The sequence below is a fragment of the Peromyscus eremicus genome, chromosome 19, assembly GCF_949786415.1.
Source record: "Peromyscus eremicus chromosome 19, PerEre_H2_v1, whole genome shotgun sequence".
Taxonomy (NCBI): domain Eukaryota; kingdom Metazoa; phylum Chordata; class Mammalia; order Rodentia; family Cricetidae; genus Peromyscus; species Peromyscus eremicus.
In genome coordinates, this window is record NC_081435.1 from 26258793 (window position 1) to 26392306 (window position 133514).

Consider the following 133514-nt stretch of genomic DNA (forward strand, 5'->3'; position numbering starts at 1 on the left):
ATCCTCTGGAAGAGCAGTCAGTCCTAACCACTGAGTCATCTCTCCATCTCCTATGTAGATTTTTCTATACATACTATCATACTATCTCCAAATAATACCAGCTTGTTTAAGTTTTTACTTTCTAAACATACATTTTTCTTTAAGGTATGAATTATGAAATCTATTGTCATACTGAACAGAAATGATGAGAATGGGTAGTTTTACCTTATTCCTAACCTCAGAGAAAAATTAGTATTTAATAGGAAACATGTTATTTGATTTAGTGTTTTTTAAGACTCTTTATCAGATTAAGGAGATTTTCTGTTTTTCTAGTTTACTAAGACTTTAAAAAATTCATTAATGAGTCTTAACAGATCATGTATTGTTCTTTTTGTGAATTGAGGTCATATGGTTTTTATCCTTTTATTTATTTATATAATGACTCAGATTGATTTATTAATGGCATAATAATTCAATATTGCTTTGTTTGACATTCAAACCAAACAGAGTAAATCCAGGTTTATTGTGATACATTATCCTCCTTTATGTCATTGACTTTAGTTTTTTACTATTTTGTTTAAATTTTTTAATCTATGTTTATAGAAATTGGCTTGTTTTCCATTCTTATAATGCTCTGTCAGAGTTTGCTCTCAATGTTATACTGGCCTCATAAAATAAGTTGAGACAAGTTAATTCCTTTTTGACTCTATGAAAGAGTTCGTCTTTGTCCATTTGTGTTGCTACAACAAAATACCGTAAACTATGTGGCTTAAAAACAACATAACTAACAAATATCTTTATACCATCTTACAGAATATTGGGTTTCTATAGGGGCTTTTCAAACATCCTTTGATTCAGTTAACCAATACCACCACCACCACCTCTGTTTCCTCTTACCTCCACCCCATCCCAGCTTAAACTCCAAACTCCCACTATTGCCCACTCTCATATATCATATGTTTTCTGCATCCCCTCTCTCCTTAACACCTCTTCCCTCTCATGGGCCCTTTTTAGCTTTCCCAGCTCTATGGATTTCTGAAATTAAACACATACACTTAAAGATTCAACACTAGAATTCATATATAAGGGGAAACATGGAGCATTTGTATTTCTGGGCCTGCACAATCTCACTTGGTATAATATTTTATAATTCCATTCATTTTCCTGAAATTTTCATGGTCTCATTTCTCTTTATAGCTGAACAAAGTTCCATTGTGTATATGTACTACATTTGCATTATCTATTCATCAGTCGATGGACATCCAGGCTGATTCATTTCCTAGCTATTGTGAATAGAGCAGTGATGAACACGGATGTTCAAGATCTCCTTTGAGTGTTTTCCCAGAAGCAGTATAGCTAGATTGTACGGTACTTCTACTTTTAGCTTCTTGAGAAACCTCTACATCAAATTCCGTGGTGCTTGTACAGTTTACACTGCTGCTCACAGAGGATACTGGTTCTTCATCTTCACATCTCTGCAGTATTTGATGTCTTTTTATTTCCTCATTTTTATCAGTTCTTTGAGAATTTTGTATAATATATCTTGATCATATTCCTTCTCCTCCAATTCATTCCACATCCATATCCCCTTCACTACTCACCTTTTTGTGTCCTTTTTTTTTTTTTTGATACAGAGTCTCTCTACATAGTCCTGGCTGTCCTGGAACTCACTATGTAGACCAGGCTAGCCTCAAGCCCACAGAGATCCACCCACCTCTGCCTCCTAAGTGTTTGTATTAAAGACATGCGCCACCATACCTGGCTTGTGTCCTCTTTCTAAACACACACACACACACACACACACACACACACACACACACACACACACATCAAGTACAGTTTATGCTGCCTATATACTCTTGGATGTGTGGCCTTCACTAGAGGGTGATCTACCCACCATGGGGCCATGCCCTTAAAGAAAACCAGCTCTCTTTCCTAGAAACTATCAGTTGCCAATAACTCCTTAGCTAGGGGTGGGAATTCACACCCACCTCCCCTATTAATGATGGACTTTTTGTCTGATTCGAGCTCATGCAGGTCTTTAACTGCCCTGCTGTGTCTAAAAAACACCAGTTTCTGTAGTCACCCATTACCTATGGCTCTTATACTTTTTCTGCACCCTCTTTAACCATAATCCCTAAGCCTTGGGTGGAGAGGGTATGACATAGCTGTTCCATTGAGGACTGAGCATTCTACACTCTCTTCTTCTCTGAACTGTGCCCAATTGTGGTTCTTTGTGTTAATCACCATCTACTTCAAAAAAAAAGATGCTTCTCTGGGCTGACCAATACACTCATCTATGGGTGTAATCACAAGTCACTAAGAACTGGTTTAATGCTATATTCATTTAGCAGAATTGCGGCAGTGGGTTCTCTGCAAGGGCCTATGACCTTCCTAGCCACAATTTCTTTGCTCCAATAACAGTGTCAGGTATGGGTTTCAACCTGTTGAGCAGGGCCTTAAATCTAATCAGAAAGTGGTTGATTTTACCTATAAACTTCATGCCACTAATGCACCAGTGGGAATATCTTGCCAGTCTGGGCATTGTTGTAGCCCACAGGTTTCACAGCTCGTTAAGATTGTTAGATCACCTGCTGTGGGATGGTCTGTATGTCAAGTGTGTTGCTGATTGGTCAGTAAATAAATCACTGATTGGCCATTGGCTAGGCAGGAAGTATAGGCGGGACAAGGAAAAGAATTCTGGGAAGTGGAAGGCTGAGTGAGGGGGGACACTGCCAGCCGCCATCAGGAGAAGGAAGATGTAAGGTACCAGTAAGCCATGAGCCATGTGGCAAAGTAAAGATTAATAGAAATGGGCTAAATATAAGAGTAAGAGCTAGACAATAACAGGCCTGAGCTAATGGCCAAGCAGTTTAAATAATGTAAGAGTCTGTGTGTTTATTTTATAAGTGAGCTCTGAGACTGGCGGGACTTGGTGGTGGGAGCTGGAGAGAAATTCTCCAGCAACAAATGGCGTCCAACGTGGTGGCAAGAGTTTCCACCTAAAAACTTAGAAAAAAGATTCTAAAACGGACCTAAAAACAGCTTCCTAATTGTCTCTCTCAAATAAGTGGCAGCTGCCGGTTTGAGCTACTGGCGGGTTCCTAGCCTGCGCTCTCGACCTGCAGTATGGTGGGAATGAGGCCTCTGCAAGTAGCACATTAAACTGTGTGGTGAATTTAGCCTTTGCTAGTACAAAACAAAAAAAGAGGTTTCTGGGCTACACGCTACTTTGGTAAAAGCATAGACCCACTATTTCTGAGAGTCATGGCTCCCAGAGCTGGCGGAAAGCGGACTACCGCCATGTTGGGAAGCTAAAGTGGGCGGAGCCAGCAGCCACAGCTGCTGCAGTTTAAGGCAAGAGATTCACAATAAGACAGATTCAGATGTAATAGTTTACAATATGTGTAAAAGATACGTAGGCTTAAAAGAGACAAAAAAGGTGATATATAGAGTTATAGAAACAAGTACATAGTTTTAAAAAATAAAGTCATTAAAGAGACAGTAAAGGTAGTATAAAAAATAAGCCACGTAAAAATGGATATTACACAGAGAATCTGGATTGTGTTGTCTTTGGGATTCTTAACTGCAGAGAAATATTTTATTGTAAAGGAAGCTGAGTTAAACCAATATGTATACTTTAAAGATACCTTGACTTCAAAATTTGGATATAAGGATATGTTGCTTTGGAAAAGAGTCTCTTTTGTTTCCACAGAAAGCCAGAGACTATGGATTTGTTCCAGATTAAGATACATCAGGTTTGACCAGCCAAGACCCCCTGAAAGGTCTCCAATGACACCATGGCCCAGATGATTCAACATCCAGAATGGTTTCAAGTCAACTGGCTCAGATATACAGCCTCACGGACTACTCCATGATCCTAAAATTTTCTTTCTGTCTCCATAAGATACAGCGCCCCCCTCCAGCAGGAAGTAGTAAGAGAAGCTACGCCCAAATTCCCAAATATACCAAGCTGGCTTTAGAGATGGAATTGGCTCACTCCCCCTCTAAACCCAGACATATTGCTCAAAAAAAAAAAATGGTTAAGAGATTCTTATGTCCCAAATCAGAAGAGCCCTCTGGTGTGGGACAGACAAAAACCAATATTTTTATTTAAATCAGGTTGATTATAAATACAATCTCTTTCTAAAGAAAAAAAGGGGATAGTTTAGATATGATAGGATGAAAGGGTAGATTAATGAACCTACTTTTAAAGAGTAACAACTTGTTTAAAATGTTTTACATTGCTACAGATTTTAGTTTATTGATACAAATTTAAACTTAATTTTGTTATACTATATATATATTTCTATTCTTGTTTGAGGTATTATGTTTATGTAACTCATTTAAAATTGTAATGGATAATTAAAAAATAGATTAATAGTTAGTCATCTATGATAATATTTGTAGCCATGTTAGTTAAGTCTTCTAGGTATACATAGATATATTTCAGATAGATAGGTAGTCTTCAAACACTTCAAAGACCTACAGAATATGGCATTTAAAATGTTTTAAAAATTTAGACTTTCTGGACAGTGAGACATGTCTGCTCCTGGCAGCACCGATTTACTTCAGAAAGGAGGATGGGCATCGAAGACACTCTATATGGAGTTTATCTTCACCTTGACAAAAATAGCCATTTGGGCAAGAAACTGTTCTTGCCTGTACTGTCTGATCAACTGGACATGCAGGACCCATACAAAGGTGACCACTGAACTTTGCTTGACAAAATGGTCCTTCAGGTTCCTGCTTTGCAGAGAAAACTGCCAGACATTCTACAGGACACAGAGAAAAGTGAATAAGAGACTCTAGGCCTGTGGGCTGAAGACAGATGCCCCAACCTTACAAGAGAACTTTGAATGACTGTCCAGGCTGTCAGCTGTCTCTGTCTACCCTACAAGACTCCTAAAAGTTGCTTATATCCTTCTCCATTTCTCAGGTAGTAGTATATCCTTCTGAGGTCTTTGATGTGGTTAAAGACTAGATACTTACAATTTTCCTTAGTTATAATAAAAGATAAGTTAGATATAAAACCTTAAACTTACAAATATAAGATAGATAGGATCTCTTCTTTAATATTGTAACTGTAATTCTTGCTTGATAATTGTTTTGTTATATGTAATTTTACTATGTTAAAGTTAAAACCTTCCTTTTTAAGAAAAGAAAAGGGGAAGTGCTGTGGGATGGTCTGTATGTCAAGTGTGTTGCTGATTGGTCAGTAAATAAATCACTGATTGGCCATTGGCTAGGCAGGAAGTATAGGCGGGACAAGGAAAAGAATTCTGGGAAGTGGAAGGCTGAGTGAGGGGGGACACTGCCAGCCGCCATCAGGAGAAGGAAGATGTAAGGTACCAGTAAGCCATGAGCCATGTGGCAAAGTAAAGATTAATAGAAATGGGCTAAATATAAGAGTAAGAGCTAGACAATAACAGGCCTGAGCTAATGGCCAAGCAGTTTAAATAATGTAAGAGTCTGTGTGTTTATTTTATAAGTGAGCTCTGAGACTGGCGGGACTTGGTGGTGGGAGCTGGAGAGAAATTCTCCAGCAACAATCACCCCCAGATTTGTCCTGCTGTTCCCCCATTGTTTTATCAGACTTCCAGGCCTTTTTAAGATTTAATATTTTATCCAGAACATTTACTTGCTTTCAGTAGGATGGCTGGTGTGAATAATTTAGGCTGCTATTACTTGATATTCCCTATCATAAATTTTATCACCAGCAGACTAACATCTACGTAATATTGAAATGCTTTTATGTATGTCTTAAAATATCTAAATTACTTTTCCCTTAAAGATGTGTATCTTGATTTTCTCTAAACCTTGATAGGGAGATTTATATCTCTTCTCAGTTTTGAGAAAAATAATTTAATAATAATGTATGCTATGATATATTTAATTGAACAAAATAGCACATTTACTTAAAATGTTCATGTAGCCAAACTTCATTAAAGTAGTATTTGTGGCTTTACTTGATATGAAAATTTTTTCCATATATTTATTTATTTGATATTTTTGAGCATGAGAAAGTATGGAGAGAAGATGTAATCTATATTGTTAAAAAAATATAACAATAAACTGGTAGACCATAAATTATAATATAATCACATTGAAGCTGAAATTGAAGTAAATTCATATAACCTGGGAAACCCAAAAGGACATCAAGAGTCTTAGTACAGTGTTTGTCAGAGTTCTCGACTAGACAGGGAAATCTTCTTATGTATGATATCTCCTTTCAGAATAAATAGTGGGTGATTTGGGAAGCAAGGGGTTAGAATATGATGGAGTTTTCAGTCACATTGGAAATCCTAAATAAAGGCCTGGAAAAATGAGAAAAGACAGAATTTGCTGAAAATAGTTTTATTTGCCCAAAAACATAGTCTATGTGTCAAAACAAGATATAAGTTGAGGCTAGACTAGCAAATAATAAGATTTAGATGATCCTTCAGTGTGACCCTTAGGGTTTTAGGTTTTATCCTAAGAAGGTGGAGAGTCAGTAAGGATAAAATGATCTCAAAGCAACTTTCCTGTTAAAATGTACCACAGCTACATCACAGACATTTTGAAGGGAAAAAAACCCACCTATAATCCCAAGACCATGCACAATTATATTTATGCATCTCTTTAAAGTTTTTCCACGCATATTTAAAAATAATTAAAATCATTCATAAGCATATGGTATATTATTATAAAGTTAATGTATGTTCATTACTAAATAAGTAAAATTTAAGAAAATGTAACATTTTACATTTAAGCAATAAAATCATTTGTTGGCATAGTTTTTTTTCCCTTTTTTTTCTTAAGACAGGGTTTCTCTGTGTAGCCGGGGCTGTCTTGGAACTCACTCTGTAGACCAGGCTGGCTCCGAACTCACAGAGATCTGCTGCCTCTGCCTCCCGAGTGCTGGGATTAAAGGTGTGTGCCACCATCACTCAGCTTATCAGCATAGTTTTAATGACTATGTATAATTTGTCTATAATACTTTGGCTTGTTTCAAAAATAAAATGACTGTCTGAAATTATGCTTATAATATGTTAATATCTGTGGACACCAGGAATGGAAAATTAGATACTTGGGAAATCTAAGTTGATTGAAAAAAATTACTTGAATTGCCTTGCTTCAAATCATATAAGGGTGACTGGTTGGATGTTGAGAACCCAAATAATTACAGTTTTATATTTTCTCATGTTAAAAAACATGGCAAAATGACCTTTTCTCAAAAATAAAAAACATAAAAATCTAGGAATAGCTTTAATGATAGTGAAGGAAAAGTGAAAATTTTGTTGAAAAAAATTGTAAATCTTTTATAATATACTCTTAGGTATTACCAAATATTTGGAAAACATTACCAAAGTATATTTTCTCTGAATTAGTTGTGCTTGGTCTTGTATCAATAAAAATTTCAATGGGGTTATTATTTTATTTTGACATGACTTTTTTCCCAAAAATTTTCTTTTAAGAATAATCATACAAGCCGGACGGTGGTGGTGCATGCCTTTAATCCCAGCACTCGGGAGGCAGAGGCAGGCGGATCTCTATGAGTTCGAGGCCAGCCTGGGCTACAGAGTGAGTTCCAGGAAAGGCACAAAGCTACACAGAGAAACCCTGTCTCGAAACCCCCCCCCCCAAAGAAAAAAATAATCATACAAATCAAACAGTGGTGGTGTACGCCTTTAATCCCAGCACTCGGGAGTCAGAGGCAGGCGGATCTCTGTGAGATCGAGGCTAGCCTGGTCTACAGAGCGAGTTCCAAGACAGTCAGGACTACACAAAGAAACTCTGTCTCAGAAAACCAAAGAAAGAAAAAAAGAAAAGATAAGAATAATCACAGAGTGGTAGGAAGACGGCTCAGTGTATAGAAGTGTTTGCCATACAAGTGTGAGGATCTGAGTTCAAATTCCCAGAACTCATAAAAGTCGGCTACATAGTGTGAAGACGGGAGATGGAGTCAGGAGAACTCCCAGAAGCTAGTGGACTACCTAGTCTGGTGTACAAAGTGGGAAAACAACAAAGGGATGGAGCAAGAACAGAAACCAAAAGTTGTCTTTTGACCGCTACATGAGTGCCGTACAGCTGCATTTGTGAGCAAGTGTACATTCTCACTCAGAGAATAATCATACAGAAAAAAAGTGAGAAGATTTGAAGTGTGGGCATTCTATTGCCAGAGTCAAACTTTGCAAGGATATTATTAGAAATATGTAACTTCTGTTTTATAGAACTGGAGTGGAAGAGAGGAAATTAGACCACTGTTAGTATACACAGGCAGCCAGCTGTGGAGATTTAAACCAATGCCAGGAGGAAATAACTTGGTGTAATATAAAGAGGAGAAATGATTGGTCAGTTTCAGTAAGAGAACAAGTAGACCGTACCAAGGTTCGTAGAAATGATATGTTAAGTTTTGGAAATGTCCAACTTGTTTATCCGAGGAAAGTGGGATTCTGAGGATACGTTTTGAGTCATCTGCATTAAGGCGATACACGAAGCTGAAGTGTGGATGGAATAAATGAACAACATATAAAGTGAGGTAGCAGGGGTGATGAAGCAGGTAAGATCAAACTATATGGAAAACATTTTAAAGTCTGAGAGAATGAAAGTCCACAATCCAATGGAGAAGAAATAGTAGGGGATGTAGGGGGAATCCTGAAAGGATTACTTAACACAAAGTGCAAGAAAAAGCTTGAAGAATTAGAGTTGCTTGCAGATGTAGGATGGGAGGGGTGGGGGGAGGAAGGACAGGGGAATCCGTGGCTGATATGTAAAATTAAAATAATTATAAAATAAAAATATTTATTAAAAAAGAAAGAAACCAAGTAAGAAGAGGTCTCTGAAGAATTCATTGGTATGGTCATTATGATGTCATTGCAAAATTAGCAAAATAAGTTTCAAAGATAAAAGAGACTTAAGTAAACTTACAGCTAGTTGAAAGTGGAGAAAATGCCAATGAGAAGAGCTGATAAGGAGATAAAGCCTCATTGGTGTTAACAGAGAACTCATTTGTGCTTTAGAATATTGTTATCTTCTCCACTTCTGTAATACTTGTTGGGTTATGAATTTGTCTTTGGTAGCCATGTGTGGGAATGTTTTGGAAAACACTAAAAACACTTTGGAGTAAGTCTAGGTCAGTTTGCCTATATTCCCCAACTCAGTACCTGGAAGTAATACAGATACCTAAGCAATTAAAAAGAGGCATAGCTTTTTATTCCTGCTCTGTTTGTATTTGGAAAATGTCATAGAGTAGAAAAAAGCTGTTACTTTTGGCTTCTTCTCTTAAAAAGGAGGGTGTATATTTCATATCTCCACCAAAGCTTTTAACAATAGTCTGGGCAAAACAGTTAATTATTTATATGCATAAGATTAAATGTATCTCCCAAACACTTTTGTCATCAAGAATTACTATAAGTATTAGGGAAAGTACAGCAATCTGTAATTTTTGACTATGACACTTTTTACTTTCTGTCCAACTAAACAATCAAATAGATCTGATTGTATCTCTGGGAAGAATAAAGCGAAGATCCCCAGGCTCTGTTCCTTATGGACTGTCCTTCTTAATCTGCCATCATTGTGTTCACAAATATTTTGTTCATACCAATTTCTACTGCCAAATAAGGTTTACCTTCTGTGTGATAAGTGAGGAGCTGAAAGTAGTTCATGTTCTTATTTTTACCTCTGAGATTCATTATTCAACCTATTTAGATGGGGAGAGTGATGAATTGTAAATTTTTATATGTACTTTAGGCATATTTCAGCTTCCATATGCTTCATATATTTGTCTCTGCTCTGAAGTACACTATTTTTATACTAGAGTTTATTTTAAAACTAATCAATGTTTTATCTATAGCTCTTTAGATACACTGTTTTGAAGGTAGTATATTCTCAGACCAACTTTATTAAATTTAAGAACTTTAGGACTGATGGCTAAATAGTCTCCTGTTCATCAGGTTTATTAGGGTTTTTCAGAAATCTGTTGTGAAATTCAAGACCAGAAGAAATGGAATATCTGTATTTGAAGATTCTTTTTCTGTCTATAATATCAATGGGTTTTACATCTAAAGTACAAAAACATTATGGAAATATAGTAAATCTCCAGAATTCCCACAGATAGTAAATGAGCTACATTCCAATGAGCAGCTTCATGTAAAAGAATGGGAATTTCCTTTCCCCTTATTTTTCAGTTTTTAAAAATTACATATACATTAAGATATACATATATCTTAGATAGATGTATGTGTTATAAATATTTAGTTTGTACTGTAGCCAGTTTATTTTTTGAAAGCCAAAAGTTTTAATTTTTTTTTGTTTCATTTTTCATTGTTGGGAATCAAACCAATGGCTCACACATGCTAGGAAAGCGCTCCACCACTAAGCTACATCCTAGCCTCCAAATTTAAAAATTTTATGAACGTAAATTATTCTTTTTGTGTTTTGCTTTGTGCTTTCCTTTAAAGGCATTTCCTACCATGTTAGCCAGGTGTTCTTATATTTTCTTCTAGTACAAATCAGCGTTAGCTTTTAGCTTTATGATCTAGCCAAGTTCATTTTTTTATGAATGGTTTGAGATAAGATTGAGATTCACTTTTTTTTCTACCCAAATATTGAGTATGAAATTGTTAATGTTTGCAGACACCACGATATTAAATAAATTTAAATAGCCTGCTGAAAAGGCATGTTAAAACCCAAGCAATGAATTCAGTGAGGTTAGAGGACACAAAAATCACCTGAAGAACATATCTGAAAAAGAAATTTAAAAATAAAATATTATTTACAATAGCTACAAAAATAATACAAGTGGTCTGAGGATGAAACTCAGTATTAGAACATTGGCCAAGCAGGTGCATGGCCCTGGGTTCAATCTCCAAGCACTGCATAAATAATGAATAAACAAATAAACAGATAAACAATTGCAATACAAAAGAGTAAATTTATAATGTAAAGGAGAAAATTCAGCCAAGTAGCTGAAAATTTGTACAATGAAAAGAATAAAACACTGATGAAAGAAATAGAAGTCCCAAATAAATGGGAGGATATCCTCCTATTACATGGAAGACTTAATATTGTTAAATGCCTGTATTCTGCAAACAATTTATAGGTTCAATGCAATCCCTATCAAAATTGTAATATTTTGATAGATGTAGGAAAAATATAAGGGAATACTTTAAAAACTTATATTATATTAAGTCAGAAAAACCTGAAAGAAATGGATAAATTTCTAGAGTTGTCCAAACCACCAAATTTAAATCAAGAAGAAATCAACTACTTAAACTGACTCATAATAAATAAGGACATCAAAACAGTAATTAAAAAAAACCATGATGACTGAAAAATGTCCAGGTGCAGATGGATTCACAGTAGAATTATACCAGACTTTCAAAGAAGATCTATAACCAATACTCCCTAAATTATTCCAATAATAGAAACAGAAAGAACACTTCAAACTCCTTATATGAAGCTGATGTTACCCTAATACCAAAGCCAGATAAAGACACAATAAAAACATGAAACTATAGACCAATATCCCTGGTGAACATAGATGCAAAACTCTTCAATAAAATACTTGCATGCCAAATACAGATGCCTATCAAAAAGATTATCCACCACGTTCCAGAGATGTAAGGATGGTTCAACATGAGTAAATATATAAACATATAAATTATAAACATATAAATGGAATTAAAGACAAAAACCACTGGTCATCTCAATAGATTCAGGAAAGGCTCTTAGACAAAATCCAACATGCTTTTATGATAAAAGTCCTTTTGAGAGTAGGACTGGAAGGAACATGTCTAAACATAATAAAGTCTATATATGACAAACCCTCAGTAACATCATCCCAAATGGAGAAAAACCTGAAGCAATCGTATTAAAATCAGGAATGAGGCAGGGCTGTCCACTATCTCCACTCCTTTTCAGTATAGTACTTGAAGCCCTAACGATAAGACAAAAGAAGGAAAATAAAAGGATACAAATAGGAAAGGAAGTCAAATTGCCCTGTTTGAAGATGATATGATATTATACATAAGAAATCCCCAAACTTCCACCAGAAAACTTGCAGAAACAATCAACAATTTTAGCAAATTGGCACAGTACAAAATCAGCTTAGAAAAAAACAATAACTTTTCTATACACCAAAACCAAACATTCTGAGAAAGAAATTGTGGACACATTCCCATTCGTAATAGCCTTAAAAATCTAGGAATAAACCTAACCAAGAGGTTAAAGAACTTCACAATGAAAACTTTGAACTCTGAAGAAAGAAATCAAGGAAGACGCTACAGAATGGGAAGGCATTCAATGCTCATGAATGGGTATAATTAATATTGTGAAAATGACCATTTTGTTAAAAGCAGTTTATCAGTTCAATGTAGCCCAAATCAAAATTCCCATAAAATTATTTTCAGACATAGAAAAAATCCTAAAATTTATGTGGCACCACAAAAGACCCTGGGTAGCCAAAGCAATCCTGAATAAAAGGGAAAATGCTGCAAAGATTAGTACTCAAAGCTTCAATATTTATTACAGAGCAGCAGTTATAAAAACAGCATGGTGTTAACATGAAAACAGGCATTAGACCAACGGAACAAAACAGAAGACCTAAACATGCATGCACATAACTACAGCCACTTGGTACCTGACAAAGATGCCAACACCACATCGGAGAAAAGACAGCCTCTTCAAGCAAGGGTGCTGGGAAAACTAGGTGTCCACATGCAGAAGAATGAAATTAGATCCATATCCATCATATGGCACAATAATTAAATCCAAAGACTTCAATGTAAAAACCAAAATGTGAAACTGCTAGAAGAAAACATAGACTGTACCACACATGATACAGGTATAGGAAAGGGCTTCCTGAATAGGATTCTATTTGCTTTGGAATTAGGGCCAGCAACTGAGAAGTGGGGCCTCATAAAGCTAAAAACTTTCTGTAAAGCACAGGGAATAATCAACTGAGTCAAGAGAAGCACAGAAAGTGGGAGAGGATCTTTGCCAGCTATGCATCTGATAGAGGATTAGTATCCAGAATATATAAAGAGCTAAAAAAGCAAAGTCAAGGAGACAAATAACACACCTAAGAAGTGAGCTATAAATCTGAACAGAGGGTTCTCGAAAGCAGAAATAAAAATGGTTTAAAAATATCTCAAAAAGTGTTAACCTCATTCTTAGCAATCAGGAAAATGCAAATTAAAACCAATTTGAGATTTTATCTCACCCCAGTAGAAATTGCCAAGACAAACAAAACAAGGGGCAACAAATGTTGGTGAGGATGTGGGTAAAGAAAAAAATGTAATCATGAAATTTGCAGGTCAGTTTAAGGAACTAGAAAATGTTATACAGAGTGAGGTTTACCCAAATCCAGAAGGCAAATGGTGCTGGTTCCTAGCTCTGAATCTTAATGTGTGACTATGTAACCTGGAGTAACTACAGAAACTGGGGAATATTAAAAGGACCATGTAGTGTGGAAGAAGGAGCTCTAGAGAAAACAGCAGAGCATAATACTAAGGTGGGAATGGGGAAAATGGTGAGAATGGGAGCTTTAGCTGGGGAGTGGGGATGGAGGGCCATACAGCTATGGCCCTTGGTTGCTTTCCAGAGGTTGAGGGTAAATCCTTAATGCTGCAGACACCACACTTTGGATACAGGACTTGGGGGACTCAAACTGCATATGACCTGAAAGCCCCCTCCCAGAACTTGAAGGTGCTATGGAAGCTTCCAGGGGAGAAAAGCAATCAATAGCCTTACCCACCTGTGAAGCTTGTAAGCTTCAACAATGACCATCATAGCAAGATATTCCCAAAGGTGAATAATGACACTGATACTGTGGGTTACCCCAAGGCATCTTGGGTAACCAACAGCTATTTGTTTTCACTTAAAACCCACTCAATAAGAGGGAATTCATGCCTGGTGCTATAAACATAGCCAAATAGCTGTTGCTTGTAGGTCTATGAAACCTAGAAGAGATTCTACTATGGCCACTTTCCTAAATCAGTATAGTTCCTAATTTCATTCTGCTTATCCTTAATACCCACAAGACAAGTGCAGCTTTTATCAACGATGCTTTGTTTTGCAACAGGTCAAGACCATTGCAGAGAAGCACAAATGGTCAAAATGCAGGGAACCACTGACAGTTGGGTGCCAGCACCAATCAATACATCTACAACATAGTCCCTACATCCAAGACTCAGGAAACATTGAGTAAGAGGAGATGGAAAGATTGTAAGAGCCAGAGGACCATGATGCCTGCTGTGATACTGTGTTCCCTATATATACCAGGGAAGCTACACCTATGAAATTTCAACAGTATGGTTGCTTAAACAAGTCCTGGACAATGACAATACCAGTTAACATGCCAATGTGGAAGGGGAAATCTCACAAGACCCTATCCCTAGATGAAAATCTACACAGAATTAGTGGCTGCTGAGCAAGGGGAATCAATCTTTCCTAGGGATGAACCCCTAATTGGTTATCCAATAACAAGTGGTAATCCCTAAACACACACACACACACACACACACACACACACACACACACACCAATAAATAAACTCAATAGGCTGTGTGTGTGTGTGTGTGTGTGTGTGTGTGTGTGTGTGTGTGTGTCTTAGTTACTTTTCTATTGCTCTGAAGAGACACTTTATTAAGGCACCTTATAGAAGAAAGAGTTTACTAGGGCTTCTATTCTAAGGGGTTAGAGCCATGACCTATGGCAAAGAGCATGGCAGTGGGTAGGCAGGGTGCTGGAGCAGTAACTGAGAGCTTACCTTGCTATCTGCAAGTAGGAGGCATGTAGAGAGATAATTGGGAATGGTGTGCACTTTGAGGTTTCAAAGTCCATCCCCCAATGATGCATCTCTTCCAACAAGGCCATACCTAATCCTTCCCAAAGAGTTCAATTAATAGAGGACCAAGTATCTAAATATATAAGTCTATGTGGGACATCCTTACTCAAACCACCACAGTGTGTATGTGTGCGTGTGTGTGTGTGTGTGTGCATGTGTGTAAAACAAAAATAATTAAAGAAAAAGAGGCTATGAATTTGAGAAGGAACAGTAACTGGAGGGTCAATAACATGCAATAACATTGTGTCTAAAAATAATGTACATATTTTAGCTAAAATGATTTATTGCTAAAATGTTAATGATCATCTCAGCTATTGTAAAGATGTTGCTAAGAAGCTTTCTTAATACTTCATTGCCACAGACCTTCAATTTCTACAAGATGCATTATGTGTAAAACACAGTAAAAGTAAGTACAGGAGCTGGAGAGATTGCTCAGTGGTTAAGAGCACTGGCTGCTATTCCAGAGGACCTGGGTTCAAGCCCAAGAACCACATGGTAGATCATAACCATCTGTTACTCCAATCCAGGGGATTCCACACCTTCTTCTGCTCCACAGGCACTAGGCATGCATGTGATGCACAGACATTCATGCAGGCAAAACAGCTGTACACACAAAACAGAACAATAAATTATTTAAAAAATGAGTACAGTGAAATGAGAAATGCCTGTCAATACTAAATTCTTTTCCTATATATTCAAACATGATAAAAATTTAATTTGTAAATTAGGCAAGTAAGAGATCAACAACAATAGCATAATAAAATAGAACAGATGTAACAATATTCTGCATTATAAGTCTCTACCTCTCCAATATCTTCTTGTTCTGTATTGTATTTTAAGTCCACAGTCGACAACAGGAAAATGAAGCTATAGACAGTGAAGCCACAGATGAAGAGAGAAATTTTTACCCAGTTTTATTTTCAAGTTCTCAGATAGTTGCTTGATGTGTTTTAAACTTTATTATTTAGTGTGTGTATATGCTATGTGTCTGTGTGTGTGTCCAAAAAAATTACTGTTAACAATGGTCACCCTAATGTATGATAGAACACTAAATTTTCAACTGTGATTTTTGAAATCACTAACTGACCTCTCCTCCTTTTGTCAAGAGGCTGTAATTTGTTGTCTTTGTAAGTGTCTGTTATGAGCTTAAATATACTGGATTCAGCTTCAGACCTGAAGTTTTAAGGCTTTGCTTAAATATTTCATTTATCCAAGAATCAAATCTAAGAGTTTATAAAATATCTGCCTAAAAGGTTGAATGACTGGAGAGGTAGGTATGAACACATATTTTTAATGATACTGGTTTTAACGTTGCTGGATACATAGTAAAAATTATTTAAAACACTATAATACATTAGTCAATTTGAATGAAATAAATTCAAGTAAATGAGCTGAATTTCCCAGTGATCATTTAGGCATTTATGGAGCCATACGAATTAGATTATGAAACTTCTATTGAGGAAAGCAAAATGTTGTGGTAAACATGATTCTGTTCTTTTCTATACTATGAGCTAAAATTTTGTAGATAAATCCTAAGTCAATTAATTAATTATCTTATTTACAACTGATGGGCTTGATAAAAGGCACAAAATGTGCAGAAGCGTTTTGGTATGTCTGAATAAAATCTAAATGTAAATTATTTTAATTAAAAACTTCTCAGAGGGGCTGAAGAGATGGCTCAATGCTTAAGAGAACTTACTGCTCTTTCAGAGGTCCTAAGTTCAGTTCCTAGCAACCACAGAGTTTGCAACCCCTGTAACTCCAGTTCCAGGGGATCTGATGCTCTCTTCAGGCCTACACACAAACATACACACACATACACCTAAATAATTATAAATTTATTTTCTAAAAAATAAAGCCTCTCAGAATAAATATATAAGCATGTATACAAATACATTTTCAGAAATGTACCTAAATATTTAATTATGGAGTAAAAATGTTATGAAATATCTATGCAATAAATATTAGATAACATTTACTCACAAGGAAACAGTTACATATGTGTATATATATTATATAATACGGGGAAAGACATCCATCACATGCGTTAAATAAAAATTTAAAAACCAAAGTTTTACAATAGTATGTAGAATGTGATTCCATTTGGCAAAATATATTTGATATATTTACATATGCACGGATTAAAGTCTGGACAGATCTAACAATACCAAGAAACAAGACTTAAAAGGACTTTAATTTTTACTGCTTTAAAGAATTAAATAAGTTGAATTTGGTTTAGTATATATTTCTAAATACTATTGGACCAAAATAAATAGAAAAACAAGAAAAATAAATAAATCAAAGGAAACAGCTTGACTTTATCAGGATTGTTGTTACATTTTTGAACAGGTTATCAGGTGTCACTATTGGCCCTTGGAAAGAATGATTTAAAAATCTCCCTTACTCCACAATTCCTGTTAGGTTGAGGAACACTAATCCACATATCCCATGTGTCATGACTGTCCAAGATAGCCTGGTGTGCACTGATTTATGCACCAATAAATGTTTCATACACGGTTAAAATTTTAAATGAGCTTTCAGCATTCGGATCACATGAGCATTCGTTCAGCCTGAGAGTACTACAGAACGCCAGTCAGGGGAGGCTGGGATGAAAATTTCATTAGGGAGGATATTGAAGCTCTGAGGTTGACAACTGCTATAATAGATGTGATACTGGATTAGAAAGAGGGAAAGTGAAACTTTCACCCACTTCTGCTTGAAATCAACTTCTCGTTTCCAGGGACTGCCAAACTCTTCTGTTTCAACTCTTAGGTTGTAGTAAAGTTACCACTATATTATTTTGTATTCTGTGCCTTTACTGGAGAATTGGCCAATAGATTTAGACAAAGAGAAATCATAAAATATTGATTTATTTGGAAGCTTTGTACATTTTTTTCCTGTTATACTAGGAAAAGCTAAAGTTGGTACCAACTGAGGCACGTTGCTGTGGATGCATCCAGCGCAATGATTTCTTTGAGACCATTGGTTCAGTGATGCTCACAGACTCAAACCAGGTTTTTCTTCCCGATTCTTTCAGTATAGCATGCTTCATTCACTTGTGGAGGAAAAGAATGGAAAATGCGAAGTAAAATGGAAGAATATGAATGTTATTTCTAAATAACTTTAACAAAAGGAGCTTTGTTAAGGTAATTATCTCACCAGAATGCCTCAAGGTATCCTTTAATATTCATAGAAAATGAAATACATCTTACCTTGGCTAATTTTGATGACTTATATTTTGTAATCCTTCCTCTGTTATGTATAGCTGATAAATGAATTATAGTAAAATCCACCACTAGGAACATGAGTAGGACTTACGTCTGAAAAATCAAAGTCATCTATAAAATCCTACCACTTATATTGAATATTTCAAGTGGGAAAATACTGCCTTCAGCCAGGGCAGAGAATACAAGAAGAGTTTGGCTTATGGGAGATGAATCCTTTTTTGAATCCTGATTTTGGTAAATCTAACTGTTTACATACAGAAAAGCAAAATGAAGTCTCTAAAAAAAAGTTTACAATTGTGAAAAACAGCTAAATAAAATTCTATGTAAAATACTTGAAATTAGTAGTTTCTGAGCAATAACAAAGTTCCTGTCAGAGGTGTGTATGTGTAGTGGATAGATGTTAGATTACTACAAAAAAATTAGGTACAGGAGTCTGGGACAGAGCTCAGCGACAGAGCATTTACCTAGTATGTACCAAGGCCTTGGCTTCAATTTCCTGTATCCTCCCCCAAATATATAAACAAAACAACCCCTCCCAAACAAAACAAAACCCAACTTACCCAAACCACAAAACAAAATGACAAACAAACAAGATGGAAATGGAAAAGAGAAGAGGTTCCTGGGAGGAAAAAGGGGAACAATTAATAAACAAGATTTTGTTAAACTAAAAATCTTCTGTACAGCAAAGGAAACAATTCAGTGAAAAGACAGCCTACAGAATGGGATAAAATCTTTACAAAAAACTGTATATCTGACAGAGATTAATATCTAGAATATACAAAGAGCTAAAAAAAAAAACCCAAACAGCAAGAAATCAAACAGTCAAATCAATAAATGGACTGATGATATGAGCAAACAAGTCTCAAGTTATGCCAAACGAATGGCCAATAAACCTGCAAAATGTTCAGTTTTACTAGCCATCATAAAAATGCAAATACCAACTGCCTTGAGATTCCATCTGATCCAGTCAGAACAGAGTCATTAAACAATGAAAGACAACAAATGATGGCCTGGATGTGGACAAAGTGAGACCTTTATACACTGATGGTAGGAATGTGAGTTAGTCTAGCCACCAGGAAGTCCCTGTGGAGGTGTCTCAAAAACCAAACAAAAGATCTTCCGTATGACCCAGCTTGAACAAAACACAAATAGATAAAGATGCAAGGAAAGATTCTTTTGAGGAGTAAAAGAGGCCTGGGAGGAAAAACGCTTTCTGGAAAGTCTGATTAAGTCCTTTAGCCCTTTGGAATTGAGTTTCTCCATCATCAATGCCAACCTCATTAGGATCTTATGAGAATTAAATGAGATTGGATATGTACAGAAGTAGGAAACTGTTAACTCTTAAGGAATCGTGATATAAATGGGACCCCAAAAGTCAACAATTATTGATATCTGGATGCTTAATGACATCCACAGCTGCCCATCTATGTTACTGTCTGTCTGTCGGTCTATCTACCCATGAAAATCAATGACTGTTTTGGCTAAACCCCACTTGGGAACAAGGATGTTCTTTAGTGCCAAATTCCCTTTTTATTTTATTCTGTGGCTAAATCCCAAGAATTGCAAAGGAGAAACAGGGCCAAACAAGGCTTTCTATTAAAATAAGAGGTCCAAAGTGATGAATGGAGACTTGGAACATGTTTTAATGGCAAACACACGAGCCGGAAGTCAGCTTAAATACAAACTTACAAATTGGGGGCATGTACTGAAGCTCAAATAGAATATTGGTACTAATTTTGTGAATTAAGATGCCACTTGTCCTAGACAGTCATAAATCTTGTTCCAGAAGGGCTCAACTCATTTCTGGATTGGCCTGTACAGTTGCTGCCTACTAGTCTTGAGTCATTGAGAAAATGCTGACTAGGATACGATAGAGGGTAGATCCCTGCAGTCCCTCATTAGAATTCCTCCGAGTCGAACCATTCCATTAATAAATACTCTTTGGCACTGCTATTCAAAGAATTATAAAAACCACTTAGCTATACTGTATTGTCGTTTTTCTTGCTTCATCTTGTCTTTGCAGGTAAGTAGGAAACTGTTACACTCTCCATGAATTTCAGTTAAACTGTGTCTATAGCACCCCATCATAAATGATTCTGCCAATGAACACTCCAAAACGCATGTTTGGAAAACAAACAAACAAACAAACTTTATTTAGGTATTGTGAGTAGTTCGACGTTATTAGTTTTCAGATGAGCTAGAGCAGGTCCCAGTAAGAATGCCTTCATTTCTGAGTGTTCACAGGTAATTGCCTCAGTAATGTTGGAGTGTGGGAGGCATTTATATCAAACTCAAAGGCTTTTGAAAATTAGCATTTTTGTGGTCCATCTGTAAGTTATTTTAATGCCTTAAATGATCACTGAGGCATATCACATTATTTAAAATGTATCTATTGTTTGTGTGTGTGTGTGTGTGTGTGTGTGTGTGTGTGTGTGTGTGTGTGTGTGTGTGTTGAAGCCTCAGCATACTTTCAGCACACCTATGGAATCAGAGGACAGTCTTGGGGAGTCAGGGCTCTACTTCCACTTTGTTAAGAAAAGGTCTCTTGTTTTCTCTACTCTGTGTAGCCCATGCTAGCTGGCCAAAAAGCTTCTAGGCTCTCCTGTCTCTGCTTCTCATCTCCATATACCTTTTATTATTGCTTTTATTCTTTCTCTCTCCTCTTAACCTTAAGTTTAAGTTCCATTTAACCATTGTATTTTATGAAATGAAAAAAAAATGGTTTAGGTAAGATATTTTCCTAATGAATCTCAGCCCCCAACCTCTGACTCTTGTTAGGTCACCTCAACTGAGAACACTGATGAATAAATAAAATTTGATTTTATCTGTTGGTATTAAGCTATCTGCCCCATGTCTTTAACCTGTCTCTACCTTCTTATTGTTAATAACCTGAAGATGGCTTGAGTCTCTGGTTTATTCTAAACAATTCTGAGATGCCTTAGTCACGTAGCTACAGCATATCAGTTTCTCAGGACTAAAATTTCAGAAGATCCCTCCCCAAAACCCAATTGTTAAACCCAAACATTTTCTTGATACATTCTTTCCAGGTAAAGGAGATATGAAAAAAATTTCAGCTATCATTTCATATGGAAAACATTTCCATCCGTCCCGGTCCTTGGAAGACTACACCTTCATAATGTCATTATCTTGCTGCAGAGTATTTTCTTTGTGAAGAGGTAGATCAAGAGTCCTGTCTCTTTTTAACAAGATAAAGTTTTTGAATCAGTGTTTCACTGGCTTTAAATTCATGAGCTTCCTGCCTCTGCCTCTTGAGGGTCGGTATTAGTTATAGAAGAGTGCTCCTATGCCTATTATGAGATGTCACTTTAAAAATTATGTCACACTAACTCTTAATGATGTCTGTTTGTCCCTCTTTTTATTGTGTAGTACATGCTTAGTTTATAGTGTAGCATTCATTCACCAGTTATAAATAAAAATTAGAGGCCAGGCATGGTGGTACATGCCTATAATTCTAGCACTTGGGAGTTGGATGCAGGAGGATCAGAAGTTCATGGCCAGCCTTGGCTACACAGCCAACTCAAGGCCAACCTGGGCTACACAAGACACTGTCTCAAAACAACAAAGTTTTTAAACAGAAAAGAAAATTAGATTTTCCTATTTGTGACACATATTCCTATAATGGCCAGCTGAAAGCCTGGTAAAATTAGTGACTAGTCAGTATATCCTTTTTGTCCTACGCCCCCAAACTTCAAGTCATTTGGTACTCAAAGTAAAATGATTTATAATGATGCAGGTAATAAAGGAAAATTGATGTGAATTAGGAGAATTTTCTGAGTTTGAGTATTTTTCTTGCAGTCTTAATTCTGTTGTGATTGGTTTTCGCTGCTGTGCTCAATGATCTCATGGGAGATGTATTTTACAAATATAATTAAGAAATATAATTGAGGAATATGATTTGCAGTTCTTGTCTAGCACAAGGGTGAACGAAAACAATGCTCTATCTTATGGCTCTTTTTTATCATGTCCCTTTTTATTAATTAAATTGAGAAGTAATTTTATTTTGTGATTAGTAATTTTACTAGATAGTTGGGTATAAGTTTTTCTTGGGGCTGGTTTTGTGGCACTTGCTGCTCTTCCAGAGGACCTGAGTTTGATCTCACCTGCACCCATATTGGGTGGATCATAACCACTTATAACTCTAACTTCAGGGGATCTGAGATCTGTTCTGGCCTTAGTGGGTACCCCTACACACACGTCAGATGCTCACAAAGACACATAAAACAAACAAACAGAAAAGAAGTGAAACACACATACACACACAACTATATATATTTATACATATACATATATATATTGTTGATATAAAAGAGAGTTGCTTCTTTTTATTTTCAAGACACAGGATAAGTTCTAGAAATACTTGAAAACTTTGGAAAAACTAGACTTTGAATATATACTCACTTGTCCCCAGCCACCATTTGCTTCTTAAATGTCATAGTTTCTCATCTGTGTTTAAGGAGTCATTCAGCATATAGATGATTAGTCAAGATGTCATTTGATACTAACAGTTGTTACACTTAATAAATACCAGTACTGCTAATAACAATAGTGTGCTTGCCGGATACTGTCCAAATAACTTAACTAGTTATTCTAATCTTAACAATAACCTCAAGGGGTTTATTTTTGTTTCCTCTATTTAAAACAAGCAAACTGAAGGTTAGGTGCTGAAAGATACATAGACAGCCTTTAGCAGAGGTGCAACTACCTCCGTATTTTGTGTTCCCAATCAGTTTTTATTCTGCTTTTTAACTGGAACTCTTAAAGGCAGAAAGGAAGGAATGCACAGTGGTATGACTGAGGCAGAGTATAAATTAGTATGAATGTTTGTAGGTAAAGCACTTAGCAACGGTTTGAGCAGTCACGTTCCAAACATTGGTAAGGTTGGCAGGAACCTCAGTATGATAGTGTGAGACAGGAAACCACTGTGGTGCCAGAGAGAATACCATCTCTTCAGTATTTAGTCTCTGGAAAGGAGGCTAATTTTGCTGCTGCTTCCCCCCCCCCTTTCAGTCACTGAGGGAGTAAATACTAGTTGGAGTTTATCATTCTGAAAAACAAAACTGGACATCTCAGCCGGTACTCTCGCTGAATGATAATATGGCTGAAAGACAAATTCTGCTTTTTTTTTTTTCCCCTCTTGAGGCACAGCACTGGGGCTTCTGTTAAAAACACCACAAAGCCCTTGTCACTTTTATCTCCCCCTTAAGTGCCTGTGATCTTTTCAGGGGCATAGGACCATGCATGGTCAACAGCTGGTGGCTTTGGGCCATGGTGGCAGCGACTGGGAGGGCTGGAGGAGCTGAGAGGAAGAAAGGTCACTTTTCCTGACAACTTATAACTTGATTCCACTTACAGGCCATTTGTTTTCTGAAATAAGTAATGGGTGAGGACATAGGCCAGGTCTACAATTTGTGCACTTGAGAGATTAAGGCTCCCGGAGATCAAATTACTACAGCAAACAAGAGCTACTGGGGGATGTTTGGGAAGGATACAGACAGAAGAGGGAGAAGCCAGGGACCTTAGAAAGGAGACAGGAATAGATTTTGATGGAAATTGCTTCCCATTCTGCACCCTTGATGGAACAAAGAGGACAAATAGACAGGGATGGGAGGAAACCTAGCTTCTCTAGAAGAGATCATTTAGGTTGTGGAACGCTGTTACTACACTTAGGTTGAAGGAAGGATGTGCTGGCCCTGGTCTTCGAAATCTGGGGCTCTGTCAACTTGTCCTCTCAAGGAGGGAAGCATGCCAAATGTCAGGTCTCACTCTGGCTTCCTTCCAGTGCATAGCTAGAAAGTTACCCAAGGGGCTGTCTATGTAGCTCAAAGATACTGGGAGAAAAAGGAACGTTTCAGTGAATGGAGTTTGCACGGGGAGCTGTAGTTTCAAGCCTTCCTGGGAGACATGAGAGGGCTGGGAAAGCTGACTGTTCAGAAACCGGGGAGGCAATGACACAGCACAGAACGGCCTCCTCTGCTCCTTCAGCTTCCTTTCTCACTGAAGAGAATTTGCGTGTGGCCTCTGTAGCAATTTAAGGGGAGTCAGAGGGGGGCACAGAGGTACAGGAGCCCCCCCTGAGCTCTGTATTTACAGAAGATGAGCTGTAACCGTCGAAATTACTGCTCTTGTAAGGTGAATCCCAGTTCCCTATGTTTTGCTTAATAACAGCACGGTGCTATTTTTTTTTTTTTTTTAATTTCTTTCTGCGAAGCATTATCGAGTTCAAATTCCAGCCTGGCTGGGCAGACTGAGAGTAACTCTCCTGATTTAATGGCTTTGTAGGCTCTTGACGACATTGTCATCCATTAAAGGGGAAAAAATTAATCACTCTTGAAAGAAAATGTCTTGAGCGATAAATGAAAAAGGTTTGAAGTAAGATTAGGAAAAGCACGAGGGAAGAATCCCTTGAAATTTTACTAGATTTTTTTTCCTACTGTGATCGAAGCAGGTTGAACACGAGTTTTTCTTGAAGCTTTACAGAGTCAGTTGTTTAAGGAGAGAATTTAAACACAGAAATATTGGTTAATTGCCAAAATACACACTGAAAGTTAAGGCACGTGGCTGGGAGCCGGACTGAATGCTGGATCCCAGGATGCTTGCTTTTGGCTTGCTCCCGGGAAGAAGGCATCACTCACTTCTTTGCCCTTTGCCCTAGGAGTTAAAGCATTTCTGTACTTCTAAGCAATGTGACTGGGAAGGGGGTCAGGTAAACAACTGGTCCGCATTTCAAAAGCCCCCAAAGCACCTCCCCCAGCGTTTACTTTCTCTGACTGTCAAGGCACCGCCCAGGTCCCCCTACAGTTTATTTTCCTGGATGACGCTTTGAAATCTTAACTTGGGGAGCTGATAGTCGGAGTTCTAGGGACTCAGCTGCTGCTTTTCTCAGGCTAATCTTAACAAGACGCGTTAAGCCTGCTGGGGAGCGTGGAGCCTTAGAAGAGCAGGACCGTGGGGGCAGGGAGAAAGGGAGTGGCCGTGTTCCCGCGGTCTGCTGGGATTCGGCGGGTCGAGGATGAAGGAGATGGGGCTGGAGTAGACGGAGTGGCAGGGCGGTGCACGGTCGCAGTCCGCCGCCACTTGGGTGCGGAATCCGAGCTGGACTTGCAGAGCACCCCCTCCCCCCTCCGCTTCTCCCTCCCTCTCCTTAGAGCATCATCAGCGGCCGCGACGGCGGCGGCGACAGTCGCAGAAAACCGAGACCCGTGGAGCGCCTGAAGGCGAGTGGAGGAGCTGGGATATGGGGTGTCATCGGGGGCGGCAGGGCCCTGAGCCCTTGAGAACGCCTGGGAAGGGAGCGGCCTCGGGCGTTTGTAGCGCGTGAGCCGTGAAGAGCCGCGAGGGCGGAGGCGGGGCCCGGCGAGGAGCAGGCTCCCCAAGCTGCTGCCTCCCGCCCAGCCCCGGCTGCCTCCGCCAGGGCCGGCGGCTATGGAGCAGGCGGGCACCAGACCTGGGGCGACAGAGCATCCGCGACCCCGGCGGCCCTTGCCCTGGCTGCTGTATCTGTCTTTCCGGCTGCTGCTGGTGCTGCTGCCAGGCCCAGCGGCCTCCCAGCTACGATACTCGGTGCCGGAGGAGCAGAGCCCGGGCGCGCTCGTGGGCAACGTGGCCAGAGCCTTGGGGCTGGAACTGCGGCGCTTGGGACCCGGCTGCCTGCGCATCAACCATCTGGGTGCACCCAGCCCGCGCTACCTGGAGCTGGACTTGACAAACGGAGCGCTCTTCGTCAACGAGCGCATCGATCGCGAGGCACTGTGCGAGCAGCGGCCTCGTTGCCTGCTCAGCCTGGAAGTGCTGGCGCACAACCCGGTGGCAGTGAGCGCGATCCAGGTGGAGATATTGGACATCAATGATAACTCGCCGCGCTTTCCGCGGCCGGACTACCAGCTTCAGGTAAGCGAATCCGTGGCACCTGGAGCGCGGTTTCACATAGAGAGCGCACAGGACCCGGACGTCGGCGCCAACTCAGTGCAGACCTACGAGCTCAGCCCCAGCGAGCACTTTGAGCTGGACCTTAAACCCCTGCAGGAGAATAGCAAGGTGCTGGAGCTCGTGCTGCGGAAGGGCCTAGACCGCGAGCAGACCGCCTTGCACCACTTGGTTCTCACTGCGGTGGACGGGGGCATTCCAGCTCGCTCAGGCACGGCTCAGATCACTGTTCGAGTCCTGGACACTAATGACAATTCTCCTGCCTTTGACCAATCCACTTACCGCGTTCAACTGCGGGAGGACGCTCCCCCGGGCACGTTGGTAGTGAAGTTGAATGCTTCGGACCCGGATGAGGGTTCGAACGGTGAACTCAGGTACTCCCTGAGCAGCTACACATCAGACCGGGAGAGACAACTCTTCAGCATCGATGCCACTACAGGGGAAGTGAGAGTAAGTGGAACTCTGGATTATGAGGAGTCTTCCTCCTACCAGATCTATGTGCAAGCGACTGACCGGGGACCAGTGCCCATGGCGGGTCACTGCAAGGTGTTGGTGGACATTATGGATGTTAATGATAATGCTCCAGAGGTGGTGCTCACAGACTTATACAGCCCAGTGCCTGAGGATGTTGCTCTCAACACTGTTGTGGCCCTTCTCAGTGTGAATGACCAAGATTCAGGCTCCAACCGGAAAGTGAGTCTGGGTCTGGAGGCTTCACTGCCTTTCCGGCTGAATGGCTTTGGAAACTCCTATACACTGGTGGTGAGTGGCCCACTGGATCGGGAGCGGGTAGCTGCGTACAACATCACAGTGACAGCCACTGACGGGGGAGTACCACCACTCACATCTCAAAGGACACTGCAGATTGAGATCTCTGACATCAATGACAACCCCCCAAGCTTCCTGAAGGACTCCTATTCCATCTACATCCAGGAAAACAATTTGCCGGGTGTGTTGCTTTGCACTGTGCAAGCCACAGACCCAGATCAAAAGGAGAATGCAGAGGTGACTTACTCACTCCTAGACAGGGAGATTCAAGGGCTGCCGGTCACCTCCTATGTCTCCATTAATAGTGCCAGTGGCAGCCTTTATGCTGTCAACTCCTTTGACTATGAGAAATTTCGAGAGTTTTTTGTGACTGTGGAGGCCCAGGACAAGGGGAGGCCACCACTTAGTAGCACTGTGACCGCCAATGTGTATGTGGTGGACGTGAATGACCACGCCCCTCATATTCTATACCCTACCTCAACTAATTCATCAGCAGCCATTGAGATGGTGCCTCGGACTGCCCCTGCTGGCTACCTGGTCACCAAAGTCATAGCCATGGATTCAGACTCCGGGCAGAATGCTTGGCTCTTTTACCATTTAGTCCCAACTTCTGACTCGGACCTCTTTAAAGTAGAACTTCACACAGGAGAGATCAGGATTACCAGAAAGATTGGAGATGAGAGTGGTACCACTTTCAACTTGAGTGTGGTGGTTCGTGACAATGGGGAGCCGCCTCTATCAGCTACCGTGGCCATCACAGTAGCCGTGGTGGACAGGGTTTCTAAAATGCTCCCCGACACTCAGAGACATATAAAGAGTGCTCGGACATACTCTGAAATCACACTTTACCTGATAATCGCATTAAGCACAGTGTCTTTTATATTTCTCTTGACAATCATCGTGTTGAGCATCATCAAGTGCTACCGCTACACTGCTTACGGCACAGCATGCTGTGGAGGCTTCTGTGGAGTGAGGGAGCGGTGCCCTGCGGAACTGTACAAACAGGCCAATAACAATATTGATGCCAGGTTACCACATGGCCTCAAAGTACAGCCTCACTTCATTGAGGTCCGAGGCAATGGCTCCCTCACCAAGACCTACTGCTACAAGGCCTGCCTGACAGCAGGCTCAGGGAGTGACACTTTCATGTTTTACAACACAGGGGCCCAGACAGGGCCAGGGCCAGGGGGAGCCCAAGCCCCCGTGACTGACAACAGGCATCTCACGGGACAAAGTGGGCAGAGTGCCGGGAACCTGATTATCCTAAAAAATGAGGCTGTCTCTCAAAATGAGGTGAGATAGTGATCGAAGTGTCTTCCAGAAAGCCGTGCGTTTTTTTTTTTTTTTCACGTGTCCCTTCCCCGAGTCCCATGTGGTTGGCCTTACTGATTTATTATCACCAACAAGGTTTATCTGGCGAATTGAATATTAATGGTATCTCTGATCTTATTATAACCTGCTGTTTGCTCTCTAGAAAATAAGCCCTGGAGAATTATCTTACTTACCATTTTCTAATGGCACATGTGAAGAATTGGCCATAAAAGTATTTGAGAAGTGAGGATTAGTCTTAGGTATTTTTTGTTGAAGCACAGCTCTGTATAAATAGAACACGTCTGGGAATAAGGGTTATATACTGGGAGGTAATGTGAGGTTCGAGGAGAAATGACCTCTGCTCTATCGTCTACAGGGTAATTCTTGGGGCTTAAAAAATATATATATATATATATATTTTAACTTATATATATATAAGTTCTCAGCCCTCCAGAGATGTGTGGTGACCACTGGGTACTGTTGCTGTTTTTAATCTTGGAGGTCCACAGTAAAAAAAATTATTGGCTATTGGCAGGTGGATCTCTGTGAGTTTGAGGCCAGCCTGGTCTACATACTGAGTTCCAAGCCAGCTGTAAGACCTTGTCCCTAAAACTTATTCAGTTAATTATGCAGGACTAATGTGATAGGCTTTTCCAGAAATTCACACTGAAAGTGTAGAATGCAGTCCTCACTCTGAAGCTGGAGTTTGCAGTGGCTGGATGCTGTGGTCACTCCGTGGAAGGCTGTGAGGGGAAATGAATGGTAGCAAGCCAGAGAAAATGAGTGCACATTTGTCTGGTCGGCTGAGGGAACTCATAGAAGGAGGGGGCTGGGAGTAGGTAGGGATGGTGAAGACCAGGACAAGTTCTGACTGGGGAGTAAGAGATGAAGAGCTCCAACCTAGCCACCTTCCTTAGCATACTCAGAATTCGTCTTAAGATGAGGTCTCAGCATTTGCTTTAAATATCTTTAATATCAATAATCTTCTGATTCCATGTTAACAATTTCTGTGCTTTTGATGAAATGTAGAGTAAAATTTCCAGGCCTTTCAGGTCTTTAAGTTAAATGACAATACTCTGAAAGCATGTGTTCATTTTCTGGTTCTGAAATTAGTCATGCAATAGTATAAAGGGCTTAGAAAGTGGCCTTTGTTGTATACTATGGTTAGTATATGTGCTAGTTTTGACTTTAAAGTAGTCACAGGCCAGATTGCTCATTATAATGAAGAATGCATAGGACTTATTGAAAAGTACATTAATGTGTAGGTATAATTCAGTAGTAACTCTCTGTGCATGCTTGAAATAGTAGGAGTCTGCTTTGTGATCCTTTAAACTTGGATTTCAAAGCAAAATCCTGTCCTGTAGAGGGAGGAATTTACTGTCCAAATAACTACTATGTAGCTAGGACTCTGAGAGTCAGCACAAAATGAATTAATAATATTTGTTTTCCCTATAGTTTGTGACTTTTCACCAGCATGTTGCTATGGTTTACTAATGTCTATATTTCCACATTCAAAGTTCACTGCCATCTTAAGGGGAGTAATGCATAAGCCACAGAATCTCCCTTCTTGATTGTCAGTAGATTGTATTTTCCATTTTCCTCTGGCTATTAGTCACTGATCAGAAGAGCCTGAATGTAGTCAATGCTGAGCAGTCACAAAGGCAGATTGCAGAGTGAGAAAGCGGGAGAAGGAAGTAGGAAGGAAGTGGAGCATCAAAGCATTTCCAGAATTGTTACATCGTAGCTTCTGGAAGCCTGTAAAAATGATTTGTCTTTAAATAGGGATGCTCTAGACATTTGCTTAACAAGTTCAGGTGGTGTCCTTTGAGACTGGGGCAGCCTGCAGGTGGTGAAGAGGCATGGAGAGCAAGCTAGGCCAAGCTCAACTTTGCCACCAGCTGTGTCCTGGAAGCTTAGAAAAATGACATGCTTGTCATTTCTCCTTTGACCCAACGCTTGGGGCATTTTGATGCATGAACTATTTCTGTCTTACATTGACCTGTATGTTAATAGTTACTATGGTACACACACCTACGATGGAGGGATAAAATTATGTCAGAAAGTGATTGCTTTTGTGGGATTTTGCCGAAAGAGTGCACGAATTTAGCAAAGGCAAATGATACCTGATAGACGTCTCTCAGAATTCAGTGAAGTGTCCCAAGGTCTACAGTTCCTGAGTTTGTTGCAGTTATGGAGAAAATGTGAGTCCCATTGCTATAGCATGGCAAAATGGTGATAGAAGTCAGTCTGTTTTGAAAATCATCATGACTAGGTCAAGCTGACTTTCCCAGGTAAGACTTTCTCTTTCCTTACCTAGTTACTGCAGATGGCAGGAGGGTGCTGGAATGCTACAAATGCTGTGTGCCAACATTTAAATTAGATGGAGACTGGAAATGAAGAATGAAGGAATTTGTGCTCATTGACCACTCTGCTATATAAAAAGTACTCTACTTTGCAATATGTATATACGGGATTTCATTTCTTGTGAGTTTTACGAGAAACAAACATTATCAGGGAGGTTATATAACACAACACATTGCTAGTTGTATTTTAAGCCACATCTGTTTGACTCTAAAGCCTCTGTTTTCTTCAATAGTAGGAGTAAACAGAAATCCCAAATATATATATTGGCATGGGATATTCGGGCAGAATGCTACTGCCAGCTATTTATTTATTTACCGATTTACTATTGGCAAAATTTACTCAGAGCTTTTGTCCTTGTTCTTTCACTCTGTAAGCTTTCTTTTGTTGCTTGTTAAACATCAACATTTAGCAGCAGACTTTGATCTTTAGGTAGACTTTACTGTGTTTTTTGTTTGTTTGTTTTGTTTTAATTTCCTGAGTTGTGCTATGACGGCTTTTTGGCAACGGGGCAGAATTTCTCTTTGGAGCCTTCTGAAAACCTGAAGTGAAAGTAGCTGGCACCTCTTTCAGAGTTTCCATGAAAAGAGACCGAATCCTAAGATTGATTGCTAATGAGTCATTTTGAGTACTCAGTAGCACAGCATGTGAAATCATAAAGGAGTAGCAGAGAGATTTAAGCTTGGCTTCACTTTTATGTGTAATGAAGCAATTTACAGTTATCAGATCCTCAGTTATTTCTACCCACTGTATGTGCATATCCAACTTAAATCCAGACATGGGGATCTGAAAGAGTTAATGTAATCTTTCAGTGTTACCAAATACATTTCCTCTAGGACTGACTTTGCCATCTGGTGGCTCTGTCCTGGAATGATTTACACTCAATGTACAGTAACGTGGTGTGTTTTTAAAATTGCAAAATGGTCAGACCAGACAAAGCTGCTTTTTTGGAGACAGGGTCTCCTACAGTCTAGGCTGGCCTCTAACTCAATACATAGTTGAGAATGACCTTGAATTCCTGATCCTCATGAGTGATTTATAGGCATGGATACCACACCATACAAGAACAGCAGATTTTATTTTATATTCATTATTTTTATGTGCATGTATGTGTGCCTACAAGTTTATTTGCACTACAAGTGTTTCAGAGCCCACAGAGGGCAGTAGAAGGCATTAGATCCCCCAGGAACTGGAATTACAGGCAGTTGTGAACCACTATGTGGGTCCTGATCCCTGATCTGCAAGGGCAGCAAATGCTCTAAACCACTGAGTCATCTCTCCAGCTCCAAGGCAAAGAAATTTTAACCATGAATTTCTATTCTAGTACTTCATCTTTGATGACCAGTTTTTAGTGGGTGGGGCTGTTTAGTGTTGCCATTTTCATATTGGCTATAGGGCTGTCCTGAGGGAAAAAGTTTACTGTTCTTGGTCTAATAATACAGTGTTTTCTTCAAATGACTTCCTTCCTCATTTTTTCTCCACAGAGACAGTTGAGCCAAAAGTAACAATGGCTGAGTTCTTCTCTGTGTCTTTAGACATATTCTTATTGATGAAGAAATGTTTCCTGTGGCTTGATTGCCCTTGACCTACCCTTTCCTCTGACCCCACCATGAGCTATCACATGGGCATCTGGTCTTACTCAGAACACTGCAGGGGCAGAGCTTGGCATAGTATTCATTGTCTGTTGGCACTCTCTCTGCCTGTCAGAATAGCAGCTTCATTTCTGGATTCTTGCCCTGGTTGGCTATGAATTTTTGCTTTCAATGAGAGGTCAGAATGATGTCAGTTTGCAAGTATTTGAGGAAAAATTGCCATCACCAAGATACTTTTAGGAGAATTTAATGGAATTCTTCTTCCTCCTCCTCCTCTCCTCCTCCTCCTCCTCCTCTTCTCCTCCTCCTCCTCCTCCTTCTCCTCCTCCTCTTCCTCCTTCCTTCATTCCTTCTTCCTCTTCCTCCTCTTCATATTCTTCCTCCCCCTTCTATAAACATACACAATGATTGGTTGCATCACTGAATTTTCTTACTTTCTTTTTATTGGTTCTCCTCCCAGCAGCTGGACTCCTCCCTCCTTTCAAGTAGCTCCCATTCTGATTTCATGTCCCCTGTAGTCTATTATCACAGTCTGTTATCTATTAAAACCATTTGTTTTTTGTTTTGGTTTAGTTTGATTTTTCAAGACAGGGTTTCTCTGTGTAGCCCTGGCTGTCCTGAAACTCACTCTTTAGACCAGCCTGGCCTTGAACTCATGGAAATCTACCTGCCTCTGCCCCCTGAGTCCTGGGACTAAAAGTGTGCACCATCTCTGCCTGGCTTTTTTTTTTAGTTAGTTTGTTTTGTTTTATAGGTGTTTTTAAATATGACTTTTACAGGACCTCACTTGAGTCAGAGTTTCCATGTATATTATAAGATGAACATAATTTACCTGATTAATATAATATTTTGACGAGTATAACCTGTAGCCATGACATAAAAATTCAGAGGTCAAGAGAACTCTTTAGCAATGTTTTAAATCTGCTAACCTAAAAATTATGCAAGCTCTTTCTTTTCAAGAATTTGAACTTGGCACATGCAAAGAAATATCTGACATTGCAAAGGTGGAGAGAAATGCCAGCTTCTTTCCGGCCTTGCTGGCTCCAGAGAGATGCGATTGTGTGTAAGAGAGTAGCTGCTGTACTAGCATCCAGAATAACCAGACCTTACACTTTCTGTTGTACTAGAACTTATTATGCATATTTTAATTTATTTTCCTTTCATTCCCTGTAGCTTGGAGTTTACATGTTGTACTTAGAAGGAAGTTTCCTACCCAGAGTCCTCAAGTTTATCCCCTTCCAATTTTGATTTACTGAAAGACCAATGTGTAATATAGTCATGATTCTTCTCAGTGTTATGTTTTGCTTTAATGCATTCGTTTTCTATTGCTCTCTGTAACAAATTACCATGAATTAGTGGTTAAAACCTCATCCATTTAGTGTCTCACAGTCCTGCACTGTGTGGTTGAGTTTTTTACTTCAGTTTCCATAAAGCTAAAAAACTCAACACAGTGGATAGGTACTCTTTTGGAGGTTCTGGAGAAGAATCTACTTGGAAATTCATTCAGATTGTTGGCAGAGTTCACTCCCTTGGGGACAGAATCCTATGCTGGCTTATCTCTTTTTGCTGGGGCCAAGGAGGGACCATTACTCTCAGCTCAGAGAGGGCTTGCTTAGGTCCTGTCATGTGACTTGCTCTCAGGGCTGGCTTTAAAGAATCTCCTGTGGCGTGGAGTCTCTCTCATGCTTCACATCCTTCTGGCTTCTGTCTGGGACTTCTAGACTTGAATGTAAAAGGCTCTTGTAATTAGGTTAGTCTTACCAGAGTAATCCCCCTTTAAAAAAGACAGAGGGGCAGGGGGAATCTGTGGTTGGTATGTGGAATGAATAAAAAATTTCATAACAAAAAAATTAAATGGAAAAAAAAGACAGTTGAGCTGTCTAAACACAATTATGAGGATAAGTCCATCACAGTCTGAGTCTTGAGATTATACAGGATATGTACATTTGGTGTGGGGGTCTCGGGCTTGCCTTAGCACTCTGCCTACTGCAATTTAGATCAATGTCTATTAGATAGCACTATGAAAAATTGGCTGTGGAGACATTCTGAATGGACAAGGAGATATTACATATACTTTCTAGTTTGCAAGAGTAGTTTATTGACAAATTCAACAGCAACGTGCATGGAAAGAAGACAGTGGTTTTTGTTGTTGTTTTTGGTTTTGGTTTTTGGTTGTTTTGAGACAGAGTTTCTTTGTGTAGCCCTGACTGTCCTGGAACTCCCTCTGTAGACAAAGCTGGCCTCGAACTCACAGAGATCCGCCTGCCTCTGCCTCCTGAGTGCTGGGATCAAAGGTGTGCATCACCACTGTCTGGCCGAAAAGACAGCATTTTATTTCACTGAGTATTCATGTGAGTTTATGAATAACAGGATATTTTAAACCTGTTTTACTTTAAACTGTCTTAAAAGTGATTCATCCTTCTGTTGCTTAAGTACCCTATGGCATAAATCACAAATAATTCGGTAACAGGATAAATTAAACTTTTGCTATAATTTGAGCAGGAACTCAAGTTGGTGCTTGTTCTTCAGTAATATTACATCACCCACATGGATTACCTAATTGACTTTTTCTGCATCTAGAGTTCTGTGACTATTAATGTATTAAAAGACTAAACTGGAGTAATTCACCAATGGAAATTCAGCCCACTGAGTCTTAATCCTAGCAGTTGGCAGGTAGAGTTGGTAGAATCAAAAATTCAAGGCAAGTCTTGGCATAGTGAGTTTGAGCCATCCTGGTCACATGATACCTTCTCTCAAATGAATAAACGTATGTACAAAACCAAGATATGTAATATTAAAATATTTTTGAGGTAAATAATCATAATTAGTCCAAGGCCTTAGTGTCTTGTAGCAGATACATAGGTAGTCAGCCTTTCAATCTGAACTTTTTCCAAATTGCATGAAATCAAAGTATGAAATTTATATGCATTTTGAGTTTCAATTTTGTATTCTTTTAAGATGAATCAGTATCTAGGAACATAGAAGTAACTATATATTCACCAATCAGGCAAATTTAGTGTCTTTACATAATTATCTTTATTTTTATAGTTATCATAACTTCTGTGACAGTTCATTTATTTAAAAATAGTCTAAAAGACTGGGAATGATGGTACATGCCTTTGATTCCAGCACTTGGGAGGAAGAGGCAGATAGATCTCTCTGAGTTCAAGGCCAACATGGTTTACAGAGTGAGTTCCAGGACAACCAAGCCTGTTACACAGAGAAACTCTGTCTTGAAAAAAACCACACACACACAAAACAAAACAAAAAACCAAAACCCTTTAAAAACATATCCAATGCTGCATTCTAAGGATATAGCCCTGCATTTATGAATATTATGAGGATATCTGTGTGTTTTATGAGTAAAACAGATACAATCAGTTTCATAGAATGTATCATCTGGTTAGGAAAGTATTCCAATAGAAGTGCTTATTTCCTTGTGTAGTATTAGATGGTGAATTAAAATATACTAATTGCTTTCTTCCTTTCTTCGTCCCTGTCTGATCTTATTGCCATAAGAAATCTCATAACTCTCATTCTGGCAAATGAATCTGAGAAGTATGTTGTTGCCGATCGACTGTTATTGAAAATAGCAACATGACAAATTAAATGTGTTGTTGAGGAAGTGAAACTGTGTAATAAAGTGAGTCTTCTGTTCATTCCTGATAGAATTGTGCCTTTCAGCAAATTGAGTTTAGTGATTTCATCCCAAAGATCAAGTTGCAGTAATTTTCATCATGAGTGTTACCCAATCATAGAAAAATAAGCAACAGTTACTCAGCAGATGTCAGAATATTTGTAAAAGGATTTTCTCCACGGACAAGCTGACACTGGTATTGCCAATGGCTGAGAAGACAGTGATGATGAAAACGTAATCAGATGTATTTTAGTCATGTTATCAGGTTCATGAAATTATGTACAAACATTCTCTTTTGTTGCCTCTAACAATACTTGTAGAAAATGGAAACTTGTTTTATTTGGTCTGTGGGTAATTTATGCTACTTTATATGAAACAACAATAGCATGTTATAGATTTGAAAACCAAGGATGAAGCTAGTTACATATACGTATCTTGCCAGCAGAATACAAGAGAATGAGGTGACAGCTTGTATGGGGTGGTGGTGGGGAGATGAGACTTGGGTGAAGTATTCAGAGTCACCACTTTTCTAGGCATTGATTTAGGTTCTCTGGGTCCTGCTTAGCCATCCATAAATCTGTTAGAAGGTTGGGATTCTGGCCCCATCACTTCTCTGGGCTTTATGAAGTGTGTTTATGAAAATACTTCACATTGTTTGCATGAACTGTATGAATGGTGGTGGTGAGACTAGTTTGTACTTTGAAATAGTTTATTGGCATTGCTACAGCTTTATGTTGCTAATTATGATTATGTAACCCCGGGGGAAAATACAAATTACAACCCCTTCCATTTCCTGACTCAACTGTACCTTAGTATTTATGCCTGATTTGTCTCTAGTGATTCTGAGTACCTTCTACCTAGTTCATAGCTCCCCACCCAGTCTTCAGGTGCCCATATTTTCCTCTTTATCAGTTCTACTTTGGAATGACAGTTTGTGGGCAGAGGGCACACAAACTTTCCTTCTGGGACACAGGTGGTGCAGAAAGAGTCAGGGTCTTCATGGATTTCAGCTACTTCCTGCTAAGCAGTCAGAGCCTAGTGAAGAGAGTTGAATGAGGAGGTAAATCGTGAGAGAGGAGGAGGGAGTCAGTACAGATTTATGAGAAGGTTTCGGTGGCAAAACAAGGTCACACTGCAATGGTTTGTTTTCTTCTCTCTACTATCCCTCTTCCATCAGGAGAAGAGCCTGTTATCAGTTGCTAGTGTTATGACTGGGCACATCCTTCCCAGGTCAAACATGCTGCAGTCTGCAAAGCCAGCAGTAGATTGCAGTCCTCTGCAGTCCAGCCAGGTCGGCAGAAATTGTGTAATCTGGTATTGTTATAGCTAGACTACAGAACTGAAGGGGTGTCTTTGATGGGGCATTTGAGAGTAAAAAAAAGAGGAATGTTTTTCCTGTCATAAGACAGATTGCTCTAGTGTTTTATGAACATAGACTTATATTGGGCAGGGCAAAGCTAAATGTGACTCTCACAGCATCCTAAATATGGATTTCCTTGATATTCAGTCTGGGTCATGTAACTTAATTTTCTCCTAAAAGTGATGTGTGTTATGAGTTTCATTTTAGCATTCCATATGAATGTCCCATTTGGTATTTCAATTGGATGCACGGAAATATTTAAGGGACAACTAATCGATTAATACTACCCTGGGAGCACATTGATTTGCCATGTTAACAGCAAACTTCCTTTGTTATTATTGCAGCCCCGACAGCCCAACCCTGACTGGCGTTACTCTGCCTCACTAAGAGCAGGCATGCACAGGTATGTATGTCCTTCCTTCTTTCCTTCACTTGGGAGGAACTTGAAGTGGGCTCTGTTAGATAAACTGTATCTCCATAGGCCAGAAGCAGCTGTTTAAATTAAGAAGCTTTAAAAACTCTACCCGGGGAATGCAATTATTTTTGTCTCCATGATTATTTCTTGAAACATTGGAAGTAATCAGTGCCAAATGCTTATTGAGTGCTGGGAAATGAAAATGCCATGTGGAATCATCGGCAGGTTTCTGTACTTTCATCAAAATTCCTACAAGGATATCTCAGCTTAAAAACTTTTGTATCAACTTAAAACTATTTTAAATTTCCTGTGATAATTCTGACTCTTCATCCCCTCTCACTTATAGTTTTTGTCTCTCTCTTAAAAAATTTAATTAAGCCGGACGGTGGTGGCGCACGCCTTTAATCCCAGCACTCGGGAGGCAGAGGCAGGTGGATCTCTGTGAATTCGAGGCCAGCCTGGTCTCCAAAGCGAGTTACAGGAAAGACGCAAAGCTACACAGAGAAACCCTGTCTCGAAAAACAAAAAACAAAAACAACAACAACAAAAAACAAAAACAAAAAAAAATTTAATTAATACAAGTCAGAAGCTTTCAGAGTTGAGTACATTATAAATATATATACATACATTGTTTCCTATTTCAGATTCCTTGTTCTTCTATCTTATCCTGACCATTACACACTGTTAGCCACAATAAATCAATTCAAATCTTAGATGGTCTTTTCATTAAAAAAAACCCCAGAGCCGGATATCGGTGAAAGCTGAAAGATCAGAGAAGCAGAACAGTCAGCTTACCTCTACAAAATCCTCAGCCTAAAGAGAGTGAGTTCCTGTTTTCTCACACCTTACATACCTTTCTCTGCCTTGCCATATTACTTCCTGGTATTAAAGGCGTGTGTGCTTCCCAAGCACAGGCATGAGATCTCAAGAACTAGGATTAAAGGTATGTGTGGCCATTGCCTGACCTCTATGTCTAATCTAGTGGCTGGCTCTGTCCTCTGATCCTCAGACAAGTTTACTAAGGTATTCAACATATCACCACAAATGATAGCTATTGTTGTTTATGTTTGCCCCTGCTAGAATCTTCTGTCTTCTCCATCATTTTGCTCTCTTATTGTTACCAATATTGTGGGCTCTTTAGAGATGAGCCACGTTCAGGACTTTATTGAATATCTGGAGACCAAATCTAGCTTGCTTTAGATCAACTTAAGAGTAATAGCATTACTCAAGACTCAGATTTAATATAGTTTTGTCTTGTCTACTTTGTCTCTTTGACAGTAACTGATTCCCAGAGCTGATGTGTCCATGCCATAGGGCCAAATGAAAGATTCATTATTTGTGACTGTCTTTGGAAACCAGATAGGGAGGCTCAAGAAACTAATGATTGGATTAGCAAAAGAATTTAACTTTGAAGAAGAAATGAACTCCAGACTTTAAGCCCTTCAGAATATCTGGACAATTATTAATTGAGTCTTCATCAAACCTAGGCCAATGTCTAAAGAGAAAGCTTGTAGAATAGTATGTGTAGAATTAATGAAAATATAATTTTAGCTCATTAAACATGCATTAGATTAAAATAAATTAATGCCTTCTCAAGCTTACAAATGATCAGAGATCATTATGTGGGTGCTATTTCTGAATCAGGAGCAATCAGGGAAGGGCTGAAGATTGGTAACTGGCTTGTTGAGATGTCGTGCTGGAACCACAGTCATGATTTTAAGCTAGAGACACTCATACAGATGCTCTCCTATGAGGCATCAGAGGAGTTGTTTGTATTTATTAGAGTTGAGCTGTGCTTTTTTCTGTAGCTGAGATGTTCACGGAGCTGGGCATTAGGTAAATTAAGCTCTTTTTACAGTATCAGCTTTTATCATTGCAATTGAATTAGTGTTTTGCTTGAAAGATACCAAAGCTGTGAGGTGCAGCTTTTTTTTTTTTTTCTGGAGAAAGGGTTTTGGCCTAGAACTCACTCTGTAGACCAGGCTGGCCTTGAACTCACAGAGATCCACCTGCTTCTGTCACTGAGGTTTTAGTAGTTTAACCTTAGGACAAGCAAATGTCTGATTTAAAAGTGTCCTCCAACTTTGGAGAATGTTCCCAGTTTACTGAGTTGGGATCCCAATTTCCTTCTTCCTCTATCTGGATGTATTTGAAGCTCTGATGTACACTAGCTATAGACATACATGAATAGACACAGTATTCTTTCTGCCCCTAGATAGTTTGTTTTCTCTCTGCTAGCCTCTATGAGTCTCTGAGATGATGTCCCAGCAGTGTTTTGTGCTGAATTAATCTCTTCTGAATGAGGATCTATAAATTACTGTGATTTGGTTTCTCTTGTCCTAGGATATGTTGGGTAGACCACCTATTCATAAAACAATACAGAAAAAATAAAACAGAAGTAATGCTAAGAATTAATCAGGGCTGGTAGCAGGCAATACTTTTGTTACTGTCTGTCCATCCTTCTGTTCCTTGTAGTATATCAAATAAACTCTTCTTTTAAAAAAAACTAACAAAGTAGTTAGATGAGCAGGGTATGGTAGCACATGCCTATAACTCCAACTACTTGGGAGACAGATAGAGAAAAACAGCAACTTTCAAAGCCAGCTTCAAGCCAGTCCTCTTAGTGACATGCTGTTTAAATTAGGAAGGGCTGGGGACATAACTCAGTGATAGAGACCTTGGCAAGCATGTATGAGGCCTAAGGTTCAATTCTCAGCCATGCATGCACACCCACCCTCCCAGGAATGAGTTGGGTATCCAAACTGATATTACTGCTGACAATATTGTTGTGTTTAACCTGAGAGAGGGTTGGGAGTTTGGAGAAGAAGCTTCCCTCGTCATCACTGAGATGTTAAAATGGCATTTGTCCTCTTGTGGGTCTTTTGTTAGATTTAGTGGGCACCACAAGGCATTAATGAAAACCAAAACTGCCGTAAAGACAGAACGCGTTATTATCACTGTGGCGCAGCAGGCAGTAAGTCAGCAATGGTTTTGCACTTTTACAAGGTGACTGCTCAGCAGTAATGGTTGCAGTTTAAGCATGAGCAGGGAGTGTTAGCTGCCGCCCTCCCTTCATAATGGAGGCAATTTCTGAGGGTGGGAGGAGAGTTGGAAAAGCTTTTATGGTCTAACTGTTATCTGGGTCTGTGTGTTTACTCAGCTCTGTGCATCTGGAAGAGGCCGGCATTCTACGGGCTGGTCCAGGAGGGCCTGATCAGCAGTGGCCAACAGTATCCAGTGCAACACCAGGTAAAGAGTCAGGATCTCTCTCTTCTTGTTTGGGTTCTGGAAATTGATCAAATGACCTGGTTTTGTAAGAGACAGCTCCTTTTTGATTCTTTTCTTCCATACAAACACCATCTCTGTGTATATACTTGATTGTTTTGACTTTATGCTTGGAGTTCTTCAAGAGTTGAAAATAGGTAACCAAGAACTTATTACATCTATTTTCATTTTAAAGACTGAAGAAACAGAAGTTCAGGAATGAACCCACATCCACACAGCTTCTGAGTAACAGAGATAGGGTTCTAACACAAGTGTATCCAGGTGTATGTAACATGGCTGCAAAGCATGCTGCCTTGTAAGAATCCACCCAGATTAAAATGAACACACGCACGTATATATAACAGATGACATAAGAAGGTATATGTGAGGACTTCTTTCTAAAAATAGCCAGATGCCTTTCAAATGATTAGGCTGAATAGCATGTGCAGTTAAGGCCTATTTTTTGCTGGCAATTCTAAGGACTTTCATTTATTCTAATCAAGCAGCATTTGCTATTTATGAGTGTTTTCACAAGTCAACTAAAAGTACGATTTGTCAAAAACGCACAAGTTGAAGCAATTTATTAGACAGCTAATATTGCCAGATGGCAAGGATAAGAACATGAAAGAGTCCGTTGAACAAATCGGCAACCTCAGTGCCAATGAACAAGGGAGGGAGGAGTGTGTTCTCAGAATACTAAATGCTGTAGGGTGAAGAGACACCTAGACATGTCAGAGCTACTCAAAGTTACACATGAAGTCATGCCTGGTCACCCTCCCTTCCTTTGGGGTTAGTCTTATTGTCATGGAAACATAGGTTAGTTTGGTGAGCTGGGAACTAGTGTTACATATATCTTCTCATGAATGACATTGGTTGGTGTAAATATCTAGACACATGTGAAATGGGAACATTTATGGATTATTTCCTGTTTGGGACCCAGGTTTCTCCTTCAGATTCAAAAGGATGTTGGGAATATATGTTCCTAATGCATAATGTTATTTTTCTTTATTTTTTTATTTGAGCATTTCATACAAGTATACAATGAAATATGATTGTATCTAATCCCCACTTACCCCTTCCAACTTTCCTCATATCTCCCCAACATACCCTCTCCTAACTTCATGTCATTTGCTTTGATAGCCAGTTAGTGCCACCCGCCTGTGCACAGGTGTAGGCCATGCACTGGAGAACGGGAAACCTACCAGTTGCCACATCCTCAAAAAATTCTTTTCTCTCTCTCCTATCATCTATCCACTGCCAACAGCTTCTTAGGAAGGGGTGGAGCCTGGAGATCATCGAGCCCAACTATCCATGATCCATATTTTTGATGGAGATAGATGATGAGTTTCCATGGCTCTGCTTCCTTGCTGGCTGCTGACACATGACTCATAGCCCTCATGGACTGGATAGAGCTCACATTTTCCAATTACTCCATGGTGACCTAACCATGCTTTACGAAATGCCCCCACACCAATTACATGAAGTTAAAAGGGTTCTCCTCTGCCTTCTGCCCTGTCCTTTGTACTTTGGGGCATTAGAACTCAAAGTGTGTTTTTTGTTGTTTGGAGAGGAATGGTATAAAGATTAAGATTATAATTTAGAGTGAGAGCTGAGCTGAATTCCAATGCCAAGCTTACTTACTGAATGCACATAAACAAAGTTCTTAAATGCTTATCTTTTAAATTGTTCCTTCTCTAAGTTGAGCATAATAATGCCTTTGTTATTGACTTGTCATGAGAATGAAAAGAAAAAGAAGGGCTGAACACAGTAGTTGACATGTAGCATCAATGCCCCAGTAGTCTATTTACCCCCTTTTTTTTTTTTTTGGAAAATACTTATGCGCTGCGTAATCTACTATCTGGCTTTGACTTCCAACTTCTTGGTTAGAATTCAATAGTCTTCATTTGTAGGCCCAGATACAGGTCCTTTGAGGTTATGTGGGTCATTCACACATCTATACAGTCCAGTCATCCTCCTGGGTAAGGAGGGTTTATTCATTGTTCCCTGAAGAAAGGAAAATGCTTCTTCAAAGTTGGTTTTCAATCTTAAACAAATCCCGCTTTTTGCTGATCGTGTCATTCTTAGTGCTTCATGGTGAAGGTGCAGTTGCTTCTAGAAGGTTTGTTTCTTGTGCTTCTCGCCCCTTACACATGTGTCTGAGCTCTTCTTGTGCCTTGCTACTAACTGCTCTTTTCACACCAACACCGGCAGTGGCTGTGACCACAGGCATAAAGGAACCTGGACCTGCTGTGCCCTGCTCTTTATTCATGTGTGTGCTTCTTGGCATTGCTTTCCCTTTTAATTCTTCTGCTTTGTTGGTAAGGTGTTCATTTAATTTCACAGTCTGCAGAAGCCTAGGATAAAGAAGCTATATTCTGAAGGGATCAATGGAGGCATCATAGGTGATGTTCTCTATGGGATAAACAAGTCAGGCATTAAATTGGTTAATTCTGATTACTGGCCCCTGTTCTCCAGCCTTGCCTTTTGTGTAAGCAGAACTGGATCACATGCCTCCTTATTTCCCTCCAGCTTCCCATGAGACTGAGCCCAGAGAAAATTAGCTAAACAGCGAATGCACAAAATACAGTCACAGCCCCTGCAAGGATGGAGGAATGTGTTTTAGAGAGAGGGATATTAAAGGGCCAGACATGGACAGGTGTTACAACTTTTTAACTTTGTCTAGGTGAATGCCCTGAAAAAGTCTTAATGAATATTCTCTTGTGATTAATTCCCAGAGGAAATCCCAAGAGATTCTAGAAAAGATGGTCCCTGCTTGCCAGGAGACTGGTTTGGCTGTCTGCAGTGGATCAGGCCGCCCTTGCCTGTTGGTTCTTCAAGGCTCCTCTTTACACAGTTCATAGAATCTGAAGACCTGCCAGATATGTGCAGACTGGATGTGACAGTTCAGGGGAGCCTGATGTAGCGGGATCTCAAGTTGAGACCAACATAATCTACATGGGAGACTCTTTCTCTGAAAAAAAAAAATCCGTTTTAAACAAAACAAAGACAACCCATTAAACAACAGTAACAATATTTTAGAGTGGGAAACCCAACTGAATCTTCAAGTTCTGCATCCATGGAGTCAAGCAACCACAAATAGAAACTATGTGGTAAAGATGCATCTGTACCAGACACACACAGGCATTTTCTTTTCTTGTCACTCTTTCCTAAGTAGTACAAGGTAAAAATGTGCATAGCATTTTTATTGTATTAGGCGTTACCATTTATCTGAAGATGATATAAAGTATACAGGAGGATTGTGATATTACAGGCAATCACTGTACCACTTTATATGTGATTTGAACATCAACTGATTTGGGTGTCTGTGATGGTCCTGGAGTCCATCCCCCAGGGATAACAGGGATAATAACTGTTCTCTCTATTTATCAAAAGAGCTTGGGGAGTTCCAAGGCACACAGCACTGCCAAAGATAACATTAGAGCCTGTGAAGCAAGGCCCCAGGGGACCTGGGACTAAACAGTAAAGATTAATTGGGTGGAATAGGCTCTAAGGCACCGAGGCTTAGCTAGAGAACTCAGGGTACTAGACAGTGGTTCTCAAAGTGTAGTTCCTGGGGTAGAGTACCAACAACATCCAGGAATTTGTTAGGAAGGCAGAGTGTTCAGACAAGCCCTCCATGTGTTCTCAATGCACCCTAAATTTTAGGAACTGGTCTAGAAGGGGCTTTGGTGATTCAGGTCTGCAACCTGCCCTACTCAGGGGGCTGCCCCAGGGGGATTGCAAGTTCAAAGCCAACCTGGACAACTTAATGAGACAGTCTCAAAATGCAAAGTGAAAAGAGCACTAGACTGTAACTCAGTTCTAGAGCATTTACCTGTCATGTGGGAAGTCCTGGTCTCAATCCCCAGTACCAAAATCACAAATCAGTAACAGCAAAAATGAACTGGGCTAGAGTAAATATTTCTGATGCCACCTAGTATGTTTAGAGGCTCGGAAACTGTGAGGAAGCTATTTGTTTATGATTCTTGTGGGAAGCAGGGGATTTTTCCAGACCCCAGAGATAATTGCTAAACACTCAAGCTCCAGACTCAGAGCAACCTTCCTTGGATCTTTTTTTTCTGGGCCACTCAGTTGCTGTATATCCCCAGGACCTTTCTATGCTCAGTTTCTTTTCCAGTAAAATGGACATAAGAGTAGTGTCTTCCTTAGGAAGTCATTAGAATTAAATGACGTAGTACTCACATAGTGAAGAGTCCAAAGAAAAACATCTAGTAATAAACAGACATTTTGTGATTTCTCATAAAAGAGATGAATCTATCCTTTCTTTACCTTCAAAATTTAGAGTTTCTCTGAGTAGACTCTTCAGGGAGGCTGTGCTACTGAGATTTTATTTAACTGCTTGTCTATTTCCTTGTAGGATTGCTTTTGTCCTGATTTGTCACATCTCTTACGCTGTGGGAAGTGGATATGGTTATGTGTCCTAGTTTTATAGGGGGATCCAAGCTCTTATTCAGTTTATAGATTTTTGCCTTTCCGACCATGCTAAATCCTCAAGGAAAGACTCCATCTTTAACCAGTCCTCCCAAGGAAACTATGTCCTGTAAGTTCTTTTGGAGTCCATTTAGGAACACTGTCAACATCTTTTACGTCTCAGGAGTGAGTGCAGCCTCAGGCCCTTGGGGGAGAATTTAGAAAGCATGCTGTTCTACTAACCTGCTCACCCTGGCCTTCAGCTGTTGCCATGGCAATGCCGGTCCTGGTAGGTGTGTACATGTCCTTATTAGGGTAAAAGAAAAATGAGTTCAGGGATCTTGTGAGTGGGGCAGCTCCTCTCTGTGTCCTCCACTGTCACCTTCCATTTGACAGTCCAGGAGAAGAGCTCTGTGGAGTGATCTTTAGCTGGGGAAAGCGAACCCTTAGGAGATGCGATTTCATTGTCTGGGGGCGCAAAGCCCCTTATGCTTGGTGGAGTTCTCAATGTACCCCGTGATACACACAGATGTGCTTGTTCTGGCCTGGCCTGCAGGATGGTATCAAGGTGACATGGGAAGAAGGATTAACCCAGGAGAAGCCAGGAAGCTTTGCTGCCTCTGTCTATGTGTCCTTTCTTCATCTCCTACTTAGAGGGACACTTTGCACCTTCCATTTTTATTGACTGTGTAGGTTAAAGGTTGGAGTTGAGAATGTCTTGGTGTTGTGAAAAAATTTTTTTTGTATAGTAAAAAGCTTCTGTGGTAGTTCTATGTGTTTTCTGTACATTTCCTTTATACTAATTTTTCCAGGATTGGCAGCTCAAGGCAAAATATAGCCAGAGTTGGAACCCTGACATGCACTGAAAGAACTCCTTCCTTCTCAGTGGCCTCAAAAATGGAGACTCTAAGTCTTCAAAAATCACCCAACCTCATATGCACTCATATGTGCTTTTTGACACACATTTTGAGGATACACACAGTGAGGAGAGACGGACATCAATAATGGTTTCCCAGGGTTCCTGTTTTCTTCAGATCCCACAGATGCAAAGACACAGGCTAATGCTGGGCAAGAAATAGAATCTCATTATAGTTTCTCTGGTTATCATTGATCCATTTAATGTGTTGACTACATTGGAGCAATAGAGTATGGTCCCTGAGAAACTTCCTCCTGACAACTTTTGACTGTGATTTGGAAAAAAAAATCATACATTTTATTCTTTTGTTCAATAGTTTTGTGGATCCAGCTATGATGATACACACATATAATCACAGCATTCAGGAGGCTGTGTCAGGAGTTCAAGGCTGGCCTGGTCTATATACTGAGTTTCAGACCAAAGTATTTAGCAAGATCCAATCTCAAAAGAAGAAGAAGAAGAAGAAGAAGAAGAAGAAGAAGAAGAAGAAGAAGAAGAAGAAGAAGAAGAAGAAGAAGAAGAACAAGAAGAAGAACAAGAAGAAGAAGAACAAGAAGAAGAAGAACAAGAACAAGAACAAGAACAAGAACAAGAACAAGAACAAGAACAAGAAGAACAAGAAGAAGGAAACAGGATTTCTAAAATACTCTTCTGATTCTTGCAATGCACTTTTGCTGGTTTTGTTGACTTTTTAAAAACCCTTTATCAATAGCCAGAGTCAGGTTTCTGCTTGGGAGATCCTAATGTTGTGAAGAGCCTAAGAAATGGAGAATTTCACCGCTTTTCCCACTTGACTCAGCTCAAAGACTAGAGACAACAGGCTGTTGTTTGAGAGCTTGGTGGGGAAGGGGAAATGGAGGGTGGAGTCTTCACTTCCTTCTCTGAGGAAGATTACTAGGATTGTTTAGATTAGGGGTCTGGGAACTACTATTTGGAAGGCACTTGAACAAGGATGGTCTGCTTCTGACAGGTTTTCTGCAGAATTATCATGACAATTCGGAATGGCTTTAAGCATAGTAGTTCCAGAGAGTCTTGCCCTCGACCTCACTCACACTGGCAAGCTACAAACTAAAGCCTGCCTTGGTGATAGCAAGGGACTTTTATGGCAAGAATTTTTGGAGACAGACAGCCAAAGGAACGTAAAAAATTCATCTTCCCAGAAGCGGTCAGCTTTGCAGTTGAGAAGGTCACTGCCTAATCTGGAGAAACATATTCAGGTCAAACATTGGCTGTAGACCAGGGGTCTCTAGGGAAGGGTCACCAGGCTTCTGAGAGCTGGAAATGAGCATGTGGATTGTAGAAGGGACTTTCTCAGCCTGGGCACTTGAAGTCTCATTGCTCTCAATCAACAAAAGGGTGGGAAGCCGGGATAGATGCTGCTCTACCCTAACCTACCTTCTGAAGCCATGCATTACCTCAGCATCAGTCTTGTCTGCCTTCTAGGGAGAGGACCAGAAAAGGATGGAAGGAGCCAGTACTAGAGGTGATTTTACCAAAGGAAATCTAGAAAAAGGAATGTTTGGGTTTCTGTTTAAACAGGAAATTGAGAGCTTTGTAGAAGATACACCCAAGAGGTATAACCACTGAAATTTGAGGTATGAAGAAGTAGCTTTGGGTGGCCAGATTTGGGTCCACAAGAGAAAAGAGATAATGAGAAATTTGTTATTACTAGAGTCGTATCTCTTACCTGCTGTATCCCAAACCCTCAGTCTATCGATCACAAGTTTCATCACATGTTTTAAAAAAAAAAAAAAACAAAAAACAAAAAGACTTAAAAATGAGTGAGGGTTGCTTTGTAGACAAAAATCTAAACAAGCAAGGTCAATATTGACAATTCAAGAAAATTCAACAGATAGAGTTTATGTCCAATGAAAGCCTATCCTGTGTCCAGAATTGTTGTTCATATGACATGCTAGGCTAAAATTAAGTAATGAAGTGATATTCTCTAGGCCTTCTCTTCTGTATTTTTGTTTTTTACTCTACAATGTAGATAACTTTTGCTTAAGAACATATCTCTCCCATGTCTGTTCCCATAATCACCTGGAGTCAGAGGAATACCCTAAAGCCACTGAAAGTGTGAGCAACTTAGAGTAGATGCTCACTCACCAACCTGCATGAAGAGAGTCTAGATTTGGGGGAGAGGAAGAAGATCACTAGGTGTATAAACAATTCTGAGGAAGACCCATTTGAGTCTGTAAGTAGAAGATGAGCTACAGAGTACAGAATTTCCCTTTTTTAGCTAAAGTCTACTAGGAGGGCTGGTCCCTGCCTCCTCCCAGGACTAGATATAGAAGTCAGCACCTTGTGCGTGCAAGGCAAGTGCTCTGCCAACTGAATGTATTCCCAGCCCTCTTCTTAGAAAACAAAATGAAATAAACAACAAGCCTCAACAACCCTAAACCACAGAAACAGCCCTAGGGAGATTTTCCCAGTGAATGTATTAGTAGGAGGGTCTTTGACTCTGTGTGTGTGTGTGTGTGTGTGTGTGTGTGTGTGTGTGTATGTGTGTGCACATACACAGTGAGGAGAGATGGACATCAATAACTGTTCCCCAGTGTTACAGTTTTCTTCAGACCCCACAGATGCAAAGACACAGGCTAATGCTGGGCAAGACATAGAACCTCATTATAGTTTCTCTGGTTATCAGTGTGCGTGTGTGTGTGTGTGTGTGTGTGTGTGTGTGTGTGTGTGTGTGTGTGTGTAGGTCAGAGGACAGCCTCACGTGTCATTCCTCAGGTGCTTTCCACCTTTATTTAGAGACACAGTCTCTCACTGGCCAGCAAGTTCTAAGGATCAATATGTCTCTGCCTCCTCAGTGTGAGGATTATAAGCGTGCAACGCCATGCTTGACTCTTTTTCTTTTTTTTTTCTTTTTTTTTTTTTTTTTTTGGTTTTTCGAGACAGGGTTTCTCTGTGTAGCTTTGTGCCTTTCCTGGAACTCACTTGGTAGCCCAGGCTGGCCTCGAACTCACAGAGATCCGCCTGGCTCTGCCTCCCGAGTGCTGGGATTAAAGGCGTGCGCCACCACCGCCCGGCTTGACTCTTTTTAAAAACATCGGTCTGGGGATCAAACTTATGTCTTTGTGCATGTAAAACAAGCACTTTACCAACTGAGCTTCCTCCCCAGTCCTTACACAGCTTTAAGAGAGAAGTACATTATCATTCCCATGTTTCAGAGAAGGAAACGGAGGCTTGTCCAAAGTCAGTGACTTCCTAACATCACGCAGCTGATCAAAGTGTTTTGCTCACTTTTATACTCTCAGTGTCAAGTAAAAGGCCCCCACACACCAACGCTTAAGAAAAATTTCTTGAGTTCATTAATGAATCCAGTGCCACAGGCAGCATTTCAGCCCACATGTTCCTACTGCCAAACCCTATTCATTCACCGTGTTTCTGTCACGTTGTCCCCACGGCAGGTGAAGAGAATAGGTGGATGGTTTCATTGTCTGAGCTCTGGGTCAGTGTCCTGCACTGATTTCATGTTACTGCTATCTCAAATTAACATAAATTCTGTGACTTCAGATATCACAGATTATTATTATCTTACAGTTTTGGAAGTCAAAGTCCCAAATGGGGCTAAATCATGGTGTGTTCCAGATGCTCAAAGCAAGGACACACTTCCCTTTAATTGCCAATAATGTGTTTCATCTTTCTGTCTGAGTACCCTCCCAAGTGCCTCTAATGTCCATATTTGCATGAATAGTATGTTCCCAACAATTTAGGTATTCTCTAAGAAATATATGATTACTTTGTCATGTATTCTGTATCTTCATAGGTCTTCTCCAGCAGAATAATTAATATCCATTTCTATTATCAGTCTGTCTAAAGTAGTTGAGGTCCTTTCTATCCCATCTCTCAAAATTCTTCTAGTCTCTACCCATTGCCCAATTCCAAAGCCCCCTTTACATTTTTAGTTACTTGTAACAGTCATTCTGCCTTAGGGTACAAATTATACCCCTATATCCAAAGACCACCATAACAAATGAACACAAATAGGTAGTTTAAAACAATGTAACTTGATTATCATATAGTTTTGAAGATTAGAAGCCCAAACTAGGCTTCCCTGCCTAAAATAATGGAGTTGGAAGGGCTACATTTCTTTTAGAGGCTCTCTAGAAGGACCCCTGAAAGCTGGGCATGGAGGCTCATAGCTGTAATTCCAACACTGTAATACTAACGACTGTGAGGCTTAGGAGAGAAGATGTGGAGTCCTAGACCTGTGTGGGTGGCATAGCATGGCACTGTCTCAAAAAACGTTAGAAGAATAAATAAGAGGACCCAGGTTTTTACACTATCCAGCTTTTAAAGACTGCTGGAATTTCTAAGCTTTGGGGCCCTTGTTTCAGCTTCAAAGCCAGCAATGTAGCATCTGTAAATCTTTCCTTTTAATTTCTAAGGACGTTGTAAATACACTGAGCTCGCCTAGCTAATCCAGTATAATCTATCTCAAGATCTTTAATCATATATGATTAAGATCGCTTTTATCATGCACTATAATATATTCACATGTCCTGGAAATTAGGATTTGGACCCCTTTGAGAGAGGGACACATCGTTTTCCCAACCATGGGGTCTTTGGTATTCAGGGAGAGGTGGCTGTGCATGTGTGTGTGTTGATAGTTTAACAAAGGTAGAGGTAAATTAAGGTACATATTAGAGACATGAAGGGAGTATAGTAATTACAGACTAGACTTTAAATCATTTTTGACAGCTACTAATTTCCCTAATTCTAGTTGAGACTAATTAATCGACTTTCCTCTCCCAATCTTAACTAATTGAGAACAGATACGAGGCTGGTGTGATGGCTTAGCAGGGGAAGTACCTACCTTGCAAGCCTGACAGCCCAAGTTCGATTCCTGGAACCCACATGAAAGTGGAAGGAGAGAACCAGTTCCACCAAGTTGTTCTTTGACTTCCATATGCTCACCGTGAAGTGTGCACTACCCCCATATCAGATACACAATAGTAAATAAAATAAATATATACAATGTTTAAAACAAATGCAAGGAGCTGAATGATCGAAGTTAGTATGGTTATTATTGGCAAAGATAGTCTGAAGAGTATTATCAGGGCCCTCTCTTTCCAAAATAATAGGGATGAAAATAAAAAACATTATCTGTCTCCCTGGTGGGAAGAGAGAGCTATCCTGGTTGATGGTTTGCTCAGTACAAGTTGGGGAGATTAGAGAAGGAGAATTTAGGTAAGGTGTATTGTGAGTAGATAGTGACTGTTGATACTTGACACAATCCATTTAAAATCAGGCTTTCCATACCCCCTCCTCCCCAAACGGATAAACAGTTATTCCCTAGGAACAGTAAACAAAGGAGTAGAAGTAAATGTCTTCCTCCTTAGTTCTTTCCCAAGCACATCACCCAAAGGATAGAAGAGTCCATCTGGTAATCATTCCCCTGTCTATGGACAGCAGTAAGGGAATAGTTCCCACTACATTATCGTGTTAAGCCCTAAGACTGACTGCTGTGACCTGGCTTAAGAACCTTGTTCTAAGGATTGGGGAGAGGCAGGAGAAGACATACCCCAAATCATTTGAAAGCTCCTCTGGAAGAGTAATCATGGGGTGTGGTAGCTGCTAAAAATAGTCACTGTCCACAAAGAGATGCCAGGAAACAGTCAGTGCATATGTCCTGTCTTCTCTGCTTCCACCATCTGTGCCTAGGAAGAAGGGACTAAATGTATAATCAGGACTTACTTGAAGAAGAGGAGAATTAAGAGCCTGATCCATATGTGTGTGTGCACCAGGGGCTTGAGGAGTGGGAAGTACTTTAGCCAGTATTCTTTATCTTCCCAGGTTTTCCCCAAAGCTGGTCCCTACATTAGAGACAGGAGTGGGGTAACGGGCCTAATGCTCTGGGTTCATCTGTACCCCAGGGTTTGTTTGCTTCTTAGGTGTGTACCTTGCACAAGAACCTGGGTTGACACCTGCTTCCTCCTGAGATGCAACAGACAAGGCACTTCCAAAGCCTCTCTGCACTCTTCATCACACTACCCTCCCCCTGCTGATGGAGATGAGGCCTTGGGGTCCATAAGAGAGCCTCCTCAGGGGCAGCATCTCCTGTTGAAAGGCTTCCATACCCTGATATTGACTTTCTCTGCCGATGCAATAAATCAGATCAGGCTGAATTAAGAGTCTAGGTTAACTGAGCAAAGCACCCCTGGGTTATTCTTGGAGAAAGAAAGCAGGTCTAGGGACTGGGTCTTAAATACCCTGTAGGTGTGGTCTTGAGCATCTCCAGGGGAAGAGCAGACCCTTGGTGGAATGGGAGGAATGGGGCCTGAGCAGAGATTCCCAACACCTGTGAGTTCTGAGATGTCGTCCAGTGCTGTCCCTGAGGTCTACTGTCGTGGGGCTCTTTAGTTAGTAGCTTCAATTTCTTTCTGTTAGATGAGGAATAAGTTGATTTCACATAATTGCCTCTGGGAAATTTCTTTCGGGAGGATGGCTTTTTGGTGTGTTATCTTTGAATCTAGGGTTTTAGAGGTCTACATTAACTTCTGTGATCTTTCTCACCCAGGGTCACAACCTTGCCTCCAGGATAATCGCCTCTAAGTGGCTGTGATTTGAAAGGCACTAGGAAGATCTTTACACAAACCACGGCCCAGGCAGGTTGTTGCAATTCCATAGCTGTTCACCAGCATCAGCTCTCCTCCTTAAAACCCCCATTTACTCCTGTTCTCTCTTTCCACCCTCCGTTTGCTCCCACACAGATGAAGTAAAATACCGCCTTCTTGCCAGAGGTACTTCTCTTGGCTTGGTTTCAGTATTGAGTTTGGTTGGGACCTTCTGTAGAACCATCAGCCATTAATTATGCCCTTACATCAGAGTGGGCTCTCATCCAGCTGATACGATTAAAATATTAAATGTGTAACAGTTCTTTCCTCGTAATTAGTCATGGAGAACAGAAGTGTGAAAAGTAATATAGAAATATGATAGTGTCATTTGGTATGAACAGCCCTGTGGTACATGGGTGGGGCCAATGTGATGCTGGGCACTCAGAATACCTGACTCTGTTGTACTCAGTACAAACTTCATGTAAGTCGAGTGAGTTCATCTATCTTCTCTGAGAGGATCCCCAAATTATTTTTGCAGGACATCAACCCTTTCTCTACAGCCATGAATGATGGGTGTATGGAAGCCTAGATGATGGAATTGGGAGTCTAGAGACCGTGTCTGATTTTATTTGGCATTTAATATGATATATAGCAGAACGGAAAGTATGATGCAGAGAGGAAGAAGATTCCAGGCAAAGTAAACAATATGTGAAAAAAAGTAACAAGAAGTAAATAATCTTGAACTTGGTGGGTGGGGTAGGAAAGTGTAAGGGAAGTGATATCAGAAAGGCAAACTGAAGCCAGTTTTTACTGGCCTTAAATACTCTGATTTAAAAAAAACAAAACAAAAACAAAAAACTGGTAGTTTTACTCTCTGGCAGTAGAGCCCCAGGGTTTGTTTTTTAGGAAATGCTTTAAAGCTCTCTCAGCTCTACCAAATCTTCAAGTACCAGCCTGTGAGGTGTCAAGATGAGTTAATAAGCTGAGAAGAAACGCCTTTTTCCTTTCTCAAACTGTTCTGGCTGGTTTTGTGTGTCAACTTAAAACACAAACCAGAGTCATCAGAGAGGAAGGAGCTTCAGCCGAGGAAATGCCTCCATGAGATCCAGCTGTAAGGCATTTTCTCAATTAGTGATCAATGGGGTGGGGTGCAGCCCATGGTGGGGTGGTGCCATTCCTGGACTGATGGTCCTGGGTTCTATAAGAAAGCAAGCTGAGCAAGCCATGGGAAGGAAGCCAGTAAGCAGCACCCCTCCATGGTTTCTGCATCAGCTCCCACCTCCAGGATCCTGCCCTGTTTGAGTTCCTGTCCTGATTGCCTTCAATAATGAACAGTGCTGTGGAAGTGTAAGCCGAAGAGATCCTTTCCTTCCCAAGTTGCTTTTTGGTCTTGATGTTTCATCACAGCAATAGAAACCCTAACTAAGACACAAACCAAGTTTAGGAACTGTAAGTTAGGGAAGTAAAGGGGAGGCAAATGCAACACGACCTACCCACCCCCACACTCCCATACTAATACACAGGACTGGATTGAGAATGTTCTCAATCAATTTAGGGGGACCTGGGGTGTTCATATCTGAGGAAGCGTAGATAGTGAAGGCAGGTGTGTTTACAGCTGCCTTTATATTACCGCAGTTTACTGAAGCAGCCCTTCACGGTGCCAAAAGCTTTTGTACCACCAAACTGTGCAATAACACGTAAAACAGGGGAGATTGGATAATGCATGAATATCGCTCTGGATGGTTTTGCGTCAAGCACCAAAAAAAATGCTACCAGCACTCTTTTCACTAAATTTAAAACTCTTAAGTTAGCACAGTGCCCGGCACACAAAGTAGGACTGGAAATGTTTGCTGTGTTAAATGGCTGCCGTTGAAGTGTGCAGGTCAGGTTGTTGTTGGTGGTGGTGGTGGTGAAGGCATGCTCCTGTCCTCCGGCTCCTGTGGTCTTCTGACAGATTCTCCATTTTATGTCCTCAATGCAGAGATATCACTACTCGTCTAGAAATGGTTGCTGGAGGCTGAGAAGTGACACAGCAACACAGAAGCCTGGGATCCCTGCCAAATTCCAAGAAGCGCAGATTGTGGTGTGACGGGGCGGGGAGGGAAGGAAAGTTTGAAAGAGCAACCAGAGGCAGAGGCTGCTTTATTGGTAGGGGGAGTGTTTGTGCCTCACGCACTTCCAGTTAGGGCAGGGAGCGGGAACACTTAGGGAAGTGATTGTCACGGGAGGAGGATGCTAGCTAGCTGTGGGGATCCAGGTCCAGGCTAAGCTGGTTTCACCGGCCCCTGCGTTTAGGAAGACTTCGCTGTCAGGTGCCAAAGAAACCTGGGACAAATGGCTAACTGTGGTGTCTATTAGCATACCAAAAGCACTCTGGGCCTCTAGGCTCACTCAGTACCTGAGGCCCCTCCCAACACTCCTCACCCTGCCCCCTCTGCCCTAAACCTCTCCAGCTCAGGGCCTTCCCTTCCCTTCTCCCAGCTTCTTATTCTTATAAAAACCTGCCAGTTTGGCCAAGCACACTCGTGGCTCCTGTCTTGGCTGGCTTTTGGCCTCTTTGCCCTTTTGGCTCTCTTTTTCTTCTCTTCCCCTCTCACTCTCCCCCTCTCTCTCTTCTCATGGTCTGCTTTAGTCTGGACTCTTCCAGATGCCTCTGGCCTTTCTCTCCCTCATATCTCCAATAAAATTCTTCTCCTCACACATCTCCAGGAGCAGTCATGTCCTCATTTTCATATAATCACTATCTTGAGACTCTTAATTTCTTATCAGTCTCCTTGTGAGGCACTATGGGGCATGCAAGGGTCTTCACTATCCACAATAATGACTCAGTGTCTTGAGTTTTGAGCTATGCTGAGCTTGTGTTTGTTTTGATCTTTTTCTACTTGATTTAGTTATGAAACAAAAATTATGAAAATCAAATCTCTGCCGAACTAAAACAATGAGTAATGCCTCATTCTCTACCTGAGCAGTAACAAGTTCTATCAGAAGCATAGTGCTTATCTCCCAAAATGCTCATAAAAGTTTTAATGATAAAATTTAAATCATTGATGTATATTAAACAGTATCATACTATTTGCATAAAATGCCGTTCTATAAACCATTCCCCTTCAGTGAGGCAGCCATAGGTAGCAATTTTGTGCACATTCTCCAAATAGTTTTCAATGAATACGTTTTGCTTCTTTATTTAATACAGGACCTCTTCATGTAGCAAGGCTAATTTAGGACTTGCTGTGTAGCCAGGATGGACTTTAAGCTGCCTCCTGAGTGCAGGGATGACAGATGTGCAACACCATCCGCAGCCAATGAAGTTCGCAGCAAAACAGAACAGGAAGTGCAGTTCCCCCTCCCATATGCAAAACAGAACAGGAAGTGCAGTGTCCCCTCCCATATGCAAAATAGAATAGGAAGTATGGTGCCCCCTCCCATATGCAAAACAGAACAGGAAGTGTGGTGCCCCCTCCCATATGCAAAACAGAACAGGAAGTGCGGTGCCCCCTCCCATATGTAAAACAGAACAGGAAGTACGGTGCCCCCTCCCATATGTAAAATAGAACAGGAAGTGCGGTGCCCCTTCCCATATACAAAATAGAACAGGAAGTGTGGTGCCCCTCCCATATGCAAAATAGAACAGGAAGTACGGTGCCCCCTCCCATATGCAAAACAGAACAGGAAGTGTGGTGCCCCCTCCCATATGCAAAACAGAACAGGAAGTGTGGTGCCCCCTCCCATATGCAAAACAGAACAGGAAGTGTGGTGCCCCTTCCATATGCAAAACAGAACAGGAAGTGCGGTGCCCCCTCCCATATGCAAAACAGAACAGGAAGTGTGGTGCCCCCTCCCATATGCAAAACAGAACAGGAAGTGTGGTGCCCCCTCCCATATGCAAAATAGAACAGGAAGTGTGGTGCCCCCTCCCATATGTAAAATAGAACAGGAAGTACGGTGCCCCCTCCCATATGCAAAACAGAACAGGAAGTGCGGTGCCCCCTCCCATATGTAAAATAGAACAGGAAGTACGGTGCCCCCTCCCATATGCACAGCTGTCCCTCCCTGTGGATACTCTGCTCCAGAGTGGTAGATTGGTTACTACTGATAAAACTAGACTGATTAATCCTTATCACCCACAGTCTGTAGTTTATATTAGAGGTCACGCTATCAAATCTTTAAAACACTTATTTAGTTCTATAATGTATACATTTTCATAAATCAAAGTGGAATTTATTATGCATATTAGTGTATAACTATGCATATGTGTACTTTAACTTTCTTTTTATTAATTCTTGGTGTCTTTCATCTCATGCATCTCAATTCCATTCATTTCCCAGTCCCTTCATATCCACCCTCTGCCCTTGCAACCTTACCCCCAAAATAAAATAAAATTTAAAAGAGATGAAAAAAAGAAAAAAAAATCAATCTCATCATGGAAGTTGTAGTGTAACACAGTGAGTCACGCAGTAAACCCTTTATCCATATATCTTTACTTGTAAGTGTTCTTTGCAAAGCATCATTGGCCTGGTTTCTGCTACACTATCAATACTGGGCCCTCACTGGGACTCTTCTTGGGTCCCGTTGTTTCCCTGTGTCATGGAGATCCTGCAGCTTTGGGTCTACAGGACTGGCTCCTTTATGTGAGTTGGGATGCGCCAACTCATAACCTTGGTTCTGGGCCTGGGTAGTTGCAGGGTTGATCATTCCGCCAGCTCTCCCTTGTCCTCACCACCAGGGTGGGCTCTCCAGCATTGTCCTGGCTAGTTCACTTCTTGAAGAGATGAGCAAGGGACAGGCCAGTGCTCCTGCTTTCATGGCCTCAGGGTCGCCATGGCCTCAGGGTCGCTTTCCCACCCCTACACCATCAGGGCCATCTCTCTTGTGTTGCCCAGGTGAGGTATAGGCAGCTGGTGAGAGGCAGGACCAGTTCTCCCACTCTTATGACCCCAGGACCAGCTCTCCCACCTGCCATAGGCAGGAGGGGCAGGGACGGGGTGAGGGTGGATTGCTCCCCAGCCCATACTACCATATGGTGGACAACAGAGCCAGATCTCCCATGCTTGTGTTCTCTGGGCGGTTCACCTGAACCCCTGACAATAAGGTCAGTTCTACTGTACTGCCCAGGCATTTTTTGTTATGCCCAGATTGTGACCCTAAAGAGACCACTGAAGACCTTGGATGTCCAGAATGCAACAGCAAGGTTTATTCTGTAGATACAAGTCTAGACAGGGAACTCATTCCTACATCCAATACAGTGAGGCAGGGAGGAGTTGTTCTTTCTTTGTGAGGCTAGCTTTTTAAAGGCAAAAACCATAAGCCCTTCAGGGGGGGTTGGGGGGGGTTGCACGGGTGCAACTCAGATTGGTTTATTTTTATCTCTGTTCTCTTTTAATTGGGCGAGGGTATGTAACCTTTGAATTTACTGGTTGGTGGTTACAATTATCACTTTGGGGGCAGTCCAGCACAAGTCCCAGGCTTTGTCCTTGAGCTGCCATGGGGGCTGGCTGGCCAAGCACGCACTGACTGTGGGGGCTGGCTCAGGCCAGGCTCTGTCCTTGAGCTGCCATGGGGGCTGGCTGGCCTAGCACATCATGCACATAACTCTAAGTTGGTGAGGGGCCTCAGACAGTAAACATCTGGCTGAACTTTGAGCAGTCAGAGTACATGCCTAAAGGGAGCTACTGCAAGGACTATGTCTTTTGTTCATGGCCCTCCCAGAAAGTGCTTGCTCAAGTCTCAGGAAACTGAAATTGAGGCCTGATCTCTGAGAGAAGACTGAGCAGCCTGTTGTGGCATCTGCTTGGTCCTTTCATTTTTTTATACTTTTTAAAATATGTTTGTGTGTTTAACAAATACGTAAGTCAGTACAAATAGAGCTACTTCATTCTTTAATAAGGCAGATAATATTAAACTGTAGGCCTAAAATTCAATTTATTTTTATCCAGTTTCCTTTTGGTATCTTCATTTGTAAACAATGCAATATATGTATTTTTGTAATTATGTCTTATACATTTTCACTAATATCTGTGTAAGATGTATTTCTAGAAGTAGGATTGTGAGGCAGCAGAGTATAAAAATAACAACTTAGTGTTCTCTTATCTGTGGTTGTACAGCAACTGTGACACCTTTCCCTCTGACTCCACCTCCAGCCTGTGCTATGTCATTGAACACAGTAACACTGTCATTAAGAGTCTTAGCCTCCATATTGAGAGAGGAGAGAATTTAGGAGAGAACTTGTAAGTGGCAGTAGTAATAGTTAAAATGTACTCAATGTTCAAACCATGTACCAGATACTATCCTAAGCACTTAGTCCATTAAACCCATCATTATGCCCATTTTTCTGCTTAGGAACTTGAAATAGTTAGGGTTTAATAAGGCCACACATCTAGGGAGAGGAGTACAGGAACTGAAGCAGGGCCATTCCATATTCTGAGTGGTGTTTTTATGTTTTGTACATACTGTCTCTAGGAAAGCGAGCACTGTCATTATGCCAGCTACTCTACCTTAAAATTCATTTACTTGGGGTTGGGGATTTAGCTCAGTGGTAGAGCACTTGCTCAGCAAGCACAAGGCCCTAGGTTTGGCCCTGGGTTCGGTCCTTAGCTCAGGAAAAAAAGTTATTTACTTGGCCAGGTGTGATGGTGCACACCTTTAATCCCAGCAGAGGCAGGCCTATCGCTGTGAGTTTGAGGCCAGCCTGGTCTACAGAGCGAGTTCCAGGACAACTAGGGCTGTGACACAGAGAAACCCTGTCTCGAAAAACAAACAAACAAACAACAATTCATTGATTCACCTTTTTCTCCTACTGTCTTGTAACTCTTCAAGAATAGGACGCCTGTCTATATTCATTTTCCTGATTCATACCCCTGCTCCTAACACCTGCCATATAAGAGCTATTTTGTTGTCAATAAATAAATGTAGTGGTGTGAGCAATCAAGCTTCTGAGAAGAAGGTATTTTATGCATTTTACAGATAGAAACCATCAAATCGATGTTAACAAAATAGGATAGGAAAAAAGAGAAGAAAGCAGAGTAGTGGAGATGATGTTTGAATACAGGGCTTTTGATACCCAATCTAGGGTACTTTCTACAATGTCTAGCCAGGCTGCCTCTTCCAGAGGCCCCCAAGAATCCCTCCCTCTTTCCCAACCACTTCTAAACTGGAAAGCTTCACTGTGGGTGGTCCTCAGTGACACCTAGGAGGGGCGGACCCTCTGGGAAGAGAGATTTCCTGGAAGTATTGCCCACAAAAATAGGTTAACAGCAGTACGGTGGCCCTAAAGGAACTGTGCGTACTAATGATAACCATCCTTTATTTCCGCGTCTCCTCGTGCCAGGCATTATTCTCTGTAATGTATGAGCCTTGTCTCTTTTTAATGCTGACAACCCCATTAGGTGGATATTGTTAGAGAACGACATTGTTAGGTGGGTATGCTTTGCATCTGGAAAGACAGGTGCTGAGAGGCCCGGTGAATGCTCACGGTTTTCTGTGGGGATGAGACTGCAGTTCAAATCTCCGACCCTTCCTGCAGAACCTGAATTCTCAGTGATTCTGTTTCCTTCAGGTATAATAGTCAGCCTCCACGGAGGAGTGGCAAGTGGGATGTTTGAGAGGAAAGGCCGTCAGGGGAAATTCCTTTTTTTTCTGGAGGACTTGAGCAACCAAGAAATAAAACAGAGAAAACAAGCAGCTTGAGCCCTGGCTGGGTTGTGGAGGATACTGAAAGAAGTTGGATTTGTTTGAGACCAGCCATTCCAATGTTTGAATCTGGGTTTGGAGCACGTGATGCCTTTATACTCTTAACCTAGAAATGGCAGAGTTATTTTGGGCACAAAGCGAGAGCTGTGGCTTTAAAAATATGCCGACTGTGTTTCTTTCTTCCGCTCCAAGATTACTGAAAATTAGCCCAGCTGTGGCTCAAGGCACCAGACAGCCATAGAATCTTCTTCCAGATCAGCTCGGCCACCCAAAGAGAGTGAGACACCAGGGGTGGCAGTTCTGGTGACCCCTGGGGATCAGCCTTCCACTTGCCCAGTCTGATTTCTGGTCAGAGGTGCACCCCCGCCCCCCATCTACCCTCCAGACCAAGAGCTAGGCCAGTGAATCTAGGGCAACTTTACCCTTCCACACACAACACACTCCCAGGTTGTCCCAGGTGTGTGTGTTCAGAGGAGTAACCATTGCCTTATTGAGCCAAGAGCCAGTGAGAGAGTAATTTTTCAGCTTTATTATCAAATCCCTCTGGGATTCGGAGCAAATCAACTTGCTGTAATTCAAGCCTTCAGATATTTTTATCTGAAAAATAAAAATTATTTAAATCCATATATAAGTAAATTTAATTAATTATAATAACTTAAAATTAGTCAAATATACATATGCAAAATATGCAGATAAACTGCCTGGCTCATGATGAGCCTTCAATAGTCCTTTAATAAATGAGTGAATCTCCTGTTGCTCTATCTTACTAGCAAGAAAGAGCTAATGATGGTTTTACTTTGTGCCAGGCAGGTGCTCTTTAAGAAGAAATACATTTAATCTCATAACAACTGGTGTTATTACCCGTTTTACACATGAAAGCGGAGGCCCAAAGATATTAGATGCTATACAGAACATCATAATCTACACCATGTAGCTAGGCGTTAAGCCTGGGTATCTTGGAAACAAAGTTTCAAGTCTTAGGGAGCCGAGGGAATGCATGCTGACATGTGTTTGTTTTTATGGGAATTCTTTCTGGGCCCACTGTAGAATCAAGAAGCCGTAAGGAAATGATTCTTAAATGGTTGGTCGGTCCCCAGGTGGTTGTAGCCTAGAAAGTTGTCTTTCTGATCCAGGACAGGATTCAGATTTCAGGCTCGGATTCTGCCTGTTTTGTGAACTGCGGTTTAGGTTCATGCAATTGATCAGCGGCTGAGAGGTTCGCGGCGCTTCTCCAGTCAGTTCACAAACCCTTGTAAAAGTGGGAAGCAAGGTGGACGGGAGTGGGGGGAGGGGGGCGGTAGTTTACATCAATAGTCAGGGTTTAGCAGTTTGGCGGTGGATTTTTTTTTGCTTTGTTTTTTCCTTTAGTCAGAATGAGCATGTATATAATTCTAAGCTCTTGCTAAGTTCTTGGGGGGGGGTGGAAGCGGGGGAAGGGGGCAGGGGCAAGGGACGGTTGCTCAAAATCAGAAGACACAAAGGAAGTCGGGGCGCTTGAAAGAAGGCAGTGATTGTGTCTGTGGCGCGGGTGGCAGAAGCAGCAACGGAGAGGGAGAGGCAGAGTGGCACTGAGCAGCAAGCCTCTAGATGTTCACATGCAAACCCTGAGCCTTTGGTGACCAGACTCTTCCCTCAGCAGCGAGATCAGCAGCAGCAGCCCACCCCTGGAGCAGCAAGCAGTCCAGGGAAGCTGGCTGGCTGGGCCGGAAGCGCCTGTAATCATTTAATAGCCTTTGCTCGGTGCACTGACGGATCAGAGTGGGCGGTAGGCTGGCTCCAAAGTGCTGTCTGGCAAGATAGTCCTCGGCTTTAATCACTATGATGGGTTTTCTGGAAGCTCTTTATTAACCTCGGCACTGAATCCCAGAGATGGTAACAAAGGGATGAATGGGGAGGGAAGGGGGGAGGGCCTGAAACCTGGAGGCTGAGCTGTGATTTTCCTGACTCCTCGCTCTCACATTCGCACCCCTCCCCCACCTCCGTTCCTTTCAGCAGATTCTAGCTCGGAGGCCCCATCCTGCCTCTCTGCCTCTCCCAGATGGCAGCAAAACAGATAGCCATAACAACTCCTGTACATATATTACATTTTGGGTTTTCAAAGGACCTTGATGCACAGTTCAGGATGTGCCTCTGCCAATCTACCTAGATCCTAGTTCCAGGGGGCACCAGTTAGTAAGTAATGTGACCAAAATTGGTCCTTAGGCCCCTCGTCTACAAAACAGACACACATTAGCAGTATCTGTTTCTTAGAGTTCTCTTTGCCTCCCTTTTATCTCTTGCAGCTCAGAATGGGGCATTGGGGAAACGTTTATAGGCCTAGCATTTACCGAATCATCTTCAGAACCTCCCCTGGCTTTTGATTCCCCAGTCATTCCTAGTCCCTGAAACACATCAGGAACCCATGCAGCCAGGCTTAGTTTAGCGTGAAAGAGGATAGATAGGAAATTTGCCCAAAGACCCCTGGGCAGTGCCCAAGTGGATTATAGGATTACACGAAGTTGCCAGCTAGCAACTTCCGGAAAGCAGTTTTTAAAGTAAAAAGTGAAGATTTGTACTTTCGAAAAATACTCGCTGTTCTAATTTTTAAGTTTAGAAGAAACGGGCCAATACAAAAAGTAAGAAAAAAGCAAAACCATTTTTTTTCATATTGTTGTCTGACTTTACTAAAACTTCTAAATCTTGAATTGTCGTCTGAATATCTGGAAGAGCTCCTCCTAAGGATCCAAACTCTTGTGGGCTTGATATTTCTTATATCCTTTTTCTAGGATCTAAGAAGCCCACTTATTTGGATTCAGGGAGTGGGCATGGTACTGGGCCTTATGCATTTTAGACAGGAAGTCTATTACTCATCTATACTCCCAGACCTTTTACTACTTAAAAACTGTAGACAGGTTTCACTCTGTGGCCCAGGCTGATTTTGAACTTACAATGTCTGCTTCAGCCTTCAGGACCAGCTCTTTGGATCTTGACTGGCTGTGTCTGTCTCTGGGAGTAATGGGAGGGGCCTGTGGGAGCTCTAAGGAGGAGAGGAGGGAGGTATCTCTGAAGGAAGAGACATTTCCTCTGTGGATCACTTGCTGGGATTGGCTTGCAGCTGGGGTTTGCTGCATCCTCCCATACCATCTTCTTCAAAAGGAACTGTGTCCTTGGATCTGCCCAAAAGGCACAGGATTAAATAGGCAAAGCTAGCCGTCTTCAGTTCTCCTAGTCAAAAAAATGAATCTGAACAGGAGGCCAGGAAAGGCTGTCAGAACCATGAGCTATGCTTTCACTTGAGTGAGTCACAATACAGATGCTGCTGAAGCCCTCACATGAGGAGACCAGAATAGGTTAAGCAGCGCAGTGTCTGGGGAGTACTGGAGAAACCACACCTCCTCCTGCTCCACAGAAGCTGAACACATGAGGGATGTACCTGAATAGCTCTCTAACTGCCTTTTCAGAGTTTATCCTGAGTCAGGTAAAACCAAGACTGCCAGCAAAGGCCAAGGAAGCTCCCTGATATATAAAAGAGGTCAATTAGCCGCTGGCAGATGGGCCTGCTGCAAGGCCAGTGCATGAGGCCACTAATGTTCTTTTACTCCACAGAATGAAGACATCTCTAAGCTCTGCACCTCTGGGTGACTGCAAGAAGGCCCTCATATAGAGGCCTGACTATAGTCAGATATTTTTCTGCTCTGAGCTTTTGTAAGGGTAGCTAAAGCACACCGATGGTGCTGAAACCTAGTTCTGGACACCAAATCCAAAGTTTTTAAACACAAAACATTCCTTAGGGCTGAGGCTATAGCCCAGTGGCAGAATGTTTGCTTAGTATGTGCAAGGTCCTAGGTTCAATACCCAGTTGTTCTTTTTTTGTTTTTGTTTTTTTTAAATTAACATAATTTTTATTGAGTCTTTGGAAAATTCACATCATGCATCACAAATCCTCCTCCTTTCCCAGTCCCTCCATATCGGCCCTCATTCCCATAGTGTCCCCGCCAAAAGAAAAATTTAAAAAAATACTAATTAAAAACAAAACAAAATAAAACCCACCTTGCTCCTCTATCTTTCCTGCCTCTCCAACTGCTCTTCATTCATCTCAGTGGCGTTGGGAGTTGCGGTGTATCAGGCAGTACACCCTTTTGCTCTCTCAGCTTTACTTGCAAATATTCATTGAAATAAGTTGTCAGTCAAGTTCAAGGCTTCTGGTGCACCATCATCACTGGACCCTCACTGAAATTCCTCTTGGATATCCCGCTGTTGCCCCAGTCAGTCGTGGGGATTCTGTGGCTATGGTTCTGCAGGACCAGTCCCTTCACACTCCAGCAGGTCATAGATGGGGAAGATGTTAAGGTGGGTCAATCCAAGTCCCAGGATGTGGGTCTGGGTGGTAGCTGATTTGCTCAGTCCAGGCTGCTGGGATCAATTCCTCCCAGCTGAGGGGCAGAGCCAGCTCTTCTACTGGCCCATGCCATCAGGGCCAGATCTCCTACAGCATTGTTTGTTTTTGTTTTTTGTTTTTTAGAGGCACTACAATAGTTCCAGGCTCAGCTTAGCAAGACCTTATCTCCAACTAAAATAAATAAATGAATAAATAAGGCAGCTGGTATGACTCAGTAGTAGAGCACTTGCTTAGTATGTGAGAGGCCTTGGGTTCCAAACAAAAATGGATGCCTTCCCTGCTCAACCTTTACTCTAGGTCTTTTAGAGTTGGAGCCTGCATCTGAAAGTTAAACAGCTGGATTCTAGCTGAGCTAAACTGAAGATTGGATTGTTTTGTAGGAAAGGATTAGTTTTAGCCTCAGAGGGGGAACAATGTCTCTTGCCCTATCCCTGGAGTGCTGTAGCTTTAACTCTGCCAAGGGAATTGTGCTAGAGAAAAGGGGTTTAGGAGAGAAGGAAATTTCCTATTCCCCTCTTTCCTGCTTGCTGGAATCTCATATCTTATCTGGTCCCTCTAGTTCCAAGCACTGTGATATATATATATATATATATATATATATATATATATATATATATATCTCCATCCATCCATATGTGATACCATTTATGGAGCTTACATTGTGCTGAGCATCAGGATTCCCACTTTGTATGCATTACCTCATTTCCTTCTTGGACTTCAAAAGCATCATCAGTATAGAGTTGTTTGGTCTACCAGAATGGGTACCACTTTTGCTTTTCACAACAACCCTTTTGTCTATTAACTTAACAAATATTTATATATATGAGTGAACCAGAATTTATACTAAGCATTGATTATATTGGTAAATGTATCTATGTCTGTATATCTTGTTTTGAAAATCTTGCGAAGTAGATTCTATTAGTTGAAGAAGATACTAACTACTAGGTGCTTGGCTGGAATGATTATAAGAATACTTCTCTGTAGTTGGAATTTTCTTGGGCCACCAACTAGCTCCCAAATAAAGACATGGAGACTTATTATTAATTATGAATGCTTGGCCTTAGCTTCAGCTTGTCCTACTAGCTCTTTTAACTTAATTTAACCTGTTTGTATTCATCTATGTTTTACCTCAGGCTTTTTACCTTTCTTTTATTCTATATATCCTTCTTTCCTGCTTCCTCTGTGTCTGGCTGGCCCCTGGTGTCTCCCTGGCATCTCTTTTTCTTTCTTCCTGAGCCTTTTTACTCTCCCTTCCTGGAAGTCCCTCCTATACCTCCTCCCTCACTATAGACTGTTCAGCTCTTTATTAGATCAACCAGGTGCCTTAGGCAGGCAAGGTAAAACAGCAACACAGCTTCACATAATCAAACAAATGCAACACATCTTTAAATAGTTAATAAATATTCTGCAACAAAAACAAATGCAACACATGTTTGCACAATTAAACATTTCACAACATTTCTCCCTTTTTGTCTAAATAAAAAGCTTTAGCTTTAATGCAGTAAGACTATATACAGTAAGAATAATTATCAGGTAAGAATTACTTTTACAATATACAGTTCATTTGCATTTGACGAATTCAGAGAAAATACTCCATTATCTACCCTATCTTGCTTGATGAGTCCAAAGTTGTGTACCTAGTTTACTTTCTATCTTAACTTGTATTACCAACCCCAAATTATCTTTTTAGACCTCAAAACATTTCTTGATAAACAATTTAAGCTTTTATGGTTTCAACCTTATAAACTTTACATCTCTTATGTAAGTTTCTTTTCTGAATTTGGTGACTAGGAAAACTATAATTGTAACTATCTCATCTTCAACTCCATCAGAGACCCAAGAAAGATATAATGTTAACTGAGTAAACAGGAAGTGCAGAACAAACAACTTCCAAAACTATAGAAATGACAGAAGTAGTTAGCTGCCTGAACAGCCACCCTGTTGGAGATTTCTCTGCAACATTGGGGCATCCATCTTTGGCCTACGGACCTAGAATATCTGACAAACTTTTCTGTGAAGCAGGAATTTTGAAAGACTGTTGCATCTTGTCTTGGCAAAGTTCAGCAGTCTTTTTCCTTTGTGTCCTGCTTGTCCAATTTGTACAGTATATTTCAGCAGTGGAGGCAAGGGCAGTTTCTTGTCCAAATGACTATATTTGCCACAATGAAAGTGAACTCCATATTCTTCAACTCCCATCATCCTTTTATGAAGTAGATTGGTGCTGCCAGGAACAGACATGTCTCACTGTCATGAAAATCCTTAGGCTATTAAACATCTTAAATACCATATTCTGTAGTCTCTGGAGTATTGGAAGATCACCTATCGATCTAAAATATATGTTTAACCTTGAAAACATACCTAACATGACTACAAGTTTGTTGTTATAGATGACTATTAACTTGCATGTTTAAATTATCCTAAACAGTTTGTAATAATAGCTTTCAATGACTAGAACTTTATATTACATTTTTAAATGAGCTGCATAAGTACAATACCTTAAACAAGAGTAGAAACATATACAGTATAACAAAAATAACCTTAAATTTGTGTCAATATACAAAAATCTGTACCAATGTATAATATTCGAGATGAATAGTTATCTTTTTATCCTATATTCCTGTATCCACAGTAAATGATGACAAATATTCATAACCCACTGAATGACCAAAAACCAGCCACTCCACCTCTTGGGAATGTGGGCGTTTTGTTCTCTAGACTGCTTCCTATTGTCTGGAGGTGAAAAAATCCCTATGGGGCCGTGAGAATATTGAGATAATGGTCAAGTCCTAAGAAAACTAGCTATAACATTTGTTGTCCAGTCTCTGTGTAATGAGAAAGTGTGAGGCTTATTTGAAGTCCTGGCTAGAGGCTAGACTGTCTCAACTAACAGCCTTGAAGTTTTTCTGAACACAGAACTTTGAAGAAACTGCAACAGAGGCACTCTGAAAGGATGGATCACCTGGGCCATACATTTTCATTGGTGTCTGGTCCTCTTGCTCTGAAAACACACAAACTTTCAAAGGTAACATACATATCTGCATTAACACAAGTATGAACTGTGCATTGTACACAAGACAGCCCAAAATTTTTGTTTTATGTTTGAGCAGGTAAAAAGACATCTGTCAACTTTATAAGTTTGTTTGGACTGTATAACCAAATCTCTATCCAATGCCATATGAAAGGATGGCATATAATAATAAGTCATGAGGATTCCATAACCAACAAGATTTGTCATGTTTCATCCAGTCTTACAGCTGTTCCCATGCCAAGGGATCAGCATATATGTCACCTGTCTTGTAGTTTTTCTAGGTTTATTTCTTTATGTCTTTAGCCAAGATTTTCAGGGGGTCTCCCCCAATCAAATCTGGTCTCTATTAATTTTGAAGGAATCCACAGTCTTTCATTTCCTGTAGAAACAAAAGCATAACCTCTCTCCCAACACAATACATTTTCTGAATTCCATTTTAAAGTTAAGAAATCCCTAAAGTATCTAGGATGGTTTAATTCAGCAATTCCTTTTACAATCCCATGTCTCTCAGCAGCTGCTATTTGCTCATCAGCATTCACAAAATTCAAAGTCAACAAAACACCATACAGGATCCAGACTCCCTGTGTATTTCCCATCTTTATGTGGCTTATTCTTTTTCTATTATTTTACTCTTTCTTTAAAGACTTTACTTAATTATTTTTAAACTATTTGTTTTTTCCTATGACTGTCTATGCCCATTTTTTTTCCTTAAGTACCTAGGCACACTGTAACCTATTTAAAGTTTTTTTCCCCCTGGTAGACCTGTTTTGTTGTGCACCTGTAGCATTGTCTGACTGTCTGAGCCAAACCTTAAACTACTAAGTAGCAATTAGGTCCGCTGCCATGTCACTTTGGCAATTGGGTCTGCCCCCTCCTTGGGTCCTTGAGAGCCAAGCATTAAGCACATGGACCTGCCCAAGAGCTGTGTTTAACCTCCCCAGCTCTAGGAAGTTGGTGCCTGTACTGTTGGTGTTTTTACTTCACTTTCTATTTCTATTAAACTTGCTGGCTGCTCAAGGGCTCTGCTGCACAGCAGTACCTCTTCGGAGCAAGATTCATTTTTTTTTTCATCTTTCTCAGGCTTTATGTGGAAATTCAGGCTCCATGTTGGGTGCCACTTCTCTGAAGAGGTAACATTAAGCACAGACTAGGAGAATGGGGATCATGATAAAAATGGAGGGAAGGGCTGGAGAGATAGATCAGTGGTTAAGAGGAGCAGCTGCTCTTCCTAAAGACCACATGAGAGGATCAGATTCCCAGCATCCACATGGCAGCTCACTCAATCATCTGTAATTATAGTTACAGGGGATCCAATAACCTCTTTTGGCCTCCTCGGGCACCATGCACACACATGACACACAGATGTACATGTAGGCAAAATACACATAAAAAGATAATTTAAAAAAGAAGAATGGAAAAGAGATCATCTGAGATATTCTGGCTTCATTTCTAAAGTCACTTTTATGTTACATTTTATGATATGTCTTCTGGCTAGAATCTTGGAGAAGTTGTGTGTTGAGAAGAAAATAAAAAACCTCTTATTTTCCCAAGGCTTAGTGAAAATCTTACACCTTTAGGATCTACCTAATGTTCTCAAGATCTTGAGACACAACAACCCCAGGGATTGTTTGAGGAACTGAAAGGACGTCTGTGAGTCTGGAATACAGCAGTGGGGGGGAGATTTATAGAGAATAAGGACATCATATTACAATTTATTCACAGTTCTTACGTACAATAGTAAAAGAGTTTCTTTCCCTGCACCCCTCAAGACAGTAGAAAGTTCTTGGATAATTTTAGATGGGGGAGTGATCTCATCTGATTTCTATTTTAAAGAATTTTACTTCCATTTTTAAAGCTGGAGGACTTTAAAGAATAAGGATAATTTGGCTACTATGTGGGCGACTAGAGAGAGGCCAAGAGGAAGCAGTGAAGCAAGGGGAGAAGAAGCTATTGCTCTGGTTTGTAGAGGAGATTATGATGTCCTGAAAAAAACGAACATGGGGAGAAAACAGAGTCAGATATACTTAGGAGGCATAAATAGTAAGTCTTGGCAATGTATTGTAAACAGAGTGAACAATATAGAAAAAAACAAAGGATAGCACTGCATTTCCTGGCTTGAACAACAAGATCAATGAGATCTCTCATGTGATGGGACTGGAAAGATTTAGATAGGACTAGAAGGAATCAAAATTTGATTTCAGATTTCTTCAGTTCATAATTCCTATGAAATTTGCTATTAGAGGCATCAGAGAGGCAGTTGGATATAGGAGATTACAGCACAGAGGGACAGGAACCTTAAATACAAATCTATATCTCATTAGTATATTTATTTGTAGGTTTATATTTTATTTTTTGAGGTGGTTCAAGGCTGTCCTTGAACTTGTTATGTAGCCCAGGCTGTCTTTGAACTTCTCCAACCTTCTGCTTCAGCCTTCTGAACGTTGGGATTATATGCCACCATGTTCAACTTATTATCCTATTTAGATGGTCATTTATGCCCTCAAACAGGGCTGAGACTCTGAAAGGAGGGCGTAGGGATAATAAAGAAAGTCGCAGGCCAAATCCCTCACACATATGGGTGAGGAGGGCCATGCAAAAGAAGCTGGTCAACGGCAAAAAGAGAGGTCAAGAGAATGCCGACTGCCGTGCCTGGTGACACCTCTGTGAAACACGGAAGGCAAGAGGAAAAGAAAATCTCTGACTCCTGTTTTGCTTTTCTAAAAGTAGAACACAGATTTGCAAAAGCAAACAAAAAAGGTTCGTACGCACACTGGGGAGAATAAATAATAACCGTTAGAGGACAGCTAACTTTGCGCTAGGCTTGGACTTGAATCTATAGTAACAACCTGTACCAACCAGTTGCCATCTGCCATTTAAACTGCTGTCCTTGGGGACTAACAAGTTCATTCCTTTGTCTTATCACTTGTCTAGAATTCACCGCTCTTCACTGAATGCTGTGAAATCTAATTTAAAACCATTTCTTTAGAAACTGTCCATTCCCTTGGTGTTTCTATGTATGTATGAAATGCGCACGCTGTCAAGCTGTTTTCTCTCTTTTTGAGCCGTCATGTTACAAGAGCCTAATCCTACACTAAGATCCTGTGGGGTTTACTCTTCTCCCGTATGACAAAGAACTCATGAGTCACTGTTTCAAGAAGGAAGTGACATGCTTCTGAGGGGTTTGATAGGATAGGAATTGAAATGTGACCCTTGGTTTGGGAAATAGTCTAGAGAACTTGGTGTAGGCAATGTTCAAAACAGTAGTGCTCAGGGACACCACAGAAATTGTAAGAAGAAAGACATGGAAATACCAGATGTGAACGAACAATCCGAAGATGCAAATGAACATAACAAGTTGTTTGACTGAACTTTCTGTGAGTCTACCAAAAAGTGGAGACAGATGCGCAAACCCTCTTGTGGTGTCAAAAGGTTCCAGTGTTCTGGCCCAAGGGGTCACTTTTTTGGGTAGACCATCGCTCTTCCTCTCCAGCTATGGCTTCCCTTCTAAAGTCACTATGACATCTTATGGAGTATCTTCCAACTTGGTTGACTCTTGGAGAAGCTTTGCACTGGAGCTCCCTGTGGCTACACGATCATCTGTGGGCTCGGTGCTGATGTCACTTTACCTCTAGAACCCCATATAACCTTCTCCAATAAAATGAATAATTTTCTTCTTTCTAGTTCCACAGTACTTCCTCCGCATATGCCTTGGTATATAGCCTGTGACCACTCTGGGGAAGGAGGCTCAGTTTGGAAATGAAATTGACTTGCAATATTTTATCCAAACAAATTGATTCAGCCTACAACAGAAATCCATCCTCTTCTATTATGGAGTAGTTTCTGTACCCCATTTCTTTCCATCTCACTTCTGTTCTGTCCATAGAATTAAGACAAGTAATTAGTTTAAACAGTTCATCTTTAGTTTGGCAGAATTAAGAGTAAAAATTAGCTAGGCGGTGGTGATGCATGCCTTTAATCCCAGCACTCAGGAGGCAGAGGCAGGTAGTTCTCTGAGTCTGAGGTCATCCTGGTCCTACAGAGTTAATTCTAGGACAGCCAGGGCTGCACAGAGAAACCCTGTCTCCAAAAACAAAACAAAACAAAACAAAAAATTGTGAAAATAAATGATAATAATCCATACACTGAAAGTAGCCTTTTCTGCTTTAAGCCTGTATACTTCCTGTCTTGTTCCCAGGCAAGCTACCCACAGCTGTCTTATTTAGGAAATTCTTCACAAAGAGTTAAAATCATGTTGTTAGAAAACTAGATTTGTGGGCCCTGTGGTAAGAAAATCTGCCCTGCTAATTGTTTCCAGACACTGGCTTCCCCCTCAGGCTTGAGGGCAGTTTGTCCCACTTGTGTGTGTTGTAAGGGAAGGCATACATTCACTGTTGTTGATGTGTGGTGTTTTGTCTTTCAGAACCTGAGGCAGGAGAGGTGTCCCCTCCAGTGGGTGCTGGGGTCAACAGCAACAGCTGGACCTTTAAATACGGACCAGGCAACCCCAAACAGTCCGGTCCCGGTGAGTTGCCAGACAAATTCATTATCCCAGGATCTCCTGCAATCATCTCCATCCGGCAGGAGCCTGCTAACAACCAAATTGACAAAAGCGACTTTATAACTTTCGGCAAAAAGGAGGAGACCAAGAAAAAGAAGAAAAAGAAGAAGGGTAACAAGACCCAGGAGAAAAAAGAGAAAGGGAACAGTACAACCGACAACAGTGACCAGTGAGGCCACCAAACGGAAACAAGCCACTTAGCCAATTTTTGTAATAATGGCAAATCTCTCCCATGTAGCAACTCCCTGCTCCTTTCTCCTATGACATGAGCCCTCTTAGAGACCTCAGAAATCTGCAGAAAGTTCCCTGTGTCTGTCTTGATCACATTTAACAGGTTTTGTCTTTAAAAAAAAAAAGCTTTCCTAAGTCTGGTGTTAACTCTTTCTCTCCGCTCTGGCTTGTTTTCAGAACCTAAAAAGCAGACCCAAGTTTCCTTTCTCCTCCGCCGCAAAGGAGAGCCTTCCCAGCCCCGCCAGTGAGAGTTGGACTCTCTGCCCTGTGCTTCAGGCATCTTGATGACATTTGCAGGGCAGGCTGAAAGGTATTCAGGTTGAGCAGCTTGGGTGTTTGCCGTCACTGGGTATGTGTAGCTACCATGAGTGTTCAAGAGCCTGATATTGGTTGGGGTGGGTCCAGGTTAGACTAGTTGACGCAAGAAGGGCCGGGAAACAAAGATACAGAGACATTGGGAGGGGGAAATGTGAAACTGAAAGGGACCAGACTTTCTCAATTTCTTAACTTGAGGTGTGGTGGTTATCTTCTAGCTGACAAAACCACCCCCACTGACGAAGCTTTAGGGGTCCCTCAAGTCTGTTGGCTGTAGTACCACTATACTGGAAACCTGCTTTATGCACACAAGCCAGAAGTTCAAGTGTCTGACAGAGAGTCAGCCAGGGCAACAGAAGCAGATCTGATGTGTTTCCTATACATGTCCTTGTGCTCACGCTATTAAAAATTCTTTTGCACACAATGTTTATGAAAAGGACACATCCTTGTCCGACAACACATATGCAAAAGCAAAAGAAAAAAACCCAACACCTCACTTTATGCTGTTTGTTGTTTGATAGATTTATTAAAAAAGAGAAAGTCTATAGCTATCAATCTTTAAAGAAATATGAATACAATTCCCCCAACTCCCCTCAAAAGAATCCAGTCTACAGCCATTTAAAATGATCATTGCTGCTACAGAAGTGCTTTAAGAGAATTGCCTGGAACATCTGTATTATACTATACCGGCCACCTGCCAATCACAGCTTTACTCTTTCAGGTCACTCTGGGGCTGCCTCTTGCATGTATTAATTACTAAATAAAAGGATCTTTCTCTCTCTCTTTTCTAAGAAAAATGATGTGCACTTTGATTACACAACCTTCTCTAACCCACTCTATCAAGACCCAGAAACTGAAGAAAAATATCGTTTTCTCATACATACAGTGAGCAGATTTTTCATTCCTCTGATCCTGTGATTGTCTTGGTGTGCTAGCCTACACCTTCGCCTTGTTTAGTTTTCCTTTTCTATAACACTCTGAATTGCTAACCTTACTAACACCTATGATGTTACCTGAATCAATCTCCCATATGTATGCTGTATGCTATTATAAGACTCCTGAGATATACTTACTCTGTGCTTGTGTATGTGAATGTTAATGCAACTATTACCTAGAGTGAACTTTAAGCTTTATTGTTGAATGTAAGCCCATTATATTTCCTTTTGTACACCTGTGGAAAAGTGAAATAGTGTTTTTTTTTTTAAACCATTGTTAATCAGCTTTTGTGTATGAAAGACACAGTAAAATTTCTTTCTTAAATCAAGATGCTGGTGATTCAAGGAATTTTATTTATGGTCAGCCAAGGGCTGTCTCTTGCCAAGATTCCTGCTGGCAAGGGAATGGATAAAGCTGCTTTTTTCTAGTAACAGTTCTGGAATGAATACCGAAGAAAGTCCCTGAGGGTATGCAAGCACAAAATTGTACCAATCTGACCTCTTTGAATTTGCAGATTGCTTTGAAATGCTATCCGGAATATCAGCTCATAGAAAGTAATAAAATTTACTGTTACCATAAATAAGACATTTTAAGTTTGTTGTGTACAACTTAGAAGTTTGATTAATTATATTATCTATTTAAAAGTTAATATAAAAGAGGTAGGAGTCTGTTTTAAAAGGCATAAAATCTAAAAAAAAAAAACTGTCTTGTCTTTTAGCTTCATTCTCCCATATTTTGAAGGGTGTGTAACTTCAGCTCTGCAGGATTGCATGGGGTAAAACTTGTTGACAACACATGTGAACCATTGCTACATTGTAGGTTGTGATCATTTTGCCCCACTGAAGCCCATGTAACTGACCTTACGTGCCTTTTGAACTAGGAGAATCGGGCTAATTTATTAATGATGATAACTATAATGTATATGTACAGCACTTTTTAAATTTATGAAGTGCTTTCCAATTCGTGTTAGTTACTAGTTATTACAGCTGTAAGGATAAAACACGTCATGTGGATTCATTTTTAATTGGTGCTATTGGTATTTCCTCTGTTATTGCTAATAAATGGAAACAGTGGTGTGAAAGCAATGGTGGTCATTTCTAAGTATAAGAGTAGGAGAAGCCGGGACACTGTTGATCATTAGCTACTACTGCTGAAGAGCATCTGGCTGTCACCCTGGTTTTTATGTTTATCACTGAGGCAAATGAGGATGTAATCGAGAATCACACTTCACAGCCAGGGGGCTGATGGTCACTTCCCACTTTGCAATTTCAATCTGAGAAGAACTGCAGCAAATCGGTTTTAATCACTAGAGACCCCTTCCCCAGCCATCTAATTTATTTGTTTAGCCCTTGCACCTCACTACAATTAGGAAGCCATATAATGAGATGTGCGTGCACACGCACACGTGCACACACACACACACACACACACTGCCCCCACAAATGAACTTTTGTTGGCTGTAGATTACTTAACAGCTACCCTCCTGGGTGAGTTCAGCCCAGGCTGCTACATTTTCTGTAACAGGTATTATCCTTTTGAAGTTAAATTTTGATGAACGTTAGGCTTTACTTGAAGGCCAGAGTGCAGTGGCTTTTAGTGGGCAAAGACCAAGGGCACTGCTCAGCAGTGCGCAGGAGAGGCCCCCACCAGAAATGAGTTTTCTAGCCCAGAATGTTAATTGTGACAAGAGAGGGGAACCTTGAGAGAGGGAGTAAGCATGTAGCTTGTTTAGCTCCCTTTTAAAAAGTCACTAATAACCCCTCCAAGGCTTCCACAAAGACTGCAGCCACTGACTGGGGTTTGGAGGGACTAAGCATGTTAGTAACACAACATTTCTCTGTAACTTGACGGGGGTCTAGCAAGACACGGCTCCCAGTTTTCCAACCTTAGTCTCCTCACCCCCAAAGCCATGAGCTCTTTAGTGCAGGCCTTATATCTGTGGGGAAGATTTTTATCCAGATCGTCTTCAAAAGGTTTAGTCACAATTATGGCCACATTATGTGCTCAATAAATAGTTATTATTATCAACAATCCTTTTCCTTACCTCTTTTTCTTAGAACCTTTAGGCGGGGCTGAGGCTTATCTTATTCATCAAAAGCGGTGCACACCTTTAATCCCAGCATCGGGAGGCAGAGGCAAGTGGTTTGAGGCTAGCCTGGTCTACATACAGAGTGAATTCCAGGACAGCCAGGGATACATACACAAATCTTGTCTTAAAACAGCAGCAGCAGCAGCAGCAACAACAACAACAACAAAACCTAACCAGTGTAAGATGACTCAGCAGGTACAGTGAGATGACTCAGCAGGTGCAATGAGATGACTCAGCAGGTACAGTGAGATGACTCAGCAGGTGCAGTGAGATGTCTCAGCAGGTACAGTGAGATGACTCAGCAGGTGCAGTGAGATGACTCAGCAGGTACAGTGAGATGACTCAGCAGGTGCAGTGAGATGACTCAGCAAGTACAGTGAGATGACTCAGCAGGTGCAGTGAGATGACTCAGCAGGTACAGTGAGATGACTCAGCAGGTGCAGTGAGATGACTCAGCAGGTACAATCAACCACTTGTGATCTGAGTTCAGTCCTGGGATCCACTATGGAAAAAGAGAATTGACTCTCAAGAATTATCCTCTGACTTTCATACATGACCTGTGGCACATGTGTGCACACGCACACACACATGTACAATAATAAACACAAATCTAAAAAATTTACTCACATCTCTGCTCAGCCTTGGATGAAAAAGTCCCATAGCACTTTCTTTATTTCTATCGGGAATAAAAACCAATTCTCCAAGTAAATAGTTAAATGATCTATCTGTTTACAGCTGTTTCACCTTATTGATCAGTGATTGAAAACACCCTGGGCTTGAAGTCACCTTCACATTCGAATGTATTGAACTCCAAGAATAAGAATAGCGTAAGAGTGTAAGTCACCAAGGCCTGCGGTGACTTCTACAGATGGGTGAAAAGCAGAACCAGAATGTCTTAGACTTATTCAGGCAGTAAAGGACAAGTCGGGATGAGTCCCTTTAAGGCTGCTTTGTAAAGGTCTCCTACATAGAGTGAGAATTTACCCATTAAGATAGCAGTTCTCAACCTGTGGGTCATGACCCCTGGGGGGGTCTCATATATTCCGTATATCAGATATGTACATTATGACTCAAAACAGTAGCAAAATTACAGTTATGAAGTAGCTTAATTTTATGGTTTGGGGGTCACCACAACATGAGGAACTGCATTAAAGGGTTGCAGCATTAGGAAGGTTGAGAACCACTGCAGTAATACTTGCAATTAGGTTGGGCACAGTGGCCTTTAATTCCAGCTCTCAGGAAGCACAGGCAGGCAGATCTCTGTGAGTTTGAGGCCAGCCTGGTCTATATAGTGAGTTCCAGGATAGCCAGCTACATACTTAGGCCCTGTCTCGAAAAAAAGAAAGAAAGAAGGAAGGAAGGATGGAGGGAAGGAGGGACAAAAGGAGGGAGGGAGGAAAGAAGGAAGGAAGAAAGGAAAGAAAGAAAGAAAGAAAGAAAAAAGAAAGAGAAAGAAAGAAAGAAAGAAAGAAAGAAAGAAAGAAAGAAAGAAAGAAAGAAAAAGAAAGAAATCACAATGAATCTTCACTCTAAAGGATGAGATTTCCCAGTGAGTATCTAGAGCTTGGCTGCGGGCTGTTAGACTCCTAGATAAGACTGACTCCTGGGATCTCATGATAATGAATTTTTTTTTAAGTTTAAAGCAGCCCTAAAGTACAAATGTAACTGACCAAACATAAATTCAAGTTTTGTGTTAAACCTAGATTTTTAAATCCATTGAAACACCAAGACATGTATTAGAACAAGTAAAAACAAAACGAAACAAAAAAAAAAAAAAAAACAGACAAACAGAAAACTATAACGATATCAGGGCAGGAAAGTGGAAACTTCCTTAGGAAACAGCAGTTGGTCACTCCTAGCCCTATTTAATCTCATTTTCATGTGTTTCCTCCCTGGGTAGAAATGATCGCATTATTTCCCCTGATTAACTTGACAGCTGACTGGCATGACACAATGCAGCTTGCAGCTAAGATATCCCCTTTTACTCAGGCATAAGTGTGTGAACATGCACTTGTGAAACACACACACACACACACACACACACACACACACACACGCAAGCACCTTTTGTTATTAAGTGCACTATAGCAAATGAATGTGGTGCTATCCTGCCTTTGGTACACAACAACTATATTGTTATACTAGTTAGGTAAAATTTTTGTTCGTTTCCGGTTTCTCCTGAGGCTGATCTGTGGGGATCATTTTGGAGCTACTGAAATGTGAAACCCTGAAAATCTTTTACCTGAAACAACCTCCAGGCTTGCAGTTCTTTTTTTCTTTCCCTTAAGCTCTTTTAAGAGGTACTAGAAGATTTAATTCCACGATGTAGTCTCTATCTGCATAAAGAAATGGGAAATTAAAAATGGAGAAAGGTAAACGAAGATGTGAGATAGTGAAAAATAAAGTTCAGTATTTCATTGTTACAAAATTGTCGTATGACATGCAGCTCTCTAGCCACAAAGGTGACAAGCAGTTCCTGTAAACATCAACCAGTTTAAGAGAAGAGCTGAAAGAAGTTAACAACAGATACGTAAGTATGTGGGAGGATTCATTACATAGCTCCCATTTTTAGGTTTTGCTTCTACTGTGTTACACTGATTTTTATGTGATATTGAACTTCTATTATGGAAGTCACACATGTTCTTTTTAAATAAACCAAGCAATCCAGAGGTACATTTAAGAACATCAGAGATTCATTAGATGACTCAGCCAATAAATGTACCTGTCGCCAAACCTGAGAACCTGAGTTCAGTCCCCAGTACCACACCTGGGAGAGCACTGACTCCCCCAGGCTGACCTTCAGTGATCACAAACATGCTGCCCATGAACAAGTGTAATCACGTTTTAAAAAGAAAACCATTACACAGACAATCAGTGTAAACTGTTTGCATATTTACCCTCTGTGTATGCATCTGCACATATCACATGTAGGCTAAGTGGTTTTCATTTTAAGTAAAAATAAAAAAAAAATACTGTTTCCCCATAGGATTTTTAACTGTTAATAACACAGAGACTTCCTCAAGTCCCATAAAAATTCAGATCTTAGTGTATTCAGATTTTCCTTTATTAATGTCTGGGTTATGTCTAGATTTTTTTTTTTTTTTAAATTTTGCAGTACAATTCAGTTCTACATATCAGCCATGGATTCCCTTGTTCTCCCCCCTCCCGCCCCCCTCACTTTCCCCTAGCCCAAACCCCATTCCCACCTCCTCCAGGGCAAAGCCTCCCCTGAGGACTGAGATCAACCTGGTAGACTCAGTCCAGGCAGGTCCAGTCCCCTCCTCCCAGGCCGAGCCAAGTGACCCTGCATAGGCCCCAGGTTTCAAACAGCCAACTCATGCAATGAGCACAGGACCTGGTCCCACTGTCTGGATGCCTCCCAAACAGATCAAGCCAATCAACTGTCTCACCCATTCAGAGGGCCTGATCCAGTTGGGGACCCCTCAGCCATTGGTTCATAGTTCATGAGTTTCCATTTGTTTGGCTATTTGTCCCTGTGCTTTATCCAACCTTGGTCTCAACAATTCTCGCTCATATAAACCCTCCTCTTTCTCGCTAATTGGACTCCCAGAGCTCCACCTGGGGCCTAGCCATGGATCTCTGCATCCAGATCTCTCAGTCTTTGGATGGGGTTTCTAGCACGACAATTAGGGTGTTTGGCCATCCCATCACCAGAGTAGGTCAGTTCGTATGTCTAGATTTTTGCTACCAGAAATAAAAAGTATCATGTGTTTTCAGTGATAAATTCTGCACCTGTACTTTGTAAACCTTTGTGTATTCTGCAGAGGAAGTTTGCAAGGCTGTTAATGAACTTTATGCATCTTCCTCTACAATAATCACATCCCTCTATCTGAAAACAAATTCATTTTTAGTAGCTAACAGTATATTTTAGCTCTGTTTATAGTTAAATGATGAAAACCAGGAACAGACATTCACAATAAAAACAGGAAAAAGCCAGAGAGGTTTATCTTTGTTTATTTATCCAGAATAACGAGGTGGGGTTCCACTTAAGCCCAAGACTGACACATGTGTGAAAAAAAAGAGCCTCAGAATTAAAATACCTTCTTTTTTTTTTTTTTTTTTTTTTTTTTTTGGTTTTTCGAGACAGGGTTTCTCTGTGTAGCTTTGCGCCTTTCCTGGGACTCACTTGGTAGCCCAGGCTGGCCTCGAACTCACAGAGATCCGCCTGGCTCTGCCTAAAATACCTTCTTAGTTTTAAAATCATCTGGCTCAACATTGAGGAGAGAGCACTCTAATTTTACATCTTAGCTGAAAGGTAGAACTTGGTACCCAAGGAACTGATTTTACTTTAAGAAAAGTAAATTGCTTATCAAATAATAAATTTGACAGCGAAGATCAAGGCAACCGTTTGCAAGTTAAAAAAAATTTTCAATTGCAAAACCATCTGGCTCAGAGCTTGCGATGATTCTCCTTTTTAAATTACTGATAGCATTTTCTCTCACAAACCAGTCTTTCAAAAAAGAATTGCATTCCCAAGCCCTTAGGCTTATTCCGTTCTCTATGGCTAACAGCATTCACCATCCAGACAAAGCTTACGTTGCTTCTCTGATACAGTTGCCCTCCAGATCTCTTTCTTCATCCCTTTTAGGCCTCAGGACAATTTCTCAGCAATCTTGGGTCTCAGAAACCCCTATCTTTCTGTCACACCTTTGATAGAGGTGCAGCAGGATGACAGCCCAAGTCGAACATCTGGCAGGGTTATTCTAGAGCATCAGGGAGTGGTGCACATGCTTGCACATGGTAGTTAGAATAGGAAGGCAGAGCTAAGTCTCACCTTGGGTGACTATAGGGTGGGAACAAAGTTATTGTACACACTAAGCACCAACTGGGTAAAATTAAAATCACAGGTATTTTGTTTTGTGCAGTTCTAGAATGCAGACTCAATGGGCAAGACAAGATCATTTCTATGGACAGAGGTGTATATTGTAGAGTAGATTCTTAGATGACAAGGAAACCTATTCCATTTACGTTAAGCCAAAAAGGATGATTTATAATTAGGACATGTGATTGTTTTGAAACTAAGGATGGGAATGAGGCTAGCCTTCCAAAATGACCAAAACTAGTAATTCAAAAGCCAGAATTATTTTCTTTAAGTTTATCTTCCCCAATTATATATATTTCATTCTTCTCTATATTTCTCTCTTCCTTTTTTCACAGATTCCAAATATATAATTCCTTGGCTCTAGTGATTCATAAAAGTCACCTTGTAGTTCAGATTCCCAATTCTGAAGCATTCATGGTCCCACCAGCCATGAGCTAAAGGGCTGTGCTTAGGAATGAGACTCCCAAGAAAAGAGCAAGAAGATGCTTAACAATCTGATAACAGCTGCTATTTGCTGGGTGTACACTAAGCATCAGCCTTCGGACATTAGAAAGTATCTGAAGGAAACTTCCTTAATAATGAGGAAATTGAGGCCCAGACTGGAGGAGAGGGCTGGAGAGATGGCTCGGCTGCTAAAGGTTAGGCTTCCAACCAAAAATTTAAGAGGAAGGAGAACAGCTTTTCCATGTCACACAACTAGTCAATGATGAAATACATTCATTCTTTTATTACCATGTATCACAAGATCCGAGGCAGCTAGGAGTGAATGACAGCACCTATTTCTTTTTAATGTCCTGAGAGCCATAAACAATATAATATAGAGAGACTTACTAATATTGGAGCATTTCACTATTACATTTCATTCTCCTTGTATTCAGAATGAAATATCAATATTGATTTCCATCTGTTGATTCTAAAATAACACAAGCTTTTCTTTTTAAATAAGTTAAACAGAAGTCTAGAATTTACAGAAGTAGAGAGTGAAGTAGAAAGGTGCCATTAGGAATCTAACTGTGTTTTTCTGATCAATTTTCAAGGCATATATACCTGCATGGTCAAAAAAGACCTGCTAAATAGCAGTCTTCTACCTTATCCAGAATTCTGAATTAACTGACAAGTGTGATAAAAGAATAACATAAAAGTCAAAGGAATTCTTTTTAGTAATGATAGAGATGAGTTAAACATAGACTAGCGTGAATGCTAAAGGTGGCCACTAAGTGAGCCTTGGAATCATTCAACTCTCCCATCATAGTATCAGCACCGAAGACAGCGAGGAGGAAGAGAAATGAGTGAGTATTCCTGTTCCAGTTTCAAGGATAAAAAGAGACAGAGCTGAGACAACCATCAATTATTTATTCTTCCTCAATTTTCCAATTATAAATGCTGGGTGTGGTGGTGCGCACCCTTAATCCCAGGACTCAGAAGGCAGAGGCAGGTGTATCTCTGTAAGTACGAGGTTAACCTGGTCTACACAGCAAGTTCCAGGCCAGCCAAGGTGACACAGTGAAACTTTGTCTCAAAAATTTCTCCAATTAAGTAAGTCACCACAGTTTCACAAGGAAGTGAATAAAGTGGTGCAGAAAAGCTGATGGTGTGACTGAGTTCTCTTTGCCTAGTAGGGAGCATCAGGAGGCAGAAAATACATTTTAAAAAAGGTTTAAAGAATAGTACTATTCTTGTTTTCTACCATTTGCTTCCTTCCCACATATATGTAAATCCTTCAAGTTGTGTGTAGTAGTCTGTGATACAGCAATACTTTATTTTATTTAGTCAGACCTCTGGTAATAGAAATTGAAAGTCTTACATTTTTACTACAGTGAAAATATTCTGACTCTATTTGGCACATTAGTCTAATTATTCTTTCAAAATTAGTTCTAAAACAGGGAAATAAATAAAACCATACACACACATACACACAAACACACTTACACACACATGTACATGCACACATATAAACATATGCACACTTCAAGATTAGTCCTATAAATGCAATGTACATGTACCAACATGTCGAAAATTTCTGCATCTTGTGCAACACTACATATAATCACTTTTTCTCATTTTTGAAATCATAATAAGCAAACAATGATGATTTAATTTGTATTTCCTTTTCTTCATGCAGCAGTAAGCATTGAACTCATGGCCTCAAGCCTGCTAGGCAAACATCCTACTGCCAAGCTACATCCTCAGCTGAGTTTCTTTAATTACAATAAAGCTGCACATTTTCATTTTTTCCATCTCTTCCATTAGAAGAATATTATTGACTGTCCTAACATATGGAGTCAACTATTTATCAGACTACAAGACACCTTTAAGTATCTAAGCAGCAAATTTGGCTTTAAAACATTGTGAAAAATTGATAGTGTTATTTGGCCCAGTGGATATACCAGATAGATTACAGTGTGTGATCTCCAAATCAATGCTCAGTCTGTATATGTGTAGTAGATAATTACTGCAATAAATGCAGACTTGACATTTCATAGAAGGAACATAGTGCATTAGGCCTGTGTCCCAGGGGCCTTGTTGCATCAGGAACTTAGAAACCATGAAGCACAGGAGGCCAAATGAGTTGGCCCTAGAGTTCCACCTTCCAGAATTCACATGAAGAGCAGAGGGTGCAAGATTTTGTCTTCCATTTTTCCAAGGAGTCCACATGTTGTTGTTCCTAGTTTTGTAGGTACTTGGATAGCAATGTGACTGATTCCCACAAGTGCTGGGTTGAGCCTGCTTCTTATGAGTATTAGAGTTATTGAAAAGGTTGAGGGCCAGCCAGATGGCCCAGCAGGAAAAGGTGGAAGGAGAAACATCATTGTCCTCTGATCTCCACCTAAGTGTCGTGATATGTATGCCCCCAATCATGTACATCCACACACAATAACAACACCAATAGTAAATAATGGTTGTGCTAACAATACCAACAAAGTAAACGTTGACACTAACGTGTCACTGTACATCAAGAAAGATAACACTAAATGAACTAATATTGGAGAAGAGCTTAGAAAAGCGCTGGGTGCAGTGGAAGCACTTATAAAATGTGAGCCAATTTTTCTTTTCTTTCTTTTTTTCTTCACAAGTTCACACTATGGCACTTGACCCCATTCTGAATGATTCTGAATCAGTTTCTGATTCTCTTTCTCCTCCTCTCCGCCCCCAAGACAGGTCCCTCTGTGTAGCCCTGGCTGTTCTGGAACTCACTCTGTAGACCAGGCTGGCCTTGAACTCAGAGATCCAACTGCCTCTGCCTCTGGAGTGCTGGGATTAAAAGAGTGAACCACCATGGCCAGTTTTCTCCTCCTTCTTATCCCTCATCCTTCCAACTCTTTAATTCATCTTCTTTCAAACACCCTTATTCTTCCCTATTGATTGTTTTCTGTTCCTCCTCTCCCTTTTTGCTTCTATTATCTTTCTTCCTTTCCTATCGTCCTTATTAACTCTGTTTTTCACCTTCTCATCTCCAGTGAAACCCTGATTGTGACTGAGACTCCAAATAATAGAAATTTAACAAGTTTCAAAAATCAATTTACATTGAAATGAATCTACCTGATATTTAATCAGCTTAAAATTTAATTTTAAATTTAACAAATTTTATATAGGACATGTGAGTTCACTCTTTTCTGAGTATATTTGCATTCATTAAAAGTAGGTTGACATTTTCCCTCTTACATTATGGAAGTTTATACCGAAATTTCTTATTTTAATTTTAAGATAAATCATATTTTAGCCTACTAATCATAAAGGGAAAATATCTTTTCCTTTCAAATTAAGAAAACCAAAGTCACTTGATTTTGTATTTCTTTCCAAGTTCTAGGTCTTTCTATTTGCTTATCTGATGTGAGAAAGCCTGTAGATACAAAGGAGACAAGAGTTCTTACCCACACCATGCCCAAAACTCCATGAACAGCACTTGATTAAGGAGATAAAAATAAATGATACTTGAAAAAAATAGAATAAAACAAAAATGCTTATCTATTAGGCACCTTTTAGGAGAAGAAATTCCTAAGCTTGCAGGCAGTAAATCAAAGCACAAAGACTAGATACGATCACATAGACTCGTTCTATATAATACTAATGTAAAAAGGCAGTTGGACTGTCAAAATTTTCACAGAAAATAAAATGAAAGATACTTTTTATTATATGAAGAAATCATAAAAATGTATAAGATAAGTGCTCGGGGTTCCAGAAATACGAACAAATGACTCCATGTGGAATTGTAAATATGGAAGATGTTCAACTGTTCCATGCCATTAATGAACAAAAGTAATAAATTTAAATAATTACATATCAGGTATTATCGATTAAAATTTAAAGTAGGGCTGGGGTGTAATATGCTCAGGGATAGTGCACATGACTAGTATACCCAAAGTTCTGGGTTAAATCTCATGTGTGTGTGTGTGTGTGTGTGTGTGTGTGTGTGTGTCTGTCTGTCTGTCTGTCTGCCTGTCTGTCTGTCTGTCTTAGTAAGTAGTAGTAGTAGTAGTAGCAGCAGTGGTGTTTAAATTTTTATTCATTTATTTAATGGGCATGGGTGTTTTGCCTGCATTAACCATGGAGGGAAGAATGTGAGCACCATTGCATGGACTAGAGTTAGAGTTTTAGTAAAAAAGAATGAAGGAGAAGACAGGAGAATTGGCATTTGTCTCTGCTTCTTCATCGTGGATGAAATGTGAGCCACCCCCTCATGCTTCTGCTATCAGGCCCTCCCCACCAAGGTCGATTATATCCCCAAACTTTGAGCCAAAATAGACCCTCCTCCATCTTAACTTGGTTTTGATCAGGTATTTCGTCACGACAATGAGAAAAATAATGAATACGCCAATTCTCAAAGACAAGAGATACCCCTTCCCCCTCTCTTTTCCATTTTGAAGGAGCTGTAATAAGTTGATATTTCAAGCCCACATGCACCTGATCCTGCACTCCTTCTTAGGAAAAAACTTTGCTTCCTGACAGCAGAATTTGGAAGGGTAAATAGGGCATGCATAAGCCATCTGTTTCTTCTTTTTTTCTTGAATCAAATTCTCCATCCAGAGCCCATATTCTACTCTATGCCTGCCAATATCTTAAGAATCCCTTGCTTGGGTTCAGTTCTAGAAGTCAGTGTAAGAATCACATTTTCCTGAATATATGAACATATTCCCTAATATCAGATTTGTCAGTAAAAAATGACCCCCATTTGCCTTCTCTGTTTCATATCTTCATTGCTTTGGATACAAAGAGAGGTGTCTGGTCCCATTAAAATCTAATCCTTTATTGTGATGTACTTAAAGCTTTAAAGGTGTTCAAAATATCCATTTACAGAAACTACAATTAGACAAAGACCTATGCACTAATATCTTCATTATATTTTTATTATTAATAAAATAATGGTTAATATATCTTTGTTACATCCACTAAAGGGGCAAAAGTCAAGATGTGAAAGAATATATACATACTTCAATCATTAAAATGATATTTTATGGTAACTACCATAAGCCAGGCACTTCGCTATGTGAAATGAGACACAAAGGAAAAAAAATATTTCAAAAATCTTAACAACGCTTTTTCTTTTTAGGTAGGGAGAGTGAGTCTGATATTCTCTTACGCCTCTTTGTATCTTAAAATAAGCACATGTTATTTAAAGACTTTTTAAGAAGTGTATGTATCAATATAGAATACAGAGAGAACTTCTAGAATACAACAATACAAGTTCAAACAACCAATTAAAAAATGTGCAAAAGACTTGCACAGACATTTCTACAAGGAAGATGTACAAGTGAGAGCAAAGTGCAAGAAAGGAAGCTTAGCATGGCTAGTTACTAGGGTAAATGCAAGTCAGTGCTACAACGGGATACAAGCCCAGAGCCATTTGGACGGCTATAATCAAATGAAACAGGAAATGCTATGTGTTGGTGAAGATGAAGAGAAATTGCAACCCTCATGCACTGTTGGTAGGAATATAACAGTGTAACCGCTATGAAAAACAGCATGGCCTGCCCTGCCCTGCCCCCCTCCCCCAATAAAAATAGAATCACTACATTAGCTAGCAATTTGACATTTGGATACATATCCTATGGAATTGGAAGTAAGACCATAAGCAGATACCAAAAAACTCATATTCATAGAGGTTTTTATTCATAATAGCTAAAACATGGTAGCTAGACCAATGCCAACCTGTGGGTGAATGGGCTAGTAATATGTGTTCTGAATATGTATATATACATAAATGTGGAATATTATTTAGCATTGAAAGAAGGAAATTCTGATATATACTGATATATATTACATATATATATATATGTTATGATGAATTTTATAATATGGGGGAACTTTACAGACATTACACTATTTAAAATTAGCCAAACAAACTTATCTTCAAATGTCATGTAGTTCTGCTTTGGGGAGATGGTTGTAAAAATCATAAAGTAATTTTTTTCTAGTAGCATATATTAATTGTACAAAATAATGGGTTTTATTATAACATTTTTCACATGCGTATCATACTAAATTCTGCATTGCCCTCTTGTTCCCCATTTCCACCTTCTGTGGATCCTTCTTTTCCCCACATATTCCCCTTTCTACTTTTATGCCTTAAACCATCAACATTTCAGGAGAGAATACCTACAATATTTGTCTTTCTGATTCTAGTTTATTCTACTTACCATGATAATCTTCAGAAAGTATATACAAAATAAGTATTAAAAAATTGGTATATATAGAGTAAATGATTGTTAGGGCCCATGAGGTAGAAAGAATTGGAAATTGTTATTTAATCAGGTTTCAGTTTTACAAAATGCAAAAAGTTTTGGTGATAGATGATGGTGATGTTGTACAATGTTGTGAAGGCATTTTTGAAATGGTTAACATGGTAAATTTTATGTGCATTTTACCATAATAAAAAATTTAAAAAGATTATACTCCAAAATAAATTCAATAAAATCAAGTAAAGTACATACGTGAAGAAGAGAGATGTATACATACCCACAGTGGGTGGGGAGATAATGAAAGTATTAAAGTGGTAAGCTAGTTTGGGTTTAAAAGATTCAAAAATAAAAGTGACTTAGTCAGGATGGAAATTATGTTCCCTGCATAAAAAGAAGTCTGGTTGGTAGGGAGTTGAGGTGGAGGCTAGGCTTGCTGTATTATTTGGAATTGGGAGGTGTAACTTCTGTTGTCTGTTCTTAGCATGGACCTCTCCATCTCCAGAGTCTCCCATAGTTCAATGTGGCACCTAGAACTCCAGCATTTTCATCGATGAGAAGAAGGGAAATCTTAGGAGGGTTCCCCAGAAGTTCCACCTAGCATAGTTTTTTATATCACAATATATACACAAACATATACACATACGTACACACGCATACACACCACATAGCCACATGGCTCAAGCTAGATATAAATGTCTATAATCAGGGTTCACTAATGATAAGAGAATATTGAAAGTGATAAACTCTGTCACAAAATTTGATAAATTAAAAAAAATCTCAAGATGAGTCAAAGTTTTTATAAAGAGGAAAATAAAAAATACTTATTTTGTATGTATAATTAAAAATGTTTTTCATTTCAAAAAGCACATTGAACAATATCTAAAGATAAAATGCTCCTAGAAATTAGAAAGCCACAAATAATATTGCAGTAAATAGCAAAAAATAAACAAATACTTTAAAGGATTACATTGGTACTCCAGTCAGGGAAGCAGGTAGGCTAACTGCAGATCTTCACAATTAGTCCTCTCCTCCAAATGTAATCCCTCAGTCTCATCCCTAGCTCTGCAGTAGACCACCTGCTGATTCCTGCCCCTGCTGTGCCCTTCTCCAGTGGATCACAAAGATCTCCCCTCCCTTTCTTCCCCCTCCCACTCATTGCTTTATCCCAGCCCCCCAACTCTAGCAGGCAAAGCCTGGAAGCTTGCAGGCTGCTTGAAAAGCAAGTAGGCTAACTGCAAATCTTCACCTCTCCCTTTGCTCCTCCAAGTCCATCCCCTAACCTCACCTCCAGCTCCATATCAGACCTCCTGTTGTGGCTTCTCCTCCCTAACTTCTTTTTTTTTTTTTTTTTTTTAAGATCTATTTATTATGTATACAGTGTTCTGCCTGCATGTAGGTCTGCAGATCAGAAGAGGGCACCAGATCTCATTACAGATGGTTGTAAGCCACCATGCGGTTGCTGGGAATTGAACTCAGGACCTCTGGAAGAGCAGTCAGTGTTCTTAACCTCTGAGCCATCTCTCCAGCCCCTCCTCCCTCACTTCTAATCTCTGGGACTAAGCAGATCCTGGTGGAAAACCCTGCATTCCTCCTTCCTGTGGACTCTCTCAGTGACCCACATGTAGAGAATCACTGGAGTTGGGTTTACATTCAGATAGATCTCGTTAGGAAAGGGAAATGCAATAGATAGTTATGGATGGATGGAGCAGGCTGGAATGGGAAGATCAAGTGGGAAGGAGGATGAGAGTGGGGGACAAGGGAGGGAATATAGGGAGAGACAGCTGAAATTAAGGACCATTTGAAGGGTCATATGGAAACATAATACAGTAGAAGCTTCCTAAAATATATAAACTACATGAAGGCAATCTAACTGAAATTGCCAAATAATGGAGGAGACAGCCCCAACTGGTCATCTCTTGTCATCAAATGAAGCTTCCAGTACTGGGATTGGGTTACATCTCATTGAAGTGTTGGCAAAAAGGGTCCTGTGGAAATCCCCAAACAACCCTGGCTGTTGCCAAGACTGTAGGTTGCTCAAGGCCCCATTGCTGAAGAGAACAACAACACAACTCACTGACCATGAAGAAGTCAAGCTTGTGTCTACATAGAGCTTTCACTGCTATATTCTAGCGTCTTTGGTACAGGAAGGTATTCTGCATGCTATCAAAAGAGAAAGATAAACACCAAGCCAGGCAGAAACCTTTAGATCTTCAATGCCGTTCTGCCTGCAAGATATACTAGGGCAGTGGTGGCACAAAGCTTGTGGGAGTAACCAACCAATAACTGATTTGACTTAAGGCCCACTCCATGAGATGGACCCCATACCTGACACTGCTTGGGTGACCAAGAACCTGAGACTAGATAGTCCAAGGACATAGGGTAAAACCAAATAGTACTTATTGTTTTACTAAAAGAATGCAGCAATAAAATGACCCCTAATGACATTCTGTTATGGTCATAGTTCAGTACCTTGCTCAGCTATCAACCAAGAACAATACAGAGACCTACAGCCAGACATTATGCAGACAGTGAGAGACCTTGGAACACTCAGCCCGAAATGGAATGTCTTCATCAAATTCCTCTCTTCAGGGGTCAGGGAGCCCTGTGGAAGAAGAGACAGAAAGACTATAAGAGCCAGAAGGGGTGGGGAGACACCAAGAAAACAAAGCCCTCTAAATCAACATGACTAAAGCTCATATGAGTTCACAAAGACTGACGAAGCACGTACAGAGTCTGCACTGGTCTGCACCAGGCTCTCTGCATATATGACTTCCAGTTTAGTGTTTTTATGGGATTCCTGAGTGTGCAAAACAGTGAGTCTCTGATTGTTTCCTTTCTGTTTGGTTGTTTTGTCCAACTCTGGTGTGTTAGTTTTCGTTTTATCTTATTATATTTATTTCATTATTAAAAAAGTTTATATTGGATGAATCATATTAAGCATGGCATATTGATAGTATTTTTAAGATTTATTTATTCTTATTTTATGCATGTGAGTGTTTTGCCAGCATGTATTTATGTGTACTGTGAGTGCCTGCAGAGGCCAGAAGAGAGTGTTGGAACCCTTAGAATTGGAGTTACTAAGGTTGTAAGCTGTCAGGAGAATGCCAAGAATGGAACTCAGGTTCTCTGCAAGAGCAGCAAGTACTCTTAACTGTTGAGCCATCCCTCCAGCCCCCAACAATATTTATTTTTAGAGTTATTTATTTTATTTTATGTTTATGTGTTTTGTGCGCATGTGTGTATGTGGTGTGTGTGTGTGTGTGTGTGTGTGTGTGTGTGTGTGTGTGTGTGTGTGTGTGTGGTGCTTGCAGAAATCAGAAGATGTTGCTGGATCCCTTGGAACTGTAGTTATGAATTGTTATGAACCACAAAATGGGTCCTGGAAACCAAACCCAGATCCTCTGCAAGAGCAATAAGTGCTCTTAAAAGACGAACTGTCTCTCCAGCTTCCTTAACAATATTTTTCAGAAACATAAAATAGTAGAAATACTTTAGCATCCTTTGGAAACTAGCAGGTTGAAAAATAATGCACGAATAGCTTAAAATGGACTTTTCAAATATTTATTTTAAAACACAAAATCATTCAGAAAATGTGAAACCCAATGAAATCTGTGTTAATAATATACACTAAAGCTACTGATGGTTCTGCCTAAGCTGGAGTTACAGGGGCGTTATCTGATTTAATGAATGGAAACAGGGCATTTGATTACATTCCAGTTTCAGATAAAGTGTTAGTATAATTATGTCTCTCGAATTGTGTTCCGTGGATTATGTGGAACACACCAGGATAAAGTATACTTGTTTTGTCTGATATTTAAGTCTACCTGGGTTTCTTTACTTAATCTGGCAGCCATTGGGCCCTACCACAAGTGAAATAATGCGGCCTCAGTGTTCCTGCTTCTATCTTTTCCCAGGTTAGAATCACCTAATTCACAGCTTGGACTGGGAATCAATGTTGGAGAACATGTTCATTTTAGATGAATTAATTAGGCAAACTGCCATCAGGAGAATTGACTTTCGGTGAATTGGTATCAAGGTGAGCTAAATCCTTTCAACCACCTTATCAAGCTATTAAAGAAAGTTGTTCCTCTGTCTTGGTAAGCTTTGTCCATCTAAGAACCTAATTCATTTTATAGGTATTATTTATAGTGTCCCAGTTTGAATTTGCCATCTGATTCTGGCTCCCTTCTTTTGTAAGTCATGTGTCTTCTGAGAGGTAGGGCTTGTTTCTCACCTGTCACAACTAAGGCCCAAAGTAAAGATGGTAAACACATTCTTCAATGTGGAGGTTAATGTTGAAAGACATTGGTTTAAATCTGCCATGACTAAAAAATCCCCATAAGATACATAAGAATATCCCCATATACTCTTTGCATAATTTTATTTTGCATTTTCACAGATGGAGAAGCTGGGTACAAATAATCTATTGACTTGTAAGTATTAGGGAGACAGCCAGATGGAAACTCAGGTGCCCAAACTCCCTACTTAATAAAATTAAGAAAAGGCATGTAGTAAAAGTCTCCAATTTTGGTTATTGCTACCCAGAAAAACATGAAATGTACGTTCTCAGACGGTTTCTGAAACAGAGTGTCACCTGAGGGCATGTCTTTCTTTTTCTCTGCAGCCTAAGTGTTATCTGTCTCCTCATCAGCTCCAGATAACCACTGTGGCATAGAAGAATAGGCTGTTATTTGATGCCAAATTGAATCTGCAGAGACTCAGTGAACTAGACTAGAGAATTATTACAGTGACTCAGTATGTGTGTGTCTGTTTGTGATTTTTAACATTGATAACTCGCTAGACTTACTTTTAATTTCCTCTTAAATATTAGGATGTTTCAAAGTGTCCACAGTTACTGATTAGACCATTGTGTTTCTGATCTTGGTGATAGAAAGTAGCCAATTTTCAAAGGAAAAAAATTACGAAGTTTGAACTGAACTTTCTGTCCACTCACCCTGGCCATAGGAATACGTAAATATTTTTCAGCCCAGCACATTTTAATCATCCTTGTTGGCCTTTGGTTCTCAAATGGTACTTACCCATGGGAGGAAAGGGCAGCCTGTTCCACTACCATTCCAATGTTCTGCTCTTCTAAGAATCAAGTGTTCTGAAGGGATCTGTCTTCAAGATGAGTAGAAAGCCAGAGTGTTGATTCCTCCTGTTATGGGTGATAGCCAAGACACCAGTAAGAAATTTTGCACTAGATGACAATTGCTATTTATCTCTGGACTTCACATCTACACTGAACCATGTCAAAAGGAATCTTACATGGCCCGATGTGTAAAGAAAGATGCTAGTTTTAGCTAAATGGAATATTTCCGACAAGAAGTACTTGACACTTCTCACCTTCTTTATAACTTTAATGCCACTCTGTGTCATGGTGCCATCAGAATCAACTTTTAGTTTATGTTGGTTTCCAAAAAATTTAGAACTCCCTCATCATTTCTTGTCACCCAGAGTAATTCCTGTGTGGCTTAATAGGTTTCTTTTTTTAAATGCTGTTCCTATTTTCAATTACTAAAACCTTCTCACTGTACATTAGCAAAGTTTCTATGCACTCAGTTTGCTTTCTGAAATTCTGCCTTTGTATTTGACTGAAACCTGAAGCCAGCCAGAACCTTCCTTTACTCTTCTCAAAATATAGTGATGCTGACTTCTCAGCCTTTATGCCAGTGAGCCTAGCGATAAGAAATCTCTGTCTTGCTTATCTTTGACACTTCTAGACAACTCTACTTCTCTTGGTCCTGATGACAACCAGCTTAGAATCTCCTATCATCAACATCTATCACCCCCTGGCAAACTTCTCATCATTTATCTATGGACTCTACGGGACTTTTTCTTGTTTATGGAGACTTTTGGTGTAACAACTCATTACTCTTTCCAGTTCTGTTCCTTCCTGATATCTGCATAGCTGTTTCTCCTAATAGTCTAATGTTTTCATCTTTTGACTGTCTCTCCTCTAAGTACTGGATCTGTACTGATCTCACCCACCTATTCTATCTACACTATGAGAAAAATATTATTATTATTATTATTATCAGTAACTGTGACACTTTCTCAATATAAGTTTCAAGCATCAAATGTTATAGCTGTCCCTCTGGGTTTTCCAACTCAATCCCTGTAGGACCCTACTGTCAAAAAACAAAACAAAACAAAAAAACCTCAAACAGTCTAATACATGAAATTTATTAGTTCCATTATTCTTTTTTTTTTTTTTTTTTTTTTTTTTTTATAATCACTACTACCCTGTTCCCTTGTTTACTGCTAAAAATATCTGTGGTCAACCATTATAACCATCCCCCTTTGTATATCCTTAACATCCCGATCCTCTCTCAACCATTTGCTTATAGAGTCTAAATTTTCATAAATATAAAAGTTTGCTTACACCAGACTCGTGTTCATATAGATTGATGTGGGAGAAAAAGCGTCATAACGTTGCTAGCTCTTCTCACTTTGTGTGAGTACAAATGGCCCTTCATGCTGTTTGGCTACTACACAGTATTTGTGTAGTCCATTTACTCTCCCTTTCTTACCCATTCTACCTTGACTACTTCATTCCTTTTTTAAAACCTTCAGCATACCCCATCCTCTCCATTAGCAGAACATCTTATTTGTTTACTAATAAACAAAGTGAGTAGAGGAATGACCTCAGAAGTTCTTACCACATTGACATATAAACCTGTCTTTGCTTTATGTTCTGTGACTGTTTAACTGGCTATGTGCATATCGGAGACTGTACCTGTGCTCAAATACTTTGCTCAAATACAAATGCTTTCAAGGACATTGCTTTCTGGCTATGACATATTTTTGATTTTCTCCTTTCTGCTGAATCTTTTCCATCAACGTACAAGAATGTTGGTCTCATATCTTAAAATAACCATTTATTGACCCATTTTTCCTTTCAGCTACCATTTGTTTCTCTCCTTTTTAACCCCCAAAAATTCCTCGAAAAAGTTCTCTATATTTATCACTGATTTTCCTTTTGTTTTTCTCAAAATTTTAAAATAATTATATTTAATGTGAACTCACAGAGACTATGACAGCATGCATAAAGACCTGCATAGGTTCCAACCAGACAAAGTCCCCAGCCCTGAGAAGGAGAGGTAGACACAAAGTTCCACCTTAAACAAGAATCTATTTGTAAATGATACCCGCTAAGAAATGGAAAATCATTTTTCTTCGATGGCTCACTACTGTGTATATCACCACACTCCAGGACAGACCCCACGCTCAGAAGCAGTTGGCCAACACAAAACTGACACTATGGGTTCTTTATGTGGGGCTTTTTTTTTTCATTTTGTTTTGCTTTGGTGTTTTTTGTTATATTTGTTATGTGTCGTTTTAATTTTCACCGTGTGTGTGTGTGTGTGTGTGTGTGTGTGTGTGTGTGTGAGAGAGAGAGAGAGAGAGAGAGAGAGAGAGAGAGAGAGAGAGAGAGAGGACATCATGAAGTTTGGTGGGTAGGGAGATGGGAGGATCTTAGAGGTGTTGAGGGGAGGGGAAAACATGATCAAAATACATTCTATGAAATTTTTTAATAAAAATAATTGTATTTAAACAACTAGTTCCTATAACTATTTGGGATTTCCATCAAATCTATTACATTTGATGGAATTATTATATGATATGTACAATATACATAATTAGTACTTATTAATTTAAGAGTAAAACAAAATGTTTCAAATCCACATCTTATGAACTCTGTCTTAACTACCCTAGTTTAAACACCATTATTTTTTGCCCACATCATCACAGTGGCTGTCCATTGCTTTCCTTATTCCATCTATAGAACCACCAGACGTGTGTGTGTGTGTGTGTGTGTGTGTGTGTGTGTGTTCTATGCTTCGGTGCATATGTGTGTATATCCCTGTGCGCATGTGCAGACAGGATCGATATCTAGTATATTCCTCTATTGCTGTTGCCTCACTTTTGAGACAGGCTCCCTCCCTCCTTCTCTCTCTCTCTCTCTCTCTCTCTCTCTCTCTCTCTCTCTCTCTCTTTTATTAAATATCAGGCTTTATTCTCACTTTCTTACATATTTTAATACATTTAGATCTCAGAGCAACTCTTCAATGTAGGTTTCATTATTCTTTTTTTTTTTATTTTACAATACAATTCGGTTCTATGCTTGGGTGCATGTGTGTGTATATCCCTGTGTGCATGTGCAGACAAGATCGATATCTAGTATATTCCTCTATTGCTGTTGCCTCACTTTTGAGACAGGCTTTCTTTCTTTTTTTTTATTAGATATCAGGCTTTATTCTTACTTCCTTACATACTTTAATACATTTAGATCTCAGAGCAACTCTTCAATGTGGGTTTCATTATTCTTTTTTTTGTTTAGTTTTTTTATTTTATTTTACAATACAATTCGGTTCTACATATCAGCCACGGATTCCCTTGTTCTCCCCCCTCCCGCCCCTCTCCCCTTCCCCCCAGTCCACCCCCAATTCCCACCTCCTCCAGGGCAAAGCCTTCCCTGAGGACTGAGATCAACCTGGTAGACTCAGTCCAGGCAGGTCCAGTCCCCTCCTCCCAGGCCGAGCCAAGCGACCCTGCATAAGACCCAGGTTTCAAACAGCCAACTCATGCAATGAGCACAGGACCCGGTCCCACTGCCTGGATGCCTCCCAAACAGATCAAGCCAATCAACTGTCTCATCCATTCAGAGGGCCTGATTCAGTTGGTGACCCCTCAGCCATTGGTTCATATTTCATGTGTTTCCGTTCGTTTGGCTATTTGTCCCTGTGCTTTATCCAACCTTGGAGGGTTTATATGAGTGAGACAGGCTCTCTTGCTGAACCTGGAGCTCACCAGTTATCTATGCTGGCTGACCAGCAAGCCCCTGGAACCCTCCTAACATTGTAACTTAGTTTGCTTTTTGTTGCTGTGATAACACCACGACCAACAACAACTTAAGGGGAGGAAGAGGCTAATTTCAGCTTATGGAGTATGCTCCATGATCAAGGGAAGACGGCGGGAGCTCAAAGCTGGAACCTGGTAGCAGGAACTGAAGCAGAGGCCACGGAAGAGCCCTCCTTGCTGGCTTGCTTTCCATGGCTTGCTCAGCCTGCTTTCTTTCTTTTTGTGTGTATGTGGTTATTTCAAGACAGGGTTTCTCTGTGTAGCTTTGGAGCCTGTCCTGGAACTCACTCTGTAGACCAGGCTGGCCTCAAACTCATAGAGATCTGTCTGCCTCTGCCTCCCGAGTGCTGGGATTAAAGGAGTGAGCCACCACTGCCCGGCTTAGCCTGCTTTGTTATACAACACACGATCACCTGCTCAGGGTTGGCACCATCCACAGTTGGGCTGGGCACTTTCACATCAATCATTAACCAAGAAAATGCCCTACATACATGTCTCCAGACCAGTCTAATGTAGGTTCCTCGACTGAGATTCCCTCTTCTCAGGCGACTCTAGTGTGTGTCAAGCCAGGTTATACTCCTTCCCAGCACCGGGATTACAGCTTCATGCCACTGTGCCTGCTTTTTACATGGGTGCTGGAAAAATCTAAATTCAGGTCCTTATACTCATCCAGCAAGCATTTTATCTACCGAGCCATTTCTCCAACTCCCAGACTCATATTTGTATAACATAAATAAAAATCTCTGTTTTAAAATGTCTGATTGGTTTCTTATCATTTCCCTCTACTTTCTTGCAATTGTCTCTACCTTACGTAATATTATGCACATGTGTTTGTAGACTTCCTAAACTCAATGAATTTTGTAATTTCTTCTGTGTACTCAGAGCTTAGAGGAGAGCTCAATAAGTATTTGATGAATCAATTAATCATGATTTCTAAGTTAGTGTCTGATTTGACTGTGATGAGCTATTTTCTATGAGGCATTAATTTATAAATCATCTTTCTACAGTGTAAAGGAAAAGATGAGGATATTGATTCCTCCATGACTTCCTCTCCACCCAAGACACTGTTTCTGAGCAGGAAAGATAAAAAACCCAAATGAGAGAAGGCATCAAAGCACAGGAAAAGATCACAATTTGTTTGCTCTTTCCACAAGTATGTGCCAGACATTGTAGTAAGCACTGAAGGAAAAAAGCATTGGACAAGTAAGGTCTGTGGTTCCATAGAATTTACAGTATAGCAGAGCAGTCTGGCAGTGAGTGTGTACACAAATATTTAAATGATTTGAAATTGTGACTAGTGGTCTTTAGCAAATAAGCATCACGCTGCATTCACAAAGAGTGGAGTAGGCTTGCAGCGGGCAGAATAAGAATACTACTTCCTGTGAGATTTATTCATCTTACTTCCCAGATTTTGCAAATACATTACACATTACAAGGAGGAGTTAATACTGCTTCTCAGCCAACCTCGAGGATGGGAGATTGTCCTGTATCATCTGGGTGGGACCAGGCATTATCTCCAAGGTTCTTGAGAGTGGGGAGGGAGGTGGTAGAAAGAATGCCAGAGTAAGAGGCAGTCTGAGTATGGAACATTGCTGTTGTTGAATGAGGAAAAAGGGACTTCAAATCTAGAAACACAGATGTCCCCGAGAACTGAAAAGATGAAGAACCCGATTATCCCTTAAAATGTCCAGAGGGAAAGCATTCCTGCTAATACCTGATATTAGTTCAGTGAGACCCATTTTGGGCTTTTGACCTTAATAACTAAGAGTGATTGGTTTGTTTAAGGCAGCAAATGGGAAAATAATAAGGACTTTAAATTCCAAAGTCAGAAGTACTTCTCTAAAGATGCTTCATTAATCTGAATTGAAGGATTTGAAGGAATATGCCTTGCAAAAAGCTGCTGATAACATATCCAGGGGGAAAACCAGCAAAGTCAAGGCTGAGCACAGATTTGGGGAGTTAGGAATTGATAGGCAGTCATAGTCATTGAAGTGTGGTGACTAAGGTGAAAGTAGCTAGCAAAAGATTGGGAATTCAGACAGGAGAAGTCTACATAGGGCCTTCTAGACACTAAGGAACTCAGATTTTGCTGTCAGTGCACTGTGCAGACATTCAATGGTTTCAAATTTGAGTTTCGTATCATCTGTCTTATGCTTTTTAAAGGTGTACTTTAAATATGGACCAATCACTGTACACAGTGTAGTAAATTTTTACCAAGTAAATCTACTCTGATTGCTACCACCCAGGTGAACTAGAATCTTACCAAATTTCTGAAGTCCCCCATGCCCTTCCAGTGTTTACCTCCACTAAAGTAACTACTGTCCTCACTTTTATCATCCTAACAGCTTTTCAAAAATTAGTGAGCTTTATATTCATAGAATCGTGTTTCTGATTTTCTTGTCAAATATAATTATTTGTGAGAGTTATTCATAAAATACATGTAGTAGCAGTTTAAAAATCACTATTGCTGTGTGTATTTCTTATATGGCAATATATTTATCCATTCTGTTAAGTACATTGGTTGTTTCCAGATCTATGTGATGAACATTCTTGTATGTATCTTTTTGTACACATGTAGACATTTCTGTTAGGTATACACTTCTAATCTTAATGTTGCCAATTTTTCAGAGTGATTGTAACAATTTATATTCCACCAGTGATGTGTGGTAGTTGCCCCCCTCTCTCCCTCTCTCCTCTCCTCTCCTCTCCTCTCCTCTCCTCTCCTCTTCTCTTCTCCCTCTCTCTCTCTCTCTCTCTCTCTCTCTCTCTCTCTCTCTCTCTCTCTCTCTCTCTCTGAGACAAGGTTTTTTGTGTAGTCCTGGCTTTCCAGGAACTCACGCTGTAGACCAGGCTGGCCTTGAACTCACAGATCTGCCTGCCTCTGCCTCGGGAGTACTGGGATTAAAGGTGTGCACCACCACTACCCGGATCATTTTCAATACTTGACAAATGCCAGCTTTTTGCTTGTTTATCTAGTTTCTTAAGAGAGTAAAAGGTATTTCATTACAACCTTTAATATTTCTTAGATGATTAATGAAGCTGAAAATCTTTGGTCATTGGCTATTTGGATAGTCTCATTCATTAAGTGCTTGTACAATGACCTAGTACTTGGATTTAAAAAAAAGTAGTTCTGGCAGGGCTGTGGTGGTGCACATCTTTAATACCAGCACTTAGGAGGTAGAGGCAGGTGGATCTCTGTGAGTTTGAGTCCAGCCTAGTCTACACAGTAAGTTCTATGATAGCCAGGACTACACAGAAAAATGTTATCTCACCCCCCAATTCCCAAAGTTCTGAATTCTATTATATTAGATCATATTAGGTGATTTCAAATATTCATTTGTTTTGTTGTGACATGAATCAAGTTTGGTATATTCAAAGAAAATTATGAATGCTCCTGTGCAGAGGGAATATTACAGAAACACAGATGTGGTATAAAACCCTATAAATGTGCAACTTATCTTTAAATTAACCATGGAACTTTGAGTCAAATCATGTTTTCTTAAAGGGGCTGATCTGTACCATTAAGATACCTGCCCTAATACCAATTTAAGGAAAGTATGGGGCTAGGGATTTAGCTCAGTGACAATATCTCTTACCTTAGATATACAATGCACTGGGTTCTTTATCCAGAAAAAAAGGGCATCGTATTATTTTATGAATTGAATTTATTAATTAAATATTCCTTAAACACAAGCTTTACAGAAATTTAATGACCAAGGGAGGAAAAAATTCAATACATAAAATTTCTTTTAGTGGCTTCCAGAAAAAAATTAATTTTACTAGTTTGAAACCGAGTTAGATTAATGTCGAAGCATAAGTACATGCAGGAGAAAGGGTATGCCCAATTAATGGGACTTCTGGCTGGCTGCCCAGAGAGATTCTGTAAAATCCTATTCTACAAGGTAAAATGCCTCCCCTGGAGGAAGTGGCATGCCCACCAAGAACGAGGGCCCCTGCCCAGCAATACATTAACTTTATCCTGCATGCTTTATTGCTCTGCCCTGCATTCTGGCAGCCTCCCTTTCATTGTCTTGCTCTTTAAGCGGTCTTGCGTTTGCTTCTTCTCTTTTCAAGACTTTAGTATTTGCTCTAACATCCTCCCTTTCCCCCACTTTTGTTCTTAGAGTAACAAAGCCAAACCACACAGACCTTTTTGGTTATTGTTCCAACACAGTTATTGACTCTAATAAGTAAAATTCTCCTTCCACTTTTTGAACCTTCATAGTTTATGTTGGTCGTCTTACTGTGCCACCGCTGGCCCCTTCAATTCTTTGAAGCTAGTGACCCCAAATATCTAAGGCTTCAGGGGATGAGCCTGCTTTTCTTCCCTTCCCCCCTTCCTGCAGCAACTGAGACAATCCCCTCTGCAGCCTGAGGCAAAGATTTAATGCTGTCAAGAGCACAGAGCAGCCAGCTATCCAATGCCGAGAAGGGCGGGCACTCAGCCAAGTCCTGTATGCTGCAATTCTGCCACTACACCTTCCTAAGCTTGCTCTATTTTGAAGAGGTTGGTGCTAAATTAATTTCCCGGGAACGGAGTGGGAGGGAGGAAGGAGTGTGTTAGAGCACCGAAAACTGCGGCCGAGTCGCCCTCTGCTGGTTAAAGATGTGAATGATCGCAGCCGAAAACAACGCTACAGAGGCAATCCGTTTAATACAGATAAATAGCAACTAAAACTCGGCTTACTGTTTGTCGACCTAAATAGTCACTGTGACTTTTAGCTCTACCAGGAATTTAATTATACTCTTAGTCTAAATTCTAGCCCCAAGTAATATGCTATCTTGAGCCCATGTTCATTTACTCTTAGGTTTCCATTATTCTAAATCGCTAATCAAAATCTCCCCAACGAGCTTTTTGTCTAATTGGTTGCTAGGCAACCGGAAAAATGACACCTAAGCCAGCCGTTAGTTACAGAACACACCCCAGGCCGGTGTCTCTGCCTAAGACAGTAATTTCAAGCGAACAAAAAGACAGCTGTTGTTGGTGTTTTCAAGATTAATTGATTGGAAAACGAGAAAAAGCAGTCGGTTCCCATTATGGTTTCTAGAAAGCTGACAGACTACCTTCTACAAAACGAAGCCCTGGCTGCCATAATTCACAGAGCCTTGCACCGCCTTTGCAGTCTTACGTATCTTGTTGGAATAAACCAACACACGGAGGCTAGGTAATGAAACGTTTGCCCGCAGCAAGACAGTATTTATAAGACACTTATATTCTGGCGGGGAATGAGAGGGGAGAGAAAAAAAACTCAAACGACTAGATATTGTAACGTATGGTATCGGTTAATGTCAGCTAATCCCTTTGCCAGTCTGAATGTCCCAGACCAAGGGGTTCCTATCCACCCCCTCTACCTCTGGCATTGTAAATTGGTCGATCACGCGGCGTTGAGATTGGCCGGTTCCTTTGTCAGGTGAAAATCTCCGCAGCGAGTCATGGGACTCAACTGGGCGGTGTCGCTGTCCGCATCTGGGGTGCTGAACTCTAGGCGTGGCCATGGAGATTTCCATTATATGACAGCTTCCGGTAGGGCGGTGTCGGGGGCGTGCTCTAAAAAGTGGTTCCATCTGCCACCTGGTGTTTGAAAAGGAAAGTGCTGGAAGATAAGGAAAAGGCGAGTTGGGAAGTTCAAAAATGACTTTAAAAATCACTTTAAAACTCTGAAAACACAAATTGGAGGGGTTTTAGTCCTCAACAGTTGGCCTTTTGGAGATCTCATACCTTCTAGAGACATCTAGGGGATAGAAGAATGTAGACTTTCTAGAATGATCTCTCACTACCATCCAAGAAAACAACCTGTAAGTATGTTTAAATACATGTTGCCACTCATTTTTCCAACACATCTTGTTGTCAAATATGTATTTTAAAGTATCGTTGCAGTAATTTAAAATATTTACTGAAGTATTAAAACAAAATAAACGCTAAGAAAACTATCTTGATGGCCAAATACATTCAAGGAAACTTAGCTGGGTGTTCTTCTCTGAAGAGTTTTGGGAAAATTAAAATAGTGATTATATTTGAAACGTGGTAAAAAGTAATAGGAATCCTATAGGGAAAATTTTGTTTCTTTTTATTTCCTTTTTGTTCTAGCATTTATGTTGGGAACAGGAAATTTGTGATATGCTTATTTCTTTTAATCTGCATATTGTACACTATCCTTCACAAAGTCAGTGTGTATGTGCGCATATACCTTCAGGTGAGGGAGGAAGCCTCAAATTGATTTGTGCATAGAGACTGACTAATACATAACAAAACTCGGGAGAAATATTACTATGCCTCATTCCATTTTTTTAAAAATAAAAATACGTGTAAAGATGGCTACATCTTTTAGAGAGTGTGAAGTCAGAATTCCAACTGACCATCAAATTTCTGTGTCTCTCTTGGTAACCTCTTCTTCTCAATTTTTTTTATAACTCTTTCCATCTTTCAAAACAGTGACTATCGTGTGTGTTCAGATGTATGGGTTACAGTGTAAAAATCGGTCATAGCAAATGGAGATCAAAATGAATATCATTCTCAAACAAATTTATCATTCTCAAAATAAAAAAATAGACCCATCCAAGGGGCACACTCATCTTTACTTGTCAGCCAACAGAGTTATTATTTGGTATTATTACAGTGGTTTCTACTTTTAAGCCTTAATACAGAGCATAACTGTTACCATTTCTGCTTTAAGGTCAAACACATTTTATTTTAAAAAATATTAACTTTAATCAAAACTTACACACCAAACTTAGGATTAATTGCACTGTTCTCAATTAAAAAATTGAGAAGTTTTGTCAGAGTATAATAAGGAAAAGAACGGTCTTTTTAGTCTTTCTTTGATCAAATTGGGAAGTTTCCAAACACTCTCAGCTTTCCTGGAAAGCCAGAATAGTCTCTGCCACCAATAGGAAGGTGGCACATGAATAAAGGCATCAAAGCCATCAGCTTCAAATCAGAGGGCAATGGAAATCTGTTATATTAATAATAGTATTGGGTTGTGTTACAGCTTCTTATATTACTGTGGGGGAAGGAAACATTATATTCACAAGCACATGCTGAACAATAAGAGGCATTGTCGTATAAAGCAACAGATGGGAGCCCAAGACCAGCTGCAATAAGTCTGGCTGCCAAAAGTATGTCCGCAAAGCATCCAGATCTTGCCACAATGGGAAAAAAATCCCCACAAAACATTAAATACGTGAAAGAACACAATAGGAGAATAGAATTCTAGTATAGTAGTGAAGTTTAAAACTGCAGGTGTGACCTAAAGTACATCTGTTCCTAAAATAGGATTTTTTTCAGCTTTAAACAGTACATATATAAGCAAAAATCAGAGGGTCTCCCAGATATTAATGCTTATTTAAATTACCATAATAACTAATATTATTAATATTAAGATGGACACAAACAGAAACAATACGTGGGAGAAGAATTTCTAGTATTATACTTAGTTTATTTTTTAAAAGTGTTAAAAATAATGACAAAATTCTTAACTAAACAATTGTAGGAACATTTAAATTTATTATTTTGAAGTAAATAGATGAAAAATAAGTAACACATTTTCCTCAAATGTTAGAATAAATTTAAATCTGAACTGATTTTATAAACCAGAAATACTGTTTTGTAGAACACATTAGGAGTGAAACAGTTTATATCCAGTGTTGGGGATCAGAAAACAAGATCCTAAAGTATAGTGTTTTGGCATCCTGAATATTTAAAACTGAAGGAGATTGGAAGACCTTAGTTACACAATTTCTCTGACTTCCCTCCACCTTCCAGTCTCTACTCTCTTTCTTCCCCCAATCAAACTACAGAAATGAGAATCCTGCTTTCTGAAGTGGGTTATGGAGACTAGAAATCCTCTTCCTTAGAGAAGAAATAAAACCTGGAAGTATTATTGCAGGCTTTCTGTATAAGAGGAAGCCAAAATAAAATAATCTGTCCTACATTATTTAACAGTAAATAGGGCATAAAGCCTTCATTGGATAAGTGTTAACCTTACACTTGGAAAGAATAAATACTACACAGGTCAAGGAAAATGTGGACAAGGCTTATTGGGTTTACCTCTCTCTGTTACTATCAGATAATACCTTTTTTTCAGTCACATTTCCAGAAGCCAAGCCATCACAAGCCAAGTATAGAAAAGACTTCTCTGGATTTTGGGATTTAATTTATGATGTCTTCCATCTCATATAAATCTTGGGTAAAGGAGTTTGTTAGATTTTCACTTGTTTTCTTGTCTTTTGTTATAGGAGTTTCAGCTACGACCTTACAATGGATGAAGAAAGATGTTGCACCTTTCTGACCCTAAATCAATGCACAATTACTAGGTTTTCCTGTTCTATTTATGGGGGTTTTCAAATATAGCACTGTCTTAGTTTGGGTTATGATTGCTGTGATGAAACACCCAAAGCAACCAAATGACCAAAGCAACTTGGGGAGGAAAGGGTTTATTTGACTTACATGACTTCATCATAGTCTGTCACTGAAGAAAGTCAGGACAGGATCTCAAGGAGGGCTGCAGCTAGGAGGCAGGAGCTGATGTACAGGCTATGGAGGACTGCTGTTTACTGTCTTGCTCCTCATGGCTTTTTCAGTCTGTTTATTATAACACCCAGAACCAACAGTGCAGTGATGGCATCACCCACAATGGGCTGGGCACTCCCCCATCATTTACCAATTAAGAAAATGCCTTACAGGCTTTCTGACAACCTTATCTTATGGATGTATTTTCTCAACTGAAGCTCCCTCCTCTCCAGTGGCTCTAGCTTGTGTCAAGTTGGCATAAAACTAGCCAGTATAGCATCCAAGTAATCATACCATAATGCCCAAATTCTTTTACATAAGTTCTAAGACTTATATAATAAAGAATTATATTGATATTAAAAAAAAAACAAGGATTCTGGCTATGGGAAAAGAGCAATATAAACACAAAATGAGAGGAGATAATGAAGAGATCTACATTAGTAGCTCAAAAGTATAAGTATCATGATTTTGTCTCTGTGCTTTATATATATGTATATACAATTAAATGTATGTAGAAATTCAAGGCAAGCATCATCTATGCATGTTGGCAACCACAGGTTGATTAAAGTATTCTGTGCATATCTCATAGCTTCAAATTCTCTCCAAAAATCACTAACATATTATGAGAAGAAGGAAAAGATTTTGTTTCACTTAAGAAAATTGATGGATACCACTTAGCTCAAACATCTAACTTACTTTCATCAGTAATGGGATAAAGTGATATCATTGTCTCCCTGCTGTGGAATAATCTTCTTGTACATTGTAAAGATTTGTCACTTGAATTGGTTTAATAAAATGCTCATTGGCCAGTAGCCAGGCAGGAAGTATAGGCAGGGTGACCAAACTAAAAATGCTGGGAAGAGGAAGAGCAGAGTCAGGAGTCATCAGCCAGATGCAGAGGAAGCAAGATGAGAATGCTATAGTGAGAAAAGGTACCAAGCCACATGGCTAAATGTAGATAAGAATTATGGGTTAATTTAAGTGTAAGAGCTAGTTAGAAATAAGCCTGAGCTACCAGCCAAGCATTTACAAGTAATATTAAGGTTCCAAGTCAATAATTTGGGAAGCAATTGCTGGGTATTTGGGAGTTGCTGGTGGGACAGAAACTTCTGCCTTCATCTCCAAATGTGAGGCACTGAGAATGACACAGCATAGCTGATCTCCATTTCCCACCCTCAAAAACATTTAATCTGAGTCCAGTTGAGAAGAAATAAAAAACTTCCAAATTAAGGCCTGTGTTATAAAATGCAGGAATTTATGGAGTTAGCCTGGTTTAGTTGCCTTGAGAGGTCATAGGTTATTTAGGTTAGAATCTGGCTCCTGGGGTGCTGTGTACCTTTTAGTTCCAATGAAACTGGGGCTCTCCCTCAGGCAATGGAGCATTCAGGATGCCTGTGCATCTCTGCATTCCTTAGAAGTCAACTAAGCATATAGAAATTTGGAAGAACAATTAATCTTAGACATTAATTCTGTATACCTTGTATAGCTTGCTAACATCATTATATCCTGGAAACCACCATTACACTCTGTTTTTGATAAGGGTATAAAAAGTCTTATTGCTATAAAGAACTCAATAAACTAGACATCAAAATACTGAACAATCCAATTGAAAAATGGGCTAAAGAGCTAAACAGAGAATTCACAAAACAAGAATCACAAATGGCTGAAAGACATTTAAAGAAATGCTCAACATCCTTAATTATCAGAGAAATGCAAATCAAAACGACTCTGAGATACCACCTTACACCTGTCAGAATGGCTATGATCAAAAACACTAATGATAGTCAATGTTGGAGAGGATGTGGAGCAAAGGGAACACTCCTCCACTGTTGGTGGGAATGCAAGCTTATACAACCACTGTGGAAATCAGTATGATGGTTTCTCAAAAAATTAGGAATCGAACTACCTCAAGACCCAGCCATACCACTCTTGGGCATATACCCAAGGAACGCTGATTCATACCACAAAGATACGTGCTCAGCTATGTTCATAGCAGCACTATTTGTAATAGCCAGAACCTGAAAATGACCTAGATGCCCATAAACTGAAGAATGGATTAAGAAAATGTGGTACATACACAATGGAGTACTACTCAGCAGAGAAAAACAATGAAAGCATGAAATTTGCAAATGGATGGAACTAGAAAAAGTCATCCTGAGTGAGGTAACTAAAACCCAGAAGGACAAACATGGTATGTACTCACTCATAAGTGGATTCTAGATATAAAATAAAGAACAATCAAACTACAACCCACAGAACCATGGAGAGTATATATATATATATATATATATATATATATATATATATATATATATATATATATATATATATATATAGCATGGGGGACCCTAGGACGACTGTGGCTTATAATAAGTTTTGGTTTTACTCAATTACTGAGCAATCCTCAATGAAACATTTCACAATTAAGATGGGAATACATACTGTATTAAGCTGATAATAGAAAGGTGGATAAATTGATTAATTTGAAAAAGTGAAAAATGAAAAAAACAAAAAAAAGGAAAAATTTGAACTGTTTAAAAAGGAGCCAAACAAACATATTTTGCTGGAGTAAAAAAAAGGGGGGGACTGGTACCTCATCATTCCTCTCCACATTCTATTATCTCCCGTGTTTTATATACTTTAAATTTTTTATCAGTGGTTTCTGCTGGAGTATCCACTGCAGATAAGCACTGGAGGTCTCCTGTTGCAAATCACCCTCTGGAATGACGGAAGGATCATTCTACTAGCACTTGAAGGAGACCTGATCTGGTGTTGGTGTAGGCCTGGGGTTCTGTTTATGTCTTTCCTCAGGACAATGAGGTTCCTCTTTGGATTCCTGAGCGCTGTGTTCACCCTGTGACTGCTGCTGAAACCCAACATGACAGAGACCTATTGGGCCTTAATGAAAAACTCTCCACTTCCGATGCTAATGGGGATTGAGAGCCCAATATGGCCAGCTCTGGAAAGCATTAACATAAGCCTAGGAACTGTAGCCATGCTTTTGGATTCTCCAGAAAAGCTGTCAGCCTAAGTCGTGCTGGGATCAAGAAAAATGGGCCTTGGCGGTTTGTGTTCCTGGAGTTGTATCCATGCCAGTGGATGTCCACACGCTCCAGAAGAGAATTTGACATTGCTGCTGCTGTTGTTGCTGTTATAGCAGTGGCGGCCACTGCTGCTACTGTTTCTGGGATTACCATTTCATAATTGCTTACTACAGCTAGCACAGTGGAGACCCTGGCAGCAAAATAGCTACAACAGTTAATTAATCTTTCATTCTATTGGGCATGATAAATTTAATTCAATAGTTATATACATTTCAAATATTATAACTCCAGATGCCTGGATCCCAGAAAAAAGAAAAACATGAGCAGCCAAGCCACTATGTCTCCTCCAGAAGCTGGCAATCCGATTGTAATAAGCCCAGAAAAAACAATTTAGTTGAAGTGCAAGACAAGGATTTCAAAACAAAATTTCAAAGACCAAAAAGAAGAGGCGAATAACTGCCTTAATTAAAACACAAACAGTTTAATTAAGTAATGGAAACATTTTAAGATATGAAAGTAGAATTTAACAAAGAAATAGAATCACTAAAGAAAATCAAACTGAGGCATGGCCATGGTGGCGCACGCCTTTAATCCCAGCACTCGGGAGGCAGAGGCAGACAGATCTCTGTGATTTTGAGGCCAGCCTGGTCTAAAGAGCAAGTTCCAGGAAAGACACAAAGCTACACAGAGAAACTCTGTCTCAAAACTCCACCCCCCCAAAAGAAAATAAAATAAAACTGAAATAAAGCTAGAAGTGAAAAACTTCAGAGGTAGGCCTTATCAATAGACTAAAAGACATGGAAAAGAGAATTTCAATTTTCTTTCAAGATAGGGATTCTCTGTGTTGCTCTGGCTGTCCTGGAACTCACTCTGTAGACCAGGCTGGCCTCAAACTCAGAGAGCTCTGCCTGCTTCTGCCTTCTGAGTCCTGGGATTAAAGGCATGACCACCTCTGCCTGGCAAGAATTTCAGTTCTTAAAGACAAGGTAGAATAAAGACAATAAATGGATAGCTCAGACAGAGAAAGTGTTAGATATAGAATAATCCAAGCACAAAATACCCAGGAAATCTGGGACACCATGAAAAGACCAAACCTACAAATAGTAGGTATAGAGTAAGGAGAAGAAATCCAGGTCAAAGGCAGAGAACATATTTTAGCAAAATCATGGGATAAAATTTCCCCAGTCTAAAGAAAGAGTTGCCTATGCAGGTACAAGAAGCATATACAACCCCAAATAGACAAGACCAGAAAAGAAATTCCCCATGACACATAATTATCAAAATACTAAATGTACACACATAAAAGGATATTAAATACTGCAAGGGAAGAAGACCAAATAATATATAAAAGCAGACCTGATGGAACAAAACCTCACTTTTCAATGGAGACTCTAAAAGTCATAAGGGCCTGGACAGATGCTCTACAAACCCTAAGAGACCATAGATGCAGCCCAGACTACTATACCCAGCAAAACTATCAATTATAGTGATGGAGAAAGAAAAACATTTCATGATAAAACCAAATTTAAGCAATTTCTACCTACAAATCTAGCTTTACAAAAGGCACTAGAAGGAAAACTTCTGTCAGAAGAGGCTAACTATATCTAAGAGGACAAAAAAATAACCCAAGACCAGTAAAATAAAAAGTGGAGGAAAATACTCATACCACCACAAAATAACAGAAATCAATAAATAACTTAATATTTATTACTTACTGCTCATTAATAATTCAATATGAACATTTTCAAAAGACACAGATCAACAGATTGGGTCAGAAAACAGGATCCACCTTCCTGCTACAGCCAAGAACACACCTTAGCATCAAGGATAGACATCACCTAGGGTAGTAAAAGGATGGAAAAGGTATTTTAAGCAAACAGACCCAAGAAGCAAACAGGTATAGTTATTTTATATTAGGCATGATAGACTGCAAACCAAAACTAATCAGAAGAGATAAGCAAGGACACTAAAGACTCATCAAAGGAAAAATATCAAGAGGATATTACAATTCTAAGCAGTTATGCAGCAAACACAGGGGCCTCCAAGTTCATAAAAGAAACACTACTACAGCTAAAATCACATATTGAACCCCCACAGTGTTAGTGGGCAACTTCAATACCCCACTCTCATCAATAGACAGGTCATTCAGACAAAAACTAAACAGAGAAATGTTGGAGTCAGATGGACCGAGCAGATATTTACAGAACATTCCACCCAAACATGAAAGAGTATACTTGTATCTTGTTTTGTCCTGTTTGGTTATGATCTCTTAGAGGCCTGCTCTTCGATGAAGAGGAAACAGAATGGAAGTGGACCTGAGAAAGAGGAGAGGTTAGGGGTATCTAGGAGGAGTGGAAGGAGGAGAAACTGTGGTTGGTATGTATGGTATGAAAGAAAAAAAACCTAGTTTTTAAAAAGGGGAAAAAAGAATATACTTTCTTATCAGTCACACATGGAACTTACACCAAAATTGATCACATAATAAGACACAGCAACAGATACAAGAAAACTGAAATAACACCCTCCATCCTATCTGATTATCATGGACTAAAGCTGGATATCAACAACAGAAATAGCAGAAAGTATAAAAACTCATGGAAACTGAACTGCTCATTATGAATGAAAATGGATCAAGACAGAAATCAAAAAGGAAATTAAAACATTTTAGAATTGAATGAAAATGAAAACACAACATACCCAAACCTATGAAAGGCAGTTCTAAGAGGCAAGTTCATAGCACTAAGTACTTATATAAAAAAACTGAAGAGATCTCACATTAGAAACTTAACAACAGACCTGAAAGCTCCAGAGAAAGACAATTAGAAATAACACCCCCAAAAGAATAGACAGCAAAAAATAAACTCAGGGCTGAAATCAATTAAATACAAACAAACAAAAACATTACAAAGAATCAATGAAATAAAGAGTTGGTTCTTTGTGAAAATCAACAAGATTAGCAAACCCTGAGCCATATAACTAAATAGAGGTGAATATACAAATTAATAAAATTAGATATGAGAGGGAACATTGTAACAGACACTGAGGAAATCCAGAGAATCATAAGGACATACTATTAAAAATACATCTTCCATTCAACTGTTAAACTTAAAAGAAAAGGGCCAGTTTCTTGATATATAGGACCTACCAAAATTAAATCAAGATCAAATAAGCAATTTAAACAGACTCATAACCCTAGTGAAGTAGAGGTAGTGAGTGAAACTCTCCCAATCAAAAAGAGCCCAGGGCCAGATGGATTCAGTGCAGAATTCTCCCAGAATTTCAAAGAATAATTAATGTGAATACACTTCAAATTCTCCTGCAAAACAGAAACTGAAGAAACATTTCCATAATTCCTTTTATGGAGCCATGATTACCTTGATACAAAAAAAAACCCACACAAATATCTAACAAAAAAGAAAATTATAGACCAATATCCCTTATAAACAGCAGTGCAAAATTTCTCAATAAAATACTTGCAAACTGAATCCAAGAACACACAAAAATATTATCCATCATGCTCAAGAAGACTTTACTGTTAGGGAATATTATTTTAAGGTGTGTTGCTTTTGTTTATGCTGCATTTGTTTAACCCTGTGAAGCTGTGTTACTGTGCTTGTCTAAAATACCTGGTGGTCTAATAAAGAACTGAATGGCCAATAGCAAGGCAGGAGAAAGGATAAATGAGGCTCGCAGCCAGAGAGGATAAATAGAAGGAGAAATCTGAGAGGAGGAAGAAAGAAGTAGCCAGAGAAGGAGGAGTATTTCAGGGGCCAGCCATCAAGACACAGAGCAAGAGTAAGATTTACAAAAGTAAGAGAACAGGAAAAGCCCAGAGGCAAAAGATAGATGGGATAATTTAAGGTTAAGGAAAGCTGTCAAGAAATAAGCCAAGCTAAGGCCTGGCATTTGTAAGTAAGAATAAGCCTCCATGTGTGATTTAGTTGGGATCTGGGTGGTAGTCCTCTGAAAAGAGTAAAAGAAAATCCAACCACATTTTGGTGAACCAATGTGGCACTTGAATTTCCATAGTGCCTGAGAAAGCTTTAAAAAAGTGTATATGGCTCTTTTAAGAGTTTCTGCCAGACACTGAGCCCTTGAGGAGCCAGAATTTTTTTTTTGAGACAGGGTTTCTCTGTGTAGCTTTGCACCTCTCCTGGAACTCACTTGGTAGCCCAGGCTGGCCTCGAACTCACAGAAATCCGCCTGGCTCTGCCTCCTGAGTGCTGGGATTAAAGGCGTGCTCCACCACCGCCTGGTGAGGAGCTAGTATATTAAGTGGGAACAACAACAACAACAACAAAACCCGAAGTAAAAATGCTTTGGCATTTTAGAACTCTAGGAAGGTTGAATGCAGTTCCTGGTTAGACAAACCTCTGACTAGCTTCAAGTTTCATGCTTGGTTTTCATCACCCAAGAAGCAGGCAGAGTCAGCTGAGGGCCATTTACGGAGGATCCAGGTATAGGTTAGCAGTTTAAATGTTTGCTCATATGGTAAAAAAAAAGACTGAAGATATGCAGTAAAAGAGGTCCAGATGGAAAAACCTCTAAACAGGATACGGTGTGTTTAACAATGTGTGTGAAGAAAAGAAAAAGGGTATAGTCATAGAAAGTAATGAATAGTTTACAAAAATAATAAAGTCTTTAAAGAGAGAGTAAAGTAATATCAAAGAAAAAAGTCACATAAGATGGGAAATACACAGGGAGTCTGAATCCTGTATGTTATTGTGTTGATTTTGAATTTTTTGATTGTTGAGAAAAGCAAAGGACAGCTGCAAAAAGACCTGGAATTGAAAGAGGAACTGTTGGAACAAATCATATTATATACTTTAGGAATGCCTTAACTTTTAAAAAGTAAAAAAAAATACATTTGTCAAGTGGAAATCAAAAATACTTTGGAATTTTGTTCTCGTAGGAGATGAAAGGCTGTGGATTCCTTCAGGGTTAATATGGATCAAGTTCTATCAGGTAAGACATCCTGAAACTTGACAGGTGATATCTATCAGCCAAGGTTACTGCTGGTCTTCCCAGGACTTGGTCATTATTTCAAAAATTTCTCTCTGGGACCCTAAAGATACTTGATATACAGACAGCAGGAAGCAATTTGGAGAATACAATATCCACATTCCCAAGATGGGTGTGAGAGGCTTTTGGTTATTTGGTGGGTTATGGGTGGTTGTTATCATTTAGTGGAATATAGTATACTGATACAAGTTGGAAGTTATTTTTGTTATACTATATATATATATATATATATATATATATATATATATATATATATATACCCTTGTTTAAAGGATTTTTGTATATTGATAAAAATTTAAGGTTATTTTTGTACAACATATTGTATATATGTTTCTCTTCTTGTTTAAGGTATTATACCTATGCAGTTTATTTAAAAATATAAGGTAAAATTCTAGTTTTTGAAAGCTATTATTGTAAACTATATAGGATAATCAGGAAACATAGGTTAGTTCTTAGTCATTTATAACAATCAAATTTGTAGATATGTTAGGTATGCTTTCCAGATCATATAGAGATATAGTTTAGATAGATATATGGTCTTCAAACCATTCAAAGACATACAGAATATGGCATTTAAAATGTTTTGTTAACATAAAGTTTTTCATGACAATGAGATACATCTGTTCCTGGTAGTACCAATTTACTTCAGAGATGATGAGCATCAAAGAAACTCCTCATGGAGTTTGCTTTCAATGTGGCAAGGCTAGCCATTTGGGCAAGAAGCTGCTTTTTCCTGGACTGCTTGACAGTATGTTATATAAATTGGACATGCAGGACCCACAGGAAAGTGACCATTGAACTTTGCTAAAATAAGGCAGAATGGTCCTTCAGGATTCCTACTTCACAAAAGAAACTGTCAGACATTCTTCAGGGTGCAGAGGAAAGTGACTGACAAACTTTGTGAATATAGGTTGGACACAGTCTTTCAAATTTTCTGCTGCAGTGAAAAGTCTGCCAGATACTATGATCCTGTAGGTTGAAGATGAATGACCCACCATTGCAGAGGAACTTTGGGTGACTGTCCAGGCAGTCAGATGTCTTTGTCATTTCTAGAGTTTTTGGAAGTTGTTTGCAATGCACTTTTTGTTTACTTAAATATAATATATCCATCTGGGGCCTTTGATGGAGTTGAAGACTAGATAGTTATAGCTGCAGTTTTCCTTAGATATGATAGAAAGTAAATTAGGTATAAAATTTTGGATTTACTAAGATAGGATAGATTATGGAGTATTTTCTTTAAATTTACCAGACACAAATGAATTGGAATTCAGTACATTGTGAGTGTAATTTTTATTTGATAATTATTCTTATTGTATACAGTCTTACTATGTTAAAGTTAAAACCTTTCATTTTTGTTTAGAAAAAAGGGGGAAATACTGGGGAATATTGTTTTAAGGTGTGGTACTTTGGTTTATGTTGCATTTGTTTAACTCTGTGAAGCGGTGTTACTGTGCCTGTCTAAAACACCTGATGGTCTAATAAAGAACTGAATGGCCAATAGCAAGGCAGGAGAAAGGATAAATGAGGCTCGCAGCCAGAGAGGATAAATAGAAGGAGAAATCTGAGAGGAGGAAGAAAGAAGTAGCCAAAGAAGGAGGGGGATTATAGGGGCCAGCCACCCAGCTACACAGCAAGACACAGAGCAAGAGTAAGATTTACAAAAGTAAGAGAACAGGAAAAGCCCAGAGGCAAAAGGTAGATGGGATAATTTAAAGTTAAGGAAAGCTGTCAAGAAACAAGCCAAGCTAAGGCCTGGCATTTGTAAGTAAGAATAAGCCTCCATGTGTGATTTAGTTGGGAGCTGGGTAGCAAGCCTCTCAAAGGGGCAAAACCAAACAACAACACTTTACTCCAGGGATGCAGGGCTGTTTCAACACATGTAAATTAATGACTATAATCCACCACATAAACAGATTCAAGGATAGAAACCAAAGGCAGAAAAGGCCTTTGACAAATTTTGACATCCCCCATGATAAAATTCCTGGAGAGACTAGTGATACAAGGAAAATACCTCAACATAATAAAGGTAATTTACAGTAAGCCCACAGCCAACATCAACTTAAATGGAGAGAAAGCAATTCTCTCAAAGCATTTCCACTAAAATCAGGAATAAGAAAAGAATGTTGCCAGGTGGTGGTGTATACCTTTAATCCCAGCACTCAGGAGGCAGAAGCAGGTAGATTTCTGTGAGTTCAAGGCCAGCCTAGTCTACAGAGTGAATTCCAGGACAGCCAGGGCCACACAGAGAAAAACCTGTCCTGAAATACAAAAAGCAAGAAAAACAAAACAAAAAGACAAGAATGTCCATTCCCTCCATAACTATTCAATATAGTAATTGATATTTTAGCTACAGCAGTAGGACAACTGAAGAAGGAGGGCATATAAATAGGAGAGGAAGAAGTAAAAGTATCTTAACTTGGAGATGCTATAATTTTATACATAAAAGACTAAAAAAACTCCATTAGGAAACATCTATACCTGATAAACACTTTCAGCCCAGTAGCAGCATATAAAATTAATACACAAAACATCAGTAGCCTTCATTTATGCAAATGACAAATGGACTGAGAAAGAAATCAGAGAAACAGTACCTGTCACAATAGCCTCAAAAATATCTTGGGGTAACTCAAACCAGGCAAGCAAAAGACTTGTATAAAGAAAATTTTGAGACATTGAAGAAAGAAAATGAAAAGATATCAGAAGATGGGAAGATCTTTCAGGCTCATGGAGAGCAGTAGGATTAATACTGTGAAAATGACCATTCTACCTTAAGCAATCTACAGGTTCAATGCAACCTTCCTCAGTATTCCAACACAATTCTTCACAAGAATTGAGAAAACAGTCTTCAACTTCATATAGAAACAACAAATACTCAGGATAGCTAAAACAATCCTGAATAATAAAAGAATTGCTGGAGGGTATCATCTCCAATCTCACATTGTACTACAGAGCTATAGTAATAAAAAAGTAAAAACAGACACATTGATCAATGGAATAGAACTGAACACTCAGACAAGTCCATCCATACACCTACGGACACCTGATTTTTGACAAGTCAAAAATATACACTGGAGAAAGTACAGGATCTTCAATAAATTGTGGTTGTCAAACTTGATGGCTGCATGTAAAAGAATGAAAATATATCCATATTTACCACCCTGCACAAAACTTCAAATGCATGAGAAAGACCCCAACATAAGACCATAAGACCTGCATCTGATAGAAAAGAAAGTGTCCCCACAGGCTTGAACTCATTGGTACAGAAAAAGACTTTCTGAACAAGATACTGATAGTACAGATACTAAAATCAACAGTTAATAAACAGTACTGTTGCAAGGTAATCCCTTCAGAGAACACATGGACTCTTAAAGCCAAACAGAAAGTCTTATAGTGGCTGGTGGTTCCATGAAGAACTTGCCCAAAGTGTGCAGCCCTAAGCCTTACTCTTCTTGGTCTTTTAAGTACAAAAATTACACCCTGGCTTGACCCATTGCAGTTAACAAGAACAGTTAGCAAGAAGTGGAACTACAGAAACCAAAAAAAAAAAAAAAACCAGGTTAGTACATTTCCCAGATGCATGCTGGGACCATTGACTTAGCCTTTGTTCTTGTTTTGACAGGTGCTTCTGCATGCTGGGTTTCAAGCCTGAATGGGCTTTTATCATGGCATCAGTTGTGCTCTGCTGTGCAATAAAGCTTGCTTGGAGATCAGAGGGCAGAGCTAGCCACTAGTTAACCATAGAGGCCAGGTTGTGGTGGCTCACACCTTTAATCCCAGCACTTTGGAGGCTCACATTTTTAATCCTAGCACTTGGGAGGCTCATGCCTTTAATCCCAGCACAATCAGAAGGCGGAGACAGGAATATAAGGTAGGTAGAGACAGAATCTCAGCCTCATTTCCATCTGAGGATTTGTAGAGGTAAGGAGTCTCTAGTGGCTACTGCTCTGCTTCTTTGATCTTTTAGGTAATTAACCCAATATTTGACTCTTGGTTTTCATTGATAAGACTAATCATGCTTCATCTGGCATCTAACTTTTGGGGCACAAATTCATGAAAAAGCTGCTTGCCCATGGCTTTGAAGCCACTAGCACATGCTAGAGATGCAACTGGGGGCTCCTGCCTGAGTCACTGCCCCACTGGCTATGTTTTCCTTTTTTCCCCCAAGCCATCTCAGTGTATCTGGGATTTTTCTGTTGCAGCTTCTCTGCATCAAATTCCACAGGCACCTGAGCTCCAAATGCCAACAGAGTTAGCCCATTACCACTGGCTAGTTCTGCCTTTAGGCAGCTCCCACCACATGTGCTTCTTCTCCATGATCCCCTGTGTACATTTTTCAGAGAGCTGTCTCCCTCTCCCAGTAGGTTGTGTGCTTTCCCTGGACCACCTCCACAGGCTGCTGCCACACTAGGTAGCTGCCTTGACACCAGCTCGGACTTTTACTGTTCTATGCAGCAGCAGTCAGCCTCACACTTCACCGTCATCATCACCAGATTTGGTGAGACATTTAGGAATTCTTAAAGGGGGAATTAGTTTTAAAAAAGAGTTTTTTTCACATTAAAAAAATGGGAAACACTATTTATGATGGAGGGAATTAGGTCTCTGTATGATCACACAATGCATGGTTCAGAAATGGAATAATTAAATGAAGGGATAATCAACTTAACTGGGATTGACATAATGTTAATTATTATTTTGATACTTCTTATCAGTTTGATAATTTTTGTTTTATCCCTAGAAATGTTGGTTGATATGAGTGCCATGATACAGGCCTTAGAAAAACTTATTAAAATAGATCATAGAGATATTCAGACCCAGAGGGGAAATTAAAGGAGAACCAACATCACCAATACATTATAAAATTAGAGAGTAACAGCCCAAGGTTTTTCTTTTTTTTTCCTTTTGTAACTCTTTTTTTTTTTATTTTGCAATACAATTCAGTTCTACATATCAGCCACGGATTCCCTTGTTGTCCCCCCCCCCAGCCCCCCCCCCCCCCATTCCCACTTCCTCCAGGGCAAAGCCTCCCTTGAGGACTGAGATCAACCTGGTAGACTCAGTACAGGTAGGTCCAGTCCCCTCCTCCCAGGCCGAGCCAAGCGACCCTGCATAAGCCCCAGGTTTCAAACAGCCAACTCATGCAATGAGCACAGGACCCGGTCCCACTGCCTGGATCCCTCCCAAACAGATCAAGCCAGTCAACTGTCTCACCCATTCAGAGGGCCTGATCCAGTTGGGGACCCCTCAGACATTGGTTCATAGTTCATGTGTTTCCATTAGTTTGACTATTTGTCCCTGTGCTTTATCCAACCTTAGTCTCAACAATTCTCACTCATATAAACCCTCCTCTTTCTCACCAATTGGACTCCCAGAGCTCCACCTGGGGCCTAGCCATGGATCTCTGCATCCAGATCCCTCAGTCATTGGATGGGATTTCTAGCATGACAATTAGGGTGTTTGGCCATCCCATCACCAGAGTAGGTCAATTCGGGCTGTCTCTCGACCATTGCCAGCAGTCTGTTGTGGGGGTATCTTTGTGGATTTCTGTGGGCCTCTCTAGCACTTTGCTTCTTCCTATTCTCATGTGGTCTTCATTTATCATGGTTTCCTATTCCTTATTCTCCCTCTCTGTTGTTGATCCAGCTGGGATCTCCCACTCCCCCAAGCTCTCTTTCCCTCGACCCTCGCCCTTCATTACCCCCACTCATGTCCAGGCTGTTCATGTAGATCTCTTCCATTTCTCCATCATTGGGTGACCCCCGTGTCTTTCTTTGGGTCCTGTTTTCCAGGTAGCCTCCCTGGTGATGTGAGTAGCAGTCCAGTCATCCTTGTTCCACATCTAGTATCCTGCTATGAGTGAGTACATACCATGTTTGTCTTTCTGAGTCTGGGTTACCTCACTCAGGATGATTTTTTCTAGATCCATCCATTTGTCTGCAAACCTCATGATGTCATTGTTTTTCTCTGCTGAGTAGTATTCCATTGTGTATATGTACCACATTTTGTTTATCCATTCTTCAGTTGAAGGGCATCTAGGTTGTTTTCAGGTTCTGGCTATTACAAACAATGCTGATATGAACATAGCTGAACAAGTGCTCTGGTGGTATGATTGAGCATTCCTTGGGTATAAGCCCAAGAGTGGTATAGCTGGATCTTAGGGGAGATTGATTCCAAATTTTCTAAGAAAGCACCATATTGATTTCCAAAGTGGTTATACAAGCTTGCATTCCCACCACCAGCTCAGACTATTATACCCAGCAAAATTTTCAACCACCATAAATTGATTGAACGACACATTCCAAGACAAAACCACATTTAAACACCACCTATCCACAAACCCAGCCCCACAGAAAGCACTAGAAGGAAAACTCCAACCTAAGAAGGTTAAATTCACCCATGAGAACACAGGCAATAGATAACTGCATAGCAGCAAATACCAAAGAAGAGAAATATACATACACTATCACCAAAAGATAACAGGAATTAACAATCACTAGTCATTAATATCTCTTAATATCAATGGATTCAATTAGTCTATAAAAAGGCACAGTTGAACAGAATGGATAAGAAATCGGATCCATCCTTCTGCTGCATACAAGAAACACATCTCAACTTCAAAGACAGACACTACCTCAGAGTAAAAGGTTGGGAAAAGACTTTCCAATCAAATAGACTTGAGAAGCAAGCTAATGTAGCTATCCAAATATCTAACAAAAGAGACTTCAAAGTAAAATCAATCAAAAGAAATCAAGAAGGACATTATGTATTCATCACAGGAAAAATCCACCAAGATGAAGTCTCAATTCTGAACATATATGCCTCAAATACAAGGGCACCCACATATGTAAAATAAACATTACTAAAGCTTAAATCACACATCAAACCCCACGCACTAGTAGTGGGAAACTTCAACACCCCACTCTCACCAGTAGACAGATCTGCCAGACAGAAACTTAACAGAGAAATAAGGAAACTTATTTCTGTCAGATGTGAGGTTGGTGAAGACCTTTTCCCATTCTGTAGGCTGTCACTTTGCCTTGTTGACTGTGTCCTTTGCTCTACAAAAGCGTCTCAGTTTCAAGAGGTCCCATTGATTGATTGTTTCTCTCAGTGTCTGTGCTACTGGTGTTATATTTAGGAAGTGATCTCCTATGCCAATGCGTTCAAGACTACTTCCTACTTTTTCTTCTATCAGGTTCAGAGTAACTGGATTTATGTTGAGGTCTTTGATCCACTTGAACTTAAGTTTTGTGCACGGTGACAGATAAGGATCTATTTGCAGCCTTCTACACGTTGATATCCAGTTATGCCAGCACCATTTGTTGAAGATGCTTTCTTTCTTCCATTGTACACTTTTGGCTTCTTTGTCAAAAATTATATGTTCATAGGTGTGCGGATTAATGTCAGGGTCTTCAATTCAATTCTATTGGTCCACATGTCAGTTTTTATGCCAGTACCAAGCTGTTTTTATTACTGTATCTCTATAGTAGAGCTTGAGGTCAGGGATCGTGATGCCTCCAGAGGTTATTTTATTGTACAGGATTCTTTTGGCTATCCTCAGTTTTTTGTTTTTCCATATGAAGTTGAGTATTATTCTTTCCAGGTCTGTGAAGAATTGTGTTGGGATTTTAATGGGGATTGCATTGAATCTGTAGATTGCTTTTGGTAAGATTGCCATTTTTACTATGTTAATCCTACCTATCCATGAGCATGGGAGATCTTTCCATTTTTGACATCTTCTTCAATTTCTTTTTTTCAGGGACTTAAAGTTCTTGTTATATAGGTCCTTCACTTGCTTAGTTAGAGTTATCCCAAGGTATTTTATATCATTTGTGGCTATTGTAAAGGGTGGTGTATCTCTGACTTCCTTCTCAGCCTGCTTGTAAATAGGAGGGCTACTGATTTTTTTGAGTTGATCTTGTATCCTGCTATGTTGCTGAAGGTGTTTATAAGCTGTATTAGTTCCTTGGTTGATCTTTGGGGTCACTCAATATACTATCATGTCATCTGCAAATAGGGAAAGCTTGACTTCTTCCTTTCCAATTTGCATCCCCTTAATCTCCTTATGTTGTCTTATTGCTCTGGCTAGAACTTCAATACTATATTGAATAAGTATGAGGAGAGTGGACAGCCTTGCCTCATTCCTGATTTTAGTGGAATTGCTTGGAGTTTCTCTCCATTTAATTTGATGTTGGCTGTCAGCTTGCTGTAAATTGCCTTTATTATGTTTAGGTATGTTCTCTGTATTCCTGATTGCTCCAATACCTTTATCATGAAGGGGTGTTGGATTTTGTCAAATGCCTTTTCTGCATCTAGTGAGATGATCATGCTGTTTTTTCTTTGAGTTTGTTTATATGGTGTATTACATTGACGGACTTTCATATGTTGAACCACCCTTGCATCCCTGGGATGAAGCCTACTTGATCATGGTGGATAATTGTTTTGATGTGTTCTTCGAGTCTGTTTGCCAGTATTTCATTGAGTATTTTTGCAACAATGTTCATGACGAGATCGGTCTGTAGTTCTCTTTCTTTGTTGCATCTTTGTTTGGCTTAGGAATCGAAGTAATTGTAGCCTCATACAAGGAGTTTGGTAATGTTTCTTCTGTTTCTATTGTGTGGAACAATTTAAAGAGTATTGGTATTAACTCTTCTTTGAAGATCTGGTAGAATTCTGTGCTGAAACCATCTGGTCCTGGGCTTTTTTTGGTTGGGAGACTTTTAATGACTGATTCTATTTCCTTAGGGGTTATTGGATGATTTAAATAGTTTATCTGGTCTTGATTTAACTTAGAATATATAAAGAACTCAAGAAATTAGACATCAAAATGCCCAACAGTCCAATTAAGAAATGGGCTATAGAACTAAACAGAGAATTCTCAACAGAGGAAGCTCAAATGGCTGAAAGACATTTAAGGAATTGCTCAGCATTCCTAATCACCAGGGAAATGCAAATCAAAACAACTCTGAGATACCACCTTACACCTGTCAGAATGGCTAAGATCAAAAACACTGAAGACAGCTTATGCTGGGGAGGATGTGGAGCAAGGGGAACTCTCCTCCACTGCTGGTGGGAATGCAAGCTTGTACAACCACTTTGGAAATCAATATGGTGCTTTCTTAGAAAATTGGGAATCAATCTCCCCCAAGACCCAGCTGTACCACTCTTGGGCATATACCCAAGGAATGCTCAATCATACCACCAGAGCACTTGTTCAGCTATGTTCATATCAGCATTGTTTGTAATAGCCAGAACCTGAAAACAACCTAGATGCCCTTCAACTGAAGAATGGATAAACAAAATGTGGTACATATACACAATGTAATACTACTCAGCAGAGAAAAACAATGACATCATGAGGTTTGCAGACAAATGGATGGATCTAGAAAAAATCATCCTGAGTGAGGTAACCCAGACTCAGAAAGACAAACATGGTATGTACTCACTCATAGAAGGATACTAGATGTAAAACAAAGATGACTAGACTGTTACTCACAACTCCAGGGAGGCTACCTAGAAAACAGGACCCTAAGAAAGACACAGGGATCGCCCAATGACAAAGAAATGGATGAGATCTACAGGAACAACCTGGATGTGAATGGGGGTAATGAAGGGCAAGTTTCAAGGGAAAGAGAGCTTAGAGGAGTGGGAGATCCCAGCTGGATCAAGAACAGAGAGGGAGAACAAGGAATAAGAGACCATGATAAATGAAGACCACATGAGAATAGGAAGAAGCAAAGTGCTAGAGAGGTCCCCAGAAATCCACAAAGATACTTCCACAACAGACTACTAGCAATGGTCGAGAGAAAGCCTGAACTGACCTACTCTGGTGATGGGATGGCCAAACACCCTAACTGTCATGCTAGAAATCTCATCTAATGACTGAGGGAACTGGATGCAGAAATTCACGGTCAGGCCCCAGGTGGAGCTCCAGGAGTCCAATTGGAGAGAAAGAGGAGAGTTTGTATGAGAGGGAATTGTTGAGACCAAGATTGGAAAAAGCACAGGGACAAATAGCCAAACTAATGGAAACACATGAACTATGAACCAATAGCTGAGGAGCCCCCAACTGGATTAGGCTCTCTGGATAAGTGAGACAGTTGATTAGCTTGAACTGTTTGGGAGGCACGCAGGCAGTGTGACCGGGACCTGTCCTCAGTGCATGAGCTGGCTGTTTGGAACCTGGGGTTTATGCAGGGACACTTTGCTCAGCCTGGGAGGAGGGGACTGGACCTGCCTGGACTGAATCTACCAGGTTGAACTGAATTCCCAGGGGAGTCTTTGCCCTGGAGGAGATGAGAATGGGGGGTGGGCTGGGGGAAGGCGGAGGGGGGGGCGGCGGCGGTGGGAGGGGGGTGGACAAGGGAATCCGTGGTTAATATGTAAAATTAAATTAAATTATAAAATAAAATAAAAAGAAATAAGGGAACTAACAGACATTAAGATCAAATGGACTTTATAGATATCTACAGGACATTCCACCCTAACACAAAAGAATATACATTCTTCTCAGCACACCATGGAACCTTCTCTAAAATCAACCACATACTCAGTCACAAAGAAAATCTCAACAGATACAAAGAAATTGGAATAACTGCCTGTATTTTATTGGACCACCATGGCTTAAAGTTAGATTTCAACAACAATAAAAATTACAGAAAGCCTACAATCTCATGGAAACTGAATAATGCTCAACTGAATCACCACTGGGTCAAGGAAAAAATAAAGAAAGAAATTAAAGACTTCCTAGAATTCAATGAAAACGAATTTACAACATACCAAAACTTATGGGACATGATGAAAGCAGTGCTCTGAGGAAAGTTCATCGCACTAAATGCCCAAATAAAGAAGTTGGAGAAATCTCACACTAGGGACTTAACAGCACATCTAAAAGCTCCAGAACAAAAAGAAGGAAACTCACCCAGGAGGAATAGATGCCAGGAAATTATCCAATTGAGGGCTGAAATCAGTGAAATAGAAACAAAGAGAACAATACAAAGAATCAATGAAACAAAGAGTTGGTTCTTTGAGAAAATAAACAAGATAGACAGCCCTTGTCCAAACTAGCTAAAAGGCAGAGAGAGAACATCCAAATTAACAAAATCAGAAATAAAAAGGGAGACACAACAACAGACAGTGAGGAAATACAGAGAATCATCAGATCATACTTCAAAAACCTGTATTCCACAAAATTGGAAAATCTAAAAGAAATGGACAATTTTCTGGATAGATTCCACATACCAAAATTAAATCAAGACCAGATAAACAATTTAAATAGACCTATAACCCCCAAGGAAATAGAAACAGTCATTAAAAGTCTCCCAACCAAAAAAGCCGAGGACCAGATGGTTTCAGTGCAGAATTCTACCAGAATTTCAAAGAAGAGTTAATACCAATACTCTTCAAATTGTTCCACATGATAGAAACAGAAGGAACATTACCAAACTCTTTTTATGAGGCTACAATTACCCTGATACCCAAACCATACAAAGATGCAACAAAGAAAGAGAATTACAGACCAATCTCCCTCATGAACATTGATGCAAAAATACTCAATAAAATACTGGCAAACTGAATCTAAGAACACATCAAAGAAATCATCCACCATGACCAAGTAGGCTTCATCCCAGAGATGCAAGGATGGTTCAACATATGAAAATCTGTCAATGTAATACACCATACAAACAATCTGAAAGAAAAAACAGCATGATCATCTCATTAGATGCTGAAAAAGCCATTGACAAAATATATCACTCCTTGATAAAGGTCTTGGAGAGATCAGGAATACAAGGAGTATACCTAAACATAATAAAGGCAATTTACAGCAAGCTGACAGCCAACATCAAATTAAATGGAGAGAAACTCAAAGCGATTCCACTAAAATCAGGAACAAGGCTGTCCACTCTCCCCATATCTATTCAATATAGCACTTGAATTCCTAGCTAGAGCAGTAAGACAACATAAGGAGATCAAGGGGATACAACTTGGAAAGAAGTCAAACTTTCACTACTTGCAGATGATATGATAGATACATAAGTGACCCCAAAAATTCTACCAGGGAACTCTTGCACCTGATAACCACCTGCAGTCATGTGGTAGGACACAAGATTAACTCAAAAAATCAGTAGCTCTCCTATATACAAATGATAAACAGACTGAGAAAGAAATCAGAGAAACATCAACTTTTATAGTAGCCTCAAATAATATAAAATACCTTGGGATAACTCTAACTAAGCAAGTGAAAGACCTGTATGACAAGAACTTTAAGTCTCTGAAGAAAGAAATTGAAGAAGGTATCAGAAAATAAAAAGATGTCTCATGCTCATGAATAGGTAGGATTAACATAGTGAAAATGGCAATCTTACCAAAAACAATCTACAGATTCAATGCAATCCCCATCAAAATCCCAACACAATTCTTTGCAGACCTGGAAAGAATAATACTGAACTTCATATGGAAAAAACCCAGGATAGCTAAAACAATCTTGTCCAATAAATCCACCTCTGGAGGCATCACCATCGCTGACCTCAAGCTCTACTATAAAGCTACAGTAATAAAAACAGCTTGTTATTGGCATAAAAACTGACATGTGGACAAATGGAATTAAATTGAAGACCCTAACATTAGTTCACACACCTATGAACACCTGATTTTTGACAAAAAAGCCAAAAGTGTATAATGGACAAAAAGAAAGCATCTTCAACAAATGGTGCTGGTATAACTGGATGTCAACATGCAGAAGATTACAAATAGATTCATATTTACCACCATGCACAAAACTTAAGTCCAAGTGCATCAAAGACCTCAACATGAATTCAGTTACACTGAACCTGAGAGAAGAGAAAGTAGGAAGTAGCCTTGAATGCATTGGCACAGGAGACTACTTCCTAAATATAACATCAGTAGCACAGACATTGAGAGCAACAATTAATAAGTGGGACCTCCTGAAACTGAGAAGCTTTTGTAAGGCAAAGGACAGGGTAAATAGGACAAAATGACAGCCTACAGAATGGGGAAAGATCTTCACCAACCCCACATCTGACAGAGGGCTGATCTCCAAAATATATAAAGAATTCAAGAAACTAGACATCAAAATAATGAACAATCCAATTAAAAAATGGGCTACATAGCTAAACAGAAAATTCCCAACAGAAGAATCTCAAATGGCTGAAAGACATTTTAGGAGTTGCTCAACATCCTTAGTTATCAGGGAAATGCAAATCAAAATTACTCAGAGATACCATCTTAACACCAATCAGAATGGCTAAGATAAAAAACAATGATAACAGCTATGGTGGAGAGGATGCAAAGCAAGGGGAACACTCCTCCCCTGCTGGTGGGAGTGCAAACTCGTACAGTTACTGTAGCACCAATCATAAAAGTTCTTATTAATAAAAACAAACCAAGAGCCAGGTATTGGGGTGAACACTGAATGATCAGAGAAACAGAACGAGCCACAGCCACGTCATCTTGCCAGTTCCTCAGCTGATCCTGTTTCCTCAGACTGGAAGCCTCTGAATCCTCATCCAAATGGATCTCAGCTGAACTGCTGCTCAAAAGCCTAAAAGCTTAACCAGGCTCTAGCTCCTGGTTTTCATGCCTTATATACCTTTCTGCTTTCTGCCATCACTTCCTGGGATTAAAGGCATGAGCTAACATGCGTGGCTGTTTCCAGTGTGGCTTTGAACTCACAGAGATCCGAATGGATCTCTGCCTCCCAAGTGATAGGATTAAAGGAGTGTGTGCCACCATTTTCTGGCCTCTATGTCTATCCAGTTGCTGTTCTGTCCTCTGGCCCCAGATAAGTTTATTAGGATGCACAATATATTGGGGGACACAATATATCACCACAAGTTACTTTGGAAATCAGTATGGCAGTTTCTCAGAAAATTGGGAATCAATCTTCTTCAAGATCGAGCTATACCACTTTTGGGCATATACCCAAGGAGGGCTCAATCATTCCACATGGACCCATGCTCAACTATGTTCATAGCAGCATTACTCATTATAGCCAGAACCTGGAAACAACCTAAATGCCCTTCAACTGAAGAGTGGATAAAGAAAATGTGGTATGTATACACAATGGCTTACTACTCAACAGTAAAAAAACAATGACATCATGAAATTTGAAGGCAAGTGCATGGAACTAGAAAATATCATCCTGAGTGAGGTAACCCAGACTCAGAAGGACAAACATGGGATGTAATCACTCATAAGTGGATACTAGATGTAAAGCAAAGGATAACCAGACTACAACCCACAGCTCCAAAGAAGCTAGCTAACAAGGAGGACCCTAAGAGGGACACATGGATCACCCTGGGAAGAGGAAATAGATGAGATCTCCAGAGTAAACTGGGGATGAGGAGATGAGGAGGGGCAATGGAAGGGGGGGATGGGGGACGAGAACATGAGGGAATGGGATAGTTGAGCTGGAGTGGGGATGGAGTGGGGGAGCAGTGAGGGAGATACCATGATGGGGGGGAGACATCATGGGGATGGGGAGAGGCCAGATATTGGGGAGATTCCCAGGTATCCATAAGGATGACCCCAGCTTAGACAATAGTGGAGAGGGTGCCTGAATTAGCTTACCCAAATAATCAGATCAGTGAGTACCCTAACTGTCATCATAGAACCTTCATCCAGTAACTGATGGAAGCAGATGCAGAGATTCACAGCTAACCACCAGGTTGAGCTCCAGAAGTCAGATAGAAGAGAGAGACTGAGGGATTCTATGAGCAAGGGCATCAAGATCATGATGGGGAAACCTACAGAGACAAACAAACCAAACTAGTGGGAACTCATGAACTTTAGACCAACACCTGTGGAGCCTCCATGGGACTGGATTAGGCCCTCTGCATAAGGGAGACAGTTGTGTAGCTTGATCTGCTTAAGGGGCCTTCTATCAGTAGGATTAGGATCCACCCCTGGTGCATGAGCTGGCTTTTTGGAGCCCACTACCTATGGTGGGACACCTTGCACAGCCTTGAAGCAGGGGGAGGGGCTTTGATGTGCCTCAACTGAATGTATCAGGCTCTGCAGACTCCCCATGGGAGACCTTATCTTGTTGGAGGAGGGAATGGAGTGTGGGTTGGGGAAAAGGCAGGAGGACCTAGAGGAGAGATGAGGGGGGATCTGTGATTGGTATGTAAAGTGAATAATTTTTTTTAAAAGAAAAATCTTTCATGGGTGTGCCCAGCTGTTGGATTTTAGTTGATTCCAGATGTAGTCAAGTTGACAACCAAGATTGTCATATCACAACATCTGACATGGAATTAATATATGGAATATATAAAGAACTAATAAAGAAATTAAAGTCCAACTTCCCTCTTCTAACCCTAAATAATCCAGTCAATTAGTGGGCAATAAAATGAATAGATGTTGCTCAAAAGACAAGGTGCCAGTGGCTGAGACATACATAAGAAAATGTTCACTAAGCCACAGGGAAAATGCAGAGCAAAATTATATTGAGATTCTATTTTACCCATATCACAATGACCACCACTAAAACAACAAAGAAGAAATGTTAACAAAGCTGTGGGGGAAAGGAATACTTACATATTGCAGGTGGGAATATAAACCAGTGTAGTCACCGTGTAGTGAGGTAAATTCACCAGAGATCACACATGGACACTCTTTTTTTATATTAAAAATTATTTATTTATTTTTACATCCCAGCAGCAGTTTCCCCTCCCTCCTCTCCTCCTAATACCTCCTCTACTCCCTCAGCTCTCAACCCCATCCACTCCTCTGTTTCTGTTTAGTAAAGGGCAGGTCCCCCATGAATATCAACAAAACATGGTATATCAAGTTGCAATTAATACTAAGCACCTCCCCATGATTATGGCGGGGCAAGGCAACCCAGTATGGGGAGTAGGGCCCCAAAAGCCAGTAAAAGAGTCAGAGATAGCCCCTGCTCCTGCTTTTAGGAGTCCCACAAGAGGACCAAGCTATGCAACTGTGCCATACACGCAGAGTGCCTAGGTCAGTCTCATGCAGGCTCCCCAGTTGTCAGTTCAGTATCATGAGGTCCTATGAGCCTAGGTTAGTTGATTCTGTGAGTTTTCTTTTGGTGTCCTTGACTTCTCTGGCTTCTACAATCCTTCCTCCCTGCCTTCTGCAGGATTCCCTAAACTCACCTAATGTTTGGCCCTGGGTCTCTGCATCTGTATCTATTAGTTGCTGGGGGAAGCCTCTCTGATGACAATTGGGCTAGGCACCAATCTGGTCACAGGAGATGGCCAGTTCAGGCTACATATCCGCTATTGTTAGAAGTCTCAGCTAGGGTCATCCTTGTAGATTTCTGGGAGATTCCCTTGCACCAGGTTTTTACCTGACCCCGAAATGCCCCCCTTCCAGTAGTCTCTTTCAGTACTCTCCCTCTACGTCCCCAACCCCAACCTGATTGCTCATGTTCCCATTCCCACCTGCCCTCCATCTGCTCACAAAATCTTTTCTATTTCCCCTTCCCAGGTCTTAAAAACCAAATAGAAAGTTTGTATTGTTTGCCAGCAGCTGCAGGGGGAACTTGTCAAAACCATGCAGCCCCAAACCTCACCAATATTTATATTTTGAGCACAAAAACCACATCCTGGTTGTTATACTTCAGTTAATGAGAACAGTTATCCATAAGCAGAACTGCGGAAGCCAGAAAGCAAGGTTAGTACATTTAGGGACTTTCCTGGACCCTGGAACTGGACCAGATCTTTAATGGAGTAGATCTTTGTTCCTATTTTGGCAGGTTTAGGGGCTTATGTGCTGGGTTTTAAGGTCAGAATGGTGGCTTTAACCTGGCATTAATTGTGCTAAGGGTCTGTGGAAATCAGTGTGGCATTTCCTCAAAAAAATCTGTATGATCCAGCTGTACCACTCTTGGGAATATGCGTAAAGAAATCTAAGTCAACATACTACAGAAACACTTGGTCACCCTGGCTTATTGCAACACTGTTAAAAATATTTAAGTTATAAAGTCAGCATAGATGTTAATCAACAGAGAAATGGACCAAGGTAACATGAGATATAAATGTAATGGAGTTTCATTCATCCATAAAGAATAATGGGATTATGTTAGTTGCAAGAAAGTGGATGGAACTGGAGATCATTATGTCAACTGAAATAAACTAGGCCTAGACAGACAAATAAATCCTTTTTCTCACATAGAACCTAGGTTAAATACACACACATGTGATAATAGAGAGAGGAGTATTTAAGAAGAAGGGGACTAGCCAAAAAGGAGAGGGGCCAAAAGAGAACAATGTGAAGCAAATGTGGTCCAAGCGTATAATACACTTTCAAAAATGTTATCATGAAACCAAGTGCTTTGTACAATGAATACACACAATAAACTTTTTGGAAAAGAGAAAGGAATGAAAATAGTATAGTGACTCATGACTGTAATCCCAGTAGTCAAGAGAGGTAGAAAGATTGCCATGAGTTTGAGGCCAGCCTGGGCTGCAGAGTGAGACCCTGTTTCAAAACAATAATAGCAACAGATAGCTTGTGTTAGCCAGGCATGATGGTCCACACATACAACCACAGCACTCAGGAGGTAGATTCAGGAGGTTTGCAGTTTAAAAAAAAAGGAATAGCTTGTATTGTTATAAGTAACAGAAGCAAAATGAATAAATTTAATTGCTTTTATGTTTATTGTGATATCTACCATACATGTAAAAAATGTTGAGTATGTGTAATTTAAGTAGTAACAAGTATTTATTTACCCTTTTAGGTCACATCAAAAAAATTCAGTGATACATTTGAAGCTAAGATCCTCAGAAGTGATCACTACCCTGAAGTTTGGTTAATATTGCCTTTGGTATTTATTGTATTTGTCATATACATAGCTGTTTCTAAACAATACAGTGATTTGTTTAATATGGCTATGTTGGTTAGTTTTTGTCACCTTGACACAAGCTAGGGTCATCTGGGAAGAAGGAACCTCAACTGAGAAATTATTTCCATCAGATTGGCCTGTAGGACGCCGGTCGGTGGTGGCTCATGCCTTTAATCCCAGATTGGCCTGTAGGCAAGTCCATGGAAGCATTTTCTTGATTATTGATTGATGTGTGAGGGCCGAGCCCACTGTGGACTGTGCCATACCTGGGCAGGTGCACTTAGGTTGTATAAGAAAGCAATCTGAGAAATCCATGAAGAGCAAGCCAATAATTAGCACTCCTCCATGGTCTGTGCTTCAGTTCCTGCCTTCAGGCTCCTGCCTTAAGTTCCTGTCCTAACTTCCCAAATGATGGACTGTGATATGAAAGTATAAGCCAAATAAAGTCTTTCCTCCCCAAGTTGTTTTTGATCAATATGTTTTATCACACCAATATAAAGCAAAAATAGGACAATGGTTAGACTATATTTATTCTGCCTAGGTTTGTTGATCTTTAAAGATTTGTAGTCAATAATATTTAGAAAAATATGGTAAACTTCTTTATTGAGGATGCTAAATAGCATGCTTTTTATTTGCTCTGTACAAATGGATTGAGGGTTTTCTCTGAAGACATATATTGACTAGGTATAAACATGTCTCTTTTGATTACCCAGGATTTAAATTCACAATATTTCAGGCAGACTTTTCTTTCCTGCCTGCCAGTTTCCAAATAATCTACATGGTGACTATATATTAGTTATAAATACTTGGCCTATAGCTCAGGCTTATTACTAACTAGCTCTTACAACTTAACCATTTCTATTCATCTACATTCCGCTATGTGGTATTACCTCTCTTTCATCTGGCACTTCCTGTTTCCTCTCCACATCTGGCTGATGTCTCCTCTGACTCCACCCTTCTTCCCAGCATGCTCTCTGCCCCATAATCCTGCCCAGCTATCAGCCAATCAGCTCTTTATTAACCAGTGAGAGTAATACATATTCATATTGTACAAAAAGATTGTTCTACAGCACAATATGTAAAACTACTACAAGCCAACAGGAAAAGGGCAAGAGAACTGAACTGGGTATCTTCCCCAAAGATACCCAGATATCTGAAAATATATTAAATAGTTAACAGTCAGGGACTAATAATGTGGCTCCATGGTAGAATGCTTTTTTTTGTCATAGGCAAAATCCCAGTACTGCAAAAAATGAGGTTAATAACCAGAGAAACAAAACTTAAGCAGTGAGATAGGAACACATACATTTAACCAGCATGACAAAATTTTAGAAGACCAGGAATACAAAGTACTAGAGCTTAAGAGCAGTTTGTTCTCTCAGAATTCAAGGTGATATTTAATTCCCATTATGAGGTTTTATAAGGTGGGAGCAAGCTGGGACTTTTAGGAAGTTCTTTTATCTCAAAAGTGGGTCTACTATAAAATTTAGGTCTCTTTTACACACCCTGCCAAGGGTAGCAGGAAGGCCATCTCTAGAATGGTTCCTTAATCTTGGACTTGAATCATGGGCCAAAATAAAGCTATTTTAAAAATAAATTACCCTATAATATTGTGTTATTAGCAATAGACAAAGACACTAGACATTGGATATAATTTGAACAATTAGTGGCTACCCTGCTGATGACTTTACAAATTGTTACAACTTCTTAGCAGTTTGTCATTACAATGTACAACTGAAAGTGAACATGCATTATGACATCAGTGTCACTTCTAGGTAGACACTCTGTCCACTACATCTGTGTACATGCATACAAAGTGACATGAATATTTATGTAATAATTTTTAATTAAATTTATAATAATAAAATGAACAATTGAACTTGGGTACAAATATACTGAAAAAGATAAAAGCAGTCCTTGATATCTAGGAGCTGGGTTAATATAGATAAGTCATAACATTTTCCTGTTGAACAAAAACAATTTCATAGAACACTTAGACAAGGCTACTCGGTGATGGTGATGGATCAGGGGAAAGAGCACAATATGATCAGTCCACACACAGACAAAAAAGAATACTAGTCAATCCATCCATAAAATGCCTCTCTAGACTGCAAATATTGGTAACTGTGGCTTACTTGCCAATGGCATTGTTTCCTTATTCATTTCTTATACTCTACATATGATTATTAATTTACTCAACATGTAATTAACTTCACTTAAGACAGCAGCTTGCCGGGCGGTGGTGGCGCACGCCTTTAATCCCAGCACTTGGGAGGCAGAGCCAGGCGGATCTCTGTGAGTTCGAGGCCGGCCTGGGCTACCAAGTGAGTTCCAGGAAAGGCGCAAAGCTACACAGAGAAACCCTGCCTCGAAAAACCAAAAAAAAAAAAAAAAAAAAAAAAAAGACAGCAGCCAATCCAGATCAAAGTCCTACTTCAAATCTCTCCTAAATCACCCAACACTAAGTCACAAATCACATGTTCTTTATACTAGCTTCTTAATGATGTTCCCATGTTTCCTGGGATATGTAGTTTTCATTGTTAGTAAATGAAATTATCAGTAAATGCAACTTAATTTAGAAACAGCAGGATTTCTGGCGATAATGGAAATGAATGAACACCATCAATTTCATATTCAGATAAATAGTCAAGAAACTAGTGTCAAAGGATCCTCTAGCACATAGTTTATATAGAGTTTTAAGGAGAGGAGAAAGAAAAAGAATTTAGGGGTGTACATTTGCACCAGGTGTTAAGATACCTGATAGAGATCAAAGGGACTGTTAATGATGTTAGAATATTAACATTTTGTATTTTTTTTATTTTTTGAGACAGGCTTTAATGTACCCTGGGATGACCTTGAAATCACTATGTACAGCAAGCAGCCAGTGCTGGCTTTGTAGCTCTGGTCC

General features: G+C 39.9%; 1 protein-coding gene and 1 long non-coding RNA gene across 2 annotated transcripts; one reads left to right on the plus strand and one right to left on the minus strand.

Annotated features, from left to right (window-relative positions):
- The first annotated feature begins 25479 nt into the window (after positions 1-25479).
- Pcdhac2 (protocadherin alpha subfamily C, 2) lies at positions 25480-74773 on the plus strand. Its single transcript, XM_059246483.1, has 4 exons — positions 25480-28041; positions 37354-37412; positions 40585-40673; positions 72114-74773. The coding sequence occupies exons 1-4, from the start codon at positions 25480-25482 to the stop codon at positions 72422-72424; spliced, it is 3021 nt and encodes a 1006-aa protein (XP_059102466.1). The 3' UTR covers positions 72425-74773.
- Positions 73303-101699, minus strand: LOC131895935 (uncharacterized). Its single transcript, XR_009375324.1, has 5 exons — positions 101560-101699; positions 92382-92500; positions 89812-89944; positions 78065-78158; positions 73303-76324 (listed from the first exon to the last, which is right to left on the minus strand). It is a non-coding gene; the product is annotated as an uncharacterized LOC131895935 (long non-coding RNA).
- Between the last annotated feature and the right edge of the window lie 31815 nt (positions 101700-133514).

Excerpts from the sequence above, each read along its gene's own strand:
- Pcdhac2 (XM_059246483.1), top strand. The coding sequence starts at position 25,480 with ATGGAGCAGGCGGGCACCAGACCTGGGGCGACAGAGCATCCGCGACCC. Across the intron at positions 28,042-37,353 it reads AGGCTGTCTCTCAAAATGAG|CCCCGACAGCCCAACCCTGA; the intron begins GTGAGATAGTGA and ends TTATTATTGCAG. Across the intron at positions 37,413-40,584 it reads CTAAGAGCAGGCATGCACAG|CTCTGTGCATCTGGAAGAGG; the intron begins GTATGTATGTCC and ends GTGTTTACTCAG.